General features: G+C 37.7%; 12 protein-coding genes and 5 non-coding genes across 19 annotated transcripts in view; 4 read left to right on the top strand and 13 right to left on the bottom strand.

Annotated features, from left to right (window-relative positions):
• Positions 1-3,288, bottom strand: part of LOC148071472 (caspase-3-like) — a 6,213-nt gene extending 2,925 nt beyond the window's left edge. Inside the window, exons 1-5 of the mRNA XM_087798721.1 lie at positions 3,248-3,288; positions 2,660-2,734; positions 1,963-2,117; positions 320-448; positions 1-55 (exon numbers count right to left, since the gene is read on the bottom strand). The exon at positions 1-55 is cut by the window's left edge and continues 121 nt beyond it. Of these exons, the coding sequence (XP_087654847.1) occupies positions 1-55; positions 320-448; positions 1,963-2,117; positions 2,660-2,730 (410 nt within the window). The 5' untranslated portion in view covers positions 2,731-2,734; positions 3,248-3,288. The remainder of the gene's footprint in view (positions 56-319; positions 449-1,962; positions 2,118-2,659; positions 2,735-3,247) is intronic.
• Positions 3,289-4,585: 1,297 nt separating this feature from the next.
• Positions 4,586-8,888, bottom strand: cenpu (centromere protein U). Its single transcript, XM_087799166.1, has 14 exons — positions 8,824-8,888; positions 8,186-8,237; positions 8,002-8,077; positions 7,499-7,553; positions 7,249-7,395; positions 7,005-7,077; positions 6,655-6,738; positions 6,510-6,582; positions 6,179-6,299; positions 5,961-6,039; positions 5,382-5,429; positions 5,245-5,306; positions 5,031-5,172; positions 4,586-4,963 (listed from the first exon to the last, which is right to left on the bottom strand). Exons 1-14 carry the CDS (start codon positions 8,835-8,837, stop codon positions 4,844-4,846), a joined length of 1,146 nt encoding a protein of 381 aa, XP_087655292.1. The 5' UTR covers positions 8,838-8,888; the 3' UTR covers positions 4,586-4,843.
• Positions 8,889-9,496: 608 nt separating this feature from the next.
• Positions 9,497-23,955, bottom strand: LOC148071474 (long-chain-fatty-acid--CoA ligase 1-like). 2 transcript variants are annotated; one of them, XM_087798545.1, is made up of 21 exons: positions 23,906-23,955; positions 19,516-19,801; positions 18,804-18,918; positions 18,636-18,700; positions 18,165-18,266; positions 17,981-18,080; positions 17,702-17,877; positions 17,407-17,439; positions 17,281-17,332; positions 17,133-17,206; positions 16,199-16,276; positions 15,963-16,097; positions 13,755-13,889; positions 12,892-12,987; positions 12,725-12,797; positions 12,315-12,403; positions 12,121-12,237; positions 11,757-11,900; positions 11,572-11,676; positions 10,610-10,681; positions 9,497-10,522 (listed from the first exon to the last, which is right to left on the bottom strand). In XM_087798545.1, the coding sequence occupies exons 2-21, from the start codon at positions 19,708-19,710 to the stop codon at positions 10,382-10,384; spliced, it is 2,097 nt and encodes a 698-aa protein (XP_087654671.1). In that variant the 5' UTR covers positions 19,711-19,801; positions 23,906-23,955; the 3' UTR covers positions 9,497-10,381. The 2 variants fall into 2 exon arrangements, with proteins under 2 accessions (XP_087654671.1, XP_087654672.1); XM_087798546.1 differs by lacking the exon at positions 23,906-23,955 and adding an exon at positions 20,868-20,950.
• Positions 23,956-24,767: 812 nt separating this feature from the next.
• On the bottom strand, positions 24,768-31,158 carry st3gal5 (ST3 beta-galactoside alpha-2,3-sialyltransferase 5). 2 transcript variants are annotated; one of them, XM_087799474.1, is made up of 8 exons: positions 31,082-31,158; positions 29,895-29,993; positions 29,354-29,474; positions 28,252-28,461; positions 27,538-27,668; positions 27,281-27,467; positions 26,898-27,056; positions 24,768-25,890 (listed from the first exon to the last, which is right to left on the bottom strand). In XM_087799474.1, exons 1-8 carry the CDS (start codon positions 31,087-31,089, stop codon positions 25,633-25,635), a joined length of 1,173 nt encoding a protein of 390 aa, XP_087655600.1. In that variant the 5' UTR covers positions 31,090-31,158; the 3' UTR covers positions 24,768-25,632. The 2 variants fall into 2 exon arrangements, with proteins under 2 accessions (XP_087655600.1, XP_087655599.1); XM_087799473.1 differs by lacking the exon at positions 31,082-31,158 and adding an exon at positions 30,876-31,039.
• A 1,283-nt stretch (positions 31,159-32,441) lies between these two features.
• Positions 32,442-50,216, bottom strand: polr1a (RNA polymerase I subunit A). Its single transcript, XM_087798807.1, has 37 exons — positions 50,057-50,216; positions 49,855-49,963; positions 49,664-49,759; positions 48,753-48,902; positions 47,838-47,948; positions 47,677-47,762; positions 46,931-47,022; positions 46,649-46,726; positions 46,294-46,402; positions 46,023-46,164; positions 45,802-45,963; positions 45,554-45,676; positions 45,248-45,475; positions 44,948-45,055; positions 44,733-44,879; positions 43,417-43,608; positions 42,749-42,898; positions 42,481-42,664; positions 41,880-41,962; positions 41,188-41,346; positions 40,143-40,241; positions 39,921-40,073; positions 39,752-39,834; positions 38,869-39,034; positions 37,146-37,269; positions 36,287-36,387; positions 36,015-36,208; positions 35,739-35,906; positions 35,320-35,455; positions 35,091-35,245; positions 34,678-34,810; positions 34,500-34,598; positions 33,925-34,179; positions 33,653-33,853; positions 33,457-33,574; positions 33,229-33,393; positions 32,442-32,656 (listed from the first exon to the last, which is right to left on the bottom strand). Exons 1-37 carry the CDS (start codon positions 50,131-50,133, stop codon positions 32,556-32,558), a joined length of 5,037 nt encoding a protein of 1,678 aa, XP_087654933.1. The 5' UTR covers positions 50,134-50,216; the 3' UTR covers positions 32,442-32,555.
• On the bottom strand, positions 38,706-38,843 carry LOC148071477 (small nucleolar RNA SNORA5). Its single transcript, XR_015712887.1, has one exon. It is a non-coding gene; the product is annotated as a small nucleolar RNA SNORA5 (small nucleolar RNA).
• Positions 39,334-39,468, bottom strand: LOC148071478 (small nucleolar RNA SNORA5). Its single transcript, XR_015712884.1, has one exon. It is a non-coding gene; the product is annotated as a small nucleolar RNA SNORA5 (small nucleolar RNA).
• On the bottom strand, positions 40,860-40,997 carry LOC148071479 (small nucleolar RNA SNORA5). The gene has a single exon (XR_015712882.1). It is a non-coding gene; the product is annotated as a small nucleolar RNA SNORA5 (small nucleolar RNA).
• On the bottom strand, positions 41,418-41,552 carry LOC148071480 (small nucleolar RNA SNORA5). The gene has a single exon (XR_015712886.1). It is a non-coding gene; the product is annotated as a small nucleolar RNA SNORA5 (small nucleolar RNA).
• Positions 44,449-44,583, bottom strand: LOC148071481 (small nucleolar RNA SNORA5). The gene has a single exon (XR_015712883.1). It is a non-coding gene; the product is annotated as a small nucleolar RNA SNORA5 (small nucleolar RNA).
• Positions 50,217-50,453: 237 nt separating the features above from the next.
• ptcd3 (pentatricopeptide repeat domain 3) lies at positions 50,454-62,421 on the top strand. The gene is made up of 23 exons (XM_087799602.1): positions 50,454-50,562; positions 51,318-51,367; positions 51,447-51,486; positions 51,560-51,605; positions 51,665-51,733; positions 51,959-52,063; positions 52,664-52,787; positions 52,869-52,972; positions 53,581-53,733; positions 53,841-53,901; positions 54,417-54,499; positions 54,576-54,720; positions 54,951-54,989; positions 55,076-55,165; positions 55,931-55,959; positions 56,053-56,153; positions 56,234-56,312; positions 57,367-57,457; positions 57,877-57,962; positions 61,000-61,145; positions 61,212-61,253; positions 62,012-62,170; positions 62,279-62,421. Exons 1-23 carry the CDS (start codon positions 50,474-50,476, stop codon positions 62,322-62,324), a joined length of 1,977 nt encoding a protein of 658 aa, XP_087655728.1. The 5' UTR covers positions 50,454-50,473; the 3' UTR covers positions 62,325-62,421.
• Positions 62,422-66,426: 4,005 nt separating this feature from the next.
• Positions 66,427-73,816, top strand: LOC148071483 (plastin-3-like). Its single transcript, XM_087799603.1, has 16 exons — positions 66,427-66,512; positions 68,751-68,819; positions 69,178-69,329; positions 69,454-69,583; positions 69,676-69,808; positions 70,199-70,280; positions 70,358-70,523; positions 70,617-70,756; positions 70,844-70,927; positions 71,227-71,407; positions 71,485-71,563; positions 71,634-71,745; positions 71,823-71,956; positions 72,526-72,649; positions 72,730-72,854; positions 73,112-73,816. The coding sequence occupies exons 1-16, from the start codon at positions 66,452-66,454 to the stop codon at positions 73,248-73,250; spliced, it is 1,911 nt and encodes a 636-aa protein (XP_087655729.1). The 5' UTR covers positions 66,427-66,451; the 3' UTR covers positions 73,251-73,816.
• A 1,920-nt stretch (positions 73,817-75,736) lies between these two features.
• Positions 75,737-84,920, top strand: LOC148071484 (cyclic nucleotide-gated channel alpha-2-like). Its single transcript, XM_087799726.1, has 10 exons — positions 75,737-75,825; positions 77,529-77,639; positions 77,705-77,896; positions 77,961-78,071; positions 78,988-79,094; positions 79,192-79,679; positions 79,746-80,024; positions 80,405-80,503; positions 80,613-80,990; positions 84,059-84,920. Exons 1-10 carry the CDS (start codon positions 75,737-75,739, stop codon positions 84,239-84,241), a joined length of 2,037 nt encoding a protein of 678 aa, XP_087655852.1. The 3' UTR covers positions 84,242-84,920.
• A 197-nt stretch (positions 84,921-85,117) lies between these two features.
• snx25 (sorting nexin 25) lies at positions 85,118-97,364 on the bottom strand. The gene is made up of 22 exons (XM_087798981.1): positions 97,196-97,364; positions 96,349-96,932; positions 95,067-95,151; positions 93,232-93,448; positions 92,587-92,759; positions 91,833-92,019; positions 91,259-91,329; positions 90,681-90,871; positions 90,472-90,603; positions 89,975-90,124; positions 89,619-89,744; positions 89,399-89,563; positions 88,830-88,961; positions 88,624-88,764; positions 88,437-88,550; positions 88,245-88,322; positions 87,655-87,738; positions 87,477-87,594; positions 87,327-87,393; positions 85,970-86,151; positions 85,806-85,906; positions 85,118-85,735 (listed from the first exon to the last, which is right to left on the bottom strand). The coding sequence occupies exons 2-22, from the start codon at positions 96,703-96,705 to the stop codon at positions 85,649-85,651; spliced, it is 2,958 nt and encodes a 985-aa protein (XP_087655107.1). The 5' UTR covers positions 96,706-96,932; positions 97,196-97,364; the 3' UTR covers positions 85,118-85,648.
• A 1,091-nt stretch (positions 97,365-98,455) lies between these two features.
• fgl1 (fibrinogen-like 1) lies at positions 98,456-102,579 on the bottom strand. The gene is made up of 7 exons (XM_087798983.1): positions 102,458-102,579; positions 101,849-102,017; positions 101,612-101,771; positions 100,183-100,280; positions 99,484-99,572; positions 98,992-99,179; positions 98,456-98,914 (listed from the first exon to the last, which is right to left on the bottom strand). Exons 1-7 carry the CDS (start codon positions 102,551-102,553, stop codon positions 98,719-98,721), a joined length of 996 nt encoding a protein of 331 aa, XP_087655109.1. The 5' UTR covers positions 102,554-102,579; the 3' UTR covers positions 98,456-98,718.
• A 348-nt stretch (positions 102,580-102,927) lies between these two features.
• Positions 102,928-104,258, bottom strand: LOC148071487 (calmegin-like). Its single transcript, XM_087799369.1, has 5 exons — positions 104,231-104,258; positions 104,017-104,086; positions 103,495-103,614; positions 103,330-103,432; positions 102,928-103,255 (listed from the first exon to the last, which is right to left on the bottom strand). Exons 2-5 carry the CDS (start codon positions 104,074-104,076, stop codon positions 103,194-103,196), a joined length of 345 nt encoding a protein of 114 aa, XP_087655495.1. The 5' UTR covers positions 104,077-104,086; positions 104,231-104,258; the 3' UTR covers positions 102,928-103,193.
• Positions 104,259-105,392: 1,134 nt separating this feature from the next.
• Positions 105,393-116,566, top strand: LOC148071488 (centrosome and spindle pole-associated protein 1-like). Its single transcript, XM_087799390.1, has 27 exons — positions 105,393-105,464; positions 106,028-106,128; positions 106,484-106,556; positions 106,637-106,731; positions 108,387-108,667; positions 108,758-108,852; positions 109,238-109,334; positions 109,453-109,510; positions 109,601-109,875; positions 109,950-110,047; positions 110,112-110,199; positions 110,329-110,440; positions 111,041-111,188; positions 111,295-111,417; positions 111,703-111,815; positions 111,948-112,097; positions 112,433-112,609; positions 112,712-112,825; positions 112,898-112,964; positions 113,393-113,516; positions 113,614-113,753; positions 114,700-114,822; positions 114,939-114,976; positions 115,072-115,132; positions 115,955-116,049; positions 116,114-116,183; positions 116,254-116,566. Exons 2-27 carry the CDS (start codon positions 106,030-106,032, stop codon positions 116,421-116,423), a joined length of 3,084 nt encoding a protein of 1,027 aa, XP_087655516.1. The 5' UTR covers positions 105,393-105,464; positions 106,028-106,029; the 3' UTR covers positions 116,424-116,566.
• The last annotated feature ends 24,541 nt before the right edge of the window (positions 116,567-141,107 follow it).

Here is a 141,107-nt window from a genome sequence, read left to right on the forward strand (position 1 = left end):
TGGCTGAGCAGCACGCACACAAATGACGCACTATTGCTGTGATCCTTTTTGGACACTGAAGACACGGTCAATAAAATCAGGTTCAGTGAATTCTGCAGAGTGACTGACTCACTTAACTAAATAAACCGTACAGCATTTGCATCTAATGAAGCTTTATATCATCAAATATACAAAAAGAATGAATGCACCTTAAAACTGAGATTCTTTTTTTTTCAGTGTAGAATATTCTTTTTTTTAAGGGTTAGTCTCCGAGCACAGATTATACTGGAGCAGCCATTAGCTGAGAAAAAATATAGAATAGCACTGTAAGTTTAATCACCACTCAGCATGAGGTTGTGTATCTGGTCCACAGTCTGATCCGTGCACACTTTCACATCGTAGCCAAGATGCATAAACGTCTCCATAGCAGCAGCAGCATCCAAGTCTGTGCCGCTACGGAAGCCCATATCTGAGGAGATCAAATAAATGTATACATCAACATCCAAATTACTGTATTTCATAAATCTAACTGTTTAGATGAATAAATAGCTCATAAAGATATTTCAAACACCATAAGGTGAGCCAGCTATTCAACTTAACTTCAACTCAAACTGCATCCTCTATATAATTCATTTTTTATAGAGGGGTGTCTAATATTCCAACCGTAATTGAAGGAAGAGTGAGGAGTTCATATTGCCGTTAAAACACACACAAAAACACACACCTCACACTAAAAACACTTGATCAACACAAAAATTAATGTTTGTTCACGTTTATCCAGAACAATAATACAGTGTGTGTTTTTAACCTACTGTATGTACATATCATAGGAGACAGAAGTTTATTTTATTGTACCTTTGGATCACAACGTGAAGGTTTGAAACAATATAGTAAAATATGTTCAGTAAAATAAACCTCAAATATCAGGTTAGATAAGTGGATTCTTGTAGCGTTCTTATCTTAAGTTAGTACCGTTTCGAAAACTCCCTCCAGCGTCAGGAAAAAATGCGTCTTGTTTTTTATTTTCATTCAAATTTGCGTCTGAATTAGTTGATGGTCTCTGCTGTTTCATGTATGAACTTGAAGGAGGGTTTTTTGCAGCCCCAAAAAATTATCATATAAATTTTAAAAAATTAAAATACTCCCTTCCTATCTACATCTATTTGGTCTTTGGTTTCGTTTTGATAGAAAAGCGACAAGCCTCAGCGAATCTGGGGTGTGCCGCCATGTGGTGAAAAGTGGGTATTACGTGGAAGCCTATAACGTAGCAATCATGTACAGAATGTGCCCCGACATCAGTGGGGGATCAATTTAAAAGCAATTGTAAGGACTTGTGTAAAATCGCAGTCATGTTTCTAGATAGATGCTTATAACTTCATGCTTTACTGTTACTTATAAAGATTTTAAAAGCCCACTAGATGGCTCTCACAGCTTATGATCTTGGAACAAACATTTAAATAACGTCTTAGTTTTCTGACATATTTAAACGGTTTCTCCAGATCGATCCATCACTACCTGGCATACAGATAAGCAGACATTTGAAAATACATATTTGCATAAGAACAAAGTACGCTTTTCCACAACCCCCAAAAATCTATACTAAGAACTTTTTTATATTGATGCCTGGATCGCAACATCATCAAGTGTCTGCAGGTTCAAGCATATGTCCATCATAATCGTTTGAATTTATTTTTACCTCTCCCTGCATACAGACCAAACAATGGAGTGAGCTAAGCTCAGATTCAGTAACATCAGAGCAGTGGACATGTTTAATTCCTTCTAATAATTAAGCCTGTTTTTGAGCCAGAGACCTACTCGTTCCTGTTTAACAACAAGTTGATCTGGTTTCATTCATTTGATTAGTTCTAACTAGACTAGACTTCTAGACTAGCTTGTAGATAAGTATGCTTCTGACAAGCTAAAATGCAAATGATTTTCTTAAAGCAGTCCTAGACAAAGGTGTGAATAGAAGGGTGTGTTTACTTGTGCTTTTGTGGAAGTTCTTGTTGTTGATGATCAAGCAGGTTCCTAGGGAGGGGTAGTCCATCCTATAGCAGTATGGGTCTTCCACACTGCTCCTGATGTTGTCTTGTAGTCCCACAGGCTTCTGTTGGTGACTCGCAGAGGAATCATTCCCCCTGATAAACATCACCTTCACGTCAGGCTCAACAATCAGCTCTATTTTGCAATTATTAGTGAAAGCTGCCACTTACACTGCATTATGATACTAGGGAGATTTAATATTTTGATATTAGATAAATGGAAATATAATAATATTAATAATAAAAAGAAACAATGTAATAATCTAAATGGCAATTGATTTTTTAAAAGCTCTTATTTGTGGGTAAATTTAGACAATCATTTGCAAAGTTTCTTTGCGCAGGGATGACGATAAATATATACTTATTTATAGTTTGACTTCCTTTTTTTTAGCATCTTTTTTTTCCCTTAAAGGAACATGTGGGTAGTTGCAACCGAATGCAACACAAATAAGTGGCAGGAGGTCACCACTTTGTGAGTCATTGAACGGAAGAAAGATCCAGTTATTTTGGAACTATACAATTTAAATTAAAATAACATTTCATTCTTAGTCAAGTATATACATTTCTCGCTAAGATGCAAATGATAGATAGATGGATAAACTTTATTGATCCCATGGCAGTTCAAATTCCATTATTACCTTTTACCAAACAGGGGAAAAGCATCCACGTCATCCTTTTTATTGTTAACGTCCTCCCCAACCTGGGCCATGTTCCTGCAGGGAAGAGTACAGAACATTATGACTCCATTCATTCCTGCTTAATTACTCATTTCAGGTTTCTATTTGATAAAATGTATTTTGGATAAGACAGAAGATGTAACACAATGACGAGTGTTGAACTTTATTGAAAGACATTCGAAAACAAATGGATTGTTTTGAGTAGAAAGTACCAAATGATCGTTAGTAGTAAAACTTGAATTAATTTATATGGATATCCATAAAACATCAGGTGTTAGACAGAACAGTTATTAAAAAAATATTCCGTAAAAACTTTGAAGTCGTGAAAAAACATGATTCGTTGTGAATGAACGAACTTTTCTTAGGACGTGCCGTGAGATCAACACTTCCTGACACATCCTTGAAGCAATCTTGCGATTTCCCAAGAACAGCCGAGAGACACTAATAAAATCTATTTTGAATTTCCACAAGTATATATATTGTTGATCTGCGAGTTCATCTTACAGGTGTACATTCATATACAGTGGTAAGCTTTACAGACGAGATTACCTGGGGTGGTGGCTTCTCTTCTGCGATACAGTAGGAACTAATGCAGGTATGACAAACGTTCAGCCAATCAGAGTCAATGTTTGTTGAGTGGGCGGGGATAAACTGACCAAGAGTTATGGTAGGTCAATACATACGTCAATCATCTTGTGGCACCTTGTCGAGTAAGCTGTTTACCAATATAAAAAAAATGATAACCAGTTATTATTTAATCATAAGAACAAGAACCCCTTGATAAAGCAACATAAATCCCACTAAAATAATTTTAAGAAATCAAATGTCATATTTTCTGACAAAGTTGTAGAGTCTGTGGGTCAGAAGTTATCGTCAATACAGCAGCCTCGCGAGATTTCTCGAGGTTTTGATGATGTATGGGCGCTGCGATCTTCTGTGTGGACCCGAACTCGTCCAATGCGCTGGTTATTAGTAAAGAATTGCCTTTTCTGGAGAAAATGAAAAAAGTACCTATACCCGTTTTAAATATATTATTAAATATTGTGGTTATATTGCAACACCAACAAAATATTGTCAACCTAGTATTCAAACATAACCATTATGCATGAGAAAAACTATTATATTATATATAACGTAAAATAAAAATAAAAAAATCAATAAAGGTTCAAATCCTCTTTCAAATGGATTCTTGTTCATCATGACTCATCACTATGGGTTTTTAAGATTTCAGTGTAGATGTGAAACTAATTGTCAAAATCTCAATGTCAACTGACACAATATTTCCCCTCAGACAAGTACTTTATATTCACAGAGGTTAAGGTACTATACTGTGTGTCAACTAAACACTGCAGGTTGTTTTGTTAGTAACATTGAAGTAAACTTTTAAAATACATTTGCATTGGTGAAATATTACAGTCCACTTTAAATGTTGACACGGAAAGGTAAAATGTATTATTGTAACAACCGTTTCATTGAGCCATAAAATTCAATATATGACGATGCACTTTTACACACTGTAATGGCACTTCCCAATTTAATCACCTATATTTGTGTTGTTTTTTGAAATCAAGTTCACTCTTTCTATCTCAGTATCTGGTTTCCTCTTGATTTTAAAATCTCCTCAATAAGTACATCTATTTTAAGTTAAAACATTGTAACTTTTACTTCAAAGCTACTTTAAATGAAGTTGTTTGAATAGTCAAAAATCAACAGAACTTTGTTTAAACATACAAATGTGTTTAATTTTCCCCTTAATTTCACATAACCATGTTATACAATTTAACCTGATAAATGAATATAAATATGCCTCCTTATTTCTATTTCAGTCATTGTCTTCATCCTCTGTGATTCAGACCTCTTAAACATTGAACATTTTCTACAGTTGGTATAGAACGTTGCTGTGAATATGGTTTGCATCAGGGATAACATCATCACTGTTGTATGCTTGTATTAGTTCATCAACTTATTACTTACTTGTGATCCGATTAGCATCAGTCATTGAAGAACACGTTTGCTTGCACAGGTGGTTTTATTAAACCTACTCCGTTATATACCAACACGACACTACAATGAACTATGAAAGATACCAATTAAAACTTTATTTACATCTGCACTGATTCTCCATCTGCATGCACTAACATTGCTTCATCTCCCTTTCTCCTTCAATCGCTTTTCCATTCGTCTGTTGACTCTCTTCAGCGACATCTCTGCTTTCTGAATGAACTTGGTCTCGAGCAGAAGAGCAGGCAAACTGGACGCCGCATACTGGATACACACAAAAGAAGAAAATGATGCAGGCAGCTCATCACAGTCACATGAATTGTTCCTTTACCTTCACGATCTCTTTAGGCTGTTGGTACTGTTGGCAGAGTTCCTTGATGCTGCTGAGGAACCCATGGCCCTTTTTCAGGTCAGATAACCTGACTTCAAGATCTTCTTTCTCTTTATTGAGCTGCCAAAGCTTTGCCTCAGCACTTCACACAAGGGAAGGTTTACAAGTTATTAAAATAGGTAGGCAATTGAAATGCATATATAAGGCTTTTTACTTCATTAGCTCATTTTTGGCTTCTAGTAGTCGCGTTCTCTTCCTAGCAGTCATGGTGGCCAACTAGGATGCACAGAAACATCGTACTGAGAAACATATCCCGATGTTGATGGTCAAAAGCTTTTGACAGTAAAGTACCTTGGCATTTTCTCGCTTTAAGGTCATCCACTCCTTTTGAGATGAGATCTAAAGATAAAGAGAGTCAGCATAATGAAAACAGATTTATAAAAAAGGATAAAGATTCACAGCTAACAGTAAATATCAAAGTGCACGATAAATTATTCCAACAATGGCATATATTTTCCAACTCTGTGGCCACAAAACCTCACTTAATCAGTTAGTCTTGGCTTGTTGTTCCTGCTCTCATGGAACAAGATAAAATAGACTGATGGCGCTATGGTCTATTATCACTTCTCCTGGGTTGAACCACTTTAAACAGAACATTACCCTTTTGATAGCAATCAATAAACATTTCCTTGAATCAAAATTCTACTGTTGTCACACATCAGGGTGATCAGGTATCAAAACCAGTCTGTTTAATTCTAGTAAACAAATGACACACATTAACAATACCCATTTAAAAAACGTAATGCTCAGATGTACTGTATTTTCTAATTAAAGATTGTGTTAATGGTTAAAGCACATGGCCCCGTTTGACCTCTTGTCATAACCAACTTAAAGGAAATACCATTAGAAGCAAGCTTGTAACAGACTGACCTTCTCCGTGAGTTGACCTTGAACGTTGTCAGAAAACATGTCAATATGTTCTTTGACTGCTTTTGACTCCACTGAATCACTGTGGACAGAAACGGAACGATGAGTTCAGTGCAATAAACAAGACACAAGTGAAGGGTTAAAAAAGGAAATGTTGCCTTTGGTACTACTCAAAGCGTTGTCCGTTTATATACCGTTTGAAGACTTGCTGATTCGATTACCTGTATTCATTGCAGAATTCCATAAAGGCTGCCAGTATCACCTCAAGCTCACTTCTTCCAGACGTTCTCTTCTTCAGCTTTTTGTCACTGGTAGTCTTGGGAGCCTTTGCAGCGTCTCCAGCTGTATAGCACATTTACACACACTTCTTTACTCTTATTATAATTAACCTCCAAGTCCACCATCTCGAACTCATCCATGGCCAGGTTTGATAAATTAATTAATTGAATTAACTCAGACTTCTTTATTTTGCGGTCACTCGACTGCTTGATGCAATGGAAACATTCTTTGTGTCTTTGTTATTGCAGATATAAAATTTGATATTTGAATTACCAGTGGAGGATTTTTTTGAAGTGTCACGGTTCTTAGCATCAAGGATATGACGGGTCTTCTTTGGACTCGGTTGCTTAAAGAAGGGAGTATAAAAAAAAAGTTCCAAAAGAAACTTAAGAATTGAGGCTCTTCAGTGTTTGCTTACCCAGCTTTCTTCTTCATCTCCATCATCATCAGAAAGGATTTGGCTCCGTCTTCTCTTCTCATTGATTCCAGAGTGTAAATCTCTCTGACGGTTAGCAACACAGTGTTGTGTAATTCAGGAAAATAAAAGGGCCAAGCATCATTTTATCACTATTAACACAATATTTATATTTTAAAAAGCAATTATTAGACATGTTAAGCGAGGCGATTGTTTGTAGAGAAAAGACAACAGAACACATTTTTAAAAATGTATTAAAAAAATATATCGGTGTCTTTGAGTGTAGACTTGGCAGATAGAAGTATTAAAACATTTACAAAGCTCTTTATAGAGAACACAACAACAACACTTACCTCTGGTTCAGCATTGGAGGAATTTCCAGCTTCCAATTCAGCCTTTTTGTCCCGCTTTGGCTGAACCTTGGCTCTTGGTAAAGGAGACATTGATTTACTTTAAAACCAGATTTAAGTTTGCAAAAAAATCTATTTTTTATATGCTCATTTATAATTTAAACTGTTAACATAAACTCTCCTAAAACTGTCCAATTTGCCCACTGAACCTCTAGGAGCACTAAAACTAATTCCAAAATGATCTTACCGTGAACTAGTTGCTCTTGGTGTCTTGGCTGTTTTTTTACCGGCGCTCTTTTCCTGTCCAGATTTTCGACCCCTACCACTGGCTGCATTTGGCTTTGACACTCTTTCAACCGTTTTCTTTTTCGGCTTTTCCTTGATTGCAGCAGGTCTGTTCAATGAAGGTACATGAATGTATGTAAATGTATCAGTTTGTAATGTTTCCTCTGTACTCTGAAGAAAAGTTGGGTTATTACAAAACCAATCAAATGTACCTTGATTTTCCCTTTAAATCATCCTCCAAGGCAGTACTGTGCAGTACTTGGTTGTCTGGGAAACACGGGAGGAAACATCTTTAAAACAAAATCACATTATGAAGAAATAAATGCTATTGCAATGAAATGTGTCAGAACAAGTTTTTAGAAAGACTTCTGTTAATCTTAAAACCTTTTAAGTTTGTGTATTACTTAATTGATTATAACTTAACAATATAATTTAAGGAAATACATTTAATTAAATATCCTTCCATGCAGGAAGGGTTATGGAAATGTTTATCTCAACTGCATTACCCAACACTAGAGTTGTAAAAGAATATAAATACAATATATAAGGAACAAACAGTAATATACAGTATTTATCAGTGGATATAGGTTTTTTTTCTTTTCTCTCTAAAACCAAGTTTTAAGTGAAAATAAAACACATGTACCTCCCATATAGGGCATATTTAAATATATTATACAATTTTTTTAAAAAAAGTGAGTTTCAAGTTTGAATTTACCATTGTTGCAATTCAGTCCCTCCAAGAAACTTGCTTTCTCAATGGATGATAGGTCTGCGGAGTTCAGAGACATTTGCTAGATATAAAATTGAAAAGAAAGTCAACACATGGACAAATCTTTTTTGTATGCATCAGATTTGATCTCTTAGTACATTGGCTTATACAGGAGAAACATGGCAATGACCTTTGAACTCTTCTGTGGAACAGGCCTCTTGGTCCCCAAAGCTTTTTTGTTCCTATCGAAACATGATTCGGATGAAGGATGGATGAGTTTACATACAATCTGTGTAACACTCACATGTTAAATTTATTTATAAATTATTACTAACCAGGGATCAGAAGCAACCAGGCAATACTTTTCTTTCTCATTGACACATCATACAGATATGGGGTTTTAACAGCTACCTCAAACCACTTCACCATTTGAGCTATGCCACCCCTAAATTATTCCCCTTTGTTCCCTCACTACACAATAACAAACTGGTTCAAAAAACCATAACAAAAGCCAAGAGTTTCATCTAGAAAATAAACGATGGGCTTTGTGGCATTGTTTCTAGTACATAAAATACGGTAATTGAGTCCAAATTTATAGCGAAATTCAAAAAGTAGTCAAGATGTAAAATTCACATAATTATAAACAAAATGAAAATAACTTTTTATTTGGTTCTCCGGACACTTTCATTTGGATACATGTAAAATGTAAACAACGTTAGGGGTTTGGAAACTTTTAAAGGTTTTGAATTTTTACATCCGTACCAAGAGCTTTAACTAAATAATGTGATAGAAAAACGAATATATGCTCAAATTTGTCAGTATTCTTACCTGCCTGAAGACATGTCTGTGACAGTCTTCTAAGTTCAAATTGTAAACAAGCCGCTGAAATCAACTCCCGCCAAAGAGTTCTATTTCCGGACTGTACCATTAGACGCACAAAAGGGGTGTGAATAGTTGAAAATAACGAATACACCATTTCTAGATGAGCGATACATTCTAGAACCAAGAGAAGCGAATATTAGATTTTTTTGGCGGGGAAAAAAGAACTATGAACTGATTAAAGATGTAGATATACAAATATGACCCCTACAAAACGTTTCATCGTGTTCACAAAATGGACAGTAAGACTGATTACCGCCGCCTGGTGTTTGCTCTGATGTACTGCTGCATGGAGCAGTGTAAGTATAATTTATCTAGTAAATAAATTGATGGCTTTTCCAAAATAAATTACAAGTGTTTTACTCGTCTTTAATTCCCAAATGATTGTTAATTCTAGTTAGGTGTAAGAAGGAAAGGACATTGCTGTCAACATATTTACAGATTAGCTAGGAAAACATTTTCAACTGTACCTAATGCCATATATTATTTAAACTTATATGAAGAGCTTTTCCAAACATTATGAATGTGCCTTTGCGTTTACCTTATATTTTCACTTTTCTGTCATTTATAAATGATGAGTTCAGAATCAAATATGCATTCTTAGTGGAAATTAAACGCAGCATTGCAACAAAATGTTTATTTCTTATAAACAATAAATGCATACCACACTAAATATTTCATTATGTTTGAGCATTCTTGCAGGCATGTGGTTAAAAGACGGAACAGGACAACATTTGAATAACCTTTTTTTTTTTTATCATATATGGATGGATAAATCTGGACAATTAAACAAAGACACCATACATAAATATCAGAGTGGCGGTGAAAGTGAGTGAACTCTTTCAAATATTAAACGCATGCTTCCTCGCCTGTTCCAGACAACGTAGAAGAGACCTCAGGAAGACCCAGAGCATGTTGGAGAGAACGTATCCCTCTTGGTCTGGGAGCACATGGACATACACCCAGAGGAATTAGGGAAAGGAAAGTCTGGGCAACCTGCAACCCGACCTTGGCCAAGTGGTAAAAGATGTATTAAAAAGGCGGGTCATTTGATGACCATGTGTATTTAATCCAGCCTTGGTATCCACCTTATCAGCCCATAAATATATTAACATTTTCCCTTTTTCTCATGGTTGTTGATTTATGCAATCATTATTATTCAATAAAGCTGTATTGTGTATCACCCTTGGTTTATAAATTGAATAGTGAAGAAAACGATGAACCTCAAACAACATGTAAAATGCACAAGTGATCAAACGCAACCCTGTTGAGGACATCCTTTTCTTCAATGTTTCCCCGCTGAGCTACTAAAAATACATGTACATGTTTTGCAGTGGAAGTAAAATCCTGAGAAAGCTGCTGAACCACATCTGTAATGGTTTCCACTTTAAAACCAAAACACAGCAGTGGAAATTGTAACATACACCATGATACATTTTCCAGGCAAAGTATGTAATATTGTTGTTATTTGTTTTGGCTTAAAGTTCTTTGTTTACCCTTTCTCAGTCTACTTGTTTATTCCAGCATACAACTCTTGAATTTGTCGGTTAAAGTACAATCGCATTTCATTCCTCTTTGCCTTCAATGTGGGAGTGAGCAGCCCGTTGCTGACTGAGAACTGTTCATTGTGTATATGGATGGCCTTCACCTGGAGGAGACAAAATGAGCACGAGATTGGAAACGGCAAACACAGAAACTTTCCTCCAAACCATTTTGAAAAAAATCAATATTTTACCTGCTCAAACGATTTGAGACCTGCTGCCTTTCCGAGTTCTACGAAGTCCTTAAGGATGGCAGACTTAACTTCCTGAACAGTCAAATGGACTTAGTTAAATAAAGCCTGTCAAATCAAGCTTGTAACCATCCAAACCAAAACTTAGCATCAGAATTACCGGAACAAAAGTCAAGGGTTAAAATATCTACATGTACATACATTTGATTTGGGTGGGACATCCTGGGGATAAAATGACATAGCTTCCCGAATGTGCCCCATTGGCCTTTAGTTTGATTTATGTGTAGATAAATGACACCTCCTCAATAATCTGCTTCAGCCAGGAGTATTTTTTCTCTTGTTGCACTTTTTTTAATTAGGAATTTTATTTTGTGTCAAATGCAAGTTTACAATTTGTTATGGCACTACATGTCATTAAACAATAAAAGTCTAATGTAAAGGTCTGGCTGTGATTGTTATGAAATGAACCAGTGGAATCTGGACCATGCATTGCATAGAAGCGAAGAGATTTTATTAAAACAGCCCCAACAGTTTTCTCCTGAGCTCATAACTCCAGCTCGTAAAGCTAGTTTTGCTTGATGGATTCTGACCCAGATGCTCATAAACAGAACGTTTCGTTTTGTATTGTCTTCAAAAATCCAAACATTTAGAGTTTATCCACTTGTCTTAAATAAAAATGGATTTTAATGACTTTTGGACATTATAAGCCTATATTTACTTCAATATTCAAATTTAAGGCATTTGAGACATGTAACCAGGCCATGCAAGTTTTTCATAGTTCTCAATGCTTCCTTAATTTATTGTACATAAGTAGAGAATAGTATGTCATAGGTCAGGTATTACGCTACAATTTTTTTGCATCTACTCTGACATTCTTATGAATACCTTTGAAAATTCACTCTTATCAAATACCATGAGTAAGCTATTGCAGAGCCGAAATTAATTTTGTAGGAATATTGTTATACCTGGTTGGCACACAGATCATTGAAAGTGCCTTCCAGGCCCAACGTCTTCTTGGTCCAATTGGACAGGAATTCTTGGTCAGGTACCACCACAGCTACTAGACAAGCCTGTAGATAATTGATACGAGAAAAGGAGACTAGTGAGATTTTGGATTCAAGTGTATTGATCCGTAAGAAGAAAGGTATACCTCTAGACTGTCTCCATGTACAAAGATCTGGGCCACCGATTCACTCCTTAAATAGATGTTCTCGATCTTCTCTGGGGCGATGTACTCGCCCTGTGCCAGTTTAAAGATATGCTTCTTCCTGTCCACAAGCTTCAGTGTTCCGTTCTGCAAAAACATACGATATGGGTTTGCTGCGAACACATCACTGTGCTCTGACCAGACATTCACAAACCAAGAACCATCAAGTACGACCTATTATTAACTATGTCATGTAAAAACAAACATTGAACTCTCAATATCTTTGACTGCACAGACTTACGCATATAATAGAATAAATATGTTTGATGGAGATTATAAACGTTCCAGTAGATATAAGCAAACATACCGGAAGCCACTTCCCAATGTCTCCAGTATGAAGCCATCCATCCGAGTCAATAGCCTCTGCAGTCCTCTCCGGGTCTTTCAGGTAACCCTTGAATACATTGGGGCCTCTCACACACACCTGGATGCAAAACACAAATGTGGAATGTTGGACTGGAGCTTCAGGACCAGAGAATGACAGCGAATGATGTGCTTCACCTCTCCCTCGCCATTTACTGCATGGTAGTTCATATCCTCTACATCCACTAGTTTAACATAGTTGCAGGGAAGAGGAGGTCCAACGTGACCTGCAACCAGGAGATTTAGTCACGAACAATTTCATCCCTTCATGTCACTTCACTTGCGAATGCAATAGAGCTGATACAAATGTTGTACTTTTTGTATTAGTATTACTTGATAACAGCAAATATAAGCTCACTTAAATAAGATTACTTATATTCTTTCAACAGTAAAAAACAATTACTAGTATTATCTCTGAAGATTTTAACATCACAGCTAAAAACAATTAATTTCATTAAAATCGACATTCTTGGCACACTTAAAGGTAATGAGTCACTGATCTTTTTCATATGGACTCAATTCGACACTTTCAACACAAGGATACGTACCTGCACTCCAGTCGCCTGGCATGCTCATGGTGCATGCAGCCGAGCACTCCGTTTGCCCATAGCCTTCATAGAACTGTGAAGATATTTTATGGTATCAGTACTGATGATACAGTAACAGACAGTGAATGAATGCAAACGCTGCAAACATTATCATGTTAACATGTTACCTGGCAGCCGAACGCAGCTCTGAGGAACGACAGGACAGTTGGTGAGATCGGAGCGGCTCCTGTTAGCATCAGGCGTACACGGCCACCAACACTGGCCTGATGAGGAAGTGACACATCACTGATACTTCACTCAAATTTGTCAAAAGACTTTCCTCTAGCTGTACACTTCACTGGATCCTAACACATCTTGGGAATCCATTTACGCCATGTCATTTATATTATTTGAATTTTTGTTGAGAAAGGTGCACTCCAAGATGAACAATGTTATTTAAATAAAATGCTTAAGCTTCCAAAGCGTGTCAATGATAATTAGGATTTCTTCAGATGCAGGCTGGGGGGACAACAGATGCCCCACTATAAATCATGTACAATTAAGTCAGTGACAGGCCTTCATGCTTCACAGCTTTGGAACAATCTTCCTCTCTCTTTGCGCTTGATAGAGTCTACTGACTCTTTTAAGAAACATCTTAAGACGTTTCTATTTGTTCAGGCTTTTCCTTGATTTTCTGGAACTCTTGTTGTTTTATCAGTTTTTATCTTGATTTTTATAATATATACTTTATTGAATATTGTTTTGATTGTTTAAGCGCTTTGTGACCCTGGTCTGGGGCTTTAAAAATAAAAATTAATTACTTACATTCAGATTCAATGCTTACAGTTCTGAATGTGTTTAAGAAATGTTCCTTTGCTGATAGCAGTGAATATGGCAGTGAGGTGCAGATGGTGCCACTTTATGGTGATGGAGGATTGAGTTTAAAAGCATTTCAATAACCCTCCGAGTCATGTGTGTTTGGGACAGTATTCTGTTTAACCCAAGCAAACCATTGGCTCTGCATTGTAATAAGGAGGAGTTTATAACTCACCTGGACTTTCTTGAAAATGAGATGATCCCAGATGCTATTGGTTCTCATAATGCCCCTCTGCATCTCTACTTCCTTCCGTCTGTAAGCAAAACCCAGGATCCAGCGCTTCATGGGAGTGTTGGCCTGGCCAAAGACCTGAAACAATTATTGACTTGTTAATCTTGATGTATTGTTTAAATACATTGCAAACAGGTTTAAAAATATTGAGGATGTTTTATTAGAAAGTCAGCCTCAAATCTTAATAAATGGTGCTCAAAGCTTAAACCTTTTATCAATTTTTTTTTTAAATCAGTGATATCCTTCCAGAGTGCAGCCTTTAAGAGGTTTTGCAAGTGGACTGCTAAATAATTTACAAAATAGACAGATTATTGTGATGATGTGTACTTACGTTACAAGATTTAACCTAGAATGTTCAAATATTGTTCAATATCTTAAAGGTTTTAGAGAAGAACCCTGTTGTTATCTCTGGACCTTTGAAGCAGGATCACAGTGCATAGAGTATTAATACATATAACTGGCTAAAAATGATGGGGAGAATTAAAAGTGGAGATAAAAGAAAGTGAGATAGTAAATCAAAAAGAAAGGAAGAAGAGTTTGGAGAAAGTATAGTGCTACTTAGAAGGCAATAAAAAGGTTCTTGGGTTCTTTATTTATGTAGTCAGAGGTGGGCCTTAACGTTTTTAAAACTAAAAAGTAAACCAATATTTGAGAAACATTGCTTTAGAGCAGGGGTGCCCACACCTTTTGGTTCCGAGCTACTTTTGAAATTATCAATTCCATAAGATCTACCTTCATCAAATTTGGTCAATATACTGTAAGTATGTAATACTTTACTCATATGACTTGCACTGAATGGATTGAATGGACTGGTAATCAGTCATGATGGGAGGATGTCTAGATCTGGAATCATCTTCTTAAATATGCTTATTTACATAAATAAGTAGAGTCAAATAGTGCAGTCAGTAAGGAGCATATTTCCTCATATTTGGATACTTTTCTTCTCAGAGTAACTTCCAAAAATGTCCATGTGTCAATCATATTTAACCACAAGATCCGAGATTCACCTTTCCGTGAACATGAAAAAACATAGTAACATGAATTCAAACTTGACTAAAAGTTTGTTTTAATTTAAACATTTCTGACATGAATCACACTGTTGAAAATGAGTTCAGATGTGCTCTGGTGTAAAAATTTATATTTTACATTGACATGTATTAAAAAGAATGTTGTACTTACAGAGGCTATCAGTGGCTTATTTGCAATGATGTGGACTCAAATCCAGATGAAGTTTAACGAGAATAAAACTGTTTATCAATCATCATAACTACTGAGCGCTTTGTCTGATCGTCTTTTAGCGTCATCAGAATTTGTGGCACGTCTGCTCATGTATTCTTATAATATTCATAGGATACAAGTGTTTTCCAAATAGTTATTATGTGATTTTGTATTAATATAAGTGTGATGATAAGGATGTATCTCCGTTCACGTGATCACATAAGGAAAACCAGCTTTTTGTTGCGCTTTCATTTGAAGCTGCAGCTTTACTTTAATGGAACTGACGTGCTGTTTCTGTGACTCTCGTAGAGAAGACTTGAAGCGATCAAACGCGTATTGATTTTGTACGTTATAAAAAATGAATTGAGGGAAATGCCTCTCGGAAAGTCCGCACTTTTGGCTCTTTTCATTCTTCATTCATATTAACTTTGCCATGCGTACACTGGAAGATTGGCTGCTGTGCATGTCAATCAAATCGTCAACCAATTGGCGCGATAACAATTTGATTGACATGAACAGCAGCCAATCTGAGCTCTCTTCACTATTTTCTTGTATCATAAATGTATTATATATACATATATACATATATATATGCTTCGCGATCGACCGGTAGATCGCAATCGACGTATTTGGCACCCGTGCCTTAGATTAGATACATCAGTCTACCTAGCACAGGAAAATAATTTAAAAAAACTGCATTGAAAATGTTCTATTGTCATCTATGTGCTTAGAGTGGAGAACTTGCTTTGGAGTTCAAACTTATTTTATGTATCCAAGGGAATTAAATTCAGCATTTCCTATAAGTCTCTTTGTGAAATCGACCAATCCATTTTGCATCCACTAGTTAATAGAACGTTAAGTCATATAGCATCTAACAAGACGAGGATTGTAATCGGTAAATTAACGAACACACCAGTAAAAACGATCAATTACCTTGTCATACATCCTGTTTAGAAGTCGTGGTACAAGTGGGAAGACGGTGGGTTTAAGCGTGGCCAGGTCATCCATGAGCAGTCGGATGTCTCCTTGGAAAAAGCCGATCTGGCCACCCTCGACTGACATCAAACCCTGACAGCAGCAAGCAGAAGGAAAAGGTTGTAAATATCACCTGACTCGAGGATGAGGGACAACAGGAACAATGACAGGATGTTGATGTAGACGACACATACCTGCACTACACGTTCAAACATATGAGCCAAGGGAAGGAAGGAAATATGGACATCACTCGGACCAATCGGACAGTGAGTCTATATGCAGTAACAGGAACAGTCACCCAAAAGAGAAGAAACATTGTTAAAATTCCGCCAACACCCTCTCAAACATGTGTGCCAGTGGCAAAAAAAAAGAGAAAATAACATTGTCACAGCTGGGAAAACTTCAGTATTGTCCATTTCGTTCAGTTAAAAGAATCTTACTCTCAACACTGAAATTGGGAGGAAAACAATATTTGATCATTTATTTGGAAAAGTTTTTCCCGTTTACTGCATTAATGTGGCCCCCCTTTAAACTTGAAGATGTAAATTAGCCAGTGATTTGCAGATAAATTGTATTTAAATTACAATATGTACACTTTATAATGTTGTTGTGTAAACACACTATCTAATCGATAATGTGTTTACACCACAACATTATAAAGTGTACCTTTGGTGAGGACAAGCATCCTGAACTCAGATATGCATGTAATTTTTATTATAAAGAGTAAAATCATAAACATTATAAGTCACAATCAATCATATAACAGGACCACAGTTCAGTTCAAACGGACAGAGATTTCTTAGGAATGTATCCACTAAAGATGTGGATTTTGAGGGAGTTAAAGCAGCATATCAAAATAACTGAAACAGTCATTTATTCAAATATATTTGAATGCATAAATTAACATAGATAAATAGAGTACATCAAGTATTCTTGCCAGACACGGAAAATAATGTGTATTGGCCTTTTAAAGCTTGTATTTTAGCTGTTTATTCTTTTTGATCCTTAAAGCGCTTTGTGACCCTGGTCTAGATAGACAAGATAGATAGATAAAACTTTATTGATCCCTCTGGATCTAGAAAGGCGCTTTACAAATAAAGATACTCATAAAGATATATCACAACTGACCTCTGTAGCTTTAATAAAGGCAGAGCAGTTGGATACAATATTGCCATGTGTGAGTATTGCTCCCTTTGGGTTGCCTGTAAACAAACATACATATAATGAACACAATTCTCAATACAAAATCCTGAAAAAAGGAGATTCTGGACCTAACCTGTTGTTCCACTGGTGAAGCAGATGACTGCCACGTCTTCAGGTAGTGGCGGCTGGAGAGTATTTATAGGCAATTTAATGTTTTATTTCTATACGTGATCATATTCAAGAGCTCGTAGTTACTTACAGACGGTGGCTGATGATGGGCTTTGCCGATCTCCTGCACAGAAATAGAACACACACAGAAGGTCATTATCAAAGGCAGGAGCAATGAAAGTTAGAAACAGCAACAGAATTGTAGAGTTTTGAAATAAAGAATTAATTCATATTGTGATTCAATGCAAACGGACACTTTATCAACAGAAAATAGTCCTCAAATTGAATTTGCAGAATAGAAGCCACAGCATGCTATGCTAGCATAACTGTTTCAGATGTCTGACTTATGTACAAGAAGAAACATTTTAACAGGAGTGACAACTGACCTCGAATGCCTGCAGGCCGAAAATGTCAACTTTAGCCTTCTGACATTTGTCCACCAGCTCAGTGCTGGGGCTTCCCATGAGGATGATGGTTTTCACACTGAGCTGTTTGCCATTTGCACCATCCAGGATAAGATGGACCTTTTCCTCCACATCACATATTACTGTCGAGATGGAGGCTAAAGGAATAAGAAATGACATTAAAAAGAGTCTAAAGCAAACAGTTACACTGTACACCAACACTTTAATGTTTGCATTTCTTTTTTGGACGCGTCTCTTCACCTTGGTCAAGGATGTAGTGGATGGCTTCAATCCCCAGTGTGTCGTACAGTGGGACCGCTACTAGAGAGTATGTGTAGCAAGCCAGCTCCGTCATGGTCCACTGAAATATATTAAAGTACATTAAACACCTATTCTTGAAATTATCAGGTTTAACTTTAGGCCATCTAATGCTGATCATGTGTACCTCTGCTCTGTTCTGAGAAAAGATGCCAATGTATGGATCAAAGGTTTTGGAGTGTCCTTTGTGAAGAAAAGCCGAACCAATATTCTGTATTCTTTCAAAAACCTGAGGAACAGAAGAAGCACTTTAAATCGGGTGAGCGCAGTGTCAGAAGATACTGCATTGAGGAATCCTAATTGATAGTGTCACAAGATATCATTACACACCTCCCCCAGTCCACAGTGTTTACAGCACACAAAAACACGCCGGCATTGTCCGAGTGTGTCCTTGTGTGCGTGAAGTATGTGGTTCCAACTTACCCACATTTAGGAAAATACATTAAAAATGTGATGTCTTAGTATTGTTCATGCATGTTCTTATTTTGGATGATACATCTTATTGTCATTAGCCATATAAAATAAACCCATGGTAAACTTCAACTTTATAGGAGCAGAAATGTTTTTGAGGCTTATTCTACAGATGTTGGTCGCTCACCTCTCCATAGGTTATCCATTCATAGGGCTGTTTGGGTTTTCTGGATCCCAGAAAGGGGCCGTTTTCTGGTAAAACAAGCAGAACAAAATATTTTTCAATTAACATTTTGTACATTTGAGCTGTTCAATGGTGGACATATTGAAAAACAATAGCTTAATTTGGACTTACCGGACAGTCGCATTCCTCTGAGGAAAAATTCATACATCGTTTTGGCGTCATCATACACATGTGTCAGTGGCTTTTCTCCTTTCTGCAAAACTGACTTTCGTGCAAACTGCCCTCCCTGAGTAGAGTAAAGGGTAAAAAAAAGGTAAGTGACATTGTTTAATGGAGCACACGGTTAATAATCCAGGTGGTTAGAATTTGATAGTTTCATGTTCGTAATGGAGGTCAAAAGTAAAAAAAAAAATCAGAATAATGTCTTAATATACAGAGCAACATGATTTGAACGAAAGAAACAACTTTCCACCAGGTTACGACCATGTATGTCAGAACCAGTGCCACTGTGGGAACAAGCATCAGTTATATGATTTTTGTGCTTTAAAGTCGTATAGAAAAAAAACAACCTATATCTATCATAACCTGTATTTCAGATGCCTGTTAAGTCACATCTCTAAAGTTTTGGTGAAAAACCACTGTCTTTATTTACATGAATAAGAATTACACACCATTACACAGAGAGCATGTCTTGGCTGACAGATGGAAGCCTTTTTAGAAAGGCATCACATACAAGCATGTGGAATTAAAAACGTTTTAAAACATTGTTTTTTTTAGGGTTATAATATAATCATAGAATACAAACTTTATGATGCACACAAGTAAGGAATTCTTTTGTATCAGGATCTGGAATCGGGAGTTTCTCCTCGCACTTGTTACGTACCGGCAGCTCGATTGACTGCATGTTGGGGTCACACATAGGAGGTATTGCTGTGGGTCGTGTGGCCATGTAGTAGGTTGTTGCAGCAGCCACCATCCCCACGCTGATCAACGCTGGAGTGGAGAGGGCTTTGATGTACTGACCCATGTCATCGAGGTCTTGCAATCTTAGCTTTTGCAGGAAGTCTTGGCCCCACATGGTTCTTTTTGTTTGTTTCCGCTTGTGTGTCAAAGCAAGTCCGGGGTGTGTGTGGAGCTACTCAGGCCTAGGATGCCCTGGAAAAAAAAAACTAGATCCAAAAGACAAGCCATAAATATACACATCGTAGAAATAATTGATTCAATATTAGGTTGTGTGACAGATATCTTTTAAATACTCAATATAATCTTAAACCAGTATCAAGTTTGTAATGTCAACATACCCGTCTAAAGCCGGTACCACTACAAACACACAGGTGCTTTGGAATAAAAGAAACCAACCAAAAGAAAACGCATAATAACATAACAATTGTGCCTTCTGTAACTATATAATGAGATCGGACATCTTAAGCGAACGTATTCAAACAGGTTTGACAAGTTGGTCGTTCCGTACCTATTGTGCCGTGACTGTTGCGTGCAAACAGAGGAGTGAAATGCAAATTGCAGTGTAAATGAAAGACTCCTGGAGATTCAATCATCAAACTGCACTCTTTGCAAGATAGGCAGGCTGTCAAAATCCTATTCAATTCCATCAAACACTGTGACTCAACAACTTTAAAGGTCAACGTGACCCCCACTCAATGTTTAACATCACATAGATCATTGATCACCCAGAGTTGCTTAGTTTAACCAAACTACCGTCTTGGGTTTTATACAAAACTTGCTGCTCCTCTGTATGTTTTCCTGTTTTTTGTCATTTTACATTTTTATGAACTCTGACATTCAATTTAAATAAATTGTATTATTACTTAAATGTTGTAGTTGTAGGAGTCCATAATTAAGTTATTTTAATTATAACTTCATTTTAAATATCCTATTTTGTATTGCATGATGTTTATTTTTTCCTAATTCCTTGAGAAAATAAATTGTCTCTATAACCATAGCATATAAAAATAAATAGAGTTTCAGCACTGAAAAAGTTAGAAATAATGTGTAACTTTCAAACTTGACGTTACTGTGGCTTACTTTATTTAAAGTGCATAGTGTCTTCACCAGCCTGAGGAAAGTCTACAATACAACACATCTTGTTTCAGACTCACCCTTGTTTTCTAAGACTCTGTACAAACATAACCAACAAAAAGAGTTTTCTTTGCTCTATTCCACAGCACCGCATATCCTAGAGTTGAGCTGCAGACTAGATTCTACAGAACTGCTCACCTGTTTAACAGAGGGTTCCTCAGAGTCTGGAGAGACTGCAGCAGGCACACAAGCACACTGAGATCATCAGAGCCGGTCTCTCATATACTCATTGCTCAACATATTTCCTGAAAATGGTGATGTGTAACTCAGGCCTGCCTACCAATCAGAAGCCAGAGTGGATCCAAAGTGCGTTCTAATTGGCTGGGAGAAGACAATCTGACCAGTTTAAGACCATGACTTAGATACCTGGTAACCTAATCTTCGCAAAAACAAATAGGATTTCATTTTGTGATGAGTTTATATTGACATATTTCACCAGAAAGATTAGCTCCAGAGAGCAAACCTCACCAATCACATGCAGGTTCAAGCAGTTTCACCTCACCTTTGCCCCAGTGACCAGTGAACGTGTGGTCTGCTGAGATGATTAGAGTCCGTCAGATAAAAGCTGATGGCCAAAAAAAGCCACACTACTTACAGAAGCAGCAGCTGTCTTTTTTCAACTGTAGCTGCCATTACTACTATGTCTACACTAACCGCTGTACAACGACAAAACTATTTCAAGTTAACAACAAATTGTCTCATGCCACTACCACAAACTGTCTTGTGACCACTTGAAAAAAATGTGTGCAACTTCCCCTATAACGAAAAAATGAATTTCAGCCTTTGGCTTCCACCACAAATGTTCATTCTTCTGTTGTCATCATTATTATTATTATTATGCAGAAACTACACCAATGGCAAGATATTACTATAGCTGACACATGTATCCTACAAATGCAGATAAATGAGCTGCCATAATAGGTAACATTTTCTAAACCAAATATTCAATAGGAATAAAATGACTTTTTGGCTCACATTACAAGCAATATTGATCAATGTGTATATTTAACATTGTTGCGTATGTCCATGTTGAAACTGTCTGTGTGTCTGGACCAGGACACTCTTGTGAAATAAAGCTTCACTCTATAATTGAGTCTTGACAGGTTTTTTTTTTTTTTTAATACAAATACTTTCAGATTTTAGCAATGGTCAGATTAAGAACCATAATGGTGTTATTAACAACAATTTGCCTGCAAGTACTTTCAGCAAATATTTATTTTCCTGGTTATTTAGTACCGTCTGAAGAACTAGAACAGAGATGCCCTCCTAATGGTCTCGACTTTTCTACCTGAAAAAAACTTTTTTTGCCATCTGGTTTGCCCACTACTTTCCCCCAAAAAGAGGGATAAAAGTTCCTTCTACATTACCTCAAATATCTCAAATATGATTAAGTTCAACAGTCAGTTAATCACGTGGTCAGACGCAACAACTTCATATTCACAAAAAGTCGGGGTGCAGGTTTCAACATGTTCAGCCTGGCCCACCAAAGAATCCAAACTATGCACGTTACCGGTTCTGAGGTTAGCCGTCTTATGATATGCCCGGAGTCACAATTATCTCTGGTAGCAAAACAAATGAATTGATTATCTGCTCTAGGGAGTAACCTTCATTAAATAATAAAAATAAAAATAAATACTATTGAAACTTTAGTATTTTTTTTTAGACACCCAGTATCTTTGCAATATTTGTACAAGACAAATGTACCATCTGTCGTTCCAAATTCTATGTACTTGTTCATTAAATTATATTTATTACCTTCCCATTAAATTTTTAGCCCTTTCTTTTACCAAAATTATTATTTGTAGGTCATCATTTTGCTACAATGTTTATTAAATACATCTGATGTGTTTCTTAATAGAGGAGTAGTTGAAGTAGCTGGAGTTACCCGGGGATTTTTTATACAAAATAGCAACAAAAAAAAGAAAGACAAATCCAAGGCCATGTAATTTAGTTGTAAATATTGCATTGTCCCTTTAACATGCTTGTTTGGACTTTATGGGTGCGTGCATCATTTTTCAGGTCATCGCAACAGATTCCGAAAACAACGATGAGGAAGCATCTTAAGAATGAACAGATAACATGGGAGTAGTTTTCGAAATCTATGTCCTTAGTGGACGAATAAGGCTGCAAACTGACTGGCTCAATTTAGAAACTGAGCAGTTCATGGCGGTCATTTTGAGCTCAGGAAGAGCTCTGTAGGACCCCTGTAGCACCCATGAGAGGGTAACCAAACTGACTCAAGTGCCCTTTACAGATACAGACTGATCTAGTCTTAAACCATTGTGATAATCACCCGAATAAAAGCTTGTACAGTGTTTGCCATAGAAATGTACAAAGACAATTAACATCAATAAATTAATGGATATCTAAATAATTAATAAAAAAAATGAAATGGTTTGTCTTCCATAGTCTCACTTTTCATATTCTTACTTACTTAATTGTACACATTATTGTGTATAGTCAACAATAATGGATTGTGCATCTTGCTAGTGAGTGAGTGTTGTCCTTGACCTACAATGTACTCAGCAACACTGTAGAGCACATGGGCATGAAGAGAGTCCCAGTGGAACCAATACCCGAGGACCAGCTCATGTGTAAGCCTATCACACAAAGAGACCTTTCACCTTCAAACCTGTTTCTAGTCGTTTGCTTGACGCTACTGGACGTACTGTAAGTCCAAAATGCCACATGTGACGTCACTCTAAACAGATTTCAGTGGAGATAATTCATCTTGATCTTAATAAGATGAACTTAAGTGGACATAAGAAGCAAACTTCCCCTTCTTATAGAAGACGCTAGATCGTGACAGCACACATGTCAGCTGAGCAACGTCAAGCTACCTGAAACTAAAAACCCTCATATAATGATGCAGACCGCAAAAATACATTTCCTGTGGAAAAAACTAACCTACAACTTCTCTAGAAATGACCTCTATTTTGCAATGGAAAGGGCGAGACGTGTATAATGTAAACAAAAGTGACGCCTTGAAGACTATTTTCACATCAACAAAACTTGATGTTCGGAAGTTCGTGTCCCAGTAAAACCTTTTGTCTCAACGTCCCGCCAAATCGCAGCAGTCAAAAGTTGCAGAAAGTGTTCAATTAAACGATTCAAACGCAACGCGATTGTGTTCACGCGGACAAATGCAGAATTGAAAGGTTTAACGTGCGACCCACCTGTTAGCTGTCGCCCTGGTCACTCCTTTCTGACCACGCGTAGCTCAAGGAAACTACCACTTCCGCTGGGAAACCTTCAAAGTAAAAGCACTTGTCAAACTTCACCAAAAAAAGGGGAAAAAAACTTCTTTTTTTTTAAGCGAGCTTATATAAGCGTGATATTTTGTTTTTATTTTAAATCCGTATTATTAACCTAAACTGCTCATTTTCGTCCTTGTATCAGTCGAGAGTGAATGTCTGAGTGTCTACTGTTCTTAAAGGGCACTTGACCATTTATATTTGAGTCACAAGGATGTCGTATGTGACTTACCAGGAGAAAACAGAATTAGTTCCATCTTGGTCACATGGAAGCGAATTGCACAAAAGGTTATTTGTCATTCGCCGCCCATCTCTTCGTGACGTGGAATATTACTTCCCTTTAGTTACTGAGCCCAATGTTAGACCCATTGTGAATTTAAAAACAAAAAACAGAGTCTATTGTGATTTGAACTAAATACAAAGTGAAAAAATGTTATTGCATAGGTAGAAAATACATTCTGCTGCTCATGTGCTAAATATCAATGACAAAGAAGTTGCTTAATCCAAATCAGCGGAAACAAATGTAGCATCCTTTCTCCAGGATAAAGTCACACTCAAGTAGTTTAATATTTAGTCCAACAGCAGAAGTCACACACTGCATTATAAAGTAAGTAAGTAAATTATATTTGTGGAGCACTTTTCCAGACCAGGGTCACAAAGCTCTTAAACAATCAAAACAAAACTCAATAAAATATAAACTTAAAAGATCAAGATAGCACTGAGAAAAACACATGATTCTCATAAAATCAAGGAAAAGCCTGCACGAATAAAAATGTCTTGACAGTCAATAAAACAATGATTTATTAGAGAAGATAAATTCTTCATGTGAGCTTCCAATCATCTTAAGACTAAACACATGAAACTGTGATGTTTTCTCCAGAAGTAAAACCGGTTTAATACCTCATGCTATTTCACAAACACAGTCCTGATCCCAACATATGAAAGATGAATGATCTCCTTCTCTGGCATGTTGAATTTTCATTTTCAAAAATTTGAAATATTAAAAAAAAATTGTAAAAGTAATGAAACAATTGAAGAACATGTGTCAGAATCATTGTGTGAATCACATTTTATAGTTTTTTTTAAAAACTTTGAGGATTTATTATACAAGTTAAAGAAATGGAATAGAAATGAAATCAAGTGACACACAAATCATAAAACATAATTACTTTTCATTAACTACTAAACTAGTAAGAGATAGTAAATATAAAAATTGATTCAAAGATAGAGTCATGGAAAAAAACATATTACAATTAGACAAGTAATAAAAAAGTTAAATCTCAAGTTGTGTCATTCATTAACCTACCAAACAACCTTTTACAACAATTAAAAATAAATAAATACCAGTGACATTTTGTTGTAAACATAACACATATATACATTCTATAATTCATATAAATATGTATTAAAAATATATTAACAGATTAATGAACAGGTAAAATATCAATAAATAGAGAAATAGTTAGTTTGCACACATCTGTAGCACAGTGATTTTAAAGAGGTTCATCTTCTGTCTGCTTGTTTGAATAACTATAACAATACATCTAAAAAGTTAATTATAGGACAGTGTAGACATAGTTTAGTTCATTCGTCACATCAATGAGTGTATAACAGTGTGTGCTCTCTCAGCTCCCAGGATCATCGGAGGATCATCTGGTACAGAAAGAGCAGTGGATCCCTCCAGTCAGGTCTGTGATGGTCCCGTCACTGACCAGACTTTTGAGCAGTTCCGTTTCTCGGTCTACATTGTGCATTTTCTCCTGCAGCATGGCAGTCATTGGAAGGTGATCGTAATAGTGCAAGGGCGCCCCCTGTTGCGACAGGTTGTAGCCGAAACCTGCGATGCTGACTTCATCACAGAGAAGGCTGGCTAAGTTCATAGCACTGACCCCTATGGTCGGCACGTTCTGAATTGAGAGACAGAAATAGACATGGGTAAGACATGTGTTTGCATAAATCTAACAATATTAAGTTACTAGGTTAATACAATTTTTTTGTTAATTATTGCATGGAAAGATTGATAGGAAGAGGCAGGAAGCAGAGATGAAGATGTTGGGAGTGAAGAAGATGGATAGGATCAGGAATGAGTCAATCAGAGGAACATGTTAGATGTTTTGAGATAAGGTCAGAATGATATGGTTTGGTCATGTACAAAGGAGGGAGAGAGAGTATATTGGTAGAAGGATGCTGGGGTTGGAACTGCCAGGCAGGTGGTCTAGAGGAAGACCAAAGAGAAGGTTTATTGATGGAGTGAAAGAGGACATGAAGTTGGTTTGGTGTGAGAGAGAGGGATACAGAATCCACAGGCTTAGATGGAGGAGGTTAATTCGCTGTGCCCAAAGAAAAAGAAGTAGTTAATTATTGCATGGAAAACCTAACTAGGTGGTTCAGATAAAGAGATTTTTTTTTCCCACCCTGCTTTATGGATCATTTATTGGGGGCATGGTTATGTGTTAATCCTAACAAAAAGATTTGCAGCTGTACAGCTAGAAAATGTCTTACTCGTTACTTCTTCAAAACTAGTTTTGTAATCCTCATAAAGGATGGTTATGCAATACTAAACAACCCGCAACACATTTAGATCCGTTTTTTTACAACACAGTGAAGTAAAGTCGGGATTTTGTAAATGGTGCACAAGGTTTTCATTGGCTCCAGCACCCGTCAATCCCAACTAAAACAAGAAGGAACAGCTATTCTTATCCATCAGTTCCGCTGCTTCATGTGCGCACACATCAGACTTCCTGGTGGCCTCTTTTATCCTATCTGAACTTGCCAACGTCATTTAACTATTGGTGATCCATATCTGTAATGATCTGTGTTGACTTCAATTGAAACTTTGAGATTTCATTTATTCGAAAAAGAAAAAAAATGCACTAAGCAGGTTGTGGCTGTTAAAAACTGGAAAAACAGATACCTGGTCCCAACCCCATATGCGAGGGGAAGGAGGAGGGTACTTCAGCAGACCCAAAGCAGCCTCTCTGATAACCAGCGGGTTAAGAAGGCGGAATCTTGAGGCATCCAGTTGGATATGATCTGGCACCTTTTTCCAGAAGAAGAGCCAGTCCATCAAAGACTGCAAATAAATAAAAAAAATGCTGCAGATGTTTGTCACAAAAAAGCCAAAAAAACCTCCAACAATGATACAGAAAAATGTAGTATACATATAACAATAGATGTAGTCAAAGTTTAGGAGAATGCTGGAGAAGACTTAACCCCCTGTCAAGACTAGTTTGTGGAATCAGTCTTTGCAAGACCAATAAAATGTCTTTTCAACGGTCACTTAATGCCACAACTCACCACAGGTTGATGTTTGACCATAGCTTTAGTCCAGCCAATGTCCACGCCTTTGTACACGACAGCGACAAACATGGTTTGTGCATCCGTGTCCATCCACTTGTGTGGCGTGCCCTCTGGGTAGCTCATCCTGATAGTGGTCCGATTCCCCACATCAACACTGTACTTCCCCAGTGGACCACTATTGAGTCTGAACAAAAAGAAAAGGAAAAAGTTAGTGGGTTGGGAACCAAATGAACCAAATTGTTTTTTAAACAGACCTTATAATGGTGTCAAAACGATCAATATGGGCTCCCAGTTCAAGGTCTTTCAGAATGCCACCATTCCCGATGACAATACAGCGCTGACACTTTTTGGACTTCTCTGGCTTCTCAGAGTCCAGTTCTGGAAGCTGTAAAGATCCACAGTTGTAATTTTCACTGAATCTAGAAGATTTTTTAATGTTTTTCCCAATACATTTTTCTATATTTAAGAAAAAAAAGGCTCATTGTAAGATAATAATAATTCAATAATATCCATCAGTTAAAGCTCAGGAATCATGAATTTCAAAACATACATTTTACAATGAAATGTAGATCATGTTTTTTTGAAAAATAATTTAAAGGAAAGAAAAACTATATCAAGAATCCAATTAAAATGCAAACAGAAATTCTTATTAAAATACACGTTGAACTTAACACCTGACAAGGCCCTTAAAAACGATGTATGCTTATTTATATATATATATATATATATATATATATATATATATATATATATATATATATATATAATATATTTTACTCTGACATTACTCATATTTTAAACCTAACCAAGATGGCACTATAACCGCACAGGGATCCACACCTCGCTACGATTGGCAGATAACATCTCTAAAGAACTTGTTGTAGAAAAATCTTAGATGTACAACTACTAGAGCACTTTAAAAAGACATTAAAAGTTACACATTCTTCATGCTGTAATTGTTTACTGACCTCTTGAAGCAAACCATGCAACTTCTCTTTCAATTGTCTGAAACCAAAAGGAGGGGCATAAGTGAAGAGGTCATCAGGATATGGCATGTTCTTCCACAGGAATGGTTGAGAAACATGGCTCGAAGGTGGCAGTCGAGTCAAAAGCATTTTTCTGGCATTGCCTGGATGACACCCTCCTTCCAGAACTTTCCGTACGTAATTCTGCACAAGCTTCAAATGGGGAAAAAAACTTTTGTTTAATTATATTTATTTGTTTTTAATTACATCTTGTCCTCAACACTAGTTTCAGTTTTTAAGCCTGAATCAGACATCTTAGAATTACAATTCAAACACTTTCAACAACAGTTAGTCGTCAACAATCTTACACAACATTTTTTTTAACTACAAGCAAACGTTTTCATTTTAGTCCAATATTTTAAACTGCAATCAAACAATATACAACTATGTCTAACAATTTTAAACAGTAATCTACAGTTTTCACCTGTATTCAAACAAATAACACTCTCTTACACCAAGCTCAATATTTATTTTATACTTTAAGTTGTTATATACATACATACATGTGTATTTTTGTCCGTCATGTCTTCATTGTATGTGTATGTATGTATGCCTTGTCTATGCATGTAATGTGCTTATTTTTAGTTATTTTAAATAATTCAGGTTGATATTGCTTCAGCCATTTTACCTTTTAACCCTTCTGTGTATTTTCAAGTCTCTTATTTATATTTCTAAATTGATGATCATTCAAGTCATTCACACTTCTTCTAATTATCCTTGATTTTTTTTTCAAATACAAGTCTTTGATAACCTTCACACTGGTTAGGGGTTTTTTTCATTTCAGAAAGTAGATTATTCCACATTTTCACTCTTGCCATGTTTTTGACAGAGCCATAACTTTGAATTGATTATTTTGATTTTAAAATTATCATGCATTTATTTTCCATTCTTATCTAAATGTCAACTCAATCTCAACAAACCTACATATCCTATGTGTAGTTATACTATTAAATAATTTAGCAATATCTAAATATTATAGCTTTTATAATTGCAACTTTCTCCACAAGTCCTCCTAACACACTGCCGTGCTGCTCATGAATCTTACCTTCCTGTGGGTAGGGCTGACTTGCCACTCCTGAATTGTGTTTGTGTGAAACGAAAACTGTGTCAGGGCCACCATCCCCAACATCAGTGCCCCGAGAAGACCTGTCAGCACCAGCACACGTCTGCAAAAACAGACTTGACAGGTAAGACAGGTAACGTGGCGTTAACTTAATCATCATATTCCCATTTGACATGTGGGCTTTTCAAACATTCTGATCTTTATCTCCCGCCAAACTGAAATGTGTTGTCTATTAGGAATGATTGTGAGATTTAGGGTGGTATGTTGGCATGTTGACTTAGCTGTGGATATGCTACGCAGCTTATAAAGATGTAATAAAAAGTGGACTAAATAGGTCCTGATTAAAAAAATAAAAGTTGTGCAAGTGTGTTAACCAAATACATTTCTGCTGAAAGACATGAAACAAGTGGTTTTATTTCAGATTCATAGAACTTTGCATGGATGTTTTAAAAAAAAAAAGTAACCATGGAACTATATTTTGTGGTGGAGTGGTGTGTGGCAAGAGTTTTTGAGATGGGCTCACCTTTGAGAACTCCATCTTTTAGGGACCCTCATTCTGACTGGTGGATTTGAGAGTTCTGCTTCCTCTGCTGAGGCCCCTCTGGTTCTCAGAAGGCGGGTCCTAGGTACACACACAGAAACGAAACTAAAACTTAATGTCTCAAATTAATCACCTTATTATCAATAATCCTCAGGTAAACATGCACACTCACCTTACACATATACAATAATAAAAAACCATTAACACCACTTTTGAGCATTTATGAATACATAACAGACAGAAAAGAAAAATCCTTGTCGTTTTGCAGCTCTTTGTTTTTGGAACTGCGAAGACCAGCTCAGCAACATAAAGATGGTTTTGTTGTGAAACTGAACTTGCTGGCAGCCGGGGGACAAAAGAGTTGATTTGAATTGCATTGTTCTTTATAGTTTGAATTTCTTTTAATTCCAGTTCCCATTCTGATTATTGATTTAAGCTCTTGAAAATGATCTGTAAGGAATCATTTCAAATCAGGTCATCACCACAATCACAAAAATAATTCTTAAACTTTCTTCAAATTCTTAAACAGTGATATTAAATCTGTGAGGGATTCTCACGTGTTTGTTTGACATAAGCTATATTAAAAAATAACAAATCAGAATTCCTCCTCTAAAAAAAACAGAAGGAAGGATGTTGACCAACTTCACTTAAATCATTTCAACAGAAGATAATAACTAAAATCTGATCTCCATGCCATATTAGTGAAGGTGTTTCGTTGTTTTACAGATAAAATCAAGTTTTTAAATTGAATGCCTTGTACACTTGCAAAGATTGTGCTCAGATTTCTAAAGAACTGATAAAAGGAAAAACAAATCAAATGGGAACAACATTTCACATAACATTTGTTAAGAGAATCAAGAAGCGTGGCTTCTAAAACACACTTTTAAAAGTATATATTCATTGTGATATGAATCCTAACGTAATGTTGTTAATGTTGCCTTTAACAAATCTGAAAGCTCTTACCATGATTCCAGAGAATGACCTGTAATAACATAGACGTGTAACCGGACATAAAAGTGTTCTTGAGTCGACATATGAGCAGCAACACTACGAGGTATTGTCTTCATTCAACTCTACACACCGGAAATTTCATGTAGATGCAGCTGACGATCGTTCGAATGCATTTCCTTCATCGTTACAGCTACACGAGTGATATGAATTGCACCAACCTTTCCATGGAGTCCTGCAGTGAGTCATGTCGAAGATACGGAGGTTCGATCGTTGATCAGTCAAATGATACACAAACACCTTCTTCTCAACTCCTCCTTCCACACATCCGACCAATCAGGGACGGTTCTTTGGTCACATGCTGCTCTTCAAAATAAGAGCCTGGGTAAGATCTAGAGCCGGTCTATTTCATGACCCCCTTCCCCAAAAAAATATCGTTCATTATATTTAAAATATAGTTGGCTTATAAAAAAAAACGTGAGCCTGTTACTTACGTCTTTATTTTGAAATAAAAATGTTGATCAGCACAGGTTAGTCCAGACCTTGTCAAGGCGCTTATACTGTATTTATGTGGCTTTCATTGCGTGAAAGATGAGTAGAAACTATTTGGTGTATTTATTTCTATTATCCATTGCTAGCTTCTTCGAGTTTTTTTGTTTTAAGACTTTTGTCCTTTTTGTGAGTAATTGTCGCTCCTCAAAAACATTTGAGAGAATATCATGAAATATTTTGGAAAATATTGTTCATAAGATTTTTCATTTTAAAACATACAATAATTTTAGCATGATTGATTTTATATTTTAGCCACTTTATTTTCGCTTGATGACCCCTCACAACAGCCATTGTATAAAATGTGGCTCCTAAATGACATTTAATTGCATTTCATATTTGTAATTGCTCTTTAACCAACTTAAAATGTTTTATCTGATTCCTCTGGTTAGATTTCACAATGTCCTGGAAGACCCACATAAGAATTAGTAAATGGTGACAAAATATTTTCCTATATCTCCAATTGGACTCTACTGGAAGATACCATAGTTGACAATATATATCTCTATATAAAAGTATAATTTCCTTTATGAAAATGGAAAACATCCTGCAGTTTAGTGTGATTATGGGCCTCATAGATTTTAAAGGGAGGTCATCCTTATTTAATATATATTAAATTCTAATTTTCATGGCTCTCTACTGTCCCATGTGTTCATTTCCTCTGAATTGATCCAGATGTGCCTCACCCCCCCAAAAAAACCTCCACTGAGACACCAGTAGTGTACATGCCAATGTACAATTCATTTTGTCAAGTGTTTTGGGAAACTGATTTCTAGGATATGACATGCACACGCACCCATATTTCACCATTTTTAAAACTCGTATATAATTGCCTTAAAAGTGTTTACTGTTACATGATTTCTAAAAAAGATTTAATTGGCAAGACAAACCACCTCACACACTCTCCATATGTTAAGCTGACTTAACATGATGAATCAGCAAATCATAAATGATGCATGACTAAAACCTGAGGTGTGGGCTAACAGATGCAAGACATGGCATCTCAGTTTCATTCAGTAAGGAAGTATCCAGCTTCACATTTGTGCAAGAATGTTTAATATGTTAAACATTTTTAGTACAATCACAACATAATGTTAACAGCTTTAAGTCATAAAAAAATATTTCTTGCATCCAGGCATATATACATTATTGTAGCGGTTGTTTGAGATCAAACAGTCCTGTGCCAGCTTTGACTACTTTTCCCACCACCAGGCAGGCTGAGGGTGATGACAGCTCATCTCTGGACCCTGCAAACAAGAACCATTTTAGTAAAGAACAAAACAAAACATGAGACAACTGGGTAAAGGGCTGTTCTGATACACATTAACCTACAACTATCGACCATTTGAGAAGTCAAATACAGTAATTGTATATTTTTATGCATGTTAAATTATGTAAAGATGCAAGTCAAGTCTTGTAAATATCACACTGAGGTTAACATACAGTTTCACAATTTATCACAACAGGGGTTACATTTTTTACACTCAATATTGAATGGATAATCATAAACTATGTTCTTATTTTGAACTGAGCAAATTAAATTAGAGTGAATTTACCACAAAATATACGCAACGGTATCAAGACGGTTTGAAATGTGCCTTTGTTAATGAAATCAAGAGAAACCCTCAGCAAATGAGGAGCAAAATGACTGGGTTATTACACAGTAAACAAATATTACTATAAGTAGTCTCAATTGTAACTACTTGAGATCATTTTTGAATAAGCCTTACTGTTCCAAGACAATGCTCTTGAGAATGTTCATCACAAAAGATGATGAAGGAAAAGTAAAGAATATTTGTCTCCAGTATTTTTCATTTACCCAGCATCGTAGCCTGTTTAAGAAACTTGTAGCTGGTCTCAAATGTCATCTGCTGCAGGGGAGAGGAGTTGGAGAGGATGGCATGTCGATTCAGAGGCTTGTATACACCCTCAAAGCACATGTAATCGGCGACCAGTGACAGATGTCTCGGGTCAACTTCAATGCCTGTAGAGAACACACGCATGTAAAAAAAAAACAATCTGACAAAAAGAGTGTGCATCTCTGTACCGTAAACAGCAAACACATCTTTTATCTCCTTTTCGATGACTTTCAGAGCCACCTCTATGCCATAGGTCTGGGCCATGGCGTGAACCTCGTTAGAGTACAACCTGTTCACGTCCAAAATCTGCAGGCAGGAGAAATCAAACACCTGTCAGTATAACATTTACTTTTTACTACCTTCTGCCATCCACTTTATACGTACATCACTGTGTTTGAATATTTCATGCATGTTGATTCCCTCTGTGTTGAGCACCATCTCCTTTTCACCCGTCTTGTTGGTGGTTTCATTCAACAGGCAGCGGGTCAGCCCTCTAGTCTCCATAATAATGACATTTTGGGCCAGTGTTGTCAGTAAAGAGGTGAGGTCAAAGTGCACTTTACTCAACGGAAAGGCCAGCTCCACCTATTAATGTTTAGACACAATTATGTTTTTGACATTGCTATTCCAGGAATGGCCAGAAAGGGATAGTTTACCTCACACCAGAGTTCCTGCTCAGAATCGTAACGATAGCCCTCGATTAAAGGGCTTGTTTGCAAGACAGAATTCACCCTCATCTGTTCATTTGATGCTTGAGAGACCTCGGGATCGGGAAGCTGATCCATGTTTAAAGTTGTGGTCTGTGCTTGGGAATCCGCTGCCTTATCCTCTTCATTATCCGACTTCATCTCCTCATCTACCGGCTCATCTTCATCTTTCTCACCTCTGTCCTCCTCACTCTCGTAATCCACCTTATGACAAAAGACAGAACTGGATTTTAGTGCTTTACTGACTAAGTAAATGTGAAATCAGAAACAAATCTCAATACACTACATATCAACTTTAATCTGAAACTTATTTTCTTGTGAGTTAAACTCTTCGATTGTGGTCACTGTATTTCGATAGTGAAAAAATGTATTCAGGAAATAAGATTATGCAAGTAATTGAAATGTATGAAGTAAATACTAGTGAAATAAAAAAGTATGACTGAAGATGGGGCAAAAAATAACAGAAAACTGTTTTTATATTTTTAAATGTTTAATGTAAATCTGGCTTTAAAATCCTTTCTCACCTCTTCCTGCTGTCGTTCTTTTTGTTTTGCCTCGGATGCATCTTTATCACCTTCGGTGCCCAAGTCGTCGACTATCTCTCCTGGACATTCTTCCTCTCCCTGAATTGGAATAAAATATGTTACTTGAAAAAAAAAGTAAATAAATAAATCATAGAAAAAAGGAGAAGGCACGCCTAACCATGTCTTCTGAAGCCACCACATTGCCAGCATGAGCTTGATCATCTCCGAGGGCGGCCCTTCTTGTTTCTACAGTAATGGAGGCCAACTTGGCATTACGCTTTTTAATGGTTTCCAGGAGAATATGGAGAAATCTGACAAAAGTAGCAGAAGAAAGGCACCATTTGTTGAGTAAAAAGGCTTTTATCTGACCTCTATATACGATTATTCAAGAAATTCCTTGTTGATATTATTTGAAGGTATTTGTCATGCAATATGAATAAAATACCATCGATATAAAACAGGTTTACAATTGTATTCTTGTTGGAATCAATTATTTAATGTTGTCAAAATTTAACATAATTGAAATGTGTTCAAATAAATGGAGAAACATTTAAGCCATTCATGTGGAGCCTGTCCAAAAGACTTGCATACTTGGTTTCCATGAAGCGTAGGATCTGATGAGGCGTCAGAAGCTTATCTTCGTTGTAACGTTCTGGCGGCAAGAAGTGAAAGCTGACTTTAAACACCCGGTGCTTGTTGTGGCCCTCAATGCGCAGTGTCTCAACCACATCCGCTTTCTGCAGCACCTGAAACCCCAAAACATGCAAATTAAAGCAGAGCAAACACACAACACGACACATATTGCATGACAAGTGTTCACCTCAGAAAGACAAACTCTGGAGAGTTGCTTGCGTAGAACCTTCGCCCTCTTCAGTGCTTTTTTGTTTTTGAGCACAGGCACACTCATCATTGGAGTCTTGATGTTGGCGCTGGCCACCATCAGGATTTCACGCAGTCTGAAATAGACAGAAATATTAAACTAGAAACTGAGTCAAAGTTTCTGAACTGTAGAGTATTTTAAAAAATGAATCAACACATTAAAGGAATTGAATTGTAAATTTTAAGATTTTAAATTAGATATTGCCATTTTAATTTTTTGTCTTCTTATAACCAATTAAAGGTGGTTAATACGTCAAGAACATTAAATGTTAAATGGGTTATATTTGTGGGTTTGGACAAATGAACCAAGGTTAATCAATTTAACATACAAAAGTCAATTAAGTATCCATCTATAGTTACCGTGGAATTCCTAGTGTGACATTCATCTCCCCTCTGCCAGCAAAGTGGAACGTGTTGAGGGTCATTTGAGTGGATGGTTCACCAATTGACTGAGCAGCCAGGAGGCCCACTGCTTCCCCCGGATCACACAGTGAGCGCTGCCACTTGTAGTGAAACAACTGACGAAGCCTGCAAATGTGGAGGAGAAATTTCTTAAATATCATCAGTCATTCAACCTATATTGTCTTCTGTGCAAAATGTACACAAAACCAAACGCTCAAATGACGTGTATATTACCTCTCCGTCTCCAGCCTGCCTCCACTAGTTCTGCTCTGTAGGTATTTTTCTGTTTTGTCATGGAAGTTTTCAGAAACTGAACCGAAACACACATCGGGCCGGAACAGAGCCAGACTAGGATCAGGGCAATGCAAAGACCTCCTGATGTATTTTGACTTGCTGCTTTCTTCAAGAGAGCACCATTGCTGTATGATCTGTTGTGACAAAATAGCACAGGTGAACATTAAAGGGATGATCAGCAATGTCAAAAGTTTTTTTGTAGATGTTCGTACCTCACTAGCAACAGCGTTTCTACCGTTGTCGTCTGGCACTGTGCTAAAATCACCCGCTTTCAATTCGGCCAGCTTCTTTTGGGAAAATAATAGAAATGCTCCTGTCAGAGAATAAGCATCAAATATTAGTACAGTTGTCAATCACATTTTGTTTAGTTTTTTTGGCACATTTACTATACTGCATATTTAAAAGATAGATTTAAAAATAATCAACATCTATGACTCTATGATTTCTTCCTAATGTATAAATCAGCGCACTGTTTTTGTACCCCGATTTGGTCAGCAAACATCAAAGCGCTGTGTACTGTATCTTGATTGACAAAGAGGCTCTGGATTCTAGCGATACGATGCGTATCACGATATATGGGTGACAATACGATAAATTACAAGATTGTAGGAACAATTATATATCTTTTAAAGAAACGTAATTTTTCTGGCGTTTACAAAAAAGAAATGAGCAAATGCTTTCTCTAATCAAATATGAAAGTGCTTCTCTTTATATTAAGAACAAATGTAGTTTGTTTTGTATTTGGTTTTTGAGATTTTATAAACTGTGTGAGAATGTGAGAAATGTTATTTAGGGTTTGGGAAAGGGATAAAATGAGTGCAAGGAGGGAATATTAAGCCTCAACATGTAATTGACAAGGGAAAAAATTAAGTGGTCACCATTACATGGACTTCGTTTATAAGATAATCCCCACAATAACGCAGACGAGAGTAAACCGAGAGTAAAAACTATTTAGAATAATACAGTCCGAAAATTAAACTTGAAAAACATAAATTAAGACATGTAAGGAAACCAATACAAGTAAACCAGAATCAAGATCGTAATCATGGTCAAAATAATTTGCCACTATACCTGTCCGAGGACAAGCTTTGGCTCTCTTTGCCAGCCAACGCTGCACAGTGGCAAAATGTTGGCTGGCGATCTGTGGGTCTAATCGGGCAACCATTTCATCTAAGCCTTGGGATTTCTGGATCACCTGGAAGACAAAATATGTAAGTAAGTAAGTAAGTAATTTTTATTTGTATAGCGCTTTTCCAGACCAGGGTCACAAAGCGCTTAAACAATCAAAACAACATTCAATAAAGTATATACTTTAAAGAGCAAGATAAAACTGATAACACAACAGGAGTCTCAGAAAATCAAGGAAAAGCCTGCATGAATAAAAATGTTTTCAAGCGCAGAGAGAGAGGAAGATCGTTCCAAAGCTTAGGAGCAACAGCCTGGAAGGATTTCTCTCCTCTGGTCCGTGAGTGGGTCAGAATTCTCGCTGCAGAGTTCTGAATCAACTGAAGGCGAGACAGCTCCTTCTTGTTAAGACATGAAAATAAACTGTTGCAGTAGTCCAGGCGAGAAGACACAAACACATGGATTACAAGCTCCAGATCATGTTCCGACAACATTTTCCTAAGTTTAGAGATTTTTTCTCAGTTGAAGGAAACAGTTTCTGGTCAGTTTTCTGCAGTGTTGAACTAGATACATGTCTTTATCAAATACAACACCAAGGTTTCTCAGGCTCAGTTTGACAGACTGACCTAAGTCACCCAAGTACTGACTCAACCCTGGAACCTTATCATCAGGAGCAATCACCAGAGTTTCAGTTTTGTCCACATTTAGCTGCAAAGTGTTTTCACTCAGCCATTGTTTGATTTCTAGCAAACAATTGACTAAGCTGTTCAGCCTCTGGGGCTCAGTTGGATCAAAAGAGCAGTAGAGCTGGATGTCATCAGCAAAAATGTGATAAGAAACATCTGGAAATCTCTGAATGATTTTACTGAGGGGAATCAAGTACAGCAAAAACAATAAAGGACCCAGAACAGAACCTTGAGGGACTCCAACAGATCTGCCGATTCAGACCTCATTTGATTGGCAGATACACGGAAACTGCGCCCAGCAAGGTATGACGAGAACCACTGTAACACAGACCCAGACAGTCCCACTTCATCCCTCAGTCTACTTAGCAGGATCTGGTGATCAGCTGTGTCAAAGGCTGAGGACAGATCCAAGAGAACCAGAACAGTGAATTTACCCGAGTCAGCCGACATCATGATGTCACTGGACACCTTCAGTAAAGCTGTCTCCGTAGAGTGATGTTTACGGAAGCCAGACTGAAACTTCTCATGGATGTCGTTCTGATCCAGGAACAAAGACAGCTGCTCAGACACCACCTTCTCAAAGATCTTGGACAAGAAAGGGAGCTTAGAAATGGGCCTGAAATTACTGAGGTCAGTTGGGTCCAAGCCTGTTTTTTTGAGCAGAGGCTCTATAATGGCATGTTTAAATGCATTGGGAAAAACCCCCGTGGAAAGGGAGAGGTTCACCATATTGAGCTATAGGAGGAAGAAGCACATTAGGAGTTGGTAAACGCAGCAAAGCAAGTTACGTGTATTACACAACACATTTTACATATCATTTGCTTGTGTGTAGTACATTTCTATCCCCAAATGATCATGCATGTGATACATGAGGCCCATGAACTACAACTTCGATGTAGCAGCCGTTTTGGCCAGTGGTATCCACTTAGGAGGACGCACTGAATTTGACAAGGCTGCAATAAAAATGACAACATGTGTATTACCTCGTAGTTGTCCTCTATGAATGGGAACTGTTGAGGCTGCAGAAATGGAGTCTTTGGTATATCCAGGCCATCTTCACCATACAGGAACTGAACCACTGATCCATCACTGTCCCGCACCGTCAGATCATATTGCACTACTAAACCCTCCAGGTGCTTTATTATACATCTGAACAGGAGGAAGAATAATGTCAATGAAAAATTAAATTATTATTTTCAAAGCTTCTGTTAATACACATGATTTCACATCATATATGTGATTGACAATCCAAGTAGATTAATGTTCATGTTACTGTCCTTTAAAGACTTTAAGATTAAGTAAGTAACAGGATGTCCAAACAATAATATTAAGACTGGTGAGACTGGGCCTGAAATGAATGAAAGGCCTGAATGTTAGTACAAATGTACAAAAGCTTTAGAACACCTAAAAAATAATTCATATTTATGATTTATATGTTTATGAGTTATATGTGTGAGTGGTACGTTTCTATCCCCAGAGGCCAAGTTGACGCACAGAGGGGCCCATGAACCACAACTTTACTGTAGCAGCCGTTTTGGCCAGTGACACCTAGATGAAGGAGCACTGAATTTGACAAGACTGCAGACTAGCAGCGACATTCTTTCCACTAACCCCAATAGCAACTCAAAATCTATGATAAGCCTTTCACAAACACAGCAGAAATTAGTAACCACAACAAAGTCTTGGAACATTACAGAAAATTTGGAGCTCTCAATCAACCATTTGGTTTCTTACCAAAGTCTGAAAACATACAATCTCCACAATGTTGGAAGTGAACGAATAGCCTTCTTGAAATCACCCACCTCATATTAAGTACATTTTAATCATGTTTTTCAGTCTTACAAGAAGTATCCAAGTGAGTGTTACCTCTGCAGATATCCTGATCGGGATGTTTTCACGGCTGTGTCCACCAATCCCTCTCTGCCAGCCATGCAGTGAAAGAAAAACTCCTGCCCATAGCAAGGAGTCAAGTTTATGAAATTGTCTATACATGCCTCACAGATATAGCAAATTAGAGTGCGAGAAAAGGGTGAACCTGAGGTTTGATTCCAGTGAGGAACCTTCCAGACACAAAACCTCCAGCACCAGGTGACGGATCGTACGGCTGGAAACATGGTAATGATTTCCCTGAGGGCATTAGTGGGGGTCTGCGTCCCTCTAGCTCAATCTGACCAAGCAGGCAGGAAATCTGAGCAAAGCAGATGGACATGGTGAAGGAACACAACAAAGTTAAATGACGGCAGAAGTAGAGTTGTACCTGCATGGTGTTCACTGTAGAACCCTTGGCTCCTGACTGGACCATCAGTTGGAGGTTGTTGTCTGGGAATGCAGTGTGAAGGCCGATAGGCATACAAACCTAAAAAAAACTCTTATTTATTGACGGGCTGATGAAGCAGTGTCATGTTAAAAAAGAGGTGATGTTTCATTAGAACATTGTTCAAAAAAAGGAAAATGATGCAGAGACCACCATCTAGTGGACTCTGAAAATAAAAAAAACTGCTTCATTAAGCTTCATCAGACCACCATTACTCTAAATACATCAAACTGTGATAAGCAGGATGGATGGTCAATAGGCCTAACTCAAAACATACATACAGTACATTTTTTATTAGAAGAATCAAAACACAACTTCTATATCCTATATACCCCTAACCGCTACAGTTAATGATTTTAACTAAAGACTTTTGTCAATTTCTCCTTCCGTTCTGATTGTATTTAACAGCTTATAAGAGGCTTAAGCAAACAGTAATTCTTTCACAAGCGCTCCTTGATGCTAATCTATGGAGGCATCCACAGGCTTGTAGTCGCTCTACAAAACTATAAAAGCGTTACCCGTTGCATTACAGTGTAATTTTAGATTTATCAAAATGATTGTCAACTACGTAAAAGCTAGTAACATTCTAGCAATAATAAAACTTGTCACTAGATAGTTTTCATGCATTCTTCAGAAACACTGAAAGCTTTTCCACTTACCGCTTGTATGCAGTACATTTCTATCCCCAAAGGCCCGTAGAAGAGCACAGAGGGGCCCATGAACTACAAATTCACTGTGGCAGCCATTTTGGCCAGTGACATCCACTGAAGAGGAAACACTGAATTTGACATGGCTGCCATCTTGTTCTATTACATTTAGTGCTGCATCATTACTTGAATCGTCATCTAATTATTTTTTTTTAGGGGTCACAATAAAGTTTTATGGACAAATATGCGTGCAGTACCTTGACTGGCTATTCTTTAAATTGTTTTTCATTTATAACAAGTATGTATCAGGGAAAATATTTCAAAAGTTGGGATGAATATACCTTGTTAATGTCATTGTTAATTTGGTTAGCCACTTCTTTGAACTTGTGGTCTGCCATGCCGAAGTCCCTCTGGTCTGGGTTAAGATGAGCATCCTGCCAGCGGCTCTGTGCCTCAGCTCGAAGAACGTCCGGAGGCAGGTTAAAAGCTGTCTGCAGGGCCTAAAAGGAAAATTGGGTACAAAAGACTATGGTATAAGTTTGAGATGACAACCAAAAAGATTCATAGTGCTATGTGTGAGTGGCACATTTCTATCCCCAGAGGCCACGATGAAGCACAGAGGGGCCCATGAACCACAACTTCAATGTAGCAGCCGTTTTGGCCAGTGACACCTAGATGAAGGAGCACTGAATTTGACAAGACTGCAGCGACATCCATTCAAGTAACTTCAATAGCACCTTAAAATCTAATATTGGCCATTAGGAATTTAAACACAGCAGAAATTAGAATTCACAATGAAGTATTGGAAAATTACAGATCATTTGAAGATGTCAATCAACGTATGTCTTTGGACTTTGGTAAGAAACCGGAGTAAACACACAAATTCCACACAGAAAGCAGGAAGCAAAACCAATTGCCTTCTTAATGTGAGGTGGTGCCACAAACTATGCCACAGTGCTACCCATTTTACTATACATTTTAATTAAAACATTGAAAGCAGTGTCTCATTATTGTATAAAAAATATGTACTTACTTTTGTGCCGATCTTCAAGGACTCTTTAATTATCTTATTCCTCCTTCTGTTGGCATCTTTCTTCACCAGGATGTCCTCCACACCTGCAGCCGACCAATGAAAAACCATGGAGAGGTTTTCACAAGGTAAAAGACTTCAGAAAACTATAATTTAAATGCTGACACAAAACAGAAGTGTCTTGAGTAAAGTTCATAAAGTTACAATAAGTGTTAGGTAGAAAGTATATTATTAATCCATGATGTAAAAAGCCTTTTCTGTTTTCATGTCAAGGGGGAAACCTTGAACAATAGTAATCTTTGTTGGCAAGTTTGCCCTCTTTTTAACTCTTCGACACCAGAGTTTTTGTTTTTTAATCACCTATGGTGATTTGGGGGGTAAGGAGGCTTAATATGTATAATGACTGTCTTTGATTGAAGCAAAGAAGCTAAAAAAAACAACCTTGAGTTTAATATTCTGATTTCTTTCAGAAAACTGATATTTAAATGTTTTCATTTAGTAGCTGCTGCAGAAGATTGTTTTAATGAAACTGATTGACTGTAATTTTGTGATTTAGGATGATCAAACATTTAGTCAAGGCTTGCGAACACAAGCACAGCTTTACCCAGTGTGAAGCCTCTGTAGAGCTGAAGATAAGCTGTGAAGAGTCGGGCCAAACAACTGAGCACCTTTCCACTTGTTCCTCCACCGTAAAGCTCATAACAGCAGTGCACCAGCCCATAAGCCGACGAGCCATAGTGAGCTTTATCCAGGACCCCTACCAGCAACTCCCCCTGACGAATAATCACCTTTTACAGAGACAAGGAAGAATAATATGCATTAATATTATCAAGTTACATCCACGTTTGTTCTTACATTCTCTGTGGGTGTACCTGAGAGTCACACATCTCCTCTGGCTTGTATCGAGGAACAGCTCGGGGAGGATGCTTGATCCATGCTTTGCCAGGGATCTTTGATTTTCCCACCAGGTTCAGTGGCACAGCTTTCTCAGGGATAACGTTGAGGAGAAGGGTTGACACCACCTACGATCCAGCACAAATACAGTCACATCCTGCCAAGTTATTATTCAAAGAAAATATATCCATTATCCAATTTCCTTTTGAAAAACGGGTTTAGAATGAACATGACATCGAAGCATCATACAGCAATTCCTGGGATACAATGAGGTTTCCATCAAACAAATACAACATTGTAACAGAAACCACTGATAGATCAAATCCAGAAACAATACGGCCCCAGAGGAGCCATACCAATATATGGTCAATATAAATAGACAGACAACAGATTTCAAAATATTCAAACAAAAGACAAAAAAAAATCCCATTTAAATTCTAAAACAAAACAATGTGTCCGTTTGTTTTTGTTCAAGTTTAAAAAAAAGAAAAAAAAGTTGACTTTCAATTTTTCCAATATTTTTCCATAACAGTTGTGTTTGTTGGTTACAATCCATTTTTTGTACTTTTTTCCCTCATAAAAACCATTACAGTACCAAGCTTGAAATCTAAGCATCACAGCAGTCGGAGAGAAAACCATGTTTTACCTGCTTTCCGGTCCACAGTTGCTGAGGTTTGGAAATAGCTGGTGGTAGCAGTTTAACTCTGCCCGGTTTATCCGTCAATCCTCTGTACACCAGTTCAGTGTACTGATCCCTTGTAAAGAAGCATCCTCGAATGGTCATTCTGGTGCCTGACACCATGTGGTCCTGGATCAAACCAGCCAGTGGTTTACCATCCTGTTAAAATCCACACAAAAAAAGGTTAGCTAGGTTTAGGGCTATGTTAGAGACTCCGAGGGAAATGCTTCCGTTGTACCAATAATCAAAACACGCTTCGTCATTCAAACATCATTCATACCAAGTTATGGTACCTGTAGGTGATCAGGACTTGATAACGCTGCAGGTGTTTGGCAGTAATGCCTACAGATTCACATGCATAGTGTTGAAAGTTCACAAGATGGCCACGAAGTTTGGTTACCCACCATCAAGTGATACATATTTCTATTTAATGTTCACATCAATCTTTGTTGTGTTTTTGAACCGCCTTAAAATACCGCTGAGGTCCAAAGAGAAGCTCCAATTCAGAAAGATTATTGCAAATAGTGCATGACGCAACATATTCAAAAAGATAATCGTGTCAAAACTGGCAACAGAAATACACAAATAACAGAAACAATTTAAGAAGAGCGGTCTGCAGCCATCCATTTTCCTACAGAAAACATCTAGTTAAAAGTTTGTTTACTTGTTTGCAGGTGCCTTAACATGTAGGTAAAAGTAGAAATACTAGACCTTTGGAGAATTTTTTTTTACTCAAGTTTGTTTTTTTCCATTATGTTAGAATTTACCTTATACCATTGGTATCAAAATTATGGTTTCGCTATCAAAAAGTATCCAGATCCCCAGCTAGATACCTAGATAATTTAGTCTACCCTTTTTAAACCGGTCCACATACACACGAGGTGTTCACATGAAGTCGACGTAAAGGGTTAATTAAATGTTTTTAAATCAACATTACATACTCCTCCATTTCATGTTCAATATGAACAAACAAATATCATATTCGTACTATAAATAACCACTTGTGAGTGGCACATTTCTATCCCCAGAGGCCACGGTGAAGCACAGAGGGGCCCATGAACCACAACATCAATGTAGCAGCCATTTTGGCCAGTGACCCCTAGATGAAGGAGCACTGAATTTGACAAGACTGCAGCCACATTCTTTCAAGTGACCTCCATAGCACCTCAAAATAATCCAACATTTGCCTTCAAGAAATTAAAAGCATAATGAGAATGACTAGCTCAAATGAGTACCTGCCACATAGCCATGGATCACATACACAGCAAACGAGGAAAATGTACCTTAGGCACAAGGTACTGCTGGTCCGTGCTGACCAGAGTGTACGCCTCTGCTCTGCTTAATTCACTCTGAGGGAAATGAGCGTTCATCTCGTCTCCATCAAAGTCAGCATTATATGCCTTGCAGTTGGCATAGTGCAGCCGTAGAACCTGCAATTAGATCATCCAAGTGAAGTTGGAGGTTATGCTTCTCAGCAGCAAACCTATCAGTTTCCTACCTTCTCTCCTGGAAGAATCCGGGCACAGTGGGCCTGCATAGATGGTCTATGGAGAGTCGGCTGCCTGTTCAGCAACAACACATCTCCATTCTTGATATGACGATTTACCTGCACATTTCAACAAACGTTTTTTTTTGTCAATTATGAACCTTTAAATATACACTAGAACTATCGTTTGTTTGTGCATTTAATCAGTGCTCATATTTGTGGCATAATATTGGAATATATGGTTTAACTCCTCTACCAATAAATTATTTTTTTCACTGCATTACTGATTTCAACTAATACAGCATCCCTTACTATTTTCATGGGCATCTTTTCTGGGCCAGAGCAGGGAGTCAACAGTTGCTTTGCTATTGCTTCTCTTTGTGCAAAGTTGGTTGCTGATAGGATTGTTTTTCTTCCATCCTCATGTATCACTATAGAGGCACCAGGGTGAACATTCGGACCATTGAGGACGGCTTGCCGCAGCTCTTTCACATTCCATGGAGTAACAGGCTGTGGGTACGTCAGTTTGGTGGCAAAAACCTAAAGAAAAAGGTTTAATGATTGGTCTTTTTAGCTCAAGGAAAAAAAACAGCAGGGAAAATCACTGCTCAGGTGTACCATGGGTATTCCGATTTCATTGGTCCCGATGTACATGTCTGGACAGATCACAGACCTGGCGGCAAAGTCCACTCTCTTTCCCATCATGTGCTTTCGGAACAATCCTTCCTTCTTATCCAGAATCTGGAAGGAAGCGTCAGGAGCAGTCAGCCAATCAGCAACGTACCAAGATGTACCTCGTAGCTTATCAATATCATTTAGCTCAGACTGCTCATCAGTGAATAGAAAACACACATAGGTTTAAGTACCTGTCTGATTCCAGGGAGTTTATCCGTCATCAACTTGTCCATTTCACTGTCAAAGACAATGTTGACATGTGACTGCAGGCGAATCCAGATGTTGTATAGTTGATCAGTTAATGAATTACCAGGAATCCCACTAAGAAAGGTCTTGTCTTTCAGCTCAGTTCCCTAAGATAGTTGATGGAATTAGTGTTTGCACTCAAAACTTAGCCAGAACGCCATCTTACCGCTTCCTGCTCCACGTTTTCATCAACAGCCATCAGGGCGAGAAGTTTCCGAATTATTTCACAGTCTTTTAACACAGCTTGCAAGTTCACTGTCTGACCATTTGTGAACATCTGGTCGCCCAGTCGGTTGATTGGCCGATACCTGGCAGGTAACACGAGACATCTCAAGCAGCAATAACAGTCAAGGCATTATTTTTAATTGTCATTCTATTCACCAAGAATGGTTAGGAATGAAAATTATACAAAAATATCAAGCTAAAATTTTTAGTACCTGCACGGTGGAACAATTACCAACTCCAAAAAGAAGAGGTCAGGGCTGAAACTGTTTTTTTCTTCCGATCCGTCCACCAGCCCAGAAAAAAGACACTTCAAGAAGAAACCTGGACAGGGAAGAGTAAAATCAGACATAATTAATTCCAGACTGGCCCCTTTAGAACTTTGAGTAGAAATTACACAGGTTGCATTAAAAACAACAGCTACGAAAGTATGCAATAGATTCTATTTTTTTTAAACTTAATTACCTTAAAGTTTATTTTACATCATGCTTTTGTAAAAAGTTTAAATACAAAGAGAATAATAATTTCTTCAAAATGATAAGACACAGATTGAAAAACAAGTAGAAATACCTTCTTTCTCCCACAGCTTTATGATGTGCTCTCGTGCATTACTTGCAGTCATGTAAGCTCTTTTCCCTGGTATAAAATCTGAGGGAAACCAAAATAAACAAACAGAATTTCATATTTAAATAACGATCATTTTTGCTGTCAGCTATTATACAAAACTCTTTCATTGCATATTTAATACTAATATAAATTCATTGGATTTCAATGCACTGAGGACTCAAATGTCTTTTAAACAGAATTATCAAAAAATAATTGTGAATGTGACAAAGAATTCTTATACGTTACCGTCAATGTTGAACTCAGATTCCATGGCTTTTGCAGGAAGTGTGACCAACAACTTGCTGTTGTGTTCACGCCGGATTTTGAAACTTCCGCAGCTTCACACACAAACAAACATACTATTATTATCTTCACAGATACATATATGATTTAAAATAAAAAGGATTATAACTGTTTATATAGTACAGTGTTGGGTTGAGATTATAAAATATTGTTACAGAGATTTTTTTCCCCCCACGATACTGTATCGATATTTGACATAATTTATTTAGAAAATATAAAATCTATTTTTAATATTTATTTTCTTTTTTGGCTTGCAAATCATATTTTATATGTTACTATTGTTTTTTAATGATTTATAGTTCAATAATGTGCGTTTTAAAAAAAAATTCTAGATGGCCGCAGTGATTACATCCTTCACAGCTAAATGGACATTGAAAACCTGCAAGACCGCACCGATGACTGGGGACAAGAGGATACAGTTGACTCCTGCATCTTTTAAAGATGATGTTTGCTGGCGTTTTTTTGTTTCAAAACAAATTAAAGCAGTTATGATGTTGTCAAGTGTCTTGCCATCTATTCTGCAACACCAGAGGAAAGTACTCGACAATACTAGAATATATTGTTGTTGGTACAGTATCACAATAAATATTGTATCGTTGCCCCTGCATCACGTTTCTTACCATTATAAAAAACACTAGTTGAGACCATACTACCACAGTATTATGAAAAAAATAATTTTGTCATGCTACCTGCACAAAGGGCACTTCCTTGATTTTATCTGGATTTTCCAAAAGTCCCTTATCAGGCTGATCTTCTTTTCAACAAGTCGTTTGATCTGGAAAATCAGGATCAGGATCGTTATTACTGAACTGAAAGATGATACTTGGATGAAAGCTGATCAAAAACTTGCCGGTTTTGTGTTTTGGTGTTTTTCATTTTGAATGGCAATGATGGAATCTGTAAACTTTTTTAGAGCATGTTCAAGCTCATCTCCACTGGCTTTGGGATTCTCTTCCAGACACTAAAATATAAAACAAAAACATTTTTAGCATCCAAAATATAAACAAATACAACATATACACTTGATTTTGACATTAAGTAAGTCACTGGGCACTTACTTGCTACGTTAAAATGAACATACATTTTTGCCTATAACTCTAAACAGTAACAGATTACTCTGAAAATAATCCCAACCCTTAGTCGACTTGAGGGTTAGTAGAAACAAAGTGAAGTTTGAATTAGGGCTGAACCATTATTAAGAATAATGTAATTGCGATTAAATATGCAATTCTTTATTCAATGTCCTCTTTTTTATGCTTTTTTCTGTAATACAATAAGTAATTCACTTAACAGTAAAATGTATTTCTTTGCGATTGTCAAGATAAATTATTTAGCCATTTTTTAAGATACGTAATCCTGCAAAAACATGCTAAAAAGTGTGATTTAAACATTCATATTTATTATTCAATACAAAATAAAATCAAACAAACTTAAGTGCAGTGTAAAGAAAAGTGCAAACTGGTCACTCATTCTGCACATTTTTGCAGTTTATCTGGTATTTAAGTGCATCTCCAACTGGTTAAAGCAGAGTGTTTATGTCTCTCTCGCTTGTACAGTAAATTTAATAAAATCGCAAACTTTCCGATATAAGTGGCTTTTTTTAAAAATTTATATCGCTATTATATTGCAAATGCAATTAATCATTCAGCCCTATTTGGAATTTGGGGGGAAGTAACCCTTCAACCAAAAACAATACCCAACTGCAAAAATACAATTTATACATGCACAAAAAACAACCATTAGCTGTATTTAAATAAGTACGGACCACATTGAGAACATGCTCCAACTGGTAAACTTCTTCCAGTGCTCCATGTTCCAGTAACTTTAATTGGTGCGACAGCAGGTGCATTGCTGCTCTCGGACAAGTCAAGGAGTTACAGGCAAAACACACCGATTTCATCAACATGTAGAGATTCTGTTTTAGGAAACAAGAACAACGCGTTAATGAGACCTCACAACTCATGAGAAAAACATTGTTTTACAGCATTTCAGGAAGAAAAATGTTATACTGGATGTTAACACTGCAACTTTTTGACAATATAAATGTAATGAATTTGAATTTAAACACATCAATAATCTTGACAAAGTCACAACTGCCTTCATTTGTTTTAAAAACTCCTTTAATAGGCAGCTGTATCCTCTTCAGTCATCGTGAGATATTGTCTTACACCACTGAAAGGAGCCCCAAGTGATATACGTGGCTTTTGAAATATTACTGGACCCCTATGTTTATTTTCTTTTAACTTGTTTGGCACTGAGGGAGCGGAAATGTTGTTTTTCTCAACCATTGGAAATTGACTTGTGAAACTATTAATATTATTGGTGAAACACAACCAAAAAGGACAGTATGAATATTATAAATCAGTCATATAATGCATTACATTTATACCCTTGTAAACTGTATAATCTCCTCTGAGAAATTAAAACAACTATGGCTCCCTAGAGGCAAAAGTTAGTAAAAATGATGTAAAATAATACATGATGATAACGATTCACTTTTTTTTTTTAATAAATACTTTTAGAATAAACACGTCTCACGTGTTCAACTGCCTGTCCTTCATTGGTTTTGTTTTTCCAAAAACATCTATTTTTTGGAGGAAACCCTCAAGCATGATAATTCAAACACTTTATAGGCAAGAGACATTGCATTTTTGGTTTGGAAAAAGCAGTACTTACGTCAAAAAATAAGGGGTTGTACACAGGCAGTGGTAGATCAACATGACCCAAATGTCCAGGACAGTTGTTAAAGTCCTGACAGCAAGTTGAACAAACCTAAAGAGCCAACATGGAATATTAAAACAATGATGAATCCAACAAGCTTTAGAATACTTGTATTTCTTTGTAAAATTAATGGCGTTCATGCTGACCTCCTTATTGTCCGCAGGACCAAGTGCCAAGTCGTACAGACCGTTTGGGGCCATATTTCCTACCCCATCGAGGAACCTCCAGTTGTTGATCGCCTTAACGCTCAACTTTCTGCACAAATAGAACATGAAATACATTTGAGTACAACCTCGTTTCAAGTTCCAGAGTTGTGTTGTTTTAGCATGGAGCTAACTAGTCACTCACCTCAGCTCTTCGGCAGAGTACATGCCGAATGTCATCCCTTCTAAACGCCGCCATGGCATTTGCTTTCCAAACATCATTTTGTGGAGATCAGATAGTTCTACCTATTTCATTTCTCAACACATGTCCAGAGACCTGCTCGTGTGGACCACATGTGCGTCGAGCCTCATGTGGGACCTTCGGAACTACCACAGTATTGGGGGAGGAGATATAGAACATATTTACTACCTAAGTCGCTTATTTCCCCTTGTGTGTTAATAAATGTGTGGGGGTTCATTATTCAAAAACAAGTAAAATATATATTTCTCAATATAGTGTTTGTAACGTAACGCAAAGGCAATTTTAAGTTATTGCTGACACCCCCATTTCGACTAGTGATTGGTATCGTCCTTTCCCAGCAGCCTTCACTGAAAAAGCAACATGGCGGCGGTGCGCATGAATTTGGGTAGTTCTATCCACAAAAACTACCGATTATTGATTAAAAACATTGAGCAGCTGAAGGGTCGCAGGTGAGTTAGTATTGTTTGTTTTTTCACTAGTCCGAGCAATGATGTTATTGTTTCAGTTAATATATAGCCTATTATCTTGTGTGTCTGACAAGGTCACGTCCATCAGTTAAATGGTTGTAAAGTGTGCACGCAAGCCTCCTGCAACACATAACAATCCCATTTTAGATGATATATTCAGGCAGTGAAACCTTGTGAAACAGCTTGTTTTCGTGTTTACATTTGGTCACACTACCACCAATTCTCAATGCAAACGCATAACAGTGAAATAACAAGCAAACAAATAAAATGTAACAATAATATGGGGTAAGAAAACTGTCTAAAATGTGTGCTTGTTGAAACACGTTTCTGCAAAAAAAACCTTACGCACACAAACTTGTTTTACGACGCACACATTTTACAAGTGTTGATCCTTTCCTTTTTTCCTTTTTTCCTTTTTATTTGAGCCTCAGCCATACGTTTAAAAAAATGTTTAAGCCTTGGTTGGTTGGTGAAGCCTGTGCTGAATTTGTCATTAAGTACACCCAACACTGTATCTACACTGTTCAGAAACAAATGTATAACATCACTGATATGACATCCATATTGTATACAGTTTATGGTTTGTAAAATGTTATTTTTTTGAGTTTGTAGGAATCTGGTTGCTATTAACACATTTCCTGTTTTATTAAATACAAAATTGTTTCTACCGAATTTGTTAGGATGAGCTTTGAGTTTAGCCAATCTTTCTTTGTTTAATTGGTATAATGTTATTTTAGTTTTAGTTGGACTTCTGTTTTGCAACAACAAGCAACAGAACTTGAAAAAGGTATGTATACTTAATAAAGTAATACAAATTTTAACAAATTTAAATATTTTGTAATTCATCCATCTTGACTGTTTCACAGGACCAACAGAAAATATCGCCATACCTAGGAAGAAAGAATGGTGTGTTTACTACTACCGGTACTAACTAATTCTTTAATTGATAACAGGATTACTGACCTGATTTATTTGACAGGAGCAAAACAGCAGTGCTGGAGGCTTTGTCATCAACTGTTAAAAGGGTAGGTACTTGAATGTAAACCTTTTATACAATGTTGCATACTTCTTATTTCTTTCCTAGGATCCTACGGCTTGTGCATACATTTTCCAAGATGATTCATTCCTCAGTCCAAGGACCTCCACAGAATCCGTATGTCAGATATGTTCAACTATGTATTGAGAAAAGAAATGCCATCGCTGCACTTTTGTCCATTTTTTCATCTTATTGTTAAATATGTATTGCTACTATTCAGAAAATGATTAGAAATTATTCTCAGACTGAGCATGTGTATAGTTTCGTCAAACATTTAAAAAAATTGTATTACGTTTTTTCTCAGTTTTAATTACTGTATTTGTTCTCCATATCTCCCTACAGAAATTGTTTCTACTCAGTTTTAAGGCTGGGAAATCAGCCGCCAAATATTTCATCGACAATAATCCAAAATTTTTCACCAAAGACTTCGCTGTACCACATATACCAGTAAGAAGGATTTTGCAACTTTTCCCCCCTATAATGGTTTGCTTATTTTTAGATGAACATAATAACTTTCACATGCAATTTGTTACTGTTCACTTGATGCTTCTTTTCCTGGGGTAGTTGAGATAAATGGATGGAGAGAAAAATGTGTTAAATATGGCTTTAATCTTCACACATTGGGGATATTTAGGGCCATTGGTATTTTAGCACAAGTATTTATAAAAAGTTAAATTTTGATGCTTTAATCCAGGAAGGCTGTGATTTAGACGTGTTAACGATCAAGAGTATAAGATCTGCAGCACATAGTATTTAACTATAAACTCAACTTGACAACACGACTTGATTTACACATCGCATACATTTTTTCTCGAAGGAGATCCCCAGAGAGATCAATAAAGTCTATCTAGTCTTTTTTTACAATGTACATTTAATTATAATTTTTTTTTTATTATTCTCTCCTGTCTGCACTTGTACTGTCATGTTAGCCAGATGATTACAATGCATAGGAATAAATACTAAGGGGGAAGAAATGATGTATTATTCATAGCGACTACAATAAAGAATCAAATCTAGTAGTGAACTTTGTTTTTTATTTGTCTGTAGTGTCTTATGCCTGAGGCTTTGACGCTGTGCTTGGATGATGTGAGTGAAGAAGCACTAAAAGAACGAATCATTTTGAGGAAAGTCACTGCAGCTGTTGAAATGTATGACCAGTTGTTGCAAGCTGGTAAGCTCACTCACATGCATAAGCAGAGGCACTCCAGCAGATTCTCTAATCCATTCACAATATTTTAATCCATTCTCTTAGGCACGGTAGTTTCAATGGAGACCGTTTACGAACTACTGGAGCTCGTCTCTTTCTACGGTGGCAAGGACCCTGTCCAGAATGAGGAGCCACATGCCAACAACCCTGTGAGTTATTGATGGTGTCTATGTCATTTTAAGCAGGATGTTTACTTTAGCTGGGGATGTTTTCTTTTTTTTTGAACAAACGTGCTTAAAGAGTGCAATCATATCGTGTTACGTAATGAAATAAATCAGAGAATACAAAAAAGTATCATTTTACGAAAAAAAGATCAACATTAACCAGGTGCATAGGCACCAATCTACAGGTGGAAAATGATATTGGGTTACGCCATGAAAAAGTGATCACGCTGAAGACAAGAGCATGTGTCCAACTGGAAAATATTCCATCTTTTTGCTAGCTTATTGTTCCCTTCAAATGCCCTGTGTACAACAACGAATGTACAGTGTTAAAAAACCAACAAGGTTTATGTCCAAATTCTAAAATAATCTACTGGAATGTCTTTATATACATATATATAAGTAAGGAAATTGGGATTGATAATTGATTTTTCTGACATTGTCTGAAGTGATTTTGTCTTGATGGGTGAGGGCCTCTTAAAGCAAAATGAATTGATTGTTTCTAACAATTACAAAGACTGACCCAGAAAATAATCCATTTACAGCAGTTTAAACAAATACCGTTGAAGCTATTTTTATATTCTTTTGCGCAACAGGATGACGCTGACCAAGAGGCCAAGCAGGAGAGAGGACGTAAGGCCTTTAAAACACACGTTTGGAAAGCGGACAACAGTGCAGAGAGAATCTTCAACCTGTTACCAGAGAAGGACACGCGCTGCTACTCTGCATTGATCCGAGGCATGCAGAAGGTACTAGATCTGAAAGATTAACTATAAATGTTAATGCAATACCTGTTATTCTGGTGGGTTTTAGCCATCATAATGAATAAATTAAATTCTTCTGTTCTTCCTTACAGCATGGCAACTCGGCTAAGGCTTTTAGCATGTACACTGACATGCTGAACAACAGACTGACTGGTGAGTTTTTCCTCCTCTCAGCCGAAGGTTATTCTTTTTTACTCATTAGATATTCCGATTTCTTCAAAGTCTACCAAGGAAACTGCCAGATTTTGTCATTTTTACAAAGTCAATCATCGTTGATATGTGATTTCAAAACTGACCACTGTCTCTATATACATTTGGACTGAAATAATATCCAGATTAAACCTAAAGATGGTGGCGGAAATAAACCTAAAGTTAATGAAATCATGCTGATTGACAAATTATATTTTACCCTTTAATAGCCTGCTTAACCAATAGTTCAGCAGTGTCATTGCTTATTTTCCCTGTTGGGGTAGTTCAAGTGTTTAAGAAATGCACAGTACCAATTTCATGTAGAGAAGAATGAGGAAACGTATATCTCCATCAATGCAGATAATGGGTCTATTGTCAGTATTTTACATCCAGACTTTTCAATCCTAAATATTTTTAGGGTTCCATCTGACCAACCAATGTGTATGTGCAGACGTTCATTTCTCTCATCGTTTTTGCAGCCGACGTCAACATCTTTAACGCACTGATTGCAGCTGTTCCAAATGTCCGAGAAGATTATCAAAGCGCATGGCATCTCATCGTGGTAAGACCTTTTCTTGAACTGACCAAGTCTCTTTCTGTTTTCAGTTTTCATGGCTGTGTTTTATTTTTATCCACAGGAGACATTGAACCAGATGAGTCAACAAAAGGTTAAACCAAACCTGCTGACCTTTAACAGTGTTCTAAAAGCAGTCAGTCAGTATGGATCCCTGGCCCATTATGATTCCCACAACACAGTCAATGAGATGAAGGCATTGGGAATAGGTACTAGCACACATCCAACTCTCACACTCTGAGAAATGAAATTATAATCAAGTTGTTGCCTGAGAGGTGAAGTCTGCTTTGTACATTAACGTTTTCATCCAACTGGTATGATCAATACATTTAATACTATAACATTAATGTTGTTAAAAAAGCTTTTCAAATCTTAAATGGGCTTTTTAATGACTGCAATTCAGTTAAAGATTGTTTAACAATTTTGTTTGTATATGCAGCACCCAGTCTTGCTACTTACAACCACCTTTTCTCTGTAGGTAAGTAAAACTACTTTCTTCTCGTCAATAGTTTTTGTCTAGATGTCTCTCACATACATCCTCATAACCTCTATTATCTACTTCAGTCCTCAATAGGAAGAGTAAAATTATTTTTCTGGCAAAAGTATTGTCAGAATTGGAAGGACAAAGCTTCACCTGCCGGGACCCTGATGATGGTATGTTATAATTTCATTATGAAACGATTACATTTTTTTATATAATGCTTTCTATAAGGGCTGCACGATTCCGAACAAAATGAGAATCACAATTTATTTATTTTTTTGCTGAGAATTGAGATCACGATTCTCTTATGATTATTTTTCCCAATGTAAATATTTATTGAACAAAATTGTTTTTTTCTTATCTGCACAACCTTTGCTTAATTTAAAATAGTCCTTTTAGAACAATATTTATGTGTGACATGTGTAAAGGCGATGAGAGAGTTTGATGTTTCTCTAAATGTTATACACAATTGATAACTATTAATCGTGCAGCCCCTGTTTCTATCCTTCCATCTAAAATGATTAATCATTGCAAATTAGTTTTAGCAGACTATAGATTATATTTATATATTTTTTTAGAAAATAAAACTTTGGGGAGGAAGGGTTGAAAGAGTATTTTGCTTCGTGACTTTTCTATTAGACAATTATTCCTTAAATGTTTTTTGACCAACAATAAAGCAGCTAGGGTGAGGCATTTCCTGCCCATGATATTGTGTTGTGTAAAGTTCCTTGTTCTACGTCAAAAACCAGAACTATTTCCACGCAGTTGTCGTAAATGCTGTTAAATCTGATTTTGCCTAATTTTTTCTGGAACCCGGCTTCATGCACTTCACTGTTCTCAAAGTGAATGTGTTAAATTCCTGATGGCGTTGAATCAGAGGTTTTTGGATCATTCCTTTTCTTTCTAATATTTCAATTAAATTCTGCTTTCTTTTGCAGTGAATTTCTTCCCATCTGCCATGAAAATCGTAAGTCAAAATTTTCCTCATAAATGTCTACCTCTGTTACTATTCCGTATTCTAAAATACAAAATGTATTTGCTGTGGCCAATTATGAACCAGTGTAGAGAATCCAGAGATCTAGAACTAGCCCACAAAGTCCACAGTCTGGTTGAAATAGATGAAAACTTGAAGCTCCTTGGAAACGACATGAACATTTACTGGTAAGTGAGAACTAATGCAAGGGTCAACAGAGAAGCTATATTTCTGCGTGTTGATGGGCTTTTCTGTCTCTCCTTCTCAGCCTCCACTTCTTCAGCTTGCTGTGCATGACGGAGACAGTGGATACTTTGTTGAAGTGGTACAGGCAGCTCTATCCCTCAGTAAGTTGATCACTCTTTAAATGTTATTTTTGTAAATGTGCTGTCCGTGGTTCTGCTGCTGTCCAACAGTTCACTGCAATGTTTTTAATCATTGTTTACATCCACCTCTATGATATTGTTAGCATTGCCCTAACAAAGCCACCCAACATCATTGGATGGATGGATAGTTTAGTTAGACTTTACTAATCCCTCTGCTCCGAAACAAATCAAAGTAAACCTGGCAAAATACGCCATCCTCATCTCCATTTGTGCTGATGAGGTCTTCAACATCTAGACATTGAATATCTACACATATCAAAAACTGCTGAAGTCGGTTATCAAAACACGCATCAGAGACTATAGGCTGAGTGAAGCAAACTGCCTCAAGATCCCCTAACTCCTTAAAGAAAACCTTTTCAGGCATCAGATTTGCAACACCTCCAGGTGGGGAAGACCCTAAGGGTTGGACTAATTGTAGTAGAAAAGTTATGATGACCAAGGAAGGGTACTCAAGGTGATGAGTGGTTTAATGCCATCTTTAACGTCTCCTCCCTGTCACCTGTTAAATGAGGTCCTCCACATTCACCTTCGATCAGCGATCAACTCTCACATTTGCTGCCTTCAGGAAGGCTAAGCAGCATTTCCTGTCCCTCAGGAGATTGAGGAGTATCGGTCTTTGTAGCCTATTCCTGCCGCTGCAATTATAGACTCCTCCCTCAGTGGACAGGCAGTCTGGACAGAGCAACCCGAGCAGACCACCAGACTGAGGAACAGTTTCTTCCCCTCAATCAATTTTTGCTTAGGAAGTTACTAAATATTATCACTTTATTATTATTATGACTTCCACAAGAACTATTTTGTTTACTAAATATTACTTTATGATGAAGTATATTGTGTGAAAATTGTATTTAAAAAAAAATAGTTCAAAATTGGCTGTTATCTGCATCTTCATTTCTCCTCCAAATCAAGAGATAGTGCCTGATCGCTGTACAATCTCATGAAATGAAACCAGCTTCTCCATCAAAGAACTTGGTGGCCAGAGGTCACAAGCCATTTATTTTTATTCCCCTTGCAGATGTTCTATCCAAACTCATGGGGTCTGCAGGAGTTTTTGCAAGCCTTGGACGCTGGTGGACGCCTGGACATGATCCCCATGATATGGAAAGGTGAGTATGTATAACGTTGTTTTTACTCCTGTTTTTAAATGAAAGCAGTCCAACATGGAACAGAAAAAAAGGAGAAAAATGTTGAGCTCATAGTTTTGTTTAGTAATTAACAAATTATGTAAAATAAAATAAGATAACTGTCTCTACATGAATATATGAAATGGCGAGTTGTGCGACTGCATTGACAGTCAAGTGCCTTTGTTATTAAGTAATGAACTTTAAAGATTCTCCACTATTTTAGTTTTAGTCAAGATGTCATATTTGTGCATTCAACTGAACTGAAGGCAAACATGTAATGTGACAGAACCCTCATAAATCACATTAAAGTTATTTTATTCAAGTTTGGTTCAATTTAAAATAGAATTTAGAATAGAAATCTAATATTAATAATGTTTCTTTCTTTCTTTCTTTTTCTTCAGATATCTACTTACTTGGACATGACAATAAATTGGATTTGGTGGAGATAGTTCTCAGCCTTATGGCCAGAGATGTACAACTTCCTGAGGTTGGAGATTTTCTTTGAACTTTCGTTCATCATTATGTACTTTTTTTTTGTAAATTTTATTTTTTAGCATTGGTTCAGGCTTACACTGAAAGTGTTAGCACTGCAGCACATCACTGAAGTATCGTCATAGCGTGCCCCGCTCTAGTTAAAGGTGGACAATAAACTGGGAAATTGTAATTTAAACGTTCAGTTCCATGCCTCGTCTAGTTTTCTTGATCACTTGTCCTCGTTTACACAGCGACCACCATCTCTTGCTTCTGCTTCCGGTGAGCCTTTGCGCGGCTGCTTCGAATGTGAGCTCCAGCAATATTTGTCAAAAACAGTCGTTATAACGACTACATGTCCTGTTATTATGCTCATATCACTAAAGCAATTTCTCAAGCATCATGGATCTACGATCGTGATGCTCTTTTCAACATCAGAGAGTCGATGGATGACTTCACTCGCGACAGTTACCAACATCCTTGAGTCGGTTTCCTTCTCCGCTTCTTATCGACAAGGACTCTGTAGAATATCGGTTGATCTCTCGGGTACCGGCGATTTCGACAAGAGATTGAGGAGATCTGGGGTTCAGGTCAGAATGAGACGCGCAGTCGCGATCGCTCGGAAGAACTCCAACGCCATCGGATGTCATCGACGTTTGATCAGCGTTCTTCTCATTGAAGAGTGTGATGACTCGCCAGCTACCGTCTGCCAGGACCTCAACGAGTGGTGGTCAGATAGTTTAATTTCCTATTTTAACTCTGCTGTTACAACAGAGTTAAACGTGAGTGACTTACAAATATTGTGAGTCCAGCTCTGCTCCGCTGATGACGCCGATGACTTGTTGTCATCAGTGACGTCATCGGTGCTGAACGTGGGACTTTTGAATGTTCGCTGTTCATGTTTTCTCTGAGTGATCTTTTCCCCCAAAAAAATTGGATTTATTATGTCTGTCTGGGACTTTGCAGAGAGGAAAAGTTTATTAATCTGAACGAACTCTGTCCAGTAGGGAGCGCTGTCCTGGGGAAGCCTCGCCTCTCTGGTTGTGGGAGCGGTTTGGCTGTTGTTTTTAGAGAGAGTTGTTCTTGCAAAGTGATATAGACACAGGAATTCACCTCTTTTGAGACTCAGATGGTCTTGCTTGGTTCTACAAGACCTTTCTATTGTGTATCAATTTACCGCCCGCCTGGTCCTGAGGCGGTGTTCTTGAAAGACTTTAGTGACTTCTTATCTTCCATTATTCAAATGGAATCTTTTCTTATTCTTGGAGACTTTAATCTTCATGTTGATGATGTCATCTTGCTCTGCTAAAGAACTTTTAACTTTAACTGAAGCCTTTAATTTTAAGCAACATGTTTCTCAGTCATCAAAAAGGCCACATTTTAGACTTGGTTTTTGGACTTGTTTTTTATTATTGGCCTGAACATTTCTAATTTAACTGTACATGATGTCAATCTGAGTGATCATTCTTCATCCCTGAACCTAAGTCCTTGAAAGTTAGGTCTCAGAGGCGTATCATCTTAGCCGATAATACCTATTTTCTTCAATTACTTCCTAAACGTGGACAGTTTGATTACCTGTTTCACTAATCATTGTGTTGAAATACTGGATCAAGTGGCACCTGTTAAATCGAACTTGAAAATTCAGAAAAAACGGTGCCCTTGGACAAATGAAGATCTCCTGAGTCTGAAGAGACTTTGTGGAAAGACTGAGCGTCTCTGGAAGACCACTCAACTTGAGGTGCACAGACTTCACCTCAGGGATCTGATGTCTTCATACATTGAGATGATGGAAACTGCCAGCTCTGATTACATCAGGAAACTGGTAGCAACAAATAAGAAAAACCCCAAAGTGTAGTTTGACACAATGAATTCTCTCATGTCTCCTGCTCCTCATATCACGCCTGTCTTCAGTGAAGCTAAAAGCAATGCATTCTTAAGATTTTTCATTGACAAAATTAAATTCATCAAAGAGAAAATATCTCCCCCTTTGTGTGGAACCCCTGCTGTTACTGATGAACATTAAAATCATTCAGATATTTCCTGATGTTTCTTACCACATTTTTTCTGATGTCATCCAGCTCTACTGCTCATTTGATCCAAATGAGCCCCGGTCAATTATTTGCTAGAAATCAAACAATGGCTGAGTGAAAACACTTTGCAGCGCCTGATGACAAAACTGAAACTCTGGTTATTGCTTCTGATTTTAAGGTTCCAGGGTTGAGTCAGTACTTGGGTGACTTAGGTCAGTCTGTCAAACTGAGCCTAAGAAACCTGAGTGTTGTATTTGACAAAGACATGTCTCTAGTTCACACTGCAGAAAAATGACAAACTGTTTCCTTGAACTGAGAAAAATCTCTAAACTTAGGAAAATCTTGTCACAACATGATCTGGAGCTTGTAATCCTTCTTGTCTGGACTACTGCAACAGTCTATTCTCATGTCTTAACAAGAAGGAGCTGTCTCGCCTGCAGTTGATACAGAACTCTGCAGCGAGAATTCTGACCCGCTCTAGTTGAAGAACTTGCATTTTGTTCGATCCTTAAAACTATTATTCATGGTCAGGCTCCTCCTTCTCAGTAATCTGATCCAACCTTACACCCCAGCTCGGGCTCTGAGGTCTGTGGATCAGAATCTACTGATGGTTTCACACACACGGTTCAGGACCAGAGGAGAGAAATCCTTCCAGGCTGTTGCTCCTAAGCTTTGGAACGATCGTCCTCTCTCTTTGCGCTTGATGGATCTACTGACTCCTTCAAGAAACATCTTAAGACTTTCTTATTTGTGCAGGCTTTTCCCTGATTTTCTGGAACTCCTGTGTTGTTCTCAGTGTTATCTTGATCTTTTTGGTATATATTTTGAGTATTTATTTTTGATTGTTTAAGCACTTAGTGACCCTGGTCTAACAAAGCGCTCTATAAATATATATGACTTACTTACTTACTCTTCTTTGTGATCGCATATCAACTAAAGTATCTGTCACATTGAATACCATGTTGCTAGATATGAAACATTGTTTAGGATCATCAGTTGAAGCTGAGGTTGCCTTGTGTCCAGGTCCAGGAGTCTTTTGCAACATGTGCCCTGGAAGTCAAGAAGTCTGTTGGGAGTCTTCGAGGAATGCCTGTTCTTCAATGGACCAAAAGCACCCTGTCAAACGCCATAACCCTATTGCTGCGAGCCAACAATTCGCAAAAGGCCTGGTGAGGGATCTTCAATATGTTCTCTTCTGACTAGATCAATAAGATGCTTATTTCTTTCCTCTCCAGGGAGTTGCTGCAGATCTTCAAGGAAAATAGTCTAGTTCCCTCGTGAGTTCAAGACACACTTTCATTCTGTGATACAAACTATTCCTTAAAATCCCTCAGTCTTGATGAGAAAACAATTGTTATAATAAATTAATCATATTTGGGTTGGCCTTAAAAATGGTTTGAACCAAATATTTTAAACGGGTGCGATCCTAGTGGTAATGTTATTCAATTTTACAAGTGTCAAATCATAACAAAGTTATCTAAAGACACTTGACAGTTTTATTAACATAATTTAACGTTAATTAAGAGAGGTGAAAAACGGGTCCCAGCCAATCAACAGTAGTGATGAAAAACTTCCTTTACAAAGGCAGAAATGTTTAGCATAACCAGACTCTGTGTGACTGGCTGGAGATGTGTGGCTTCAAAAATAATCTGAGTTGAAGAAATGACTACAAACATTTGAACATGGGTTTTTTCTGGATCCACTCTTGGTGTGATTTGCCAAATTATGTACTGTAGATTCAGAGAGCAACCAATTATACCGGATCCGTATGTATGGTTGATTTTCTTGCAATAATAATTATGATAAAGTTAATGGAAGCACTAAGGCTTTGTCCCACTTCTGATTTAGGCCTAGCCGTTCCCTGCAACCTAACTGAATAAATGTTGACCTTTTATAGTATTGGATTGGAATCAAAAGTGAAGCTGAATAACCTCTTCAGATAATCTGGTAGTTTAGACAAATTCTATTTCTCTCTTTGTGCAATAAGGTTCAAAAAAGATTCACCTGCTTACATTCTTTTTTCTGTATCCTATAGGGACAAACTTCTCGATGACTTTATGTCCTTGTGTAAGATGGAATCTGAAGTTCAGAGAGCAGTTGAGCTCGTCAAGCTGTCTTCAGCCTTCTGCTTACAGGCGACACCCAAACTAGCCGAGAGAGCCCTGACAGAGTTCAACCTGGATGAGGAGCAAAGGTGAGGGAAATTTAATCCCAAATTACTAATACATTTTTTTTTTTTTTAAACTTTGTTATTGTCTAAAACCGAATTACCATTGAAGCAAACTGATACTTTTCTGTTCAGGGCCCTGCTGAAAGAACTGGATACTAGAGAACACCTTGATGACTAAAGGCACTTTGAGTATTGTAATGTTGAAGATCTACCAGTAATGTACATGTTTTCTTTTTTCTTAAAGATGTAATAAATGTCAAATGAATACAATCAAATGGCTTCTTAACTGATTAAATCAGTTTGAACAATACACTATGATATATGAGCTGCAAATAATGGAATCAAATAATCTTACGGAGTTGGTTTTAGAAAAGTGATTTTGAGTTCGTTGCCAAACTGAATGACCACATGGGGCGCTGTTTAACCATGATCAGAGGCTGATCATGGTTATTATAGATGATGTGCAAATACAAGGCAATACAATTTAGCTACCCAGGGCATTGTAATACATTGTCAAGTTTTGTATAATCATTCTCCCACAATGGGGTGATGTTTGTCTGGTTTATCATTGTCTCGCACAATTTAGTAAATCTCTCTTTTTTCAAATATTTTAGACACGTTTGTCATCAATAATCTCTGCCAGAGCTAGAGGAGTGAGAAGTATTCAACAGGAGACTGTTAGATACATGGTTACATTCACTGTCTGGACTGAAATGGGAAGAAAGGCTAAAACCAATTTATTCTTTATTTATTATTATTATTATTGTTAGGTTTGTTATTGTTGGGATGTGACCAATCACAAGTAAGCTTCTGTACCAGGAGATTCCCTCAGTAGACATCTGAACATAATTATGAAAGTTTTCAAACAAGGTTTGTCTGCTCTTTTTAAACTTGTTCCTTTTTATTTTTAAATGAGATATATATATATATAATCTTTTGGACTAGGTAATATTCAAATCGAATGTTCTGATTAAATGATCTGCTGGTATTATTCACCCAAAACAAAAGAGACCCTGCATGTCTGTACCTGCACATTGTTGTGCCTGCCTAGGTGTTAATGTCCTGGACCAATCATAAGCAGCTCAGGCCACATGACCAAATAAGGTGCGATGGGTTAATGTGGGAGAATTTTAGAGAGGGCGTGGTGAGTGGGAGCCTGTACTTTTCAAAGAGTCCAAGAGGAGCTTGAAACTCTTTCTTTTGTCCTCGTGAAATCATGCACCCTCAGCTGCCCTATCAAACGCACCCTTATTCACTCTAGAGTTTAAAAAGAAACATGGTAATGAATTTGGAAAAGCTCTTGAAAATTCAAGCAAAACAGACGTGAAAGAAGTACCCAAACACAGGATGTGATAGAACATCCTCAAATGGTTCAAAATAAACAATGTAACATTTAAACAAACCTACTGAGGTTTGTTTCTATGTTTAATTGATAGAAAATGGAGATATTACATAATAGGAGTGATTAATCTCAATAAAAGTCAAATGTTAAATGAGGCTGAGAATTAAGTCGGGGAAAATAATTTAAAAATAATTGATATGATTAAAAGAAAGACTGACTGAAGACCTGAACACCGATTTGTGATGTTTTTGTTTCCCATTTTCAAAGTTTTTACATACTGTACATTTACATGGTGACAATAAAAACATCACCTCTTGTTCGGAGGCGTTTAGGGTGAATCCCTTGTGTTACAACTACATATGTATTTCTGAAAGCCAGGGAGGTCGTTCACCTTGACCCAGAGGCAATAAAACAAATGAATGAATTCCTAAAACTTGCCAACCTCCAAGAGAGAACATTTTGTCTCTTTTTTTTTTTTTTAGTCAACAGAACATTTGCTTCATCATGGCCATGTTTTAGTAAAAGAAAACTACACACTGTTGCTGATTCTTAACCTGCTCAAAAGTTTTCTCCCTCACACAAACCATGCTTCATCTTACCAGCTGTGTGATATCTAGACTTTAGGGAACCATGCGACTTAAGGCATCTGCTGCATTCACAAGCAATCATTATTCCACTGGTTGTTTTTGTCTCCCTCTACTCTAATACTGCCAACCAGGCACCACACACTGAACCGGTTGCTGATGTTGTCACATGAACCAGGTTTGAACAAAATGATGAGTTGCTGTGTTCAAATATGCGTTAGTGGGAAGATAATTTGTGAAAACAGATTTGATCTTCTTCTCTGACGCAGACATCTTGGGGCTCTTGAGTAATAGCCTCTCATATCTTCTAGTTTGCTTTTGAGTAAACCATCCGACTGGCCACATAAAATGACCAGGCAGGCCAGATTTGGCTCATAGGCAATGAGTTTGCTTTATTGGGCAATCAGTGATATTTTTGGATTAATTTTTGGAGTTTGGACTTGACAGAATACTAAAAGATGTGCCTCAAAGGTTTAAAAGTAAGGAACAACAACTATAGCAAGTAGAAATTGGTCACCACTCTTATATTGTCATATTACAAAATCTACTCAAATCATATGTTGCCCCTATTTACCTGTAAAACCCATACAAGATTTTCCAAGATGATGGGCCTGTCAGTAATGTGATACTTTTTTAAGGACAACCTGTATAGTTCACTGACGGTTCTTATGTGAAGTGAAATGTAATACTTTGGTTGTTTAGTATAATAGTCTACAACTTGTATAACAACAACATGTATTTAATGATGGTCTTGCGGTAGGAGGGAGAAAACAATATGTCTATGTTGAACAAGTCAGTGCAGCACATTGCTCTCTGAAAGTGGGTGGGTGTTTCAGTCGGACAGGAATTTACAACCTGACACACAGAGACAGAGAGGGAGGGAGAGAGAGGGAAAAAATGAGGAGAAAGAAGAGGAATGTCTGCATGCAGAGACTGGTTGCTTTGACAGATTAAGGAGGCCTTTTCAATTAGATGATTTTATTTATTGTCAAGTTTTTTTTGTGTGTGAAATGCTGTGCTGTCTCTACTTGACACAAACAAACTTTTGAGGTAAGATGCAGTGGGATTGCAGTCGCACCTGCATACATGTACACCTCTGAACCCTGTTGGGAAGTAAACACTGCAGGAGTTTCTGTTGCTCAGAAGGCCATAGCGAAAAAAAACAGTGAGCAGTTTTAACATACATTTACATGACAATCCAAACATCTCCTCTATGTCGGACGCGTTTAGGGTGAATTTCGGACCTTGGATCCAGTGGGAGTGCTGCAGCTCTCGTCCAGGTTTGATCACTGTTTAATACAGGGGGCTCAGTCACGGGCTTAACAAAATGAATATTAACCAGGAAGTCTTATTGTTATAATATGTTGTCTTTTAATTCTTGGCAGCTCAAAAAAATCTCATTAAAATCTCCCTATGTTTGTCCTCCTTCACTGATCACTCCCATCAAATCCCTTTCCTTCATTCCTTTACTTTGATTGGAAGTCTCTTTTAAATCATTGACAGCGATGATCTCTGGATATTATCTTAAAACCTCTTCATAAGTCTCAATATCAAGTTGAACATGAATAATCTTTTATTTCTGCCAACCTGGCAGGCCATATAAAATTATTGGCGTACCAGAGTTGGACACATGTAGTTAGCAAGATAAAGCAAGTTTGGTTCATTTAGGGTTTTTGGCACCAAGAATGTGTTCGTCATAGCATTTTCAGCCTGACCTGACTCGTCTTTCCACACAGGAGCTTATCGCATTACTTCTAGAACTTGCCAACCTCTGGAAGAAAACATTTCTCTTGTATTTTCCATTTTTGGTCCATTGATCATTTGCTCTGTAATGCTCTTTTTTACATGAGAAAAAATAAAAAGTGCACACTCAAAGTCTCCAGTCTGCTTAATAACTTTTCCTCCCACAAGCGTTGGCACATAAACTAAATTGAAAGACAGACCCAGGTCAACACCGGCACCAACAACTACTCAGATGCAAAAGAGATTGGGGATTCCCTGGCAGTTTTTATAGTAGGAACGACCCACCAACTGGTAAAAGAGAGCCAGGCAATTCCTGCCATAAATGTATCATGCAAACGCTTTTATTACATATGCTTTATTTATAGCTATTTGCCTCTTTTATGATTTCCAGAGCATGAGCCATTCTATCGTTTATACCTCCTGGAGCACCTGCCATTACTCGCAGTGTGTATATTTAATTTATTATATTAATTGAGCTACTTTTATTTTATTTAGTTTCTTTAATAGATTTTTTTTTATTCATTAAAAATGCGGTAATATGTTGTGTAAACATACAGGTTTGCTGTAAGCAGGAACGAGTGAGGGGGGCGGTGCTTCTGGGCGGGCGGTGTCTCTAGAAGAGAGCGGGTCACGGAGATGAGGAAGGTTTTCTCTCCTCCAGCTGGACTAGTAGGTGAACCGACCCCGCAGACTTCAGGTAGGAGAACCACACAGTGTTTTACTCTGGTTAATTAACGAATCTTTTGCTTTTTCGACTTCATTTTAAAGGAAAAAACAACGATATTTGCCGCCAGTAGAAACACCTTAAGTGTGAGTCCACGCCTCAAAAGACGAGTTATATACAAAAGCTAACATTAGCTTAATTGCAGCGAACAGTGACGTAGCATGTGACGTAATATCGTTAGTTCATTTTCTGTAAAAATGTCATGATTACGCAAATCTAAAGTCATAACATAGTTTGTAGAAGTGTGCTGGGTTAAGTGTATTAACTCACCTGTTTTTAGGTTTGAACAAATACTACAAACACAACTTTTTCACTTCCATTTTTTGTTTCTTTACTCTCTTTTTTGTATCTTTTGTCTCTTTTCTATTTTCACAGAGATCAGATATCTTCATTTTATTGAGTTTCTGATAGTTTAAACATCTTTTCTTTGATTGTAAATTCAAAAATGTGTATTATTTTACCGTGTGGTACGAAGGGAAGAAACAAGGCGTGTTCCTTGGTTAATGCCCCTTTTCTGCCGTCAGTGCTGGATGGATGAGATATTGAATCAGCATCTGTAACTTCCTTTATTAAACATTTGATTGACATATTGGACTGTTTAACTGTGTGAAGGCTCATAATGTAAGTTTTTTTTTAAATTGTCTTTAAGAATTCTAACTCTTGTTCCTTGTTTGGACAGGCAGCAGCTATATTTGCATGCTGTACCCGAAAGCCTTCCTTAAGACTTCCCTTTCATAAAAGTGTTTTGTTAAAATTAGACCCTTTGAAATAAAACCGTATACATATTCTAATCATGGTAAAGCTGATAGGTTATTTTTAGTTGCATTCTTAATGGTATTAGAAATAGTTTAGGACTCATATTAAATCAATCTCTGATTTCACTGTAACATTTTATTTTATTCTACTACTACTACTACTACTTTGACTTGTTTTTAAAGTCTAAAATGTTACTTTTACTCATTTTGTGTGTCAAATGAGCACATTTATTCCATAAAATAAAAGTTATTTGCTCCTTCCCTGGTGCAAAACAAATAGACTCAAGGACTCATTCATTCCTCGGGCTATTAAATTGTACAATTCTGAGTTCGGGGGCAGGAGTGGAGTGAAAGTATCTGGATGTTCTGTTCTATGTTAGTTCTTTGTATCCTTTGTCTTTGTTATTTTTCTTTGATCTATGTTCTTTATTTTTATCTTTAGACTTAGATTATATCATCTTGTTCTTTCTCTTTGTTCTTGTTCTTATTTTATTTTGATTTATTTTTTATGAAAAATTGCTGTATTTTTTGTGGCTATTGGAAAAAAAAAATCCCGAAGGAGACCTCCTGAGGGATCAATAAAGTTTTACCTTACCTTACCTTATTATGTAATGTACCATAAGGAAAAAAACTGTTAAAATTGAAGAAGCTCTAAATGAAACTATATATTCTTCTGTTTGTATCACTGTTTTAGAAGCCACTTTATTTATAATTATCGCAGAGTAAAATAACACGAATGAATGATTAATATCTTCAAATGAAAAATTCTGGACCTTTGTGTTTGAGACAGTTTTCAAGAAAGTTTGCAAAACAACATTATTTTTAAACTGTTTATGGTTCTGTTTTTTCTATTGATTTATTTTGTGTCTGATCATATTTCATTATTTTATTCTGGTCTGCCACCACAAAAGAAACCTATGTTGTGTTTACAACACTGGCATTAAGGTTTCTCATTCTTATTATGACAGGGCCCATGTTTGTTTGTTTTTCCTGGGTATTTTTTTTAATAAAAAATGCTGTCCTTTCTTTCAATAATTATTCCTCCCTTTGTATTATCAATTTATGTCATTATTTATGTTTCATTTTGTCTCTATGTTGGTCCTCTCAGGAGGCTGACAAACTGAAGTTGCATTTCTTTTTTTAATGTTATTTGCTTTATACATCTAAAATGTATTAATATTAAAATAGTAAACGATGACAACTTCACAAGCTTGTTTAGCCTAAAAAATGGAAATATGTACAACAGGTTCTGGTCATAATCAAATTCAGATGTTTGATCTGCTAAAATTCTCTGATTGAATTGTTTTTTTTTTTTTATTGAAAGAATTCTGGGTAAAACAATTATTAAGACATCAAAAAAGGTCAGGTCTTTGAACGGTTTAGGCCAAATTACATTTGTTAATAGAAATGTAAGGAATAAACGCATAACATGGTCTTTTCATTCATTTTCCTTTAGGTGTCAAAATGTCAAAAAAGGTCTCACCAGAGGAGATGGAGGAAATCCAAGAGAGTTTCCAAAAAGTTGGTAAGTAAAAGCGAAATATCCCGGAAGAGCCTAATTATTTTGGTGTTTACGATGTGTGGGGCAAGTTCAATCATGTTGGTGCCAGAACAAACCATTTATTGGGAACCTGAAACATCTGGCATCAAGGCATTAGAAAGGGGTCTTGAACTTTATGGTCTTAAAAAGGTCTTAAATTATACTTTGCTTTGCAAACTGGCAGTTGAGACATTGATCTTTGTCCTTGAAAATAAAAGTAAAATCATAATAGTTATGGACAGAGAAACTAACGTGCACACACAAACATACACACATTTATTGTCATTTAAGTTCATAGAAGTTCAGTTAAATCTAGTGTTTTAATGTTGTTCTCCTTCTCCAGATGTGGACGGCAGTGGTTTCATCACAAGCATGGAGCTAAAAAATCTCTTCACGGAGGTTGGAATCTCCATACCTGGCTACCAATTCCGGGAGCTCCTTCAAAAACTTGACCGAGATCAAAACAGCCAAGTCAGCTTTGAAGAGTTCACTGCTGTAGGTAACACTAACATTGAACGTGTTAACCAACTGGTGTGGTTCTTGTATGATCACGTTGCTCCTGATTTGGTTTAACACCCTTGCCTCTACTGAATTTTTTTTTTTTACTGCGCCTCCACAGATTTACACTGACTTAAAGACTGATCGTGTGGCTGCATGTTTTAAGAAAGCGCTCAATAAGAAGGAGGGAATTGTAGCTATAGGTGGTACCAGTGAGATCTCCAGTGAAGGAACTCAACACTCCATCTCTGGTTAGTCTATATCTCCATGTTGCCTCATGTCGTCAGCTATATTTCATGTATAATTTCTAAATGTTGATTGTAAATATTGCACTTGTTTATAGAGCAGGAGCGTTATGCCTTTGCCAACTACATCAATTCTTCATTGGAGAAAGATCCAGACTGCCAACATTTGCTGCCAATTGATCCAAACACCAAAGCCCTATTTTCTGCTATGTCGGATGGCATTTTATTCTGGTAAATTACTGACTTCTTCCCCTCATCTATGTATCACACTTTTATCAAGTAAATATAAAATTAACCTAGAATTGTAATCGCATGTATCCTCATTCTCTTTCGTGGAGCATCACATGTACGTGTGGACAATTGAGAGATAAACTTCAATAATTAACAATTATGTTAAGAAATGCTAATGCTTTTGTTTTTTTCTGTTTTTCATATATTTAAGTTTTAGCCCTCATGGTTTAATGTGCTTAATATGAGTCATCCCGGATAAAATATTGTCTTAATAAATGTAATGGAATACAGTAATCAATACCTACAACCTTTTAGGCTGCTCTCAATATCAATATTCACTATCTGGGAATCTTGAATCATGTTTCTAATTCTATTCTCTGTTCAATGCAGTAAACTTATCAACCTCTCAGTCCCTGAAACGATTGACGAGAGAACCATCAACAAAAAGACACTGACTCCATTCACTACACACGTAAAAGACTATCTGCTGTATAAACTTATGATTTCCAATGAAAACACAAGTTAATATGTCTCATCTTGTATCGACAGGAAAATCTGAACTTGGCTCTGAACTCTGCCTCGGCTATCGGCTGCCAGGTCATCAACATCGGGGCTCAGGACCTGAAAGAAGGAAAACCCCACCTGGTGCTCGGACTCCTTTGGCAGATCATTAAAATAGGACTGTTTGCTGACATTGAGCTGAGCCGGAATGAAGGTACAAGATCGGTATCAGTATTTTCACAACTTTTTAGGCAAGAAAAAAATAAATTGGGAAAAGAAGTTTGATTAAAAACTGAATTCCGTGCAGCTATCGCCGCCCTGCTGGAGGAAGGTGAGGAGCTGGAAGCATTGATGAAATTAAGTCCTGAAGAGCTACTGCTGCGCTGGGTCAATTTCCACTTGAAGAAAGTTGACATGTCCATATCCAACTTTTCTGGAGACATAAAGGTATGATCCTTGCACTCGGAGAACTCTTTAATATTCTTGATCATTCCTGTATTGTTTATCTTTGACTTAATGTCTGTCTTGGTGCAGGACTCTAAAGCATACTTTCACCTGCTGGACCAAATTTGCCCAGAAGATCTTGACGGAGGCAACATTGAAATGGACGGCCTTTATGTAAGAGTTAAACAGATACTTTTCATTCTTGCATGTGTACGTTTAACCCCTGAAAGGACATGCCAAAAGACTCGCTATGCATGCTCATCGTCACAATGATGATTTACCATGCAGCTAGTCCTGAAGCATTAGAAATGTCTACAGAGGTGCACATGGGTAGCATTCTTTACAACCTTCTTAAAGTAGGACATTAAAATTTAATGTGCCGTGGTAGTGCACCTATATTGAGCCTTAATACTCTCTGAAGTCATGTTGTCTCATATTGCCACATTATATTGTTTTGTGTTTCCTCTCTGCAGGAAAAAGATCTGGTAAAGAGGGCTGAATCGATGCTGAAGCAGGCTGATCGCCTCGGCTGTCGTCAGTTCGTAACCGCTACTGATGTCGTGGGTGGAAACAGCAAACTCAATATGGCCTTTGTTGCAACGCTCTTCAACAAACATCCAGCTCTCACCAAAGTCGAGGGCTTGGAACTGCGCCGTATGTAGTGCCCACTTGCTCAAAGGCACGTGTACCCCTGTTTTGATTTGACAGGAATCTTCTCTCTCTTACTCTAGCTGAGACGAGGGAGGAAAGGACCTTCAGGAATTGGATGAACTCTCTTGGAGTGAATCCTCGCGTTCACTACCTCTATGGGTTTGTGTCTTCGAAGCAAAGTCTTGACTGCTTTTGGGACGTCCTGCTAACTGTTTCTTTGTTGATGCAGGGACTTGCAGGATGCCATGGTGATCCTACAGCTCTATGAAAAAACTAAAATTCCAGTTGCCTGGGATAGAGTAAACATGCCTCCATTTAAGACTAGTTCACTTTTGAAAAAGGTGAGCAGGCTCTGTGCTTAAAGAACTTAGAAATGTTGAAGCTTGAAAAAGGTGTGAATCCCGTGTGTGTGTTGTAGCTGGAGAACTGTAACTATATTGTGGAGCTGGGGAAGGAAAAGGCCGGCTTCTCTCTGGTGGGGATCGGAGGACCGGACATCCATGATGGAAACCCGACTTTAACTCTGGCTCTGCTGTGGCAGCTGATGAGGAGGTGATTTTTGTGTTTTGTCGTAAAGTGCAGAGAAACGTAAGACAAACCAGAGCATTTATTTATTTTCTAAAATGTATCGCCGGTGTCGTCACATGCAGTCCTGGGTCACCTGAGTTATCTTACGCATGTATTCACACAAACTCTGCTGCTATGGTTTTCACCATCTGTACATGTACAACCATCTGAACATGCATGTCAGAGGTCAAATTATATTTCCCTGGAGTATGACTTTATAATAAAGCTCCATTAAGTCAGATGAACGAGACGTTATCTTAAAAAATAACAAACTTTTACAATTAAAATAACAATGTTCCTGTAATAAAAATTAAACTATTGGGAGTTGTGCTTTAGGCCCTGGACTTCATGTGTAAACCTGTTTCGCTGCAACATAGCGGATGTTGAAATATAAACGTTCCTCTATAGTCTATTGAGCATTATGTGAGCGATCCTCACACAGCATTGATCCAAGTTTGCTAGAATGTTAAAAAGAAATTCGCTCTCATTCATTGTTCCCCTACAAGTTTGTAGGCTGTCTTGTTTTTGATATCGATCCATTTGTTTTCGTCCAGATATACATTTAATATCCTTAAAAATCTTGGGGATGGAGTAGTGGCTGGTGATGATTTAATCATCTCATGGGTGAACAAGACTTTGGCAGATGCTGGAAAGAGTTCTTCAATAAAAAGCTTTAAGGTCAGTCATTTTTTTTTTTTTTTTTTAAACGCTAAAGATATGATACAAGTGCAGAAAAGTTTGACTCTCTGTGCTATTAGGACAAATCTATCGGTACAAGTGTTCCAGTTCTGGAGCTGATCGATGCCATTCAGCCTGCGAGTGTCAACTTTGACCTGGTCAAAAGTGGAACTCTGGATGATGAAGAGAAACTGGACACTGCCAAGTAATGACATCTCTTTGGTTTTAATTGTTTCAGACACATAAACCTGTGTTAATCTGACTTTCAATGAGCGTAACTTGAGCGAAAAATTAAATGCTTTTGAATAATGGTTAATTGCAACATATCCTGATGTAAGACTTATTGCAAATGTAATAGAACTTCGGAGAAATTAAGCCTCAAATACTGAAATGTGTTTTTTGTATTTCCTCACCTTAACTCAAACAATGACACAAAATGATGCTGAAACCTTCCTCCTGCAGGTATGCCATCTCAATGGCCAGGAAGATCGGGGCGAAGGTCTACGCCCTGCCAGAGGACATAGTGGAGGTCAATCAAAAAATGGTGATGACCATTTTCGCCTGCCTGATGGCCCGAGGCATGGAAGACACTGCCTCGTGAGTCGCCCAGAGTGAGTTCATGATGAGAGTGTTCATGATCTCTCATCAGATCTGTGCTTCCATGCTCACATTAGATCAAACCTGACTTTTGTGATGATGCTTCTGTAAAAGCTACTCCTGATCCCATCAGACATATTGTTAGATAAAAATATTTTTGAAGATCTATTTCCATGGTGGACACAAAGTGTGGTGGCTCTGAAACTTGGTTCCACTTTGATGATAAAGTAACTGCTGGTCACAAGTCGAACAAGGTCATAAAATGAATACATTTCTATATCCATACGTCTCTCTGCTCGGCTGCATGTCACAGCCAAAGATGACAATCAGGTTTTCACCATCATTTATTTTTCATATCATTCCCATGAAACTCTATACTATTGACTTCAATATGTGTTCACCTGTAATGTTACAAATGTTATAAAAGAAACGATTTAAAAATTAAAAATGAGGAAATATGATTTAAAAAAAAAAAAAAAAAGATGCATCTTTAAAGGTTTCCAAGGTCCATATCATTTACAAATCTGTATCATTAAAAAGCAATAAATAAAGATTTCATGTTGAATGCGACCTGTTCTGTCTTTTGTGTGTTTTTGTATACCAGACAACGTTTGTTTTTCTGGGACATAATTTATTAATTAAGGACAATGGCAAAGTAGAACTATTTACAAAAAATGTTTTTATTTGCCATGTCATGACATTTCTACCTTTTTTAAGTTGAAAAAGAAGATGTTGTACTATTATAACAAAAAATGCTAATAAGTATAACACAATAAATGGAAGGTAAAAGTGAAACGGTACAGAATTGGGGGAATGAAGTCAAAACCTGCCTTTGAAAAAATAACATTAGTTTGTTCTCATGTGTACATAGTACATAAGTAAGGAAAAAAAAACATTGAGCAGTCTCCAACACTCTGAATGTACATCATGTGCAAAGGGATTGTTGGAGACTGCTCAATGTGCACTACGGAAACAACATCTACTAATCCGGCATCAACCATTGATGAGACCAAAAAAAAAAGTGTTTTCTTCAAAGGGACTATGGCGAGACACAAGTTTATATCCTGGAGGCTTTTCTGGTCAACTGAAAGAACTGCTGAAATATCTTCATGATGGATAAGAGAACATGGTGTATTTATTAAATCAATATACCATCTTGTGGTATTCAGCATTATGTTCTCATTTGAACAAGGAACAAAAAAACTTTGTTTAAAAATGCATTTAAAATAAATAAAATGTTATTTAAAAATAACAACTGAATCGTCTTATGTACACAAGCGTTTTGTCCAACACAGAGAAAAAGTATGAACACCTTAACACCGGTGGGTCCTCGCTGCCCAACTACAGTCCACTGACCCAGATGGGTTCACGTCCCAGGCTTTTCCCCAAGTGAGTCCAGAAATAGGAGGTGGGTTTGTGTACCAGCGTGTTGGGGGGTGAAGCTAAAAAAAAAAAATGGTCCAGTAGTCAGTCGTGAAGCAACACCAAACCACATAAATCAAGATGCATTTATTTTATGTCATAAAACATAATGTTTTTTGAGGTAAAAGATGGTTGAAAGAAGGTAAATTAATCCAGTTAAGAGACAAAAGGCGTCACCAGTTAAAACCAGTTCTTCACGGAAGAGAGAGAAGCAGGCACAGAATAAATGTCATACTAATATAAAAGCGTAAAGCAAAACTAAGATTATGGCTAGACAGAATGAACATTGTCATGTATTTTTCCTAAACTGAATAGAAGGATGGTCCGTGAGAAAAATCTTCAACACTGCCGGTGTAGTGGGTCAGATGAGGTGCTGCTTGATGGTACTTGAGAGGCTGAAGATGAAAAGCCTCATGTTTACTTCATGTTTCTGCTGCTTGCACCGTTATAGAAAATCTTGTCTTACAAAGAGCGCTAATTACTGGGATGTGAAAAACAAGTATGTATTCTGTTGTGCATATGTAACCTAATTAATATACTAGCACACACACTTGAGTTTAGAGGCCACTTGGAAAGGGATTCTTGTAATCAGATGTGGCCATCGGTGAAAACACAAAGAGAAATCTGCAATTCAAACGACGCTTTCATGAGTGTCATGTGATCACTCTTTTCATGTCACACTTGCTCACTCCATCACTCGGCTTCTCCATGCGTGGGAGAAACATCCCTCGAGCCGGACCGGGACAGTCGGGAAGCAGGACTCTCATCAGGTTCGTGGACCTCCGTCGTGTATTACTCGAATGACACATTGTCATAATGACTGCACTGTTACTACGCTTTCTGGTCGCTATGGTAACACCTGGTGCTGAGTGACCTCACAGTGGATGACCTATTGATGAAACGACACATATTTATGGATTCACTGTTTTGTAATGTTTTTAAAATCTAAAATATTTTATAGACCGATTTGATTGTCCTTAGAGATGATTTATTACATAGTTATAGCACGATAGATTGACTATATTATTTATAACCGTTTGTGTGGTTCATGACATTAATGTGTGTAGCATGACGGACGCGGTACAGAATTCACACAGACTTTCTGTGAAGACCTGGACAGAGGAGGACAGTGAGCGAGCAGACAGCACTCCGAGCAGGTACACACACATGCACACACAAACTGAAGCATTGTTTTACTGAACCTTGAAATAGTTTTAAAAACACACATTTAAAATCCTCTTGACTCGTGTCCGGACATTTTCTTATTCAATTTCATTTTCTTAAATTACATGTATGTGTGGTTTACATACAATCCTACACAATGTTCATCTGTAATCCTACAAAGAGTGTACTGATTTAAGATAGCAAAGAAAAGTTATTTATATGTCTGGCCTTTTTCACCCAACAAATATACTACTACATGGCAATCTTAAACATTTGAGTAATCTTGAATAGAGGTGAAGAGGAACAAACAAGCACAGCAAACATGTGTATACAAAAATGAAAGACAGAGGAGAGGATTGCTCTGCTCTTGTAGAAAACTGTAACATGACACCAGCTACCTTGTCTGCAAAAATTGCATTTCAATTCTTTTACCTTCAGGCTTCAGACACTCTTGTTTTTCCCATTCATTATTTACACAAGTAGTCATGTTCTTCAGTACACATATCTCATGTTTGTTTTTAAGCTCTAAAGTAGCAGGTTTGTCTAAAATGAATTGTTATCTTAGCCACTGCTCATAATCACAAAGGTTACATTTGATCCACATGTGCATACATTTGAAAATATTGTGTTAAGCAATTAATGAATGAAAAAACTAGCACGGATTGTTTTGAGGATGCTAATCGCCAGATTGGACAAGACACGCTTTGATATGTAGTTCAGGTTCGAAAAATATTACTAGAAACATTTACTCAAGTTATTGTAAACAGATTTCAATCTCAAGAAACCTGTGTTTCTTATTGTTGACGGTGCTGGAGTTTAGGAGACAAAAACAAGACTTTAAAAAAAGGATGAACTGCAGGCTAGGAATACACAAAAATACACAAAACAAAATTGCAAAAATGAATTAACATCAAGTAGATAACATCACATAAGCTAAACTGTATTAGAGTGTAACTAAATTAAAAAAAAAAGTTTTTTTTTTCAAAGACATTACTTGTTTTATAGAGATTTTGTATAAATGTGAGTGCCAAAACAACCTGATATAAAAGCAGGGCCGGGTCTAGGCAGGGGCAAGAGGGGGCTTGGCCCCCTCAAATAAATGTTGTGCCCCCTCAAACTTACATGTAAGTAAGTAAGTAACAGTACAATGCCCCCTCAAGATTTGTGGCTGCCCCCTCATACATGCCTGTCTAGACCCGGCCCTGTATAAAAGCATACTGAATTTATTTTAAGGGATAGGGAAGTAGTTCAAATGTGAGAACAGGTACGTGGTAAATAAAAATAATAATTATAATAATAATAATAATTAGTTTTAAGAAGCAAGTCTATAAAAATCTATTTAATTTTTACAAAAACAAAGGGTGTAGAAGAGTAGCAGCTAGAGTCAAGGGGAGTGGAAGCTTTATAGGACAGCAGTGTTGGTTGTTCAGAGAGCCAGGATGACACAAATAAGGAGAAACGAGCGAGAAAGTAAACACGTCAGCACTTGGACTCTCAGAGTGAAAGGTGAGATTGTGGCTATTTGGCCAAAATGGAGAGGAGAGACATGTTGGAGAGACAAGCTGACTTGCTGATGGAAAATACTGAAGAGATTTATATCAACTCTACTCATGCATTCCCACATGCTGTCCACTAGATTTTAATGTTTTTTTTTAATAATAACTTTTGTTATTCAGCATTGCTAATCTGTATGCAGAGGTCAGTCCACGTGTGATGACACATCTTCAGAGCTACAGAGGATGGCTGACAACGACAGGAGGGAGGGGAACTCCCAGAATTCTCTGCGTCGACGGGGAGCTCTGTTCAGGTCTGACATGACAAAGATTGGGATCAATTAGATCAAATTGTCTTCATCTGTCCAACCTGTATCAGGATTGTGAACATGGTGGTGACCATGAGAGAATGGGCTCAGAAGAGTTTGGCCGAAGAGACGGAGCGGCCAGATTCCTTCCTGGAACGTTTCCGAGGCCCTGCCCAAATGGACGCCCATGGACCACAGAGCAGATTCAGCCACACTCAAAATGACTCAGATATTGGCAATGAAACGAGACAAAACAGACGCATGTAAGCAAAGTCTTATTTAGTATCTTAAAAAAACAAACATTTTTAATAGAATGTCTTTTCCTAGGAGGAAGAAGTGCAAGACGGTCGTCCTGTCGCCCTCTGATAACGCTTACTATCACTGGCTGATGGTGATTGCTCCAGCTGTGTTTTACAACTGGACTATGCTGGTGGTCAGGTAGGTAGTATATATGAAGGAATTTAAAATGTTCAGCACACAATAATAATACTGAACTTTCAATCAGTAGCTAGAAGTGCAGGTCTTTTCCTTGAAGTACAATTATCCCACTGCTTTCAGATTGGTGTATCTATAGTGAAAGCTTGTGATGAACGAAGCGTGCGTGAAGGTTTTCTATATAACCGTGGTTCTACCAATTTCTTCAACACGCTCTATACCATTGGCCCAGTATCCCGCCTCCCTTGGTTTCAAATGCTGACATTTTGAAGGAGGTGAGGCCTTTTATAGGGCCCGCCTACTTTCCCATGCTTGGTGGTGAGCCGGTAGACGGCGCCACACATGTTTGTAGAACCAAGGCTATATAGATAACCTACATGTGCTAGCCATGTCTAAGGTGAGTGAGCTGTGGTCTTCTCTCCCACAACAACCACTTGCCGCAATCTCTGAGGTTACGATGTGGCTAATGGTCTGTCTAGTACTCTGGTATGTCTATATTGTTTTTTTCCATCATTGCTGCTGACCAGGCCAACAACCAGGATTTATTTCTACCTGAGATCTTTAGAAAGGGGTCTTGCGCTAGGGAAGATCCAAATCTAGACTGGTCATAAAAACTCACTTGGAAATGGGGCTAACAACCCTCGAGAGGTAAAACCTAAAGGATGACCATCCCTAGTGATGGTATAAGAATTAATTCAAAACATAAGAGAAATAACAATATTCATTCACCTATATGTAGAAGGTAAGTACAAATAAGATCTACAGATCAGGGCCAATATTCAGCAGTGGAAAATAAGCTGGTCACGCTTGGTCCCTCATGTTTGACTGCTAAGGCTGTAAGATTTAACAAGGACCTGTGTTTAATGGTTCCTTTATTAAACACAGAAATTTGAGCATTATTTGCCAATCTGGTTTTCAGGGCCTGCTTCGATGAGCTCCAGATGAAAAATGTGTTGGTGTGGCCGATTATAGACTATTTCTGTGACGGAGTCTACATTCTGGACATAGCAGTTCGTCTACACACAGGTAGAGTGCAACCTATTTTTTTTTTTTTTTACCAGAGTTCCAACATCTAAATCATTATTATATGGTTGTGTCTTTATCTTAAACTTGTCCTGTGAAGGCTTCCTGGATCAGGGTTTGTTGGTGAAAGATGTGCAGCGTCTAAGGGAGACCTATGTCTGCACCCTGCAGTGTAAGCTCGACATCTGCTCCATCCTTCCCACTGATCTGCTCTACCTGATTGTTGGACAGGGTTATATTCCTTTCCTTCGCTTCAACCGTCTGTTGCGTCTCTCACGATTGTTTGAGTTCTTTGAACGAACAGAAACAAGGACGGGCTACCCAAATGCCTTTCGCATCTTTAAACTTGTTCTGTACATCTTGGTTATCATTCACTGGAATGCCTGTGGATACTACAGCTTCTCTAAAGTCCTCGGCCTGGGATCAGATTCCTGGGTTTACCCCAACAGCTCCGACCCAGAGTTTGGCTCCTTAACAAGGAGTTACATCTACTGCATGTATTGGTCGACTTTAACCTTGACCACCATCGGTGAGACACCTCCACCTGAAAGAGACGAGGAGTATCTCTTTTTGATATTTGACTTCCTGGTAAGTACATAATAAGATTAAGCTTTTCAAATTGCCCAATGTCGTTGACTTCCTCATCTGTTGCAGATTGGAGTTCTGATTTTTGCCTCCATTGTCGGGAATGTTGGCTCAATGATCTCTAATATGAATGCAAACAGAGCCTTGTTTCAGACGAAAGTGGACGCTCTGAAACACTACATGCACTTCAGACATGTCAGCAAGGTCCTTGAGCAGCGTGTTATACGCTGGTTTGACTACCTTTGGACTAATCAGAAGACAGTAGATGAACAAGAAGTGCTGAGGAGTTTGCCCAGTAAGCTAAGAGCAGAGATCGCTATTAATGTCCATCTGGAAACGCTCAAGAAGGTAAAGATAAAGTGAACAGAAGACATTATAATGGTGGCGCCTTCACATACATTGACAGCTTGTTGATTTTTTGATTAGGTTTATAGACAGACTTTTTTTCCTTTCAAATTTTAACAACATAAATATTCTTTTTTTCCAGTGTCCTTTAAAGATAGAGGTTATTTAGGTGTCCATTAAAAGCCCCTGGAAATGATCTAAAATGATGTGGATGTCAGTCTGTATTTGGTCCTATATTGCTCTTACAACAAACAAGAACACAACATGGCAAAGGCTTGGATGTTTGAATATGAAGTTGTATATACTTTATAAAAGGTTTTTCTGACCACCTCAGTTTTACGTGTTTATCGTTCAAACATTTAAATGTGCATCTTTAAATACAGGTGCGGATTTTCCAAGACTGTGAGTCGGGCCTTCTGGTGGAGCTGGTGCTAAAACTTAGACCACAGGTATTTAGTCCTGGAGACTACATCTGCAGGAAGGTGAGCTACTGCTCAAATAGAGCTGTCAATATGAGAAACCTGAGTGTGTGATTGTAGCTGCAGCTGGACTGTGATGGAACCACGACATGTTGCCTTTTGTTCTTTGAAGGGGGACGTAGGAAAGGAGATGTACATCATAAAAGAAGGCCATCTGGCGGTGGTGGCAGAGGACGGCTTTACCCAGTTTGCCGTGCTGACAGCAGGAAGCTGCTTTGGAGAGATCAGTATTCTGAACATCAGCGGCAGCAAGATGGGGAACAGGCGCACGGCTAACATTCGCAGCCTGGGCTACTCCGACCTTTTCTGTCTCTCTAAGCAAGACCTGATGGAGGCTCTGCAAGAATTTCCCCACGCCAGATCACAGCTGGAGCAGAGAGGACGAGACATCCTGATGAAGGAAGGTCTCCTGGAAGAAGTGGATGTCTCTGCAGGGCAGGAGCTGGAGCAGAAGGTGGAGCGACTGGAAAGCAATCTGGATCGACTGCAGGTCTGCATATCTACGTAGCTGTTATGTAATGTAATGTATGTGATGTAAACTTTGTGAACTCTTCCTCTATGATGACAATATTAGTAACCTTGGTGTAGCCACTTTTCAACAATATATTTTGAGATAGCCATTTTTATTTCCTCAAAAACTGTTCTGTTAAATATTTTACAGAATCAATCTTCTTATGGTATACATATCCTCCTTAATATGCCGCATAAGTTCAACCAACCCTGCATGGGACGCTTGTTGATTTCGCAGTACTAATAGGTACTTAGACACAGCACTACAGATAATGTTTGCAGAGAGCAGTTGGGTAATACCGCAAGTCCTTCTAGTGTAGACAGTAGACACTGTGCGATCTGGAAGCGATAGTGAGATTAACCCGGAGAACTTACGGTTTATATGGCTTGCCACTGTTTATAGGTCTGCCATAATTGAGTTTAAAATATAGACCTGTTAAATTCTTTCTCGGAACAATTCTTCTCCTTGAGGCTTCAATGTAAGACGGACACTACATACGTGCATTGACTACTGGCAGGTAGAACTGGCCCCCAGTAAGTAGTAAGACTGGTGACCGCCTTCACTATTGGGCAGGGACTGCAATAATTCTGTGTCAGCTACGTCTGAGCGGCTGATTGAGAGAATGCTAGCCTACTTGACCCATAACCATTGTGTGGTTTATCCCGATAACCTGCTGGTGCATAGGGCATAGCACTGACTAACCTAGGTGAAATCTTCCCTGCTATTCACCCGGCCCAGGTTATGGATAAACCTTGCAAAGTGTTGTCTGCTGTCAAGGGACACAGAATTCCTTGGCCACATCGACCAGTCGCTACCAACCTAGAGAAGGCGGCATCGCCTCACGAACTGACTCAAACTGCAGTATTATAATAATAATCTCTATTTATATAGCGCCTTTCTAGACCAGGGTCACAAAGCGCTTTGACAGCCATTCACACATACTGATGGGAGTAGGCTGCACACCTGCGCTGAATCTGCCATCAGGAGCAATCAGGGTAAAGTGTCTTGCTCAGGGACACAATGACACAAGCTTTGTCTGGAGCTGGGATTGAACCTGCAACCTTTTGGACTGCAGGCGACCACTCTACCATCTGAGCTATGACACCCCCCATTGGCAAGCCTTCATTGTGGACACAGGTGCAAGCAATGTCCATGTTGGGGCTGTCCGGTCACAGTGTTGTGTAGATGGAGAACAAGCAGTGGCCTACTTCAGCCGGGCACTGAGAAGGGCAGAAAATAACTTCTGCGTCAACCGTCGTGACCCATGTGACTCATGTGACAGGGACATTACTTCTTCCTTCCTACTGACCACCCTTTCCTTCAACTGGCTTCTGAACTTAAAGAATCCTGAAGATCAGGTGACTTTAATCTTGTGGAAAGTGAAAATGCAGATGCCCTCCCATGTCGCGCGGGTGCCACGGCAGAGTGTGATACTTTTAACGACAAAAAGAAAGGGACCAGGTGACACAAAGGGTTACGACAGTCTGTAGTGTCAACGTTGAAGAAGAGTGGCTCGAACTGACTACTGTGCGTCTGAAACAACAACAGCAAGCTGATAGAACTTTGGCCTCTGTGAGAGGTGGGTTGGAGGTGGGCCAGCGTCCCAGGTGGTCAGAGGTGTCGGCCCTAGGACCTGAGGTAAAGGCGTACGACTCTGTAAGGGCAACTTCAAAGTCCATGAAGGCGCGATGTACCTGCAGTGGTAAGCTCTTATTGTGTCCATGGTTTGTTAGGAGTGGAACACTAAGAAAACACCAAGACCATCCATAGCCTCTGGGGCTGGTTCTACTTTCAAGTTTTTAGACCAGTTGTGGTAGTGTGTTTACAATGCTTTGATGCCTGCACTGCCTTGAAGGGCCAGACGCAGCATTCACACGCCCCATTTCTACTTTGTGGGGGCTCCAATAGAGAGAGTGGCAGTGGACATTCCTGGGCCATTCCTGATGACTGATTCTGGAAACTGTTTCGTCTTGGTGGTATTGGATTATTTAAAGAAGTGGCCAGTGGCATATGCCGTTCCAGACCAGGAGTCCCAGGAGTGCTGTCACAACCGCCACAAAGCTGGTGGAGGAGATGCTCACCCGGTTCGGGGATCCTAACAACTACTCTACAGCAACCAGGGATAAAACTTTATATTTATACCTATTTGTTTGGGGAAACGACTAGGGGTTAGTAAGACAAGCACAAACCCACTTCACCCACAGAGCGACGGTCTGGTGCAATGGTTTAACCATTTACTGTCCACTCAACTCGCCATTCTGACGGCTCAACATAAGAGAGACTGAGTTCAGCACCTTGCCCTGGTTCTATGTTACTACAGATCAGCTGTTCAGGAATCCAGCCAGTGTAGTCCTGCTGCTCTGATGTTTGAAAGAGATCGGCGAAAACCAGAGGACTTGGTCTATTTGGGGCCCTGGGAAAGAGATGGACTACTTCCGTAAATTATGGAAGCGTCTGCAGGTTCTACACGACTAGTTGCCAGGCAAAACACACTGCCAGGGTCCAGCAGTAGTGGGCCTATGATACCTTGTCTGAGGTGGTGTATTGGGTGGGGTTGCCAAGTTAGAGGCCCATTGTGGTGCTACACCAGGTCAGACTTCTCCACACCTCGTTGTCCTCCTCCTGCTGGGGGTGAAGGTCTCTGATGACAGCAGCTTTAGCCCCATTGAAACCCTGTTGAGAGGAGTCAGGCTTGGGCATCCGATTAGGACGCCTCGAGGACGCTTACCTAGTGAGGCGTTCAGTACCAACGGTAGGAGACCACAGGGGAGACCCAGGGTGCGCTGGAGAGACTATGTCTCCCATGTGGTCTGGGAATACTTTGAGGTCCCCGGGGAACAACTGGACGATGTAGCTGGGGCAGGGAAAGTCTTGGCCTCAAAGTTTAAGGTGCTGCCCCCGTGACCAGAACCCGGATCAGTGGACAACGACATAAGACAAGACAAAAATGATGTTAAAATCAACACATCTACACTTCAATGTCTTGTCTATCATGCAATAGACTGAATTTTGGAACCAAATGTAAAACTCTGTTGTTTTCCCCTTAGACATGCTTGGCTCGTCTCCAGTCGGAGTTCAACTCATCACAACAGCGAATGAAGCAGCGAGTCACGGCTCTGGAGCAGAATGTTGGCGCAGAAACAACAGGAAGTGGCTTCCTGTCAGATAATGACGGCGTGGAGAGCATCTGTGGAGATGTTGTCCGCAGTGAAATCAACATCCGCCTTTAAACGAGCGCCTATGAGACATCTCTTTTCCTGCACTAAAAGAAGACTTCCCTGATCCTTGCAAGTCAATTCAGTTTGACGGACAACAGTGACTAGCAGGAAGTGACGTGTTGATTAGAATTAACATTTTATTTAAATTAGATTTTCTTTTCACCTTATTAATTTTATTTCACACAAGTAATTTATCCTTCACTTCTTTATTAAATAATGATAATAGTTTTTCCAATATTTTACTATTAAATATATGCATTTTTGCTCATGTTGACAATCATTTAATTTTATTTAAAACTTAATTTATAATGTTATACACATTTAACATATTTAATTGCAAATATTTACTTATTTCCAGGCTGTTGCTCCTAAGCTTTGGAACGATCTTCCTCTCTCTTGGCGCTTGATGGATCTACTGACTCCTTCTAGAAACATCTTAAGACGTTTTTATTTGAGCAGGCTTTTCCTTGATTTTCTGGAACTCCTGTGTTGTTCTCAGTATGATCTTGACTTTTAAAGTATATATTTTATTGAGTATTGTTTTGATTGTTTAATCGCTTTGTGACCCTGGTCTGGAAAAGCGCTATATAAATACAAATTACTTACTTATTTCGTTTTTTAGTAATAACACAATCTACAAAAAGACCATTTAAAAAAGTCCTTAATTTACATGTATAACTTTATATATATATATATATATACACACATATATATATATACACACATATATATACATACATATATACGTATATATACGATATATATATATACACGATATATATATATATATATATATACACGATATATACGATATATATATATATACTTATACTGAAATGTTCTGAAAAACAAAAGATGATAATTTGATCTAGATTAAAATTTGGATTAAATTACATGATCCAATCAGATTTCAGGATCCTACTGTCCTTTGGAAAAACCCATTTTCAAGATTTCATCCAATTTGATCAGACAAAATAATCAGATTACCTTTCAACAACTGGCACTTGAACATTTAAGAAACACACTTAAACTTTTTTTTTTTGCAATTTATTGCTTATATAAACAGTCTAAACAATTTTGGTAAAAATAAAATCTATGGATAACAATCATAAATAAAATCATCACAATGACTTTTACAGGACATTATATTGCACAATTAAAAGCCGTCGACAAGAATCACAGAACACAAAGCTGCTGCTCAGATGCTGTGTGAAAGGAATGTTCAGCGACCCACTGGAGCCTGCAGTCACATCATGTTGGACACGTACCTGGGCTCCCAGTGGGTCATGGGACAGATCTGCTCTTTAAGTGCTAATGAAGAACAGGAAGTACGACACCATTTGTTCAAGAGTGAAGAGTCAGTTCTGATCCGTTGGTCAAACAACAGCTCCAGCTGCTGCGGTTGTACCCGTTTGTCCTTCATCTGCCTTCAGACGGTTTGGGGAGAGAGTCCACCTCAGCCCTGAGTTCAGCACACAGCTCCTTCAGTAACATTTCCATCATCACCTGAAACAAAACAGGCAAATGATAATTTCCCACGATTCTCAACAATAGAAGGAATGCTTGTGTTTGTTACGTAGAGCAGATGCTTGTTGGCGCGAGGCTCCTGCAGTGCGTTGAAGATCTTGATGATTCCGTAGCGGGCGTTCTGTTGTCCCACCAGGTTAGCCAGGGCGTCTGAGATCATAAAAAGGTTGAAGGTGCGGACGCCATCAACAAGATGTTCACTCCTACTCTTACCTGGTATATTGTCCAGCAGCTTCTGTTGAGCCCGTTCTTTAGTCTCGCTGCGCTCGCTTTCTGTACGGACCTTCAGTTGTGGCGCCAGCGTGCCGTTGGGCCAAAAGGTGTCCTTGAAGACATTGATGTAGCAAACCAACATCTGCTCGGAGAAGATCCAGTTAACAGTGTCTCGGATCTGTCTGAGAGAAAACAGAAGAAACATCAGGATTCACTTGCATCCAAACAAGAACAAGATGTTTATTTCACACATTAATTCATTGATCTGATAATGAATGGATAACAGACTAGAGCTCTCAGGGCCGAGTCTCACCGTGTTCCTTCCTGTACGATATTTTTGGCTCAAAATGATTTCACAATAACAATAATGAAATGATACAGCGACTTCTGTGATCATCTAAATGTTGTAAGAATGTTCATGAACGATAAATCCGTGTCACTTAAGAAATTCAGAAATGCAATGATTGAGGAAATACGAAATATTGTAAATCATTTTCAAATAAATGAACCAAGTATATACTGCAGAGTAGTTCATTTTGACACACACACTCTTTTTGAAAGAAGAATAATACAAAATAATGTTGATCAAAATGTATTTTGTGATTGCAAATTGTTGATTTACGATTACGATTGTTATGCCATGTGAAATAATATAACATCATGAAAATAAAAATCTTTGGTGATCATTTTAGTAAAGACAGTTGAATTAATTGCTGCTATACATGAATCTTTTCTTGGCGCCATCATGTGGAGCTTTGAAGTAGTGACTCTTACAAAAGGTTCTTAGAACAGCTGAATATAGCTTGTTCAAATGTCGATGGTAGACGCCAGTGTATTGACAACATACAGCAGAACAAAACACTAATGTATCGTGGTTACGACATAATCATTTTGAACGGGGAAGAGTGAAATGATTGGATGAATATTTCATTTGAACTCAACTGCCATTTAGCTCTGTGAAGGAGTCCTGAGAAAAAAGTCAGCTCATCTTGAGGTGTGATATGAAAATTCTTGTTTGAATATGTTTCAAATATATGTCAAACAAACATATTTTGAATAAATAATGTATTGGTTAAACACGGCCTCGCCTCTCCTCAACACACACACTCATCCACTTGCTCCCTTCATACTGACATATAAGGAAAATAAAATCAGACACCGAGCCACTATTATGGTTTAAGACTCATTCACAAGTCCAATCCCACATAGCTGTGAGAAAATGTGTTTTCTTCAGGTGAACAAGTGACAGCATCTTCTCACACTTTAACAATATGAAATATATTTAAAACATTTATTTTTTTCTCTTTTATTAAATGAAACAGACATGAACCAGAGGAGTGTATGTAGAGACACTTACTTGTTGATAGTTCGTCCAAACGTCACCTGGACTAGTGCAATTAAAGTCTTCCGGACCCACTTGAACACTAAAAACAGACATTTCATTGAAGGATATACTGTAAGAGCTAAAACATTTCAAGATGAAACATTGGGTGATTTAGACGCTCACTTCCTCTGAGTTCAAAAATCTCTCCGATGAGCATGAAGCAGGGTTCAGCTAGGGCGTCCCTCCTGCCATCTGGCTCGTCGCCGTAGTCAGAAAGGTCACTGTCCTCATCACCATCCTCCTTGAAGCAAAATCGATCAGTGAGAAATCTAGACGCAAGATGTTCACAAGCATGCGCTACCTCAGTGTGAGAGAAGAAGTCTCCAGGCAGCTTCTCCAGGAAGGAGGCGAGAGAGAAGGACGACTTCTTCTGGATGGACATGACCTTGAACAAAGAGTTACATTTTTTTCTGTAAATTGAAGCAATTGAATCTCCCTTTTTTCAAAATAATTTATGAACATTTTTGCTGTGGTTTTCTCATCAGACGTATCAACGCAACAATTAAAAATAAAAGAGGAAACATTTTTAGGCGCTGCCAGAGGTGACAAAAGTGTGCTTGACTTTTGTTTTTTTACACAGATGTTGTCATCATTGACTTTTTGCCATTTTAAGTGTACATGCTGCCTATTTTTTATTCTTAAATAAAGACTGTCGTTTCAAATAAATTGGAATTTGTTAACATGCGTTATTAAAAACAACGTTAATGAAATTGTAGCTGAGAGACAACATGCACATTTCAATTTCAGGAAACAGTAAACATTGTATTGTGTTCGATCTGAAAATACACAAGCATATTTGCACGTTTCTTCCTTAAAGTTTCATCGACATGAGAAAAAGGAATCAATTGTGGTCCAAGACCATGACGAGACAGAGGGAGACCCATTAGTTACCTTCAGGTGCTCTGGTGAGGGACTGAGGAAGGCGTACAGAGCCTCGGACTGGCACAGACGCTCATCCATCAGCAGACGCTGCAGAGACAGACAGTTATGATGCCGCTGCAGTGTCAGTTTACAAGTGGAAGCAAAGAGAAATCCAATTCCAATCTCAGCCTGCCTAGGAAGGCATGTGAAATGCTGGCTTACCTGTAAAAAGGCATTTAGCTGAATTTTGCTCTTGTCTAAGAATTTCTGGTCGATGGATTTAAAGGGGAGTTTGCTGAGAGAGGGAAGCTGGAGTTTCTTTAGTGACGAAAAGCACTGAGGACGATAAAGCCAAAGTGAAAAATGCAAGAATGTCAACGCAGTCTCGGGATTGTTGGCGTTTTCTCACCTCTGTCAGTTTACGATGCAATATTTGGAATTCAGTGAGTTTCCTCTGGACACTCCATCGACTGTTGGTAGTCTCCTCTCCCTCCAGTAGACTGACACATACACTGTAACAAGCTACAGTCTCCCCACATTCCTCTGTTGCCTAGAAGTATTATGTTAGCATCATGCTTAACATCTTCTTTTCACCATCTTTCGAAAAAAATTTACCTCGGCTGCAGTGATCGTCGCCCTCCAGTGTCCCAGGTTTTCACACCACCAGTCAGTTCTACTAATATGCTGCTGAAGTTCACTGTGTTCCTTCTCCATGGCTCCAATTTCTTCCTTTAGTTTGCTAACAATCTAGGAACACAATAAAGGACTTTGATTGTGGCCTGTGTGTGACATGAGGGTTGCCATATAACAGGCTGAATAACAAGAGATCTCCATTAGGACACACTGATTAAGATAAATGTACTTTAATGTAATGTGTGATGAACAGTTATGACTATACTAAACATAAAGTGGTTGATCGGGAAAATGACCGTAGGAATGAGTGTGCGAATGTTTGTGTGTTTTGTGTGCCTTGCGACAGATTAAATAGTTGAAAATAGATCTCACTTGTGGTTTTAAATGGCTGCCTTTTATGTGAGGTTATTAGAGGACCGAGATTTAACAGAAAAGAGCTTAAAATGTGGTTTAGAGAATGTCTCTCAACATGCTGGATTCATGAAAATGAGTATTTTAGTTTATTAAAATCAACAACTTTGAAAGTGGAGACATTGAGAATATTTCCATACCTTTTTGTCAGGTTTGGGAGCGTTCTGAATGGAGCCCAGGGCTTGTCTCTTGTACTCCAACTTGTCGTAGAGTTGATGGAGCTTTGTAGCAGCGTAGCTGGCCTGCTCATTGATTCCTTTAGTGCCCTCATCACATACCTCTTCTCCTGCGTCCAGTCCTTGACACTACACACAGCAAAATAATTAAAATAATAATCATTTGAACCTTTTCAAATCTTACCTCTTCCTCTTTCTCTTCTATGCTACAATGAGATTGACATTGTTGCTCCTCACGCTTGATCAGTCTTTCGTAGAGGTCAGAAACCAGGAATGATGGGTAGAAACGTTCTCTCATTGTCTCAGCAACCTGATAAGAAATTATAGTTATTAAGAACATCTTCTTGAGAAACTGAGTCTCTTTACACATGGCTTGAATGGTTTTAATAGAAACTGAAACCACATCAACTTAACTGTATTTTGCACCTCAAAAAAACATTGATGTTCAATATCGATACATGTTGGAATACGATGTAGTCACTCATGACACATGTTCCATTCGTAAATAGGGCTTATACGTTTTTGGAGCTCGGAGGGCACCTGCTCTTGTAGTCTCACAAAGACTTGAGTTCCTCTGTTCCCCACCAGGCTCTGCTGTATTTCCTTCAGGAGAGATTTCTCCACAGGAATCTCTCTGCTCTCCACAAAGAACTTTTGGTAGATTTCACCAACGATTTGGGGCACCTCGTTCTACACAAGACACATTATGTCAGAAAATAGACACACATGAAAAGTCATTAACAGGGCCATCATTAGAAAGCAGTAAAACAGAGTGTTGTCATAGCAGTGCAGTTATCACCGAAGCATGTGTATTGTAAAGTCATCTAGAACTTTGTAATGAAGCGCAAAGAGAGCAATTTCAATAGCTTGTCTCACAATTAAGCTTTCTTTGAGTCAAATAAATCATAGTGAGTTTGTTCATCAGCACCATCGTGTTTACTGATTTACAGATTTCATTAGATTTGATTCAACACTACATTTGATCTCCCCCCCCCCCAACATTTAACACTAGATTCAGTGCATCTGGTGTGGTTTACCTTGTTTGCCGTTTTCAGTGCTTCCACTAGTTCCCAGAAGCTTATCAGAGATCTCTTATCAACTCTCTCCATGTACACTCTAAAGTGCTCCCTGTAACTAGGATTACACATGATGTCATCGAACTGAAGGATCTGAGGAAAAGAAGAATGTTTTATTGCAGCTACAGACAAGTATGCTTATTGCTCAAGAGTAGATCCCTGAATCAAACCTTTTGACTTAGAGGCTCATCTCCATCTTCAGTACTTCCGTCCTCATTGTTCTCGTAGCTTGGCCCTCCAAGCAGACGTATCCGTTTTTCACATTGTTTCTTAGCAACTGTTAGCTGATTGATATATCGTTTCATGTCTCGGGCCCTCAGCAGGTCTGCCTTCATTGCTGCAGACTCTTTACCTTTGCGGTCTGGCAACAGAAAATGCAGTGATCATGAAGAGACGCAACTTTTATTTTGACATCTGTTATACATTAGTTTTTATCATGAGACATGGTAAGAATTATAAAAAAAATGGCTACAACTTATTTATTGTTCATCTAAAATGTTTTGTCTGCTTTGTTTTCGGGCATTTTCCCCCAGGTGTCTCAACAGCAGGTTAGCCATCTAAACCTTAGTTTATTCCATCCGACATATCCTCATATTCATGCCTTTCTACTGCTCCCGTCCCATTTACCTATTCTATAAATCACTGGTGGTGTCACAATTCCATGTGTCTGTCCTACCCGACTTTGTGGCTAAATCTTGTCAAACACGCTCATGTGCTAAAACAAAAAATAAAAACAACACATTTTTACCTTTTTGCTTCTTCAGCTGAGGCAAACTGCTGATGGTCGTGGCATGAATGATCTCTACCACTATCTGATACCTGGACAAAAAAAAGGTAGTTTCATTTAAAATGCACAATAAAAGGAGACAATGCTGTGATGTGTAAAAATAAGTTTTCTTTTAAGTTATTTTAAATTAAAATAGAAGCAATACAGATTCTTAAAAAACTCCAACAAACATCCTATTGTCGCAGTGTCATGTTCATCCCACATTTAGCTTCATCATAATACCTCGGGGACACCGTCTGTTCCCATGGCAACTCCAGCACTAAAAAGACAACTCTGGCTGAATAATGTTTATGAATTTTACACACAGCGTGATAAAGAGAACTATGTGGGAACAAACATTTGCTTTGGTAGCCCAGGTCGCGGGAATACAAATGCTTTTCTTTTAGCTAAAACAATCATGTACAGTATGTCTCGAGGACGGACTTGTTTTAAGAGGAAAAACTGTTTCACTAGAAGAAACAATCGATGAGATGTCCACTGAAGTGCCGAAAACGCATCTGTGTGCATGCATGCGTGTGCAGCTGATGTGTCATGCCTGAGTTGTTTGAGGAAATTGACATCAGCGGAAGTTGATATCAGCTTGATAAAGTCTTCATAGGAGGCAGCATAGGTGTAAGCTTTCTTCTGCTGCTCAGCCTGCTGCTCCCTCTGCTCCAGCTGAGACAGCAGCATCCTGTTGATGGAGTCTGGATCACTGAGCACTTCCACCAAAGGCTTCAACACTGCAAAGTAAACAAACCCTGATTTAAAAAGCAAACGTGTTGAAGTTTCTTTAATTTTAAGCATATAAGAACACAGTCTGTAGGACATATGTCACAATAATTTATCAACAGGGCTAAAACTTACTTTGTGTGTTATCTTATTTCATTCTTTTATTCTGCGCTGCACCCACAACATATTCCTATGTCGTGTTTACAACACTGCCACTACAAGTTTCTGATTCTGAAAATGAGTCAGTTCGCCATCAGAAAAACCCTTTTCATAAAAACAATATTATTAATTTGCCAAATTTGACACATGTCTATTAAGTGATAATTAATTAATGTAAACCACAAAAATGGTTGAAGTCATTGGTAAGCCACTCAATTGAAATACAAGAGATAGCTGGGGTAATCCATTTTTTCTTGACCTTGACAATAATTATGAGCTATAAGGGGATTAATGAGGATACAATAGTCCGTACTAATGTACTGAAGCGATTAAAATATCTTGTCATACATCAAACTTGATTCTAACATCCGATAATTTATATGAAATTAAGTGCGATACATCTCCATCATAATCAATACCTTTTGTTGTGATAACTTCTGTGAGGCAGCAGCGTAGTGTATGGGACTTGGCGTCCTTTTTTGGCAGCAGACACAGCAGCAATATTCTGGCCACACAGCGGAGAAAAGCCATCTCAGAGTCCGGATTGACCAAACATGGGTGAAGAGGAAATGGACGGGCACACTCATCTGGTCTGTTTACATGGGAGAGAAAACAGTCTGAAAAAAACCAATTGAGCCCATTTAAAAATAATAATAATAAAAAATGCCGAATTCAACAACGTTTAAAAGGATTTAATCTTTTGGTGGTGCAAAAAGACGATGCGATTGCAGCTGTAACACAGTTATTTTGCATTAGCAATAACCATTAATGTTATTGACAAATGAGTGCTTGATTGAATCTGCATTCTTGCTTGACATAGCAAGATAATTAAAGAAGGTGAAAAATGAATTATCTTTCAAGATGACAAGTCGGTCCTCTCTTTGACTGTGTGCTTGCTTGGGTGTGTTCATCTAGTGACGTAAATACGAACATTATCTTAATTATGGATGAATACATGGTGCCAAAAAGCCATCTACCTTCATTGAAAACGGAGCAATGTCTGAGATGAGAGCTCCAATGACAAACATGTATTTCCATCCGAATCAGAAAAAGTAGGTCTTTACCTTGCCGATGCAGCTTTGAGGTCTGTGAAGTGAGTATGCAGTATTCGGATGCTGTCGTAACACACCATACTGACGAGGTCAATCTCAGCAAGTCTGGATCTCAACTGGACGATCATCTGCCACCAGTCTTCAGACAACATGGAGTACAACTGGCCCTGGTCATTACTCAAAGGAAGATACCAGCACAGAATATAGTCTCTGTAGGCGTAGTCCAAAACTGGTATAAAAAAAACAAACACACATTTTATTTAGTTAAACTGGGAAATTAATTGAACAAAAAAACATTAGGAAAATTGATTTGGAATGAATGTATTAAAAAGAAATAAAACAGAAGATAATACAGATATTGAGCTTTTTACTGCATGGTGACCCTTGACGTTAAAGAACAACTAATGTGTCGATATAAATGTCTCTTAAATTGATGTTGGACCTCTATTGTACTCATCAGTATGTGTCCGTTTGTATAAAACTCTCTTTACATTGAAATGTGTTTAAGCCCCGCCAACTGAAAATGCTCTGCTCTGATTGATCACAATTTGTCATCACGCGTCATCAATCCCAGATGTATCCACCTCCAAGGGATTTGTTTTATAAACAAAGTGGGCGAGACTACAGCTGGCTGGAGGAAGGCTTATTAAGTCATAATGGACTCCGCTCTTGTAACCTCTCATTCGCTGAGATTTCAGAAGGGGAGAACTTTATGAAGTAATTACTTCAAAACATCGTCATGATGAGGGACTTATTGCATCTTAGAGAGAGACTTCAACATGTGAGTAAATCTGGAAAGTTTTATTTTGACATTTACCATTTTCATTTAACAATCTTATAATTTCTGAATTTTCCTAATGATTCAGTCAGGTAATACATGTGCATATTTCAGGAAATTGAGCACTTGGAGGGAAAACAGGTGGCCATCTGTTCTTTAACAGTTTAACACGGCACGATAAAAATAATTATACAAGAACCAATTAATTATAATCTCCAATTATTTGCAATAAAGAATATATAAAGAATTAAGGAACTGACAATGATTATAATTTGGCAAAGTGTTTATCTGATGGATAGAACTCTAACTAGCCATCAGTGAAAAGTGTCACTTTCTTTTAGCAACAATTAATGTCAATAGAGAGAAAGAAAAGGCCATTTAACTGTGACGGGGAAAAAATAACATCTTTTCATCAGTGCAATAAACAATGGTGTGTGATCGAGGTTACAAACATGTAAATGCTGATTCAGAGGTCAAACCAACGGAATAGTATAACCCTGGGGCAAACAGTGGTTGAAGTAATAAACATAGATATAGCTCATGATGAATTCAAGTGTTACATTAAAAATAAATATGTCCTTTTGTCATAGGAAAGGTTTGGAAAACATTGGGCAACATTTTAATGTTAAGAAATGAATGTTGTGGTATTCTGGTAGGTTTTTTGAAATTTGGTTCAAATAACAAGAAAAATAGAAGCCGCACATATGACTGCTCCCTTATAATTACCATCCTACTAGTAACACTTACAAACCAGACTAACAAGAGAAATGAACAGCAATAATGTGATTTCAGATTACCATGTGGTTTCTTAATTCTAACATGGAGGTTTTTTTTCATTCTGGTTTGTTTCAGTTGAGAGATGGAAACACAAGGTAGATAATATTGTCTTCATGCATATTCACAATGTGTACAAAAGTAAACCTCTAATTCATTGTTGTTCCTTTGTATTTCGGTAGACTAGGAATATGTTGTGAACTTTCTGTGCCCGTTATTCAACAAGTTGTCATTCACAAGTTCATCATTTATGATGACAATAACCAAAAAATTAATGGGAAACGGTGCAAGATACCTTCTTTAAGGACTTTGTCTACATTGTGGGAAACCACCACTCTCCTGTTCTGGCTTACTTCTTGACTAGGGACTGCAAAACGCGCCTGGAAAACAAAAAAATATTACTTCCCCTCTTTTCTGCTGAAGCAAACATTGTGTGGCAGGAACTGTTGTACAACAACAGGAAAGCAAGGATGAATATGTATAAGAGTCATGACAGGCATATACAAAACAACATCCAGGGGAGGCCAGGCGACATTATGTCTATCCTGTCAACATTAATTAAAAAAAACAGTCAATAAACATGGCTAACTGGAAATGCATTGAACAGATACATCAAGCTACAACAGAAGGCAATTTTCCTTGAAGAATCAAATGCACTGCAGTGGGGTCGATACTATAAGGTTCTGACTGAGATCCACGGATAACACAATACATCCATTGTGAAATAATGTGATCCGTGTTAAACAAAGGGTACTATGAAACAGACTGGACAAATATTATCATAGGATTCTTTAAACATAAGAACAAAAGCAAATGTTGTTTTACAAATATAAAGAAAGGCATGTTAAAAAAAGGCAGTTATATTCACCAAATAATTAGTAGTTTACTTGAGTAATAAAAAATCCTTTCAAATAAATAGTCGTCTTCGGTAACCTACCTCCTAAATATAATATGTCGGGTATCCGGTAACAACGGCACAGAAAAAGAGGTTTTTGCTGCAGTTTCACATTTCTATTAGAAGTTTGTAAGAAAACCTTAAAATAGACCAGCAGAACAGCTTTCAGAAGACTTATCACATGAGCAGCACATGACAATTTTCAAAAATATATACTTTAAAATTACTTGTTAATAATAATGTAAAGGTTATATCAGGTTTGAGAATAGAATAAATGGTAAAACACACATATCCCCGATTAAGGTTTATATATATATATATATATATATAAATATATATATAAACATCCAGTAACTTTAGTTTAAGTCACAATGCTAAATCTTTTGAAAAATTTGGTGTAGTTCCACTTTGATTCTACTGTGGCTAAATCAAATGTAGTTCAAAGAATAAAAAGTGGTAAATAGGGGTCGTGATAAGGGGTCAAATCTTTACATGTTTGGTGTGCAGAATGAAAGAAAGCTCATGGCATCTAATCGGAGAAGCTTCTGGACCTCAGACAGGTTAACACACTGAACAAACACTGTCACAGCCATGGAGGGCATTGGGAAATAAACAAGTCCAACATAGCAGAATCACAAACTGGTTAAATTGTACATGAAAATAAATAAACAATCCGTCTTACCATGAGCTTGTTGAAGAACTCCTGCTGTGCGGCCGAGTGTCTTGTTCTGTCGAAGCGGCTAACTTTAAGAGGACTCTTCCTCACTAGCAGAACAAAGCTTCCGGCCAGGAAACATAAAAGGGCAAACGACACATAAATAAAAAGCTTCAGAAAGAAGGAGGTGAGTGTCAGTCCTCCCCAGACCAGCTGGAACACTACCGCCGCCACCACGCCCAGGCAGAATGCAGGGATGAACCTGATGGAGGAGCCGAAATGGGAGGTGGAGGTGGCCAGTGTGTGGTCTCCCTCAACTCCCCCAGCAGCGCTGCTTCTCCCTCCAGCCTGTGGTGTGGTGGTGGTAGTTGAAGGAGTTGGCATACTGCGGCCCCACCATCCATATACGTGTCAATGCTGGTTGGACCTGAAACTTTGTCTGGAATGCAATGGTGGTGCAGGACTGAGCACTACAGGGCTGTGCTCCAGGAGAGGCATCCCCACCGTGACATCTCCTCACGGGGGCACCTTTCGGGATTTGAGGTCGGGGAGCTCCAGGCTAGGAACTTCTCTTAGGAGAGAGTGTTGTGTGGGGCGCGTGAAGAAAGTACCTGTGCAAAGTGAAAGAGGGATCAGTGGATGGAGCCAGCGTCACCTTGGAAACTCACAGGGGCAATAGAATTAAACCAAACACTATTCGAAAATCGCCAAAAATGCAATCTTAACAAAAGTGTACGTCTCATAAAAAGATAGATGAATATAAAAAGCTGAATCGCTGACTAATTTTAATACAAACTGCACTCAGAACAGATAGCTAGCTAACTAGCCACGATGCTAATAACCAATTCACCGTAAGCTACATAAGCTTACTTACCTTTTATGTTTTCCCAAGTGTCAGATTAAAGCTCTGTAATGTCGACTTTCTCCTTCTGAAAGAGGCATAAGTTTGTGTGTTTTTTGAGGCGAATAAAAACAAATAAATACAGGACTGATCTTAATCTCATTCGGATAAAAACAAAACTGTTCCTTCGAGCTCCAGCTGACTGCCGAGCTCGGTGTCACTGGTGGCGTTAGCCTGGTTTGGTGCGCTTGTTCTATTCACCGACACATTCGAAGGGGGCGGCTCATTGCTCGCTCATATACACAGACACGCACCCGACTTGTTTCCGCGCAGAGAAACATCTAAAATGAACGCACACGTATGAAGACCATCATCTTGTGGTTTTATAGTTTACGTCACTAGACGTTCTAGTAGAAATGTGCATTCGCTAATATAAATGTTAATATTAATATGTATGAATCCAATTGTAAACAGTTTTAAATGAAACCCTAAAATATGAATTAAATATGTTGTGTAACAATAACGTAACATTCACTAGTTAAATACAGCATTCATCATTTAGTTTAATTGACATTTTTAAATATACTTATCCTTAGAAGTTACTGGTTCATTCTACATAACCAGTACCTTGTATTAAGCCCATTTCATGATCCCTCAAACGAATTGTTGAGTATTGTATAATTATTTTTACAATTCAAATATAGATTTATATTTGAGGATAGTCCAACATTAAAATAGGTTTCAGACATTTCATTTTTGAAAATTCTCATCCGTTACATCGAAATTCTTATTGAATTATTGCCATCGTTATTAAACAATATTTATTTATATTTATATAAATATATTTATATTTTATTTACAAATAAAAGGATAATTTTCATATGATTTATGCCTACCCTGCAGTTTTACATACAGTATTACCCAAGTACAGCTTGCATGTGTTGGCTATTACAAAATCATTATTTCACTTAAATTCAATCAAACAAGTGACCATACTCGCAAGCAATATAAGCAATCTAGGTCACAGGACGATCAAATGTCTAACCATCAAAATATTTGTTACAAGGAGGTCGACTTTTGTTGTGTTGTGATATTGTCTTTGTGAAATTTTTAAATCTCCAAATAAATAACATAAGAGTAATTAAGGACACAGGAAATAATTGACTGTTTTGAAATAAATTCATGGTACAGACAAAAACATCTGATCTATAAAAACTAAAGTTACATTACTTCATAATAAATATGACAATACTTGAGGAAGGAATATATATTTTATTATATTTTTGCAGAAGAAAGGTGGCTCACATATTAGGAATGTTCAATATTTTTTTGAAAAAATACAATGTTTCTTGGCTACAATTTTATAGAACAACACTTCTGCTTTCCCCAGAACGAAACCATAAGCCTGTAAATCACACAAATATGTTCTTGTGGATTATTGGTCATGTAACACTTACTTTATATGATTATTAGTAGTCTAAAACACATATCCATGTCAGAGTTTTACATGTAAACACTCCAGAGACAATGCAAGCAGAAAATCAGCATCATCACAGTTATATGGCTGATAGCTGAACTGTGTTGGGGTCATTGGCTGGATCAATGGTGAAACCTTCTAGCCGAAGCTTCATGACAGTTGTCTTAAGAGAATACCACCAGCCCCTCCATGTGTACCAGACAACACCATCATCTGTAACTCCATTGTAGTGGCCACCTGGGTGATAAAAGCCATTCAGGTGAGCTGAATGGCACCTGCAGAAAAAAACAAACAACAAGTCAATAATACTTCATGTATATGTTTGTATCAATGATTCACTTATTATCCTTACTTATTGAACCACCAGCCTCCTTTGTCCTCCTCTGCACAGTTGCCCCTGTAGTTATCATTGTCCTTATCAAAGGTGCTGAACTTAATTCCCTGATGACTGGCCCACTCTGACACACCAGCTTGATAACTTCCAGAAAGTGAATTACCAGCAGTACCCACATAAACACCAAAAGAGAGCCTGTAATGATCCTGCAACCAGAACATTTACATTCCTCAACTCACTTGCAAAGCAATATGAATACACCAAACAACAGGATTCATGGATGGTAATAAAGAATAATAATAGAGAAGAGGTTTTGCAATATCTGAGGGTCCTGCTCTTATGTGATGGGACAGTCAGTCATGAGTAAATAGCTCGCAGGAGGTTCACTACAGTGTTTGGTTGTGATGGAAACAAAATTCCAAACAAGACAGAATGTTTTGTTAGGCTGGAGCACCGACACACCGTCCCTGATCCCTAAATGATGCGATTCAGAGATTAAATCAAACATACCTGTTCATCCGCAACCTTAAAGTTCCTGTAGTCAGCATATCTTTGGGAAAGATCAAAGTCTTCCAGGTTGATTCTCAGAGAGTAATTGCCTGAAAACATCCACAAAACCATGATTTAAATCTCACCGAGCACAGTGGCAGGACAACGTTGTGTGTTGGAGACACAGGAACTGTTACATATCATGTATTATTGAATATGCTGGGTAAATACTTGTCCAGACACCACAGTTTCTTCTGATGTTGTATCCTACTCTGTGTTTCATATATTTGTAAAACTCTGCTCATTTTTACAGGCTGCCAGTCAATCCTTTTCGAAAACAATGCTTCTGAAAATGAATAATCTGTAATCAAGTTTTTGAATGGCATCCATTGTATATTTATTAATTTCCATTGCTGCCATAGTTACCCTCCATTTTTTAACTTTTAGTTTTATTTCTAAGTACTGTCCATTTCTCACTTATTGCAACTGCGTCAATTAGTTGTTTCCATTCCACTACCTTTTTGCCACATTCACCATTTCTTCAGTTCGATGTCCTGTCTAGATTTCCAGTTCTCGGAAATATTATGTCTGCCTGCTCTCTTTCCAAGAACATTCCAGATAGAACATTCCTGGATTTGGACTGCTTATTTAGTGTTGGTAGAGTAATTACTGCTCTAACATCTAACACAGAAAATACATATTTAAGTGTATATCATTGACCTTGTGTTGTGATAAAGTGCAGGTTGTCATTTCCCAGCCAGAACTCTCCTGATTCATCATCCATATCCCCAAATCCTTTCTTGTATTCAGCCCATGATCTAAAAGAGAGAAAAATTATTTTAATAATGTCTTTAAAGTGTTTTCATTAGTATCTTAGACATTTCCCCCTCTTGCCATTCCCAATTGTCTCCAGTTTCCATTAACAATCTCACCCTTTATCGCAGCTAATTTACCCAAACTTGCCCCAAACCCTCTTCTTTGCTAGAGCTCCGCAAGTCCTTTTTTGCAAAGTCTTGTTTGAAAACCTGGTCTTGCTGGTCTGTTTTTGATTCCTGGCTGACATCACTGATCACTAAAAAGTGTTCCTTTTGATGACTCCATTATTTTGCTGGGATACTTATGTGGGAAACAACATTGTGACCTGAAAATGCATGATTTGTCTATAAGTGAAGGGTGTACCAGGACACTCTTGGGCATGGTACAAGTTATTCATTGTGATCCCTATATGGTGATTGGATCACCATGTCAGAAAAATATCCAACTTGCACTTGATAGCATTGTTGTTATATACTAAGGAATGCAGGGAATTAGTGACATCAAGCTTTATGAACAGGACAACTAGACGCTTTTGGACTGCAGGATTCCTGAGGCAATTGACAGGTACCAACAGGCTAAGCGATTTGTAGCTATGGCCAGGGCAAAATAGTCAGTTCAGTGAGAGTATGGATAAGGACTTTCTGTCCGTCTTGAGGAGAATCTGGAACACTATTTGATGGCTCAGAAGCAGTGGCATATAAGTGCTGTGAAGAAGGAGCAATGTTGACCTAAACCAGTCACACAGCAAGCTGGACTGGCAGAGCATGGTGATTGTCGTCCTTCAAAAACTGGTGCCTGAGAGGGTCTTTGGTTCAGTGACCACAAGATGTTTTTGGAAGATGATATGGCTCAGGATGGGACCTTAAGTTGGAAAAAGGTAGCAGCTTCCCCAGGTTTCAGAGGTCAAGGCAGAGCCTGAGCTTGAAGCATCAACTTTAGTTATACCTTATGGTCTAAAAGGGGAAGACTCAGAGAGAAGCCAGTTGTTTCAGGCATTTTAAGATGCCTTCTGCACACCTCTCTAGGAAGGTTTTCAGGGCATATTCAACTGGGAATAGTCATCGGAACAGACCCCGGAATAGTTAGTTAAAAATACATATGTATCCTGCTTGCCCTAAGACACACCCTGTATGTTTGCTAGATACCTGACTAGACTTTGGATAGCAGTTAAAGATTACTGGATGGATTGTTATGAAAACTTCTTTTGATATTTTACTGAAATAGTAAAAGTTCAAAAAGTTCAATATTTAATCAAACCTTGTTTTAATACCATAATTGATCTGTCAATCTTATTTCCTGTTTGTCAACCTCCAGAGAGACATTTGAGACTCACCTGTTGAATCTCACCACTCCGTTGGTGCGTCTTTGTATCACGGTCCATCCTCCCCCATCACTCATGTCACAGTACACCCTGAAAGGTGCGGGACTGCCGGCTGGTCTGATATCATACAAACCATTGTTTTTAAAGCCGGAGCTGTAAATCTGAGAGCAGTCTGAAAAGCCAAACAAATTCACAGGTACATCATCTGGTTTTGATAAAGTGTTTTTCAGTCCTGAAGAAGCAGCATACCTGAGTGCAAAGAAGACAGTTCAGCTCTAGATGTGTCTTCTTTGCCAGGTTGGCTCTTTAGCTGTATTCTTTGCAGAAGGAGTTCTTGTATGTGTAACTTTGTCTTTAGTATTTCCTCCTGCTCACGCAGACGAGTCAATTCTTCCTGGCAACTATTTGCAGCTGACCCCTATACACAAACATACATATGTCCCTGCACACTTATATACAAATAAACTTACATTTATAGCCATACAGATCGATAAACTTTATCATACAGTATATATATTTATAATAAAAAATAAATTCCCCATACCGGTCTCAATGGTTCTTAGTAAGTAAGTAAGTAGATAAATAATATTTGTGGAGTGCTTTTCTAGACCAGGGTCACAAAGCGCTTAAACAATCAAAACAATACCCAATAAAATATATACTTAAAAGGTCAAGAGACACACCGAGATGAACACAGGAGTCTCAGAAAATAGCTTGAACGAATAAAAGTTAATCTTGAAGAAAAGCTTTTAACAAAATTAAGCAGAAAAACACATATTTGAAAATTTTGAGTTACATAGCTGATTATTTTGTTGAAAAGCATGCCACAAAACAATTGTAGTCATGTATAGTACTTACAGAAAGAAATCGACAGCAGGCTGTCAGAACCAACAGGGCAATAAGATGCATCTTTCGAGTTGTTTCGTGTTGTGAAATAGTCTCTCTTGGTAGCATCAGGTTAAATAGGAGGATTTCCGCATTTCAGCATCTGTTTCCAATTTAAAAACAAAAAATGAGCCCATTTATCAGGCAGTACACTGGAAGTTGATCCCTCCCATTTAGGGAACACCCCCCCAGTCTTAATGGAGACACATAGGATGCAATCATCATTTATTTATTTAATTTATCATGTGGATCTTATTTTTGAAAAACATAGTGTATTACAGTTTTTAAACACACAGAAGTGTCATCAACATCTTATTGTCCCTATTGCTCAAAATGTATCTTTATTACTCCAGTTTCAGCCATCATGCGAGGGGACAGCAGGAATAGGCTTCAGCCTCCATTGTCAAGACTCAAGGACCAAAATGCAGACACAGATACAAATTAAAGAGTCATCGTATTTATTAGGCACAAGTCACTGATATAAAAAGGCACAAAGCACATCTGCCAATTTCACAATGAAACTAGGAAGTGAGACAAAAGGGCATGATGAGGTTATGACCCCATCAGCTCCCCTTAAGGAAACTGTAGTAGAAAATGATTGCATTTTTATCATTAACTAATAACCTAGAATGTGATGAACAAAGCCCTAGGGACTGATGCAGTATCCAGTTATACACATACATTACTTTTATCTGCACCCTAATGCAAACTAAGATTTTCTCTGGTCACTGTGAGCATCTCTTCTTCTTGATACGGTTTTCTTTGGTTTCTCTGTAACAATAGAAATACATACTATCAATATTTTTTGTTTATCATTCAGAAACACTAAAGAGAACACACAATACCTTTGACATCCGTCAACTCTGTGGCACTCGACACTTCAGGGTCATCTAGTTGAACGTCGTCAGACTTTTTGTAGTAATATTCTTGATCAGGTGGTCCAAACCTCTACATGCAGGTGCTTAGAAATGTATTCAAACAACAACAAAACAAACATCCAAATATGTTACCTTGTCTGGCCACATGAAACTGATGAAGAGGATTATTGGAAGTCCAACACTAAAGACGTAGACCCCCCAAAGCCACGGGCGCTGGACTGTGGCAAGGAGAAGGTTTTCGATTATACCTGCCTGAACCACAAGGAGATTTTAATTAACCTTTATGTAATTGTCATTCTGTATGACTCCATGTATATATTAAGGTAATCATTATAATTAGGACTTATTTTATATTCCCATATCAAAAATGTATCAGACTGGTAATAGATTTTAATTAATAATTAGAACACAAGAAAAAAACTTTAAATGGGCTCTGGAAAACCAATGTAATATATAAACAAATACTTAAGCAGAAAAATTCAATTTAATTTAATTTGTATTTTTTTTTATTTTTACGTCATACAGCTTTTGCTTACATTTGGATCAAGGATCTCTATATAAAACAATGAGTGGCTTATGATGCAATATAGAAAGGTAAAACTAAATCACTGTGGATGTACACCAATGTATAAGTTAGTGTATTCTCAGTTTTACCTTCCCTGCAGCAGTGACTGGTGTCACAGTAGCAAGCAACAACACAAACGTGAGCTCCATCTCTGTTACACTGAAACAATAGCAGAAAACAAACTAGGATTTACATCGGCAAGTGTATATTGAGGATTAAACCCATTAGGAAATTTGGAGCCATCATATTCAAAACAAAGATGTATAGTAAAGAAGTAAGAGTAACAAAAGGAAGCCACCCAACCTGTTAACCACTTTGCTTACTCTGTGCTTCGCTCTCTCCAAAGTTACTTCCTGAAACCTGTGACGTTGGACTTTGCACTCAAGTCTTAGCTAATAATACATAACATGAGAACATAACATTGGGAGTTCTTTAAACTTATTTATAAACAGTTATTATAATAATACAAAAGGTAAATTAAATAGCTCATGAAAATTAAATATTGTTATAGTACTTTCCTGAAAGAACAAGGTTTAAAAGCTTTAATACATATGATTAATCTCCGTAGTGTGAAGACACATTGTTGAGCAGGGAACTCATATGATTGAAAAATAAAACATGATAGCAAAAAATGAAACAAATACTATTTGTATATTCTAATTCATTTTTAAGATACATTTATTTTATTTTTTTTGTTTCAGTTTCTATTGGAGAAACATTTTGAAGCAACACTACAAATGACAATCTTTATAAGTAGTGATGGTCTGATGAAGCTTCATGAAGCAGTGTCATTATCTTCAGAGTCCACTAGATGGCGGTGTCTGCCCTATTTTCCTTCGTTTTGAACAACTTTTCTGACGAAACATCACATTATTTTTAAACTGATGGCGCCATCTACTGACCTCTAAACAACACGACACTGCTTCATGAAGCTTCCTCAGCACATCACTTTTAATAAGATTATATACTATATAGTAGATAATAATATTAAACCTCAAGATATTTTCAAATATGTTAATTATCACAATATTTTGTAATCTGTTATGTCCATGAAATTAACAAAAATACAAGTGCTGTTATGAAAAAGCTAAAACAATACAGGTTCAATAATGAGATTTTGCAGTAGAACGTTAACAAGTCTCAGAGGAACCATTTGTTCACATAGAGGTCTGTCGGGAACACAAGTGTCACAATAGAGACCAACAGCTGAGCTGATTGAGGCAGGTCACATGGAAACAAAACACAGGACGCTTGAAACCAATCTGTCAAAGTAAAATAAGCCATCCAAAGGTTATCTTCGGTGACCAATTTATCGGTCATACACAGACAACTTTATTAGGTTATATTGCTATGATTTCACTAAATATGTAAATGTCACGTAAGAATTGTCTGCAATATTTCGGAAATATCTGTATAAAAAAAAGTGTGATATTATTCTGAAAGTCTAAACCGGAATAGCTGAGCTGTGAAGGCTTTATTTGGCTCGTTGGCGAGAAAAGGCGCCGCTAACACTTCTATCAAACTATTTCGTCCGCAGGTCTGTATTTTATTTTGTTTCCATTATACCAACTCTAAAGTACAAATATCCGTTCAGAGCAAGTGGTAAAAGTTCTCAGAATTTCTTTGTCGTTTGCTTTTTTTTGCAAACATTTTCTCAAGCTAACACATCAGCTAACGGGATCAAATCGAAGCGTTTCTATTTCCTCTTGTCGTTTACAATGTCTTGGACAAGTCTTATTTAATTTATTTTCTCTACGTAAAGTGGGTTAATGCTTGCTTTTGGAACGTGACGTTTTCGTGTTCAGAGTGGTTGCTTGACAACCACACTTAAAGCTGCAGACACGATAATGCTCCATTCAATTCCATCTCATGGCTGCAGTTGTCAAACATGTTAACACACAATACTTTCCCTAATTTCAGCATTTCTTAAACCTTTGATTCATTGACCTCTGTAAAGATCAAGTAGTTTATTCTTATTGTTTTTTTTTTTTTACTTCAAACGTATACATATTTTGATTGAGGAATGAGATTTTTGCATGGTGGATAACAATATACACTTGACAATATATTTTGTAATTAACTTTTCTGTTGCATTTCCAGGTATGGATGAAGAGTTTGAAACCTTTCTGAGGGAAAGGAAAGCAAGAGTAGCTGAAGATAAAGCCCTCTTGGAACAAGATCTTCCTTATATGGAAATCAGGGTAAGCTTATTTTTACATATTTTTGCATCCTTTTGGCGTTTAGACAAGAGACTTTCCCTCTTCTGTACATTTTCGGCAATTGTCTTGTCCTGCTTAATTTCCAAAATGCGATATAAAATCAATGCAATCCAGGTTTTTGAGGTGTGAAATTTAGAAATGTTCAGGGATTTAATAATCTGCACTTGAAGTAGAATAAAATCGTTGAGTAAAACCCCTGTAATATTAATGATCTTTTATACTTTTTTTTTTTTTTAAACTTCTTTTTTTATTTTAATAATGTGACAACTTGTTTTACTGGCAGGGTGTTGAACACTTTTCATTACAAATGTACCACTTTCTGTAACTTTATTTCCAGGGTAAACCTCACAGATGCTATGAATCGACTGTTAAAGAGAACATTCCTCCTAACTGTTCATCAGTGAAAAAAGGTAGGACACGTTCTAACATTTCTGATCCCTTGAACTTTGTCAGACTGCCAAAATGACTTATTGATGTGTCTGTGTTGTAGACAGCAGTGTCGGGCTTCCGTTTGGAGTCGAGTATGAGCGTAAGAAGAGGCTTCAGAATGAACTCCGGATGGATTATAGGTCCTTCATGGCTCAGGTAACAGTGAAACGGGTTTTACTCGGTGTACAGCTCTGATTACACGACTAAATATAATAATAATTGATGTATCTATTGGTTATTGACTAGAACTCACTCTTCTCTAGTGTTTTACCAAAACATTTTTTTTTACTCAACTATCTCAACAATTAAGTTTCTAAAGTTTTATTGTCACTCAGCTAAACTCACTCTTTGTTTTTGTTACAATTATGATACTAACCAAAGATGGATAAACGGGGTATTCTTGCCTTAATCACTATTTTGATTTCCATAGTGGTTAAGTAATCAAATCAATACGTTTTACGGCTGAAAACATACATGTTAGAAAGATAGATAGAACTTTATTGATCCTTCAGGGAAAATGGTTTTCCAATTTAAAAAAAAATAAGAACAAGAACAAATTAAAGGAAAAAGAAAGTACAAGATGACACAATTTAAGTCTAATCATAAACAACATGGCTGAAAGACAAAGGATACAAAGATTAACATGGAATAGAATGTCAAGATACTTTTGCTCCACTCCTGCCCCCAAACTCAGAACTATTGTTATTCACTTTGTTCAAATGTGAAGACCCTACATATAGTAAAACTACATTAACAATGGCATCAATATCACATCAGTGGAATTTTCTGTTTCATAAAATTCATCTTGTTTGCAATTATGAGTCAACTTTTATTTTTCTTGCCTCCATTACATCACAAATGTTCAGACCCCACAATATATTGCAGTGCAACATAAGGAGCTGTAATTTTAATTGTTGGTCAAACTACAATCGACACGTTGACTACTCGGACATAGAAAATCATTGCCTAGAATATACTTTTCAGTTGTTCAGAATGTTATTGCTTATTAGTGTATATTGCCAATGTAAATCGATAGATCGGTGGATAGTAAGTAAGTAATTATTATTTGTAAAGAGCCTTCCTTCGACCAGGGTCACAAAGCGCTTGAACATCAAAAACAATTGGTTTAAATGCATACTTTACAAGGCCAAACCAACAGGGAGACAAACACGGCAGCCCCAGAAAAAGAAAAAGCCTGCACAAATAAAAAGGTCTTCAGATGTTTCTTGAAGGAGTCATTAGATGCATGCAAGCGCAGTGAGAGAGGAAGATCATTCCAAAACTTAGGAGCAACAACTTGGAAGGATTTCTCTCCTCTGTTCTGGAAGTGTGTTCAAGAAAACATCAGAAGATTCTAAACCACGGAGCCTGAGCTGTGGTGTAAGGCTAGAACATATCACTGATGTAACCATGCATAGCTCTGAAAGTAAAAACCAGAATTTTAAACCAGATCCTGAAAAAAAATATCAGCCAATGCAGAAATCTGAGTTCTCCTACTAGAGCGGGTCAGAATTCTCACTGCAGAATTTTGTATTAACTGCAGGCGAAAGCTCCTTCTTGTTTAGTCACTAAAAAAGAAACTGTCACAATACGATTCGCAACCGTTTTTGGTCTATTTTTTTACAATAAATAAATACAAATGCATTTAGGAAAAAAAACCCATTTGCATTCACCATTCTGGTTCATTAACAACGTCCCTCCAAACCCTTCATCTCCTGTACAAAAAACTCTTAACACTGAAGCTTCCCTAATGATGTAATGTGTTGCTGTCTCAATTAAATGTACTTCTCCACTACTTTACTGTTTAACAGGCCCTTGTGTCAGAAAACCAGGGACATGGCCTGCACAGACCACAACCGCCATTATGCAGAGATGCAGCCACACTGACAGATATGGCCGTGTGTCTGTCAGATGACGGTGAAGAAACATCATCGGTAATTCGTTTCCATGAGAAGTTGGTTAAAGAGAGAGACCTGGAGTCAGAAAATGAACTCATCAGGGAGCGTCGGGACCAGGGGAAGAGAAGCAGACTAAAAAATGTGGCTGTTGGGACTAGCTGTGATGATATGCGATGCTATAACAAGGATGACAGGTAATTCAAATAAATGTAAAGCCTTGTACGTTTGCACTTGCAACACATATGAGGTTTATTCTATTAACTATTTTCTTTTGACCTTTGCAGGGACCTAAGAGGTGCTTCATTAGAACTTACAAGGAAAGGTAGAAGATCCGTAGTACAGCGAAAAGATGTCGAGTTTGCCACTGGACTTAACATTGGTTTGTGAATCACCTTTTTGAATAGTTGAAGTACATTAAAGAACCTTTTTTTATTATCTTTGCATTAAAGGTATGATGTCAAGTTGTCCAGAAATGAAAGTTTTTAATTATCACTAAATTTTAGGGGCTGGACATCGACCAAATTATCAATTAATATTGGAAATGCACTAAAAAGAAAAGGGTTTAATATAGTTTCAGCAGTTCACGATATATATTTTATACAAGCTGCTTGTTTCTGAGTTAAAAGGGTTACATTAATGTACAGTATTGTACTGTTTCATCTGTGGTTATTCACAAAATGATTTGCTTAAAATGTACTTCTAACAGTCCAAGGACTTTAGAGGTGCACTGAATTTTCACCATTGTCTACTGACTTTTTTTGCAGGTGTAGCTGATTCTGTTGAGATGTTGCAAAAAAAGAAAGAGCGCTACAGACGTGAGCTGCAGGAGCAAATTGCTGAACAGGAGAGGAACAGACAGAGGTATGTCCTTTCTAAGTACTTTTTACTCATCTGTGTTTTGCACCCCTTGGTGAATACAATTATATAAAAATTGTAATGGATGTTTAAATTTGACCCAGAACTTCTTTTATTTTTTCAGAGAAAGGGATTTGGAGTTGAAAGTGGCTGCAACTGGAGTGATTGACCCAGAGAAAAAGGTTATTTGAAATGGTGTTTATTTGTCAAGTCCAGTAATGAAATGAGGATAAACATGATTTACCTGTCTGTCTTGTGTGTTTGCGTAACAGCCGGACCGAATCAGACAGTTTGGACTGAAAGACAGAATAAATCATCAGGTGTCAGAATCCGTGGCATGCAAGGAGACTGGGTCATATTCAGTTCAATTCCGAGACAGGATAAATGATGCCAGGGACAGACAAACTCCACCTCCCGTTCAGCCACATGTGGCTTTCCAGTCCCCTGTGTTAGATTTCAGCTCCTCTCATGGTTTAATGGATCGTGACCTGTCTCCTTATGGGCACCTTGCAGCAATCCCTGTCCCCAGAAGCATGGATGCACCCAGGTAAACTCAGTGCTCTCATTTTAATCTTCAAATTCACCTCAACAAATCTAATGATTGATTCACTATAACTTCAGAATCGTACATCCGTCTGCGATAAATGAAGCCTACAGAAGTCTGTATGTCGAACCAACTCACCACTGCGGCAATCTACTTCAACCAAACATGGTTTACTGTAAGCTACCCTGTTATCACACAGTCTTGGTAATGTTTGTTGCTTAAAAATATTTCTTGATCAGATGTACCACCAGGGGGCGTTATACCACATCACACTGGTAATCCTCACATTCATCACAGCAGGGGCAGTTATGCTGAACTACCAACACAGTAAATATCTTTTTATTTTCTGGAAAATGTTATTATCCTCTTCCTGGAATTTCCTACACATTATAAAAAAGAAAATGCAGAATGGATTTACTTTTTGGAAATTTAAATGCATTATTTGTGATCCGACAGACACGGCAGTGAGGCTTCTGTAGTAGACCACCGTGTTGGGCTCCTGCCTATGGATGGACCCAAGTCGAGCAGGGAGAGGCTTTTTAGCCACAGAAATGCTCTGAACTTACAGGTATGTGTGACTTATGTGCTCATTTTGTGAGACCAACAACCAGCAATACTTGAACAATTTAAACAATCTAACCTACATATTTATTACAGTAACACATTTACACATAGTCATTTTTAATTTTGTTGTCTTAATGTTTTTTGTCCAATTTTCACTATTTGCGCACATCATCACCAAAATGCAGGTTAAAAAGTGTATGTATTTTATACAGCCCCAGCTCCTCCAATTATCCATACTTACATTATGGACACGCATCTTGAATCCAATATGTCATTTAAAGTATTGTAAGTATTTGATGTGTTGACAGAAAAAATCCAGGAGTGAAGACATGATCTTTTTACCCAAGGTAAAATGAAAGCGGAAAAACATGTTAAACAAAAAATCCCTAGACCCCTTTTAGTGATTTGATCCTTATCTTGTCTTGAGCCAATTGTTCAATCCTGCCTTTGTTCATACATTAGGGTTTGTTTACCTTCCCTGTTCCACCTACATGCTCTTGAGCTTGTGTTGTAGAATTTGTGTTATGGCTACAGAAACCGTAGAAAAGGTAACTGTTATATTGTATGTCATGTGGAGGTGTCTAAAAATAAAAATGTCTTGCAGATTCAAGAGCAACAAGAACGGAAGCGCCTAGAGAGGGAGGACAATGAACGTTACGAGGCTCAGCTGGAGGCTGACATGAAGAACCACCAGCCATGGGGTCGAGGTGGAGGAGGAGCTCCACTCAGAGACAGCAGTGGGAATCTCATCAGTACGTCTCATCCCTGCTCTGTCTTGGTTGAAGTTCAATTGTTTTGTTGTTAAAGTGTTTAAGGATTACAGAATGTGGTAAATAAGAAGTTTGTTTTTGTTTCAAGCTGACCTGAATAGGATGCACAAGCAGAATGAAGAGGCCTACATCAACCCAGAGCAATGGCAGAAGAGGGCAGCCCCAACAAACCGCATACCTGAACACCATGAACCTAAAGAGAGAGTTTCTGGTACTAAAGTAGTCTAAACAATTGAACTAAATTATGATTTATTTCACATATTCGCGCATGATCACTGACTCTCCATTTTATTTTGACTATCGGAATCAAACTTTTATTTCCATTGTTTTAAACAGGAATATGGTATCAATACAATTTTTTTTTTTTTTTTTTTTTCAATCCTGAAAGGTTATTTATCTAAAAATGTAGTAAGGTATGGAGCACCGATAATGTGGTGTAAATGTGTGCTGCATGAGAGGGGTCAGTTTTTTTTTAGTTATATCTTTACTTTCCTAGGTTTTACCCATGTCCAAACATCGCGATTTGCACGAGGCAACGTGTTTGCTTGCCAACCAAGCCAGCAGCAGCGTCACGAGCAGGACAAATATAAAGCTGAACTGAAAGAACAGGTAACTCTTCAAATTATAAATTATCAAATGAAAAGCTGCATAGCTTCATATATTTTTCAATGCAGATACATTCGAGTTCAGTCACAGTTTTATTGTTGTCGTTGCCCTATTGTGTCAATGACTTGTGTGCAGATTGAAGAGAAAATGCGCAAGAAGGCAGAGGAACGGGAGCAGATCCGACTGAAAGAGGAGAAGGAGGAGAGGAGAGTGTTGGAACAAAGGGAACGAATTCAACGAGAGTTTGAGGAAGAACAGGAGAAAAAGAAACAAAAGGAAATTGAGGTAGGGACCCACTATTTTGCTTTCTAGTCCAATGGTCTAATAACGTTACATTTCCCGTTCCTAAAATGATATTAATCAAACGAACATATGAAGTTTATTGTTATGTTTTTACTCTTTAAAGGGTTTTGTCTTCAAAATTGTTAAAAAAAATATAATATTGTTGTTTATTATTTTCAAGTATGTTTTAAAATGGATGTTTACTGTATTGGACAACCTGAGCAACAATGTTACTTCCTGCAGGTGCAACTACATTTTTAATAAATTATTAATTGTAGATGTAAAGAGCAGCTTATTGGTTTTTCTCCCTAATTTTTTGTTTATTTTGTTTTTTATAGCAAAAAGCAAAGAATGAAGAGCTGATTCAAATGGCAGAACGGCGTAAGAGAGAAGCCGAAAGGAAGAAGGAAACTGAGAGGAAGGAGGCAGCAGAGAGAAGGAAGGAGGAAGAAGAGACTGAAAAAGGTGAACTTCGGAGACGGCATGAGAAAGAAAGACCGGTTCAAGTGCAAAAGGTTTGTCAATGTCTTAGATTTACATTCCATTGCTTTCCTTATTTCTCTGACACAATTTCCCATAACCCTCAGTTTTTGAATGTTTTTTTTTTTTTTTTCAAGGTCCACCGTGAGCCTTCACCTCCTATTCCAACCCTCCAGAAAAAACGCAGTCATCAGCAGTCTGCATCCAGACCCCCCAGCGTGCAGAGTCGTCACTCTACAGCCCCTCTCTCAGTGAGTCACACGAACATCACGGTTTGTTTTAACCTTCAATGAGCACAAAGTGATTGTAACTCATTGTTTCAGGAGCGATCCTCATCTGGTCTTCAGTCTCCACCTGTGCCTGCTTGCAGGAATAAACTTCGAGCTGCTGGTACACTTCCACTTGATCACTTTTTCCACGGCCAAGATGTTTTTTTTATTTAACTCTAGAGCAGTGTTTGTCATGTGATCTAGAAAAAGTCAGACACTTTAATATATCCAAAAACGACATGCACTGATATTTGCCAAATATCTGCAACATTCACCAACAAATGAAAAGGTTTTTCTCAGTGGGCAGCAGTTCAATGCTAAGGATGATTATTATAATAATTAATTCTGATGTCAGACAGATTAACTTGATGCATCTAGGGCTCAAACCAAATGATTGTGATTATAATTTTAGTTTGAATGCAAGATTAATAGGCACATTTGGCTTAATCTATTGTGTAAGCTTCCATATGAACTCACCTGCTAAGTGTTGCTTCACCTGATGAATCTGACTATACCATTGTAATGAATTAATTCTGCTCTCAATTTAAGGAGAGCAACGTGATGTGCTGAGTGAACTGTCAGTGCTACGTCGGCAGCTTTTTAATGAACAGAGGCGACTTCAGAAGCAGATACAGCAAGAAGACTTGGAGGATTTCAATTCTCAAAGTAACAAGTAAGAGATTGATTTACTCAATGAGTTTCACTGTGTTAAGTCATTTAGTGTTTTTATTTCTTTTGTAATACATTTCCTTCTTCAACAACTGGTACAGGCAACAGGACCGACCCTTCCTGGATGTCTTTGATTTGGCCAGATTGCGACGCCAGGCTCCTGTACGAAGGCCTAATTCCAGAAACATGGAGCCCAGAAACCTTTCCAGGATTCATGATTCTCTTCAGCTCAACTTTTCAGGTATTTTACACTTATGACCATTAGAATGTAGCAATACTAGAAGCCTCCAGATGCATATTCTTGGTCAGTAGAATGAGATGCCTCTCATTACACTCACAGTAACAATGAGGCACTTGTAATTCACTGAAACATTGTAAGTAAGAAATAGTTATTTGTAAAGCGCCTTTCTAGACCAGCGTCACGAAACGCTTTAACAATCAAAAACAATAAACCGTTAAAATATATACTATAAAAGCCCAAGACGCATAAGACAAACACAGGATTCCCAGAAAATCAGGGAAAAGCCTTCACAAGTAAGAATGTCTTAAGATGTTTCTTGAAGTAGTAGTAGACTCCATCAAACGCAGAGAGGGAGAGGAAGATCGTTCCAAAATCTTAGGAGCAACAGCCTGGAAGATCTCTCCTCTGGTCCTGAACCGTGTGCGTGGAACCATCAGTAGATTCTGATCAACAGACCTAAGAGCCTGATCTGGGGTGTAGGCTGGATCAGATCACTGATGTAATAAGGAGCCTGACGATGAATGGCTCTGAAAGTAAGAACCAGCATTTTAAAGTTGATCCTGGCAGCCAGTGAAGGGTTTTAAGGATTGGTTAAATGCGAGTTCTTCTACCAGAGCAGGTCAGAATTTTTGCTTCATTTTGTATTAACTGCAGTCGAGACAGCTCCTTCTTGTTTAGACATGAAAATAAACTGTTACAAATTAGAGATTTTTCTCCGTTGAAGAAAACGGTTTCTCGTGAGTTTTCTGCAGTGTTGAACTAGAGACATGACTTTGTCAAATACAAGACCTAGTACCAAACTAATGGTAATACGTGGACCTTACTAATGTATGGAGAAATATAAAAGACAGTTTATCTATATATATTGTTACAAGCTTGAGAAAAAGGAAGAATAATCAATTTCTATGGCCCTACAATATTAGTAACTTCAGATTTGGTTTCCTAGACTCCAGATTTGTCTCCAGTGACACGACAAGGTTGGAAAACATGGGTGTGACCAGTCCAAAGAGACATGACTACAGAGACCATAACTGTCGGCTGAACAGCAACAGATCCACTGCTCAGGATGGTGAGCGCTTGTTACAATGTTCTGTTTGCAGCTGAAAAATGCATTTAGTCCTAAAAAAGTGATGTCTAGAAACCTTTAAGGATACTTTATTCACATTTTGGTTATTTCTTTAACAGATTACCTCGACCTGTCCCCTCTGCACATCAGTTACAGGGTGAGTTGGCAGCAAGTGTTCTTTTCGATATCGTTGATGCTAAATCTTTACAGTTTTTTGTGAAACTTTTGACTCGAATGTTTTTATTTCTGCAGAAGGGTGCAAGGGAAGCGCATGCTGAAGGTTCCCTGCTGGAGTCAGACAGTGCATTTATTGGTTGGTCTTTTTTTTATTTTCCTGTTTGGATCAGTGCATAAGTTACATCTATGATAATTTCGCTCCTGGTACTGCTCTTGTTGCTGCTTTTTCTACTACTTCTGCTAACATGTCAACTCATTTTAACATCTGCTCTATTTTATTAGCAACTTTAACACACACAAAATCACAAAACCCATTCAATACTGCCTTATTTTTTGTGAAAAAGTTATTATATTTATACATTTTGATTGTGTTTGGGTGTTGCATTTTAAGCCACAATAATGTAGATGTATACTTAAAATACACAACAGAGAAACGAGAAATACAAAATGCTTCTTGCACTGAGGCATCTGGAGTACAAATGATGGGAAACTTCCTGGTTTGGTTTTTGTTAAATATATTATTCTTAAAATTTCCCAAAGGAGATTAATATTTTATAGATGTAGCTTAAATGTAATCAATTTAATTAATCAATTGTCAGGCAATTTTGTCGAATTCTGGAGTCTAAGACATTAAGATCAGGCGAACACACGATAATCAAGATTAAATGCAGCATTAATATGTAATTTATGATCCTAATGTTAAAAAATGGCTGTTTTGGCATTTTAATTTTGAGGATTAAGATAGAATTCATATTGTCATTTTACTTGTATATATTTTTAAACGGATACCTAAAAAAATACTAATCTGGATCACATTGTCCTTTTAAAATCAACTGAACTGAATGAAAAGTTGCTCAAAATTAAAATTACTTGCCAAGGGGAAATGAGGTGATATTTTTTAAATGTTGTATACATTTGTATCTGTTCATAAATGCTAATAAGTATTGATGATTTCAAGACCCTCTAGGTCCTGAGTTGACAGCGCTGAACACACCAGAGGTGAAGAGACACTGCCTACTGTCCGCACGGGAAAGAAGAAGACTAAACAAACAGGTACTCAACTAATCCTAGCTTATAATCAAGTTAACTTTATTGGAATAAACTTTGCTTGTTTTAGGAAAGACCCGGACAACTATATGATGATTACTCGCCAGATCGCTCGAACAGCAAATCGCAGCAGGAAGCGGGTACAGAATTAGTCATAATTAATCGAATTAACTCTTTATTGATCATTTTGCTTCTTCTCTCCTCCAACAGCTCTGGATTTCTCCGATGATGACACTTCATCACCTCAATTCTCCCCTTTCATTTTGAACCATCGAAGCTCCGTTGAAACCACCTCCACCGACGCCTGGATGAGACCAGGAACATCCGAGTCGATCAAATGTTTAGACAGACAACTAAGGAGGGAGCAGGTGACGACATAGTGACTCCTGCCTGATGTCCAAGTGCCTTATCAATGTGCGATAAAGTAAAGAAACGTTTGAATGTCTTTGCTTGCGTAATGACGGTCGTTCACTGTACAGAATTTTGTGGACTAAATTATTATTAAAATATATTTTTTAATGTGCTATGTGTGTTTGTCATTTTAAGAATTATTTGGGTTGATATAATCAAACTAAATGCATGTTGCAATGTGCCGTCATAGGCAGTGCACTCAAACTTTGAGGAGATTCAAGTGACTTTCTAAAATCATAGGAAATCATTTCAAGATTATAGCATCATCATAGCAAGACCAGTCTAATCCTGCTGGTCACCGTGTTAATCAGGGTTGGGAGAATAGATCAGAGTCCATTAACGGCCAGTTGTTTTTAAAATAAAAAGGCAAAAGCACTGATATCTTAAGCTCTCTGATGCGATGCAACAGTGAAAACTCATAGATTTAACCACATTTTTTGCCCTTTAAACTCCGCTCATACAGAAGCTGAGACAAACAAGCATGTGTGGTGTCAAGCGAGATCACGCCGTGTTGTTGGCCTGCCGCAGGGCGACGTCTTTGAAACCAGGTCAAAGACTCAGAAGATGAGTGTGTGACAGCAGGAGTTCAGCATGGATGTCGGTGTTGTCACTCTTCATTGTCCCTCTTGTGCATTTGCCCCAGTTACCTTCCACTATGCTCTCTGGCGCCCGTCCACGTGTTTAGTCCCTCTGCCCAGCCTGGATGACCACTGTCGCTCTCCTGGCCCGGCCTCTGTCCAGATGAATGATGACCTTCTCCAGCAGTGGACAGGAAGGAGGATAAAAAAACCACCTAAACCCTGCTATGCTGCCATTACTCAAGCCAACACAGTGTCAATACACATACCCACTTTCACCCACTCAGCAGTACACGGAGTCAGGAAGGCCACTTTCACTGGAAACTTTATCCAGAACCTCTCCAGGACAAGCTGTTTCGGCTGGTTTGAGCCATTTATTTGGTCAAAATCATTTTATGGTCTTTTGACTTCCTATTAAGTGTTTTCAGGGAAGCTTAAAGGCACATTGAACATCAGATCACATAGTTATAGAACAGACCTGCTTCTCAGTGTCATTGAATTAATGATGGTTTCATTATTGTTAAAATGTAATAAATAACTTACACTAACACACTAGTGCACAATAGGTTTAGGAAACACAGAAAATGTTTATATATGTCTGACACAGCCAGCAGACGGGTAGTTTATGGGAAGGGTGATTCACATATTCCATATGTGGTATACAAATGCATTAATGGCATATATTTTTTATTATATTTGTTCTGGAAAATTGTTTATTTTTTATGCTCGAGTCTCAAGTATAACTAAGTGTAACTAATGTTTTTAGATTTTCTTTGGCTAAAATAATGTCTAGAAAAGGTTGTAAAATACATGTTTCCTTGTTAAAAGGCAACTCATTTGTTGATTTAAGTGTCTCTTAAATAGATCTTGGACCTCTAGTGTACTCATCAGTATGTGACTGTTTGCACATCACTCTCTTTTCTTTAAAATATTTACATTAGAAGATGATCATAAGCCCCGCCCACTGACAACACCTCGACCACTCTGCTGTGATTGGTCAAGCATTGAGGTTTGTCATCACGCGTCAATAAAGATTCAAATTATCTTAGGGCTACTTATGTTTGTCACTGTGTTGCCTTTGCCTTCTAAAGATTTTAAATTTGTATGTATTTTTATCTTACGATTTGATTTATTTCCATGTGCTTTGCAAGACAGAATGACTAAAGATTTTTTTATTAAGTTTTAAAAATTGTTTCAACTGTTACATAAAAGCAATGTCACATTCTGCTTAATAACTTAATTAATGCTTAATAAACAATAAAAGTGCCACTAAATAAAGTATATAATGTGGAACAGAATAAAAACATGACTATTTATTGGCCAGTAGGTTATAGAATAACATTTTATGCAAATAAAATGACTTTTAAAATGATAAAGCAAATGTTAGACAAAGCCAAAAATTATGGTTTTCTTAACCTTAGTCGGGACACGTTGGTGGCTTAAATCTAAGTTCTATTTCATTCAGTTTGGCTCATTAGCGCCAGTAACTCGCTGTCCAATAGATCCTCCAAACAGAAGATAAGTTACTACTAGTGATGGTCATTATTTTCAGAGACCACTAGATGGCAGTCTCTGCACTATTGACCTTTGTTTTGAACAACTGTTCTAATGAAACATCACATCATTTTTAAACGGATGGCGCCACCTACCGACCTCTAAGCAACATGACACTGCTTCATGAAACTTCGGCAGAAGTTTCCACAGAATTTGGACAGTGGGAGACCATGAAGAAGACCCAGGACATGCTGTAGAGAATATATATATATATATTTTTTGCTCGGCTAGATTTTGGTATCCTGGAGGAAGAGGCCAAGGAGTGACCCCTTGACTTCCAAGGCCGAGCCTGGATAAACAATGGAAGACAGTCGCATGTGTGTGTTTGTAACATAGGTAATATGGAAGGCTATAAAGCTTGTCCGAGGCTGCATACGGAGAATTCCATTGGTTTTCCAATGGCTTATGAATCCTAGATAAGACTAATGAACGCCATCGCTCACTTATGCTAATCCGGCAGATTTAAACTGGCCTTTTTATGGAGATCACCGAGTAATGGATTGTATTAACACTTCTATGATAGCAATGCGTGTGTTTGATGAAATACTCTGCAAAAGTTAATGGAATTTCACCAACTTGAGAAACTCTGCATTGTGTCGACATTTTTCATTTACCGTCTAGAAGGTGCATGTAATGGCTTCATACGGGCGCTAGGTGACAGTAGTGAACCGTAAAAACCCTCGACTACGCTACACAAAATGAATGTTTATTTTATTATGCACGCAGCAGACCGACAGATCTTTTCTCCTCATCCAGCTCAAATCAAATATATTCAAATATATTCAGATTGAAGCAGAACATTGTTCAGTGTTCCCAGCGCTCGGAAATGTGAGAAAACGTACTTTTGATTTGCTACTTTGCCTCCTAACCTCCTCCCTAAATCCACCAGTTCAAACTGACAAGAAACAAACAAAATGTGAGATCAATGAATTTGTCTGCTTTCCCTATGAGGCGTCAGTGTCCCCCCCCCCCCCACACACACACACACACACTCACACACACAAACACACAAACACACACACCCACACACACACTCACACACACACCCCCCCACACACACACACACACACACACACACACACACACACACACACACACACACACACACACACACACACACACACACACACACACACACACACACACACACACACACACACACACACACACATTGGGTGTCTCGGGACAGGCAGACAAGTCACACTGTCATTTGTCAGCTGCATCCCAAAGGAAGCCAAAGTGTGTGTGTGCTGGTGCCAAAAATCGTTCAGGGAGTTGGGGCAGGGGCGAGCCGGCAGTTTTGTTGTCCCATGATTGGCTGAAGTCCGTTTCCTGCGGAGGTATGGATTTTTGACAGAAAAGATGGTTTGCTTCGATCATGTTGCACAGCAGAGGATGATAAACAGGTTATTTTACTGCTCGTCGTCTGGAGAACAAATATTTTTGTGCTTGTAAAATCTGTTTTTTTTTGTTTTTTTGGTCATTTATGGATTCTTCCCTGTGGGTTTCCAAAATTGAATTGCCAGCCAAAGACAAAGAGGTCAAAACAGGAAGCTGTAAAAGGCCAGAAAAATGTGAAGAAAGTCAATGGCCTGACTGGCATTTAGGATAAATTTAAAAACTTTAAACTACATTCAACAATTGTATTTGTTCTCCCTTTTTATTTCAGTTAAAATGCAGAGTTAAAAGAAAACACAAAGAACAGACGATGTTCTCTTGGAGACACTTTTAATCATACCCACTCAGGCATCAACATTTGGGATAAGTAGGATTGACAGGTAATCTATGGTGAACTTTTGCAGGATTTTGTGTTTAAAGTTCTTGCGGCCACTTTAGATTACTTGCCAGGCTACATTTTTTTCCTTTGCAAAGGCTTGAACCATGTACAGCGGTGTCTTGTGTCTTGTGGAGATTACGCTCTGAAAACCACAGACATTGAACGAAATCTGCAAAGCAATATCTGTTTAGTTTTTAACTGTAGATGGACAAGTACATGGAAAATTAAAATAAGTCCAAAAAGATAGATATAGGTTAATTGGTGATTTAAGTTGTGAGACCGTTGTTAGTTGTGCCTATGGTCGAGTGGCCTGTCCAGGGTGTCCCCACCCTCTCGCCACAAGTAGCTAGGATAAACTCCGGAACCCCTGCAACATCATCAAGGATTGACTTTGTTTAACAGCAGCAGTGCTGTGTTCAAACAAAACGCCAACCAGATCAGCTGCCGGGAAGTGGACGAGACAAAACTGTAGCAGGCTGGTAGCCTGGGTGCCCACAGCAGCTGTGTCCGACATGCATCATCACACTTTTATATCTACAACAAGCCACATAAAAGCTCCATTTTCTCTTCAACTAACCAGAGATTCACCTTGCCGATGAAAAAAAAACAAAAAACAAGTAGTGAGATCATGTAAAGTCCCAAAAGAGCTTGGAGCTAAACTGCAGCAAAGCCTGGGTGAGGTCACTGCTGACGGCCACTTCAGCGGAGAGAGGAGAGCCATTGAAAGGAAAAAGTGATATAAACCTGTAGAAATCTGAATTGAAAAATAACCTTTGGTTGAATTTAAATCAAATCTGAGGCAGCGGTTACGCTTCAGCTCCCAATTCACTCTATTTACCCGCACAAGTGGAATTGAACCAGCCCAGTGTTAAAGTATCTGACTGTTCTTCAGGGTCAAAACATGATGACTTAAAGTCCAACAGTTTACACAGGAAATTGTAAAGCCTCTCCGTATAATGACCATAAATCTAGGTTTACTGTTACAACTAACATGACTAAATGAAGATGATGATTGTGTATTAATGTTATACTAGAAATGTTAACTGATGAAATAACCATGAACACTGCTATAAGTTGTGGACGATGTGATGTCAAAAATTGTCTGGTCATGGTGCACTGATACTTAGGTGGCGCTCTCGTGTCAAAAAATAAATGATGCTTCAAAAAATCCGATATAGATCAGAGATTGACAGCCAGTGACATTAAGAGACTTTATTAAGCTTCACTTACCCTTTTATTTCTACCTGTAACACCAACTGATTATCTGTCTGTGAAGTGAGCCTACTTTGCTGTTTACTTTTTAGTGTTTAATTGCAGAGAAAAAGGTGGAATAAATAATGGAAATACTTTGGTTGCAGTCACACTAGGGTGCTTGGCTTTAATAAATATCTTCAAACAAATATAATAAATGGTTTTATAATGATCATCCAGATTGTGAACATGTTGGTCATATTTTCAGTAGACAAACAACATTTTACTACTTCCCAAAACAGCTATAATCGTTTTCCTTTTTCTCCTCCGTTAAGGGTGTTTAGCATTGATAAACTATTGTCATGCCTTTTTTCCAGACACACATACCACCATCCAATAATTTCATATTGGAGGCTTAAAAATCTTTGAAAATGTTTTTAAATTCAGGTGACTAAAATGCTTAATATTTATATTTAAAGTTATATATTTGCCTACAAAGCAATACAGTTAACTGTTAAGCAAACCACAAACTCACAGTGTAGCACATAGAACTTGTCTCAAACTAACTTTACACCAACTGAACCATCCAGATAAACAACCAACAGTTGGAGTAGGTCAGTCTTTACTTAACTTTAGTCCACTAAACCAGTAACCAACAATTGCAACAAAACAACCAGGAATCTCCTACCATTTGTTAACTCTGTCAACCAACTGTAAATGTCCCAATTCATAATCTACAGAGTTATCAAACTTACTTAATTAACCAACAACCTACTAACCTTAATAGATATCTGTGGAATCGACTCTGTGCCCCTTTGACACCAGCTGGTTTAGCCCTAATGTACTCGACTCGACTCCACCTGGTTATTGTTTTGTTCCACCAGCACGGTTCATCAAAGATACTATTTTTAGTGCCCGTCCTGCTCTGGTTGCAAGCCAACAAAACGACTGCGGTGGAAGTATGGTATCTTGGCTAAAAGATTTGTTCAGTGGTCCGTAGACTAGGACCAGACCTCTTTCTGTCTGGTAGTATACCATTGCCTACAAGTTTTCCGGCGCTGTTTTGAGGGCCTGAGATCAAGACTGAGAGTTTTCCAGATTGAGACCATGAAAAATATTCTGAGAAGATATTCTGAAATTTTGAGAAAATATATTCTGCCCCGGTGAATAGACTGTAAGGAGGGGGGACAATGTTTGTGATGTACAAGACCAAGAGCACGAATAAGTGGCCTGAAGTCCGGTCCCCAGTATCACTGACTGTCTTGTATGCCAGTCTGGCTCTGGTTAACAAACAAAAGTTCCAGGGAAGGTCTAAGTAGGGACACATCTGGTTGACAAGTGTACTGGTAGATGACACTCTCCAGAGAGGTTTTGGTATATAACTGCTATATGCTGAAATGCCTCTGTTATAGACATGGAACGACACTTGGACCCCTTATATTTTAACATTTTAAATCCATTATCTGTGGTATGGCTTTTATGTTCGATACAAAACTACTGAGTGCTTGTAAGTCAGTGAGTTCATGTGCCGGTGGAAGACATAACTAGACTTTCCTTCGCAATCACATTGCCAACCAACCCAGGTTTACTATACAAACTAATAAACCAGTGAGAGTAAACCCGTGAAGAGGCTTCTAATCAATGAACTAATCAATAGCAAAACTGACCAACCAACCAATGCAGTGAACCCTCTCACCACAGTGTCAGCTGTATGTGTGCTTATAAACTGTGTCTTTGTGAGTATTTTAAATGCTGTCATCTAGAACCACTTTGTGTGAAAACAAAAAATGATGCCCAATTTGTCAGCATTCAAAATCATTATCATTTATCGTCGGCCGTAGCCCAACGTGTGTATGTGTGTGTGTGTGTGTGTGTGGCAGTATTATTCTGTATGCTTGTGTTGCTGTGTGTGTTTTACCGTGTCGTTATAGTCCATTACAAGCACATTATTGCAGCCTTGTGGCCTCATTCTGTTCCTTTGTTTCTCTTTCCCTTGACGGTGTTAAGTAGCTGACTAATGACAGCAGAGGAAGGCACAGTGGAGTCAGTGCCACTCAAGCGCTCTTTTGGTCTGCCATTTTACCAACCTTTAATCTCCTAGTTTACCCATATTAGATGGAAGCGAGTGACCTTTTTCCAACAAAGGTCAGATTAAAATGAACCCAGCAGTGTCAAAGTAGTTTATGGTTTATGTCATTTGTCTTTGTTGCTTAAAACTGTAATTTCCTTTTTTGAGTCTATTACAGTGATCTTTCATAAGATGCACTTGTTGTTTATTGATAGTGGCAGGAATGGAAATTGCAGGAAAATATAGGAAAATTAGTGTTAATTTTAACCTCATCCTGACATTTCTATTGTGATGTACTTTACACACAGTACCCATGTGGCTTTAATAATCTCACATTAAAAGGAAATAGAAGTGAGCATAGTAAAGAACAGGTTGTTACTTTCTGCCTCTTACATACTGTACTGTACATCCACCCCGGCACTCGCCTGGTTTTTGCAACTGATCTTCTATATTTATGGTTATTGATTATTATTGACTCACTTTTTCCAACGCTGCCTTTCTCTTAAAGTAGTGTTTCCCAGCATATTTTGAGGCAAATATTTAATTAGGAGCAAACCCTCAAATAGAAAAAAATGTCACAAAAAGTTCTAAATGCAAAACACAATGTATAGGAACACAATGTGCAAGAACCTCCAATGGTTATTCTTACAGGCTGAATTCATTGCACATTCATTTTACATACGAATGACCAAACATAATCATCCATTTTTTGTGAAATATTAATTTGTGAATCCTCTTTCATCCATAGATCCATTAGGGATCTTGTTTCTCCAGACACTTGACTTCCCAGACCATGTTTAATGTTACTGACTGTGGTGTTTACATAACACTGAGGCTAGAGCAAAAGTCGCCCGTTTGTTAAAATCCTTCACATCAGACAGGGTTCTAATTTCACTTTTTACTAGTGTGTTCCACACTTTACTCCTGTTATTCGACTGCTCATTTATTTCAAATACGTTAGGATGGCAATGCAGTATATTCCTGGCTTTTTTCATGAACAACATTGTTTAAAGTCTTTATCTCAGTAATTAATAAGCTTTTAAAATTCATTGGAGTCTTATTTTTATGTAATTCTTGGAGCCAATTTAGAGGCAGCAGTCATCTTGTATACTCCCACAGAATAGAATACATGTGGTCGAATCAATTTACGATAGCGTGTTTTTAGTATTTGTGTTTATTACGCATAAATACATTTATTGCTGCTTTTATTATTGTTTGTTAAGTACTATAACAATGTCATTAAATGGTTCATAATGGACTTTGTAAAATAAATAGTGCTATTCATATTACTAGGAATCACTTTTTCAAACATGCTGAAAACCTTTTTGGTTTAGTTGCTGAAGTTAAAATATTTGACAATCGATAGAGAAGTAAATAACATACAGGCCTCTCATTTGTAGTACATTGTTTGTGGTTGTTTCCAGTGCGGTAAAACCAGCACATTTTATATTATATTTAATATTGTATCTGGTGCTCAAAAAAAGCTACAAAGATGCATCGCAAGGATTTAGTATTACTCAGCAACGCTCCAGACTACGAAGCCTCGGGGAGTAATACTAAGAAGCCTTGTGGTGCGGCTTCGTAGCTTACTGATACAAAGTAATACCACAAAGGGGCACCGTGCTTATTGCGATTCCTAATCCAGTACACCTTTTGTATGAAAGAGGCACATTTATTGATATTCAACCTCTAAATCTGGTGCATCTCATAGTCTAAAGACTTTTGTAATCTGATGAAAAACAAAAAGACAACCTTTCTACACAATATTGCTCCATCAAGACCAAACAAAGGTCAAAACGTTGTGTTGTGCCAACGAGGATGTTCTTCATTCAAGGTCAAGAAGGTCTGCCCGTCGCCAGGGGGAAAGGTCAGTGGGAAAATGGCAAAGACAAATATGGGCCTGTCAGATCTTTAATAGTAGTTTGCTTGGATTATGTTTCCTTTATTTAAAATTGTATGAGAAATGATGATGATGAAAGCATTTTCATCACCAGTCATAATCATGATGGTTTTATGTCATTCACAAAGGTCATTCATTTGTCTTGTAACTAAAACGGTCAAAACTCGGGTTCGTTCCGGGAGGTCCAACACGCCGTCACATTCGGGTCTTATACTTTGCTTCATGGAGACAAATGGTCAATGCAGAGTGTAACAGGTCGTTTATTTGCCGCTTCAAGTCAAACAAAATACAAGATTTTATGATCGATCGTACGCGCTCTCTGCCGGCAGCTCTTCAGGCCGATAGCTCCGGGAAAAACGGTCTCGAACGATAGAAACTTCGCTATATTTAAGGCAAATTTCCAGGCCTATAGGGGGAGGACCCCCCCTATCACCCTATTGGTTCCTTCAAACTCCCTGTGTCACGATCTCCTGTGGAGAGTTCTTCCTGCTTTGTTTCCTTTTCTAATCATTCAAATGTTCTTGGGTGGGAGTTCCTGTCTCCTAGCCCCCCCCACAGATGTGTCCCTGCTTCGTTCTTTTGATCCACGACCCAAGGTGTGAAAAGGGCAGACAAACACGTTTAAATAACCGTTGTCATGACTTCAAGCTTGCCTTGAGAAAGTCTAAATCAGTCTGAGTGAAATGTTGATTGTGAATGTGTATTCAAACGTTTAAGCTCTTAGATGAAGCTAGTAATTTATACTTTATATTTTGATTATCTTTTAGCATTAATTTTAGTATGGCGTATACGTATAGTGTATAATAATTTTTAATCTAACATAACCGAAAATCATGATCCCACAATTCACTTGTGCCATCAATTCGGCAAAATGAAGACACTGTATCATGATACATCATCAGGTGTTTTATGAGGCTTCATCAACTAAACACTGGGTGACAATATGTGTAATATGACAACAATTAAAACCATTATATTTCTGTTTATGAAGCAGCTTAATCCATCATTTGGAGGACTTTTTCTTCATCCACATATGTATACATAAAAAGAGAACTCTTTCAAGTTGGGTTGTCAAATGGACAGGCTCGAGGTTTCATTTATCAGTCGTTACCAAGCATCTGTTCAGCCAACAGGAAGCTGAAGTCTGCAAGCAATTCATCACTGGAGCCGTGAATCCTGCTCTGATGTCCTCGGGATGGGAGTCTGGGCATTCACAGTGATTAGAGGGTTTTTCCAGCGATTAGACATGTTGGAAAGCAGTCACACGATTTTCCTAAACACGCCACACTCCGGACATGCACACTGACCCTCACACTTAGCTCAGCCCAGCACAGCTTGACCCCGGTCTGTTGTCAACAAAAGTTTTAGTAATTAACAGGAGCCTGAAACACACAATGAGACACACACACACACACACTGACAGCTTGTCGCTTGTCTCCCTACCCGGGCGTCTCAGAGCAGGCCTCGGGATGTGTGTTCGCTGCAGTTGATGTCAGTGCACGTGTGTCAAAGTGCTGCAGTGTGACACTTTGTGATCTTCTGTCAAAGAAAGTGTATCATGCTGGGAAGGCCCTGGGAAGTGATTTGTCTCCTCTAATTCGCTCCATTCAGGGACGATGAACATGTGCAGCGTGGGTCTGTTAGAGCATGAATAATTATTCTTGTGTTATATTAAATATGCAAATGTGTTGTAACACAAAAAACATGTCATAAACCACAGCATAGACCACCTGACCCCTCCAACTTTGTTTTTCGGGTGCACAGGTCCACATGTTCACGAGGTAAAGGGCATAAATAAACTTTAGCAAATTAGAAGAACACTTTATAATTAACCATCATTAAGTTACTATCATCAGTAAAAGTGTTAAAAAAATGTTTTTGAGTTTAGAAATTGAGTAGCAGTTTTCTAACAAAAATGTGTCAAACTCAATCACACAAATATTTGAGCCATCTTGACTCGGGCCGAACAAAGACCCTGATTGAAAATGTTTCGTTCTTTGAGGCTAGAACTAGCTTTATAATCTCTCTGTTTGTCTCTCCCATTAGGTTCCTTTCCTTCAGTGTCACTTTGACTCTTATTGGAAGTCTCTGTGTAATTTGTTCCTCAGGATATCGATGTGAACATTTATCTTCCGGTGGAGCACATAACATGACTTGTGTTTGACGGATGTGCACAACACATGTCGGGTTTTCACATGTGAATACCTAGTTATGGTAAAATATGAGGTTTAAAGTATGCATAGGGTAGTAGTTTGCGGCTCTATCAGCTTTGGCGTATTTTTCATAGTTTGAAATACTACTTTAAAATAACAGATCCCCTGATAAACACATAAGAAAAAGGTGGAGTTAAAAATGCAGTTTAAATTGAGGAAAAAATAGAAAACATTATGGTAGAATAATAAATGTTTTGATTTTGAACTTATTGATAGTTATTATAAATTGTTTATAAAAGGTTTCAGATCAAAACTTTATGTTGATCAGACTTTTTTTCTGTTGACCTGCAAACATAGATGTTATTAAACTTCCCAATCTCACTGTCAAGTTTCTGATTGTTAGATTGAATAGATGAAGGAGAATTACATTTGCCAGCATGACTCTCTGGTGCCACGCTAGAACCCCAGCTTCAAGCATCCACACAGAACTTCAAAAGAACTTCTTGCAAACCATTGAGCTGTTGGATGTTAAATACGCACCACACATAAACACATAAACATGGTTTTGTTCTGCTTGATTCTTAGGACACTCTCAACAGAATAGTCATTGTGAAGTGTTTGTATTGTATAATATATGACTTCTAGCATGAAGCGCTAGATTTAAATAATAAAGAAAGAGGGCGTGAACTGCATCAACAAAGGGTTGGTTCTCCAACTGTAAAAACCCTTGGTTCCTTCTCTTAATGTTTCCTCTGCTAAGAAAGAGGCTGTTGAGGAAAAGTTAACTTGCAGATAAACAGTAAAATGATCATAATAATGAGGAACGATTAGTTGATGAATGAGATCATTACCTAGAAAAGTGTGCTATCTGTCTCCCTCATCTTCCTCTATCCCTCATTTTGGCTATTTAAGCAAATGAAAATCTCCTTGGATGAGATAATAAACTACTGTAAGGTTGAGGTTCCTCGTGAGAGAGCAGGTGAAGAGATGAAAATAGTCAGTAAAAGGGACCGGAGATTAGGTGTTTGTGTGTTTAACACTGGGAATGAGATCGAATTAGTGCAACACACAGAGAAAACAAGTCTCATCCATATTAATAAAGTGCAGGCCTTCTTCTAACGCCACTATCCCACTCCCCCCCGCTCTGACAGATCCCACTCCTTTGTTTTTCCATTATTAACACTGCTTCACATTTATCAGTTGTATTTCAGCACGCTGACATTTGTTTGGCATTTCAACTTAATTAGGAAAACGTCAATCCTCCTCTTCATGTGCCATATAAATGTCATTTATGTTAATTCGTTTTGAATTATCTGCGACCCTCAATCTTTGCCCTGATGAGAAAAGACTGGCCATTGAACAGTGCGTGTATTTACAGAAACCCTTGAACTGTGTTGCAATGAGTGAACGATTTATCTTCTGTCACAGTCTTCGATATGCTTTTTTAACCTCGTGTCAGAGCTACTGCACTACCTCACTCCCTCTACTTAATATGCTCAACTCTACGTTGATGGCGTCCTACAGTAGTAGAGAAAACGCTTCATCAACAAAGAGTTACTGAATTGGAACTGAAACGCTTCGGGGTATAGACATCAGGGTCGAAAATAACAAGCCCTGAAACTACTGTGGAGGCCTTGACTGTTATGGTGGACTTTTTTTCTTGAACTAAATAGCCTGATAATAGAATTTGTCTGTAATTAAAAAAGCCATGATAACTACTCAAATTCTTGCAGAAACGAAAGGCTTGACGTGGCACTTCAAAATTTCTTGTTTTATTACTGGGTTACTAATAAATATTTGTATATAAAAAAAAATGGAATAAAGAAAAGTACAAAAAAAACCCCATTTGAAAGTAAAAAAATTCCAACTCCAAGGTTAAACTGAAAGATAAAAGATACTCAATTTAAGAATATACAAAGGTTGGTTAGTGTTGTGAAGCAATGGGCACTTCTGCTCATTATTTTTGGGTTTGGTGACATTTTTTTGACCCAAAATATTTGGTATAAAATACAAACATTTACAAATATAGCCATGATGGTGTTCCCTTAGCATTCACTCTCTCTCCCGGAAAAGTCTTGTATGTTATTCACAAAAAGCTTTTTTTTTTTCCAACATTTAAGCAAAAATCACTTTTAACTTTATTTTTGGAAAACATTTGGGTTTATTGTGTAAGCACTGATTCATAACTGTTTGGAAGCATGTAACTTGAAAATATCTTTTAATCATCAATTTATCCATCAAAACCTCTTAATCATTGGTTAGATATGGTGTACGATCTGAGGCAACCTAAACCCATCAAATGGAGTATCACTGTTTACATAAGAAGAAGCTACTTGACACTGTCAGCACACATAAGCTTCAGACAACTTTCCAGGTCACTCGATGTTTGCCTCTGCGAAACAATCCTGCCAATCTGGTTTCTCCCAATCACTTCACTCACTTCTGGGGATGGAGCTCACACATTACGCTTAGATTGGTAAACAACATGATGATTCATTTTGGATTGTGCCCTTAAAATATAACCTCACCATGACAAAAAGGGAGAGGGGTCTTGGAGATAAATCTGGATCTGTTGACATTGTTGTGGAGGAGATCCTGGATCCAGCAGCAGCTCTGGAGGTGGAGCCATGGAGCTCCGGGAGAGATGAAGAAGAAAAGTGACAAGTCTGGGTTAGATCTGTGATGAATGTTGGTGCAAGACCATGTCAAGATTTGTATATTAGGAGAATCGTATTCTAAATTCAACTGGAAGCTAATGTAAAGAGGACAGCACCGGAGAACTCTGGTCACACCTCTAAGTCAGAACACGAGCTGCAGAGTTCTGAGACACTTTTTCTTGACAAAAGAGAGTTACAGTTGTCCAGCATTGTCACGAATGTGAAGGTATAAAGGACTGTGATATTTGTCTTATGTGTGAGTTAAATGATAAGTCCTGATCAAAGCTAAGAACCTAAGTAGTGCTAGCAGCAGGAGAGAGTCCATAACAAACAATGATAGGCATGATACTTTGGACAAGAGTATGGACCAGGAGGACGATAGAGTGACTGACTGTCATGACTTCACTCTGCTGGAGCTGAGATCTGTTTATTTGTGATTATGTGATCAGTGTTAGCGGCGCTGCATAACTGAAATGATTTTAGAATTCCAAAAAGAAAAAAGAAAATCCAAGGCTATGTTAATCCAAAACTTTCTTCTCTATTGAATCTATTGATCTGAAATACCTGGAGTTTCATAGAAAAATCTGAAAAATGTCACCGAAGCTGCAAAACGATGGATGAATTGCGACGTTTAAAGGGTTGTAACTAAATATTTGAGATAGAGAGCATTAGTTGAACGAAAGGAGCAGCTAGAAAATTGTTGTACTAATAATGAATAATAAGGTGGTAGAAGGTGTCCAGACACAGAGCAGTTTGTAGAGGTGAGAGGGTAACCCTACACAAGTGTTTTACTTCCACTATAATCTTTACAATTTTTTTAATTTTTTTTTAATTTTTATTTGTTCAGGCTTTTCCTTGATTTTCTGGAACTCCTGTTGTGTTATCAGTTTTATCTTGACCTTTAAAGTATATCATTTAGTGAATATTGTTTTGATTGTTCAAGCGCTTTGTGACCCTGGTCTGGAAAAGCGCTATATAAATAAAAATGACTTACTTACTAACTTACAATATATAATATCTGCTAAAATCTCGGCTATGAACTCTGATTGGCAATCAACCTGAAATAAATTGAAACTTTTTTTGTTTACTGAAAGTGTTAGTTAAACCTAAATAATAATCTACACAAACTTGGTGGTTATTCTAGTGGAGGAGAAGTTTATTTTGACCGTTTATTTGGTGTAATATTCTGTATTATTATTGACGCGGCATATGACAGCTATACTGTTTGCTAATTAACTCTAATGATAAAAATATCTCATGAGTTATTGTGATAAGATATTTGTTACCAGCATATATTTATATAACATCATAAATAACAATCTATGACGACTACAAAACTAGTCTTGAAAAAGTATTCGGACATTTCTGCTTCGGAAGATTCTCGTATATACAGAATAAATTTTAGTTCAGAGCGCAAATCACTTAAATTATCATTTCGTGTTGTTTTGTTTTACCATCCTATACAAAAAGGAGTGAAAATTGTTCAGATCCACACTTACACACACTACAGAGAAGTGTTTATAAAGAGTTATCTTCCATTTTGAGAACTGAAACTTTATATAATAACAAAGAAAAACATGGACAATAGCACTGCTAAACTGTTTCAAGATTAGTTATTCATCTATGTGTCCATTTTATGAAGTGTCATCCAAAAGTAAGAAGGAAATAGCACTGAATTTCACCTCATTTCAGCATGGAATGATTACAATTCAATAGTTGATAAAGAACTGGTTTAAAAAAACACATCAGGCTGACCTACTGGCAGAAGGCCCAATGATCAACTTGAATCGACCGTTGCCATCTGAATTAATTGGAAATGGTACAAGACCCAGCAAACAGGGGTTTTATCTATTTATTGTTTTTCATTTAGACTCCTACAACACTTTGCAACACAAATTCAATGAAGATATTTTTGTGGCTTACTCATGATATGTAATCTGATCACTTCCCTCACTACCTTTGATGGTACTCTGAAGGTCTAACCGGTATTATCCCGGCTTACTCCTTGACTTGACAATGTTTCAAAGCGCCAGAAAATAAATGATACCTGGCACTTTGAAATCCACAACACTTTGATGAGTCGATATATTTAATACGATTTTATATAGCAGGATTAGGTGTCTGGGGGATGTCTCACAACCCAATAATCCATGAGTTTAGAAACTTGAGGTTAAGATTTGAGGCATCAAGATGCATTTAAAGTTTGTATTTTAATGGTGGGATAGAATCAGACGGTCTGAAAGCAAAAAGTTCAACCTAGAACCCAAGGGGTAAAGGATTTCCAGTATGTTTTAGACCTTTTTAGACAGAAATAGTAACGAATACCAGGAAATTGAAACAGATTAAACAAATATTAAACACAACCTGTAATCTCTCCATTTAGATTTTAACACAATTATCCAAACAACAAACCTGTCCACTCGTTATGCCAGAATAAAGATACAGCATTGACCTTTTACAGAGAAAAAGAAGTGTGTCTACCTCATTTAGTAAACTAATCTTATAAATCGTGGCGAACAAATTTAATTGGATAACATCATAATGTAAATTTCGTTCTATAGAGATGAGACAACAAGGCTAAACCTTTTTTTTAGTGTTGGAGATACAGTACGACAGTAAAATTGTGGCTAGCTTGTTCAAAAGGCTGCCTTGAAAAATACATACAATGAAAAAACTCCAGAAACAAAGGTTAAAGAAAAAGTACAAAAAGTGGAAAGTGCAATTGAAGTAAAAATATTGTCTGGGTTACTCGTGGATGACTGGCTGAGCATTGCTATCTATATTATAATTATCACAGTTGATACTGTCAAATGTTTTTCTGCATAGCCTCATTTTATATTTTAAGATTGTTGCTTTAGAATTTCAAGTTTATTCTACTTGCACTATGTAACCTGCATGATCTACAGTTTCATTCATGTTTGTTTTTCGGTTTTAATAGCAGAGGTGAAATGGAGGTTAATGTTTCCCAGTGCTGTAACACTAACTAGTGTTTCCAGGTTAGTTAAAGGACAGGAAATTAGATTTCTAAAAACCAAGGCACCTACTGATCATAATGTGCAGCCACATCAAAATTGGTAATTGTTAGCTCCAGAAGGCCACTGTAAACATTAAACAAGAATAATATAATTATAACAATGTGGTCAAATTACATGCAACCATGGTACAGACTGATGTGTTGATTTATTTAAACTGTGCTTTACTGAGGTAGAAATATAAGGACTAATAATGTGTTTCTATCAGCCAACGGCCGTGTAGTGGTTGAGATAACGAAAGTGGAATCACCAAAAATCTTTAGACATGAAGCAATAAAGAATATGAGTCCCGACCTGTTTTCACTTCTACATATTTCCAATGAGACCTGTGTGTGCGCGTGTTTCGGGTGAGTGGATCACTGCGCTTTGTTTTCCACCACCTGGAGAGAAAAAAAGGAAATGTGAGAATGAAAAGGAAGTGTAAAGAGCGACTGCAGGCGCAGAAAGGGCAGTGAAGTGAAAACAAAATGGTTTACTTGTGTTAGCATTTGGGGGGTGTTGACTCAAATCAACTGACTGCTTTGATTTGACACGATTGACTTTATATGACTCCTAGTTCAATTTATCACATGGATTTTGCCTATTATTTATTATTTTTGTACCAGATGTTTGAGATCAAACAGAATTGAAGTATGTATTCTAGGTGCCCTAGGTTCAGATGGTTATTTGGTCAAGACAAAATTAATAATAATAATATTACATTTGATTTATATTGCAATTTTTGTCAAAAATGACCTCTTATTTAATTCTTTATTAGTAGTATTAAGTAAAAAGGCTGTAAAGAGAGTAGAGCATGCCACATTACACATTATAACCACTTCAGATATACTAGAAACAAGATAATTCATCTTCTAACATTTGAAGATGAGAGAAATATTAAAATGTCTGAAAAGTTAGAAAATGTGCTTCTAAATTTGTTATTAAAATGTGAAGACATGTGTTTTACTGACTACACAATTAACCACATAAATGATGCCTGATCATAGACAAAATAACAATGACTGGGAAAGATGCACTGGATGCGGAAAAGTGCACAGTGGATGGAGACTCATAGACCTACACTGCTGAGGAAGAAGAGCCAAAGGTGAGCCTTTCTGAAAAAAAAAGTATGTGTCCTTAGAGTGTATTTTTGTACAGTATTTCTGGATCAAGACAACTTGTTTCTACCGGCTGATCTTCTCAGCCCTATGCGACTCAACTCGGTTGAGAGCTTCTACATCACTAGTCCCAAATGCAGCGTCCTAGCTTTCAGTAGAGATCGGGCACTGTTGGGTAGATGGTCACTATTTGGCAGATGGAGACATCTTCAGCTAACTTAAGAAAAGAAGCAGAGTGAAGCTGAGACCTATTCCTCCAAATACACATTTTACAGCTGGTACGGATGACATACACAGGATCTCATAGCTCAATTGAATTTGGAAAACGAAATGTGTAGACATTATAGTGAAAGTTTCTCGATTAAACAAGAATAAAGCAGTTTCATGAATCGCATGTGAAGACGTATACTTAAAAATGTTCTTTACCCAATATGTAAAATTGAGTGATGGTTTAATGAGGCCTCATGAAACAGAAGATGAGGTATCATGATATAGTGTCTTTATTCTCAAGGCCACTAGATGGTTCTCTCAGTTTAAAATAATGCCAGGTTTTAATTCATTAATAGATCAAAAACATGGATGATAAAGGGGAAAGTGCCATCTAGTAGCCTTTCAAAATGAAGTATCATGATAGATCATGAGCTGTTTAATGAGGCCTTAACAACACATCACTACTAAAAGTCAAAAACAGCTCATGCAGTTTAAGTATCTGACAAATGACGTGACACTGAAGTTTACAATGTATGTGTAATGATGTCAAAGGAAAAAGCGTTTCCAACATATATTGTGCAACACGTGTTATGAGGAAAGTATGTAGAGTGTAGAGTTTCCTAAATGGTAAAATAACTAATGAGTAAAAGTTGTGTACTGAAAGAGTTTACTTTCAAAGGGGCTTTAAGGACTTAAATGACTTTTTCAGATGCAAGATGTTTACGTTTTTAAATTGTATTATTGAGTAACAAAATCCCAAGCAGATGATCAATAAGGCAGAAACCATGACCTGTAAAAATAAGAAGCTTCAGAGATGCCGCTCTGTTATTGCTTAAAAGATGTTCCTTTTTTGTTATCGGCTCATTGCTCTTTATGTCGAACACATCCGAACGTACTGTTGTGTCATGTAAGAAAAAGTCACGACTAGCAACCATTTATTTTCCTTTTATTTCCAGCAGCAGACACAAAAAACGATTTCAACGAAGCAATCATAAACTGGGCCTGGAGGAAAACACAATCTGTTATCATAATCATTATCTTCAAATGTGTAATTTTTCTCTCCATGCACGTCCCCAGCATTAAAGCCAAGACAGCTTTTCCAATTAGTGATGTTATAGTTCATTTCTACTGCGACACATGACGGTGAAAGTCAATGAAAAGACAACGCGATCCTGTCATCGCTTCATCAGGCTACAACTTTTGATATAATGAAAAATGTGTTTCTGGCTTTGCTAACAAAAAAACCCCATCAGAAATGGAAACTTTTCAAAGAAGATATTCCCACCCATGTTTTCAATCATTCATTCAAACTGTAGTTTGATGTAGTGTAAGCACTCAAGGAGCAAATGTGTTTCTTCTGTGCTTTTATTTTCATTTACAACTCACACTGTACAAATTCCAAAACAGAATACCCACCAGATCCGGAAACGGACCCCTTGCTTCTCTCGAGGGATGCCCCTTACCCATGCCAGTGCAAACATACTCAAACAATGAAAAACGTCATCTGGTAGCTTTACTTAAAAACTGCTGTGATGAACATAAACTACATGTACATAGAAGAAAAAAAGAATAGAACATTTTAGTTAACCAGACTAAATTACTAAACTACTCCCTTAAAATACCTGTTTCCTCCCTCACTACTAGATAATATCACTGGTCCAGTTAAAATCCCAAGATTCATGTATAATAAGATAGAAATCCCAGATGAATATCTCAAGATACTGACATCACATATATCTCAATTTAAACAGGTTCAGTTAAACTGTTTAATTTACCTTTAAAATCTTTTAATGTTTAACTATCAGATTCCATTTGAATACACTGGATAATTATTAATAGTATAGACTATAGGAGTTGAAAAAGATGACATTTCTAAGTTGGTAAGATAGTTGAAAAGCTTAGTTGAGCTGTGAGTCAAATTTGCTTTTCACATCCCTGTAGGTGCACTTTTTTGAACTTTTCCTATACTTACGAAACGAAGTACTAAAAATGTGTGTGTGTTGTGTGTGTGTGCACCCTATGGTTCGTGCTGCAGGTTCCACGTTTCATTATTTAAGTGGCCTTAAGAGAACTGTTGACCCTGTGTCCTGTAGCACACTTTCACACCGGTAAAAGCTCAGCACACACTTTGGGGTAACACGTATGCCTGATTGCACAGACATGCAAACACATACACTAGGAACTGCTGCTTGTTTGCTTCCCGCTGCTCATGTTTCCTTCCAGCAAGAGTTTTTAACTGCTGTGACTGGAATAGGACAAACTCAAATGTATTATGGCTACAAAGGTGAAACTAACCTTAAAATGACCTCACAATGTGAGCACATATAACATTTTTTAGCACATAACAGGCTAACAGCTAGTGAGTGACTTACACAATTGTGTGATAAAAAAAGATGGTCGGATGGGTACAGTATATGTAAGTAAGTAAGTAAGTAATTTATATTTGTAGAGCGTTTTTTCCAGACCAGGGTCACAAAGCGCTTAAACAATCAATACAATACCCAATAAAATATATACTTAAAAAGATTAAGACACATAAGACAAACATAAGAGTCACAGAGAATCAAGGAAAAGCCTGAACAAATAAAAATGTCTTAAGATGTTTCTTGAAGGAGTCAGTAGATCCATCAAGTGCAGAGAGAGAGGAAGATCGTTCCAAAGCTTAGGAGCAACAGCCTGGAAGGATTTCTATCTTCTGGTCCTGAACCGTGTGCGTGGAACCATCAGTAGATTTTGATCCACAGACCTCAGAGCCCGAGCTGGGGTGTAAGGCTGGATCAGATCAGTGATGTAAGGAGTAGCCTGATCATGAATAGCTCTGAAAGTAAGAACCAGAATTTTAAAATTGATCCTGAAAGAAACTGGCAGCCAGTGAAGAGTTTTAGGGATTGGAGAAAAGTGAGTTCTTCTACTAGAGCGGATCAGAACTCCAGCTGCAGAGTTTTAAATCAACTGCAGGCGAAACAGCTCCTTCTCGTTAAGACATGAAAACAAACTGTTGCAGCAGTCCAGACGAGAAGACACAAACGCATGGATTACAAGCTCCAGAATATGTTGTGACAACATTTTCCTAAATTTAGAGATTTTTCTCATTTGAAGGATACAGTTTCTGTTTTTAATGTTTGGAAAGACGGACAAATAGATGGATTAAAAGATGGATGGATGTCTACATAGATGTGCAGATAGATGGCTCGATGATAGATGAACATATGCAAAAATGAAAGAATGGTAAAAAGGATGGGTGGATAGATCAACAGATTAATGAATATGTAGGGGTTAGAATGGGATTATGGATGGACAGATGGCTTGTAAAATGCACAGATGGATTGTCAGATGTAGAGATGGAAGAATGGATTGATGGAAAGGTGGATGGTTTAACAGATGGATGGAAAAAATATAAATATGGTTAGATATAAAAATAGACAGATGGATGGATATAGATGGAGAGATGTATATAGGGATGGCAAAAAGATGGATTACTCAATGATCGACGGATCAAAAAAATTGACAGATGGTAGGTTTGGATGGATGGGAAAAAATATAAATGGATGGATGGACAGCTGGAAAAATGGATGGATGGTAAGTTTGATGAATGGGCAGATGATTGCAAATGGAGAAACATTGGTAACAGCTCTGCTCTCCCTGTCTTTCGCAGTTCATGGTCTCCAGTCACATATCCAAACAGAGCGATTGGGCGTTTACGTGTTCATGCCCTTTCTCCTGCTCATGCTGAGTCTCAGCTGAAGTGGAAAAAATCCTGAAAATGAAACAAAAAGACAAAAACTGCTGTGACAGGCTGACACTCACAAAGGCGCCTTTGATTCTTTCATGTAAAGAAAACATTTATATTTTCAGAGCCTGACTTTTTGATGGGAATGATTTTATCAGCCTAGAAATACAAAACAATAAACATAGAAAAAGTGTTGGAGGCTGTTTTTTGACAGGAAGCAAAAGTGAAAAGTCTTACTGATGAGGACTGCTTGTTTCAGGCGGCCTCATCTTATTCTGGCGTGTTTCTGTAGTTCTGTAAAATGATGAACTCTGCTCATAGGCCACTAGGCAGTCAAATTCTCTAAGTTGAAAGCTTTAAAACATTGAATCTTGAGCTATTGGTGAAACCCTGGTCCTGACAATGAAAGGTTTAACCCCACATGCCAACATCTTTTGCTGCAGTGCAGACAATATTGTAAATAAGATATAAGGTCAACCGTGACGAGAACACCATTGACAAGAGTGTGCAGTGATCACAAATGGATGTGAAATTGTGACAAGTTCAACTTTAACTTCTTACCATGATTCATTTTTCCTCACCTTCCACACTCATAGGAGAAAGCTTGGCATTTCTGCCTGTTAAAAGGACATTTTACACCATTGTCACCTAATGTTTTCTGATAATGTTTTTCTCTGCTGTTAAATGTAGTTTAAACTGTAATGTGTCTTTAAATAACGCTGTTGTGATTTGGCACCTTAAAAAAAATGGAATTGAATTATGGTTGTCCTTTTAGCGAGTATATAGAGAATATCTATCAAAATCAATGCGGGGACAATTGATAAAACACAAATTGCAATTAAAATAGTCTGAATGTCTTCATTTACATGCAATTACTTCATGTTGTATTTAGTTTAAAAGACATTAAACCTGCAAGAAAAAAAACCCATTTCAAACCAAAGTGTGACATTAAGGTAAATACATGTTACATCATTTGAAAAGAAGCTCATATAACTGTCAAAGCATCTCAAATGTAAATTTGTTAGGCAAAGATTCTTCCTCTCTTTTCTTTTTTCTTTTCACCAATAGATGTCTTGGTTTTCAACTCTATTCACAGGCGCCTTCATCTTGCTGACATTTCTTTTTATTCAGTCTTCATTGAATCACTGTGACTTTGATCAAACACTGAGGATTCAAGAAATTCCTTTTCAGGCATAACATTGAAAAGCAACAACAATATCAACATAAGATTAATGAGAGATGATGGAAAACATTTTTTTTCAACACATATTTTTTGAATTTTATGATACTCATAGATGTCGATGTCCCAGCTGAGTGGCGTCCCAGATCCTCATCCACGAGAACAAATGCTTGATCTACTCTACCTAATCACCTGGATCACTCCTGCGTACATCATCAACGATCAAAAAGAAGGAAGTGCGGCAGATATTCCTTGACGTACATGGAAAGCGGGCTGCACCCAGCTTGGTGGCGCTGTTGGATACGTTTTCTTAAGGCACCAACCAGATTATCGGTCACAAGTCACAAGGCAGGCTATAATGTGCACAGCCCTTATCGGGTTGGTGTGTTCTGTAAGGTTCTTGAGGATTCACCAATAGCGTAGCGGAATGAAGTAGAACCGGGAGGACACTAGAAGAATAAAATGTTTTGGATTATTATTGTGCTTTCATTTATTATTAATTTGTTAATCTGTTGTTTTTTCTAATCGTGTTATTTTGCCCGTCATCAACAGACCCCAGTTACACATTTTGCTCTATTTTTCGTCTGAAAAAGTCGCAGGCAGGTATTGGTCTTTCCAGTGTGTCAATCTGGTGAGCCCGACCCAAATGCGAGTGGAGCCATCAAGCAACAGACAAAAACAGATATTTCATACACGTTCAATCAAACACTTAATATTCAAGATGACATGACAGATGACAGATCTTAATAGGTTTTTGTTCCATTGGGTTTTTTAATTTCCTTTTGGACTGCTTTCCTGATGTTTTTGGCACTTTTTGTATGTGATATTTTTGACTATCTTTTAGTTTGCCCTCCCCTAACCTACTGTCTGAGATCCTGAGTTCATTTTTTTCCCTATTAAAGACCAAACAACTTCTACCAAACTTTTGTTTGGCTGCTTCTGCATCTTGATTCTCCATTAAAACTGAATATGACAGATAGAATGAATAAAATAACCTGGGATTCATTCATTACTGATTTGTTGGCTTTGTTGACACAGAAGATGTTATAGAGAATATAAGTAGTGGAACATTGTTTTATCTAAAATACCTCCTGTTGTGAGAGAGCGACCATAGGGGCAGACTTTCAACATTTCCAGCGGCCGTAAGTCATTTGTTTTGATCTGCCAAACATGGAGGCTACGATCCTAGTGGTTCCAGGAATCATATAGACAATGATTTCCACGGCTCAGGGAAACAAGCATACTTGGAATAACCAAGTCCATGCTAAAAACATCAATGTGCGTAAGCTGTTTGTAGTTAAGGATTGCGGCTCACTGAAATCTGCTTTTAACATTCTCAGCCTGACGCCATTATTATTTTCTCTCTCTTAAAGCTGACCTTCCCACCCCCTCTTTTTTCTTCCAGACAAAGGGATTTATTTTTTCTCTCCTATATTCTCTTCCTATTCTTTATAAAGATTTAGCCAATCCTTTATTAACACTGTGTGGGCTCAGTTCTTTGTAGCGGACGGTGGTTTTGCTTATTC

This window comes from Callionymus lyra, chromosome 9 (genome assembly GCF_982586985.1).
Source record: "Callionymus lyra chromosome 9, fCalLyr1.hap1.1, whole genome shotgun sequence".
NCBI lineage: Eukaryota > Metazoa > Chordata > Actinopteri > Syngnathiformes > Callionymidae > Callionymus > Callionymus lyra.

Bases quoted from the DNA above. Each gene is read 5' to 3' on its own strand.
- st3gal5 (XM_087799473.1), bottom strand. From the start codon at position 30,979: ATGAAGACAATACCTCGTAGTGTTGCTGCTCATATGTCGACTCAAGAA. The intron at 28,462-29,353 runs GTAAGATTCATG...CCCCATTTGAAG, and splicing joins TCAGCCCTACCCACAGGAAG to CTTGTGCAGAATTACGTACG. The intron at 27,057-27,280 runs GTGAGTTGTGGC...ATTTATTTGCAG, and splicing joins TGGTCAAACATCAACCTGTG to TCTTTGATGGACTGGCTCTT.
- LOC148071474 (XM_087798545.1), bottom strand. From the start codon at position 19,710: ATGTGGGGCCAAGACTTCCTGCAAAAGCTAAGATTGCAAGACCTCGAT. The intron at 18,081-18,164 runs GTACACATGATC...AATATATTTCAG, and splicing joins TTTCTCAGAACAGAGCAGAG to TGGACCATGACGGAGCTGGC. The intron at 11,901-12,120 runs GTATGTTTGCTT...ATGTTTTTGCAG, and splicing joins ACATTGGGAAGTGGCTTCCG to AACGGAACACTGAAGCTTGT.
- LOC148071487 (XM_087799369.1), bottom strand. From the start codon at position 104,076: ATGGAGCTCACGTTTGTGTTGTTGCTTGCTACTGTGACACCAGTCACT. The intron at 103,433-103,494 runs GTAACATATTTG...ACCTGCATGTAG, and splicing joins GTTTCATGTGGCCAGACAAG to AGGTTTGGACCACCTGATCA. The intron at 103,256-103,329 runs GTATTGTGTGTT...CTATTGTTACAG, and splicing joins AGAGTTGACGGATGTCAAAG to AGAAACCAAAGAAAACCGTA.
- cenpu (XM_087799166.1), bottom strand. The intron at 7,554-8,001 runs GTAAATTCAAAC...CGTGTTTCCCAG, and splicing joins GGGACTGAATTGCAACAATG to ACAACCAAGTACTGCACAGT. The intron at 5,307-5,381 runs GTACTTTACTGT...TGTGCATCCTAG, and splicing joins TAAAGCGAGAAAATGCCAAG to TTGGCCACCATGACTGCTAG.
- snx25 (XM_087798981.1), bottom strand. From the start codon at position 96,705: ATGCCAACTCCTTCAACTACCACCACCACACCACAGGCTGGAGGGAGA. The intron at 90,125-90,471 runs GTAAACCACACC...TGTCTTGTGTAG, and splicing joins CACTGAAAACGGCAAACAAG to AACGAGGTGCCCCAAATCGT. The intron at 88,323-88,436 runs GTAAGCCAGCAT...CTGTCTCTGCAG, and splicing joins AGCTAAATGCCTTTTTACAG to CGTCTGCTGATGGATGAGCG.
- ptcd3 (XM_087799602.1), top strand. From the start codon at position 50,474: ATGGCGGCGGTGCGCATGAATTTGGGTAGTTCTATCCACAAAAACTAC. The intron at 50,563-51,317 runs GTGAGTTAGTAT...ATGTTATTTTAG, and splicing joins GAGCAGCTGAAGGGTCGCAG to TTTTAGTTGGACTTCTGTTT. The intron at 53,734-53,840 runs GTACTAGATCTG...TCTTCCTTACAG, and splicing joins TGATCCGAGGCATGCAGAAG to CATGGCAACTCGGCTAAGGC.
- polr1a (XM_087798807.1), bottom strand. From the start codon at position 50,133: ATGATGTTTGGAAAGCAAATGCCATGGCGGCGTTTAGAAGGGATGACA. The intron at 46,403-46,648 runs GTATTTCTACTT...TTCCCTGTCCAG, and splicing joins AAAGCTGTGGGAGAAAGAAG to GTTTCTTCTTGAAGTGTCTT. The intron at 39,835-39,920 runs GTTCACCCTTTT...TGCTATGGGCAG, and splicing joins TCACTGGAATCAAACCTCAG to GAGTTTTTCTTTCACTGCAT.
- LOC148071483 (XM_087799603.1), top strand. From the start codon at position 66,452: ATGAGGAAGGTTTTCTCTCCTCCAGCTGGACTAGTAGGTGAACCGACC. The intron at 72,650-72,729 runs GTCAGTCATTTT...CTGTGCTATTAG, and splicing joins CTTCAATAAAAAGCTTTAAG to GACAAATCTATCGGTACAAG. The intron at 72,855-73,111 runs GTAATGACATCT...TTCCTCCTGCAG, and splicing joins GAGAAACTGGACACTGCCAA to GTATGCCATCTCAATGGCCA.
- LOC148071484 (XM_087799726.1), top strand. From the start codon at position 75,737: ATGACGGACGCGGTACAGAATTCACACAGACTTTCTGTGAAGACCTGG. The intron at 77,640-77,704 runs GTCTGACATGAC...AACCTGTATCAG, and splicing joins CGACGGGGAGCTCTGTTCAG to GATTGTGAACATGGTGGTGA. The intron at 78,072-78,987 runs GTAGGTAGTATA...TCTGGTTTTCAG, and splicing joins TGGACTATGCTGGTGGTCAG to GGCCTGCTTCGATGAGCTCC.
- LOC148071488 (XM_087799390.1), top strand. From the start codon at position 106,030: ATGGATGAAGAGTTTGAAACCTTTCTGAGGGAAAGGAAAGCAAGAGTA. The intron at 109,335-109,452 runs GTATGTCCTTTC...TTATTTTTTCAG, and splicing joins CAGGAGAGGAACAGACAGAG to AGAAAGGGATTTGGAGTTGA. The intron at 111,189-111,294 runs GTACGTCTCATC...TTTTGTTTCAAG, and splicing joins CAGCAGTGGGAATCTCATCA to CTGACCTGAATAGGATGCAC.
- fgl1 (XM_087798983.1), bottom strand. From the start codon at position 102,553: ATGCTACCAAGAGAGACTATTTCACAACACGAAACAACTCGAAAGATG. The intron at 100,281-101,611 runs GTGAGTCTCAAA...TCTCTCTTTTAG, and splicing joins GGAGTGGTGAGATTCAACAG to ATCATGGGCTGAATACAAGA. The intron at 99,573-100,182 runs GTCAATGATATA...GGATGTTTTCAG, and splicing joins GCACTTTATCACAACACAAG to GCAATTACTCTCTGAGAATC.